Here is a 144179-nt window from a genome sequence, read left to right as displayed (position 1 = left end):
CTAATATCCTTGATTATAGTGATGATGATGCAAGTTTCTTTTCAAAAGGCTTAACCTCCATGTTTCACATCTTGCTTATTTCTACTTCAAAAGAATATGAGGCATAATGTGATAATACATCCTAGTGAGTCACCTAGGCAACTCCATAATGACATCCTAGGGAATATTGGACACATGTTGTTTCTCATCTTCTCTTATGAAGCATCCTATAAAAATAAGGAAAATGCATTACTGTGTGGTATTCTTTGTCTTCATCCATGTGTATTTTACAATATTAAAATGGTTCTAGAAATTTAGATACTAAAAATATGTTTACTTGGTTGTATGTTACATACTCAAGTACAATAAAATAATTTTACTGCATTTTCCAAATAGAGTGGAGAGAAGAATCATTATAATTGCTGCTTCAATTTTGATTTTTTAAAAAATGAATAATTATAATCATTTAGTAATGGCCACTAACACTTATGAGGTATTTACATTTATAAGATGCTTTCATATCTATTTCCTCATTAATACCTCTTAACAAGATAATAATTATTGCCATTTATATAGGAAGAAACTCAAATATGTTGTGACAAAACTGGAAGTGCAAACTGGAAAATGTTCACAGGTCTTATGATTCCAGTGCTCAAGTGCATATCATTATTCCCTTTGGGCTTCAAAGGAAGAGCTTTCATTGAAAGCTAAATTTAAAATCAGGAAAAATAAAGTATTTCTATGGGTTTAAGCTACTTAGATAATTTTTAAAGTTTATTTATTTAAGCAATCTCTATGCTTAACATTGGGTTTGAACTCATGATCTTGATGTCAAAAGTCACATGCTTTACCAACTGAGCCAGTCAGGCACTGCAAGGTCCTCAGATACCCTAACTCCTTTCTACCTTTTTTTGTGAGAAATGCCATTACACTCTGGCATGGTATTTAATGTCATAAGCTCTAGAGCAGAATACCTAGGTTTGAAGACTTATTAGCTATCAGATGCCAGGAAAGTTACTTAACTTCTCTGTGCCTCAAATTCCTAATCTATTAAATTTGTGTAATGATATACCTAATATATAGTTAAATTTCAAAATGTTATTATTACTTTCTCAAAGATGACTACCCCTTAATTTATTATCTATATACTATGTGTTGTGCTTAGCACATTATCTTTGTGTCTCATTTGATTTTCCAAGTATTCAATCTTTCAAGACAAATACAGTAATTCTCATTTTACAAACAAAGATACTGAAGTTGAGGGTACATCGTTAGCAAGCAAGGTTTCACCACTAGGTATTCTGCCTAGATTCATCTAACCTCAATCCTGTTATTTCTCTCTCTACTGCATCTTTGAAAAAAAATGAGCTGAATTTCCTGTGGGCCTTAGTTTGGTAAAATCTTAGAGATAGTGTGTATAATGTTCTCAGAGGACAGAGAACTCAGATCAGAGGAATCAGAGCACCTTTGTGCTTGGCCAATGCAAAGACTGAATCAGGACTGCATGTGCTCCCTAAGTATTCCCAGGAGGAAAGCTGCTGTTCATCTCAGGTTCTCTAATCATTTTATGGAACTCCAATAAGCCACTGCTTTGGACAGTGATTCTTAGTCTAACTAAAAGGAAGACAAATTTATGCCAACAGGAGAATCAAGAGCTTAAGCTCTCCTTCCCACCACCACCTTCATCGAGCATATATAATTCTAGGAAATCCAATAGATTCAAAAGAATAATATACATAAACAAATTTAGGTATCTTTTCTTTTGTATTATTAAACCAAAGAAAAGATACCTAAATTTATTTATGTATATATAACTTGACTTGTGAAAGGTTGTGGAATGGATAAGAGAAATGTAACCTAAAGAACTGTAGAAATAAGAATAAAAGTTGTACAGGGGCCCTGGATGGCCCAGTCAATTGAGTGTCTGACTCTTGATTTTGACTCAGGTCATGATCCCAGGGTTGTGGGATCGACCCCCCCTTTCAGGCTCCATGCTGAACATGAAGCCTGCTTAAGACTCTCTCTCTCTCTGTGTAAAATAAAAACAATAATTTTAAAAAAGAGTAAAAGTTGTTCAGGGTATGAGAACAGATTTGTAGTAACAGGATATCTCTCAAGTGGGACCTTGGCTTAGGAGGTAGGGGGATTGGTTTAGGGATTAAGATTAGAGTTGTTATAAATATTGGTGTGTAAATGCAAATGTTTGGGGCACTTGGGTGGCTCAGTTGGTTAAGCCTCCAACTCTTGGTTTTGGCTCAGGTCATGATCTCACTGTTTGTAAGTTCAAGTCCCACGTCAGGGTCTGCACTGAGAGCACAGAGACTGCTTAGGATTCTCTCTGTCTCTCTGTCCCTCCCCCTCTCCCTCTCCCTTCCTCTCTCATTTTGAAAATAAATAAACTTAAAAAATACATTTAAAAAATAAAAAAATAAATGCAAATGTGCAAGGTAGGTCCCTTTTCTTCTTTTAACCAAACCTTTAAATCCAACCTTGTCAAATAATTCATTTCACAAAAAACTCAATTTCTACCTTAATTGAATCTCCCAAGGTGGTATAAGTCCAAGAAATGTCCAGTGTTTGCAAGGAAGAAGAAGGACCTCTAGCCTCTAGCCTGTTATGGCCATCGTGGACATTCTCACTGTCAAAGCCCACAGTATCTAAAAGGCCAGAAAGTCTTTGCTCAGTACTATTTGTTTGAAACAGGAATTGTTGCCAAGGCCAATTTTTGCCAGGGCTGAGAATGGTAAAATACATAGTCCAGCATCCTTAGGTACATTGTATGGCCATCCCCTTACACCTTTTGCCTACTCAAGTGATAGGACATCCATGCTTGCTCTCCTCCAAGCCTTACCTATTTTCCAATTTGTTTTATAGTCTTAAAGTTACTTTTCTTATCCATTATAATTACTCCTGTTGTCTTCAAAGTTACTCCCTTCTTCTCAAAGGCAATAATTACAACTTCAATAAACTCAAAGAAATTTGCAACACAAAGAATATTTAACAGCAAAATGTTCACTATCTAATTTTAACTGAAAACTACGGTATAAAAACTATGTCAGATGAAAAACTTTCATTTAGAATTTGTGTACAGATTAATATATAGGAAATTAAAAAAAACTAGAAAAATACATGAAAAGCAGACTAGGAAAACATATTAGAATGCCAGCAGTAGGGGTGCCTGGGTGGCTTAGTTGGTTAAGTGTCTGATTTTTTTAAATTTTTTTTTAATGTTTATTTATTTTTGAGACAGAGAGAGACAGAGAATGAATGGGGGAGGGGCAGAGAGAGAGGGAGACACAGAATCCGAAGCAGGCTCCAGGCTCTGAGCCATCAGCCCAGAGCCCAACGCGGGGCCCAAACTCATGGACCGTGAGATCGTGACCTGAGCTGAAGTCGGACGCTTAACAGACTGAACCACCTAGGCGCCCCAAGTATCTGACTCTTGATTGAAGCTCAGGTCATGACGTCATGGTTTGTGGATTCAAGTTCCATGTTGGGCTCCATGCTGATGGCACAGAGCCTGCTTGGAATCATCTCACCTCTCTCCCTATTTGTGCATGCATTTTCTCTCTCTCTTTCTCTCTCTCTCAAAATAAATAAATAAACTTTTAAAAATGTTAACAGTAGTTATTTTATCTTTATACAGATTATTTTCAACATTTTCTAGAGTGTTATTGTGGGTACAGTCACAGAGAAAGCTAGAAGGCACACCAGGAACGCAGAAGAAAGCATGTAACTGTACTTGAGGAAGTTATGGAATTTTTCAGGAAATTTTATTTGAACTAAAATTGCAAAATAAGCAGCCTCAGAATCCAAGGTTCATGATGTCAAGAGGCCAACTAGTTTTTAAGGTGAACACTCAACTGGTATTCCTTCATTTTCTCAGAGACTGTCACAGATTTGGTTCTCTGCATAGCAAACATCAAAATGAAATTACACATACAAGTGATTCATCAGGGGAAATAGAAAAGGAATAAGTAGCAGGGATAGTGAAGAAACCTTTCAGATACCTATGAAACAAAATAGTGAAGAAGGGAGGATTGGGTAGAAGGAGCCTCAGATAAAGTGCTGCTCTGAGGTCTTGAGAGCCCAAGCAAAGATTGCCCATCAGAGAAGTCCTACATCAGGCATAAATGGTTTAATTTTGGATTCTTCACTATTCTCAATCATTGTCTGGGAGAATCCCTGGGGAGCATGTGACTCAATTTTAACACTGCAGAAGATCCAAAAGTATGGCAGATGGAAAGTGCCATCTAACAACTGTCCTTGCTGTAAGCTCTCCTGGAGATTTTAGATGATCTTCACTAGATTTTACAGTCCACCCCTTACACTTCAAATCCACACCCATACACATGTTCAGGAGTTCCTTCTCACCTGCAGGGAAACTGAAAAGAAGTTAGTAAGATGAGATACAGCACCAATTTGTTACATTTGGTCTTAGGGCCACACAGATATTCATCTTCCCCCTCGTCCAGTATTCATCCTAAATTCTTTTTGATGTCAACTACCACCTCTGTAGGTTTTCAGAATTTAACCTGTTATATAATCCAAACCATGCCATTATTTTTGAGTGGTCTGATCCCTTGGTAATAATACACTTCTTTTTTTAAAATTTTTTAAGTTTATTTATTCTTGAGAGATAGGGAGAGACAGAACATGAACAGGGGAGGGACAGAGAGAGAGGAGACACAGAATCCCAAGCAGGCTCCAGACTCTGAGCTGTCAGCACAGAGTCTGACGCAGGGCTCAAACTCATGAACCACGAGGTCATGACCTGAGCCGAAGCTGGACACTCAACCGACTGAGCCACCCAGGTGCCCCAGTAATAATACACTTCTTAGGCAGGCGTTGCTGTATGTATTACAATTACATTTGGTGTGGGAATTACATTGACTTAAGTAGTTAAAGTTGGTGTGGAAGAACCAAGACATGTGCAACTGGATCATCTGGACCCCACTTGCGTTACCCCCGTCACCATTATGTATAAATAACCCTATCTTTTCATGTTGATCTAAGGCAATTACTTCTACCAAAATAGTGATTCTTCTTCTCATCTGGTAATCCCCTATACACAAGAAAACTGAAGTGCAGTCATAGTTTGTACTTTAGGGGAATCCTTATTGTGTTCCCTGACAGGAGTGTGTGCCCTTCCCAGATCAGAATGTCTAATATGCATAGCCTAGAATTGTCAGGACAGGAAACACAAAGTCCCCCTGTGGACCACCATGAAATGGAAATACCATTTCATTTTATTCTTATGAAGGACCAATTCCAGTCCTTCTTATGAATTAATTTCGGCAAAACTCTGCCTAATATCAGTTCTGGACACATGGTCACATGATACTATATTAAGGCCAAACGTAGCCCCTAGGAGAACTGAATAAACATGTGATTGTTTCTGTCCTAAGTCTAATTTCTGAGGGTGGAAGCCCTCAGATGTCCCTATAGTGCATTTCAGTGGTCCCAGATTTTCTCAACAAGAGCCCTGATATTAGTTTAACTTATTTTTCTGGGCTGAGCATTTAAAATTCTCTAGAGATCTGCAATTGTATTAAGGTTTGAGCTTGCTCCTCAGCTGTGCTCACATTTCCATTGCATGAACTAAAGGCCAAGAAGCCTGACAGCTCCCTTAGTTTTAAAACGGCTCTCATTTTTTCATTGTCCCTCTGCCAAGCGTCAGTACAACTTATGGATAACTAGCCAACTGTCCTGTCATTCTAGACATTGTTCTGGCCATACTTTTAAAATGCCTGAATCATTTCACATCAATCACATCCCCATCCATTAGGACTTTTTACCAGATCAGCACTGGTGTAAGTTTCAGCCATTGGCCTACTACGTTTTCTACTTTGTGTCAGGGGTTGTCCATGCCTCACATTCTACATGGGATGGAGTCCCCGTTGTCAGTGGAACAGTGACTAAGCCAATCCTCAAGCTCCATCTTATAATCTGCTTTGTTGGGACATTGCTGATATCCTTGATACATTTCTCCAGGAAGATGTCAAGGTGGAATTAGGCATGTTAGAGATTTATTGGGAGAAGATTTCTGTGAAAAAATAAAGGGGACAGGTAGAAGGAGAAGGAGTATGCAGTGAAAAATAATGATGGACTCATCCAGGAGCAGATACTATAAGGACCCTTGCCCTGATTGTGGAGGAAGTTCTTCCACTAAACCTTAATTCTGCTTCCTGGGGAGAACTCCCTCACCCATTTATTTCCATGAACATTGGTTTGATTTGAAGGGATAGTTTTCTTTATTACCTCCCATGTCACATGTGAAATTACTACTAGGTACTATGCATTCTCTGAGGGATATTCATTTTTGGTTCTAGTTTAGAAATCCAAAGTTTATGACTTGATCAGTCTCAAACTTTTTCAGAGTAGGTTCATGGTTTCTTTGGCAATATAATTTGCTCAAAAATTTAGTAATCTCCAGAAATATTTTTTCTGCCAAATCTATGTACCAACAACTCCACCCATAAGTTTATTTCTAGACATGACACATAAGCTGACATTGTTTTCTTGCTCTTTTGTTCCTATGCTTCTCTTTTACCTTAATTGGTCTCCACTATACCCATCTGAATACAGGCTTGAGTGAGACGTCCATATCTCAATCTGTTCTTTGCAGCAGGACTAGGTCCTTTGTTTGATCAAGAAGCCTTAATGGAAAGTCTTTATGGGAAACATTTGAGCAATGGAAATCTTTTCTTATGTTATTTCCAAACCTGAAAGGTCACAACTTTCTGTAATCTCTGTCTTTATTTTAATCTATGCTAGCAAACCTGTCAGTTATTGAGCAAGTTCATTTTTTTCTTCTTCTTGCTATACCTTGCTAAAAGCACCAGGGAGCAGCCAACACAAGAACTTTTGACTTTTGCTAAATAATTCCCTTAAAGCTTTAGGCCTAGTACATCCAGCCCTGCAATTTATCACAGGCAAATGACTTACCAAATGTTTTATCACAACACGGAAAGACTAAGTTTCAAGCTTAACTGCTAAAGCCACAGAATTTAGGTTTCTTTTATGAGCAGAATCTGACTCCAAGGTACAAATTTAGATAATTGTAAGGATGGTCTAAACTGTTAATAACAAAAGGATCAGAAGTGGCTTAAGAACTATGGAAGTTTATACCTTTCTCATAACACATTCTAGGGATTTTTAGGCAGATTGGCAATTGATAGTAGCTTTATCATCTTCAATATGTGACTTCCAGGGTAGCTCTGATGATCACCATTTCAAATCTAAAGAGCATGGAGGCACACATATAGAAGTCTAAGAGAGACATGCATTACTTCTGCTCACATAAATTTGGGGGGAATTCTGTCACATAAGGTAATTCTAAGGGGCTTAAGGAATGCATTGCTGCAGTCATAGCCTAGATACAATTCTACTGAAGCTATAAAAGAAATTAAGAATGTTTACTAAATAACAGCTTAATCTAATTTTTGTTATGTGTGTCAGGTATTTCAAATTGTTTTTTTCCTCAAAAACACATACAGAATAGGACTCCTTACCCCTCAAACCAGCTCTTTGTCCTGTATTTTCTACATCTCTTAATGGCATTACCATTCTTCTAGTTATCCCTTCTCAATATATTATAGTAATGGTTGGCCCTTTACTCTCTCTTGTTATCCATAACAAACTGACTGCCAAGAAATTTTTCTTTTTCCCTTGGATTTTGCCCTCCATGTCTGTCTCCTTATTTCTGTTTCCACACCACCAGTTTGGGTCAGTCTTCATTACTAGTCACCTCAATTATTGTTATTACTTCCTGAGTTTTCCAGACATCTTCAATGTTTTTCAATTTTCCATAATATAATGAATTAATACTTCCAAAGCATATCTGTGAACTATCACTTTTATGTTCAATGGCTTCTCAGAACGTATACAAAATTAAATTCAAATTAGCCTGCTATCAATCTGAGTACTCTTGTCTTCCATGCCTTTGACTTTTACACTAAATTTTACAAAAATAATTGGCTGAAAATTCCCAAATACATCCTGTGTTTTCTCATTTCCAAGCTTTTGTTAATCCTATTCTGTGCTTTGAAATTCACCTTCACCCTATTTTTAGGAATAGTTTAGGATTAGAAATAACTCTGGCCACCAGATTTTTAATCTCAGCTCCACTAGTAACTCATTAACCTTGGCAAGTCATTTAAAATCTCAGAGCCTTTGTTTCATTGTTTCTAAGACAAGGATTAAAACAGGAATAAATTCAATAACTTCAATAAAGTGCTTATGTGCTTACGTTTAATTAAAGTCAATTTGCTTTCTCCTTTTTTTATATTGAAATTTTGCCTACTTCAGGTATTAGTTCCTCCATTAAGCTTATTGTATTAATTACAGTATCACTAGCTTTATCACAGATACATTCCTAAACAGCAATGTGTTCATGTGATTGGACTTACCGTCTCATACTTCTGATATTTCCAAAAGATAAGCATGTTCTGGGTAGCCCACTGCTCCAAAGTAAATATGAGACCTTGGAGTAGATCTCAGTACAATCTATTGGTTAAAACCAAGACTATGGTCTAGCCAGGCCCTAGTCAACTTATAAATGTACATGTGAGAATAAATATTTGTTGTTTTAGGCCACTGAGTTTGGAGTGGTTTCTTTTGAAGTATTACTATAACAAAATTGATAGAAACATGTTGTAATACTAAATATAGAACACTCAACAGGCACCCAATAAACTGCAAAAATTTTATTTAAGTAAATCTTAAGTCTAATCAAAATACCAATAATTGTGTCCCCCTAAAGACTTTCTATCTTTTCTAATTTTTCTAAATGAGAAGATTGTATTCACAGAAAATTTTTTTCAGAAAGCACTCAGATTTTTTTTTTCACATCAGAAACTAGTGACTTGAAAAACAGCACCTCAATGCAGCTGTTCATATCATAAGTCAGTCATCTTGAAGATGACAATAACAATAACCAATGTATGACATTGCAGTGAACTAGCAGTATGTACTATACTTCTCCTTTAAGGTGACTCATGTTGAATAAAATACTTCACTTCTTTTTTTTAACTCTGTTAGATATTTTATTTTCTGTAATTACTTCTAAAATTAGTTGACCTGTATCTAACTCCATTTATTTATTTGTTTGTTTATTTTTTAAATGGCGAGTACTGCCTTTTACTTTATTTACTTATTTATTTTTTTATTATAGGATTTTATTGTCAAATTAGTTTCCATACAACACCAGTGCAAATCCCAAAAGATGCCCTCTTCAATGCCCATCACCTATCCTCCCCTCCCTCCCACCCCCCATCAACCCTCAGTTTGTTCTCAGTTTTTAAAAGTCTCTTATACTTTGGCTCTCTCTCCCACTCTAACCTCTTTTTTTTTTCCTTCCCCTCCCCCTTGGGTTTCTGATAAGTTTCTCAGGATCCACAAAAGAGTGAAAATATATGGTATCTGTCTTTCTCTGTATGGCTTATTTCACTTAGCATAACTCTCCAGTTCCATCCACATTGCTACAAAGGGCCATATTTCATTCCTTCTCATTGCCACGTATTACTCCATTGTGTATATAAACCACAATTTCTTTATCCATTCATCAGTTGATGGACATTTAGACTTTTTACACAATTTGGCTATTGTTGAGAGTGCTGCTATAAACATTGGGGTACAAGGGCCCCATGCATCAGCACTCCTGTATCCCTTGGGTAAGTTCCTACCAGTGCTACTACTTGATCATAGGGTAGGTCTATTTTTAATTTTTTGAGGAACCTCCACACTGTTTTCCAGAGTGGCTGCACCAGTTTGCATTCCCACCAACAGTGCAAGAGGGTTCCCATTTCTCCACATCCTCTCCAGCATCTATAGTCTCCTGATTTGTTCATTTTGGCCACTCTGACTGGCGTGAGGTGATATCTGAGTGTGGTTTTGATTTGTATTTCCCTGATGAGGAGTGATGTTGAGCACCTTTTCATGAGTCTGTTGGCCATCTGGATGTCTTCTTTAGAGAAGTGTCTATTCATGTTTTCTGCCCATTCTTCACTGGATTATTTGTTTTTTGGGTTTGGAGTTTGGTGAGTTCTTTATAGATTTTGGATACTAGCCCTTTGTCTGGGGATATGTCATTTGCAAATATCTTTTCCCATTCCGTTGGTTGCCTTTTAGTTTTGTGGATTGTTTCCTTTGCTGTGCAGAAGATTTTATCTTCATGAGGTCCCAATAGTTCATTTTTGCTTTTAATTCCCTTGCCTTTGGGGATGTGTCAAGTAAGAAATTTCTACAGCTGAGGCCAGAGAGGTCTTTTCCTGCTTTCTCCTCTAGGGTTTTGTTGGTTTCCTGTCTCACATTCAGGTCCTTTATCCATTTTGAGTTTATTTTTGTGAATGGTATGAGAAAGTGGTCTAGTTTCATTCTTCTGCATGTTGCTGTCCAGTTCTCCCAGCACCATTTGTTAAAGAGACTGTCTTTTTTTCCATTGGATGTTCTTTCCTGGTTTGTCAAAGATTAGTTGGCCATACTTTTGTGGGTCTAGTTCTGGGGTTTCAATGCTATTCCATTGGTCTATGTCTCTGTTTTTGTGCCAATACCATGCTGTCTTGATGATTACAGCTTTGTAGTAGAGGCTAAAGTTTGGGATTGTGATGCCTCCCGCTTTGGTCTTCTTCTTCAAAATTACTTTGGCTATTTGGGGTCTTCTGTGGTTCCATACAAATTTTAGGATTGCTTGTTCTAGCTTCGAGAAGAATGCTGGTGCAATTTTGATTGGGATTGCATTGAATGTGTACATAGCTTTGGGTAGTATTGACATTCTAACAATATTTATTCTTCCAACCCATGAGCACAGAATGTTTTTCCATTTCTTCATATCTTCTTCAATTTCCTTCATAAGCTTTCTATAGTTTTCAGCATACAGATCTTTTACATCTGTGGGTAGGTTTATTCCTAGGTATTTTATGCTTCTTGGTGCAATTGTGAATGGGATCAGTTTCTTTATTTGTCTTTCTGTTGCTTCATTATTAGTGTATAAGAATGCAACTGATTTCTGTACATTAATTTTGTATCCTGCAACTTTGCTGAATTCATATAACAGTTCTAGCAGACTTTTGGTGGAGTCTATCAGATTTTCCATGTATAATATCATGTCATCTACAAAAAGTGAAAGCTTGACTTCATCTTTGCCAATTTTGATGCCTTTGATTTCCTTTTGTTGTCTGATTGCTGATGCTAGCACTTCCAACACTATGTTAAACAACAGCGGTGAGAGTGGACATCCATGTCGTGTTCCTGATCTCAGGGGGTAAGCTCTCAGTTTTTCCCCATGGAGGGTGATATTAGCTGTGGGCTTTTCATAAATGGCTTTTATGATGTTGAAGTATGTTCCTTCGATCCCGACTCTCTTGAGGGTTTTTATTAAGAAAGGATGCTGAATTTTGTTAAATGCTTTTTCTGCATAGATTGACAGGATCATATGATTCTTATATTTTCTTTTATTAAAGTGATGTATCACATTGATTGATTTGCAAATGTTGAACCAGCCCTGCATCCCAGGAATGAATCCCACTTGATCATGGTGAATAATTCTTTTTATATGCTGTTGAATTCGATTTGCTAGTATCTTATTGAGAATTTTTGCATCCATATTCATCAGGGATATTGGCCTGTAGCTCTCTTTTTTTACTGGATCTCTGTTTGGTTTAGGAATCAAAGTAATACTGGCTTCATAGAATGAGTCTGGAAGTTTTCCTTCCCTTTCTATTTTTTGGAATAGCTTGAGATGGAGAGGTATTTTTTTCTGCTTTAAATGTCTGGTAGAATTCCCCTGGGAAGCTATCTGGTCCTGGACTCTTATTTGTTGGGAGATTTTTGATAACCGATTCAATTTCTTTGCTGGTTATGGGTCTGTTCAAGCTTTCTATTTCCTCCTGATTGAGTTTTGGAAGCGTGTGGGTGTTTAGGAATTTGTTCATTTCTTCCAGGTTGACCAGTTGGTTGGCATATATTTTTTCATAGTATTCCCTGATAATTGCTTGTATCTCTGAGGGATTGGTTGTAATAATTCCATTTTCATTCATGATTTTATCTATTTGGGTCATCTCCCTTTTCTTTTTGAGAGGCCTGGCTAGAAGTTTATGAATTATGTTTACTCTTCCAAAACACCAACTCTTGGTTTCATTTATCTGCTCTAGAGTTTTTTTAGATTCTATATTTTTTTTTATGATCTGATCTTTATTATTTCTCTTCCTCTGCTGGGTTTAGGGTGTTTTTGCTGTTCTGTTTCTATTTCCTTTAGGTGTGCTGTTAGATTTTGTATTTGGGATTTTTCTTGTTTCTTGAGATAGGCCTAGATTGCAATATATTTTCCTCTCAGGACTGCCTTTGATGCATCCCAACACGTTTGGATTGTTGTATTTTCATTTTCATTTGTTTCCATATATTTTTAAATTTCTTCTCTAATTGCCTGATTGACCCACTCATTCTTTAGTAGGGTGTTCTTTAACCTCCATGCTTTTGGAGGTTTCCAGGCTTTTTCCTGTGGTTGATTTCAAGCTTCATAGCATTGTGGTCTGAAAGTATGCATGGTATGATCGCAATTCTTGTATATTTATGAAGGGCTGTTTTGTGACCCAGTATGTGATCTATCTTGGAGAATGTTCCATGTGCACTCGAGAAGAAAGTATATTCTGTTGCTTTGGGATGCAGAGTTCTAAATATATCTGTCAAGTCCAGCTGATCCAATGTATCATTCAGGGCCCTTGTTTCTTTATTGACCAAGTGTCTAGATGATCTATCCATTGCTGTGAGTGGGGTGTTAAAGTCCCCTGCATTTACCACATTCTTATCAATAATATTGCTTATGTTTGTGAGTAGTTGTTTTATATATTTGGGCACACCCATATTCGGCGCATAGACATTTATAATTGTTAGCTCTTCCTGATGGATAGACCCTGTAATGATTATATAATGCCCTTCTTCATCTCTTGTTACAGCCTTTAATTTAAAGTCTAGTTTGCCTGATATAAGTATGGCTACTCCAGCTTTCTTTTGACTTCCAGTGGCATGATAAATAGTTCTCCATCCCCTCACTCTCTATCTGAAGGTGTCCTCAGGTCTAAAATGAGTCTCTTGTAGACAGAAAATAGATGGGTCTTGTTTTTTTATCCATTCTGATACCCTATGTCTTTTGGTTGGTGCATTTAGTCCATTTATGTTCAGTGTTATTATAGAAAGATATTGGTTTAGAGTCATTGTGATGTCTGTAGGTTTCATGCTTGTAGCGATGTCTCTGGTCCTTTTTCTCACAGGATCCCCCTTAGGATCTCTTGTAGGGCTGGTTTAGTGGTGACGAAGTCCTTCAGTTTTTGTTTGTTTGGGAAGACCTCTATCTCTCCTTCTATTCTAAATGACAGATTTGCTGGATAAAGCATTCTCAGCTGCATATTTTTTCTGTTCATCACATTGAAGATTTCCTGCCATTCCTTTCTGGCCTGCCAAGTTTCAGTAGAGAGATCGGTCACGAGTCTTATATGTCTCCTTGTATATGTTAGAGCACGTTTATCCCTAGCTGCTCTCAGAATTTTCTCTTTATCCTTGTATTTTGCCAGTTTCACTATGATATGTCGTGCAGAAGATTGATTCAAGTTACATCTGAAGGGAGTTCTTTGTGCCTCTTGGATTTTGATGCTTTTGTCCTTCCCGAGATCAGGGAAGTTCTCAACTATTATTTCTTCAAGTACACCTTCAGCACCTTTCCCTCTCTCTTCATCCTCTGGAATACCAATTATGTGTAGATTATTTCTCTTTAGTGTATCACTAAATTCTCTAATTTTCCCCTCATACTCCTGGACTTTTTTATCTCTCTTTTTCTCAGCTTCTTCTTTTTCCATAACTTTATCTTCTAGTTCACCTATTCTCTCCTCTGCTTCTTCAATCTGTGCTGTGGTCGTATTCAATTTATTTTGCAGCTCATTAATAACATTTTTTAGCTCCTCCTGGCTGTTCCTTAGTCCCTTGATCTCTGTAGCAATAGATTCTATGCTGTCCTTTATACTGTTTTCAAGCCCAGTGATTAATTTTATGACTATTATTCTAAATTCACTTTCTGTTATATTGTTTAAATCGTTTTTGATCAGTTTGTCAGCTGTCGTTATTTCCTGGAGTTTTTTTTGAGGGAAATTCTTCCGTTTCTTCGTTTTGGATAGTCCCTGGAGTGGTGCGGGACTGCGGAGCACTTCCCCTGTGCTGTCTTGAATAACTTGTGTTGGTGGGCAGTGGTGGCCCACTACTGGGGCCACAGTCAGACTGGTGTGTGCCTTCTCTTCCCCTCTCCTAGGGGTGGGATTCACTGTGGGGTGGCGTGGCCCACCTGGGCTACTTGCAGATTGCCAGGCTTCTGGTGCTGGGATCTGGCATATTATCTGGGGTGGATCCGCAAGGTGTACGGGGTGGGAGGGGCAGTCTCAGCTCACTTACCCTTGGGTGAACTGCTTCGGGAGGGGCCCTGCAGCACCAGGAGGGAGTCAGGCCCGCCAGAGGGATGGATCTGCAGAAGCACAACGTTGGGTGTTTGTGCGATGCAAGTCAGTTCCCTGGCAGGAACTGGTTCCCTTTGGGATTTTGGCTGGGTGATGAGTGAGGGAGATGGCGCTGGTGAGTGCCTTTGTTCCCCGCCAAGCTGCACTCTGTAGTCTGGGCTCAACAACTCTCCCTCCCGTTGTCCTGCAGCCCTATCGCTCTCCGAGCAGAGCTGTTAACTTATAACCTTCCAGGTGTTAAGTCCCGCTTGCTGTCAGAACACACTCTGTCCGGCCCCTCTGCTTTTACAAGCCAGACTCGAGGGCTTTGCTTTGCTGGCGGGCTGCCCTTCCCCCCCTGCTCCCTCCCTCAGTTCGTGTAGCGTGCACTGCCTCTCCGCCCTTCCTACCCTCTAGTCCACAGAGAGTAGTAGCAACATTCTTCCCTCAGGAACAGGCATGTTCCCCCTTTTTCTGTTGTTAGGAGATCTAGGGCTCATCGGTTTTGTAGAGTGACCTGTGCTAGGGAGTTGATCTGCCTTTGTAAGACAGATAGGGAGGTTGCTGAGGCTTCTATTGCGATTTGGAACCTGTCTGACAGGTCCCTGGAGGAGGTAATGGAGTGTGCAAGGGAGCCGGTCCCAACCCCAGTGGCCAATAGGGACGTGACTAGGGATAGTCTGACCATTAGTGGGAGGAAAACAGCTCGTTTTTGGAGACAGAATTCGAGGAGTTGATGGAGTTCTTCCTGTCCGTGTAGGGTGAGTTGGGGGATAATGGTGACTGGGAGACAGAAAGAAAAGCATTTTTGGGCATTTGTTTATAAGCTGTGCCATTACACCAATAAAATCCCCCTGGGTGAGGGTCGTGGCTAGGCATAGGCAGGGGGGAGGGGCAAGTTGGGGAGGCATGAGAGGAGTAGCATATTGGGTGAGACATGTTGCTTTGAGGGGTCTCAGTGAGGATGGGAATCTGTAGGGAGATTTGACTTCTGAGGTGGTTGATGGAGTTAGTGGTGTTGGGAAAGGGGGTGGGTAAGGGGACAGCTATTACTGGATCCGGCTGAAGGGATGCACAAAGAAAGCAGTGTGACAGGTTGGTTAAGCCTGAGTGGTTAAGCAGGATCGCTCCTTGTCTGATTAATGTAAGCCATGAGAAGGGATGTTGTGCAGGTGGTGTCTGTAGTTGTGTGTTGAGTTGGTCTTCTTGGTCCGTCATTACTTGGGTAAGATCTTTAAGGTTGGAGAGGGAAGGAGACATAGAGGGCTCATTGGTTCGAAAGATGGTTAAAGAGGAGATGGGGTTAGAGAAATGGCCGTTCTGATACAGTTTGCCCTTTATTCCGGTTTGCCAGCGGGTATCCCATGGATCAGGGACAGTAAGGGTAAAGTTGCCATTTTTTAAGCAGAAGTGGCCCGTCCTTGGTCCTGTGAAGCAGTATAGCTTGAGCCAGTGTATGTTACAGTAGTGATAGGGACACCCTCCATATTGGTTGGGGGAGGTTTGGGAGCATATTTTGTCAGTTTGGTCATATAAAAAGCAGACGGCAGGAGTAATCCACATAGAGGCTTGGAGGGTGTTGAAAGAGGGGAACTTAAAGGTGACTTGATTTTGGCACCCAACAATGGGGCAAAGGGTAGAGGATATGATAGAGGTGTGTCCATTAAAAGTTTCAGATAGGTAAAAAACCCACCTATAGGAGGGTTGTGAGGGCATAAGTGGGATGATGTTAACAAGGAGTAACAAGGGAAGTATCATCATGATATATAAGTATGGTTAGTAAAAAGGTAAAGAAGGAGATTTCGATGGGGGAGAAATCGGAGAGAGTTCCCTGAAGCCAACAGTCAGAGACCCAGAAGAGAAATAAGGGGAGGGTAATGGGGTCGGATGAGTGGGAGAGTTGTAGCTCATGTAATATTGTGAATGTGAAGGTGGAAAACCGAGGGGAAGGATCCGTCATGAAGGGGCCTGTAGGGTTAGTTTGAGGGTGAGGGGACTGTTGGTTGGGAGGTCCATGACTCTTCTGGTATAGGGGGTAAAGAGGGGGGCCGTTTGAGGTCGGAGGTGTGAACCCACAGGGTGTGGCCCAATAATTTAGTAGCCATGGCAGTTGTGAGTATGACTGTGTAGGGCCCCTCCCACCGGGGGCAAGGGTTGGTTTTTGTCTTACTTGAAGGAGCACTGAGTCTCCTGGGTTTACAGATAGTGAGGGAGAGGAGAGATCAATGGGAGCTGGTAGAGTGAGGTCAGCGTACTGTCGAATCAGGTGTCAGAGCAGGCTGAGGTAAGGGAGTTAGGCAGCCAAAGGAGGAGGATCTTTTGGTAGGGGTTGGGGTAACAGGAAGGGTCGCCCATATAGGAGTTCAAATTGGCTGAGGCCTGTGGGTCCTCGGGGAGCGGCTCAGAGTCAGGTGAGTGCTATAGGTAGCAGTTGAAGCCAAGAAAGCTGAGTCTCTATGGAGAGTTTAGTGAGATGGTCTTTTATGAGACCATTCGCCCTTTCATCCTTACCCAAGGACTGGGGGTGGTATGGTATGTGGAGTTTCCAAGTAATACCCAAAGCTTTGGAGACTTGTTGGGTGACTGCTGAGATGAAAGCAGGCCCGTTGTCAGACTGTATCCTTGGTAGACCAAAGCGGGGAATGGTGTCCTTGAGTAAGATCTCAGCCACTATGGAGGCCCCTTCAGATGAGGTGGGGAAGACTTCTATCCACCCTGTAAAGGTGTCAATTATAGTAAGGAGATACCATAATTTTTTGTGTTTTGGCATGTGAGTGAAATCTACTTGCCAGTCTTCGCCTGGGAGATGGCCCCGCATCTGATGAGTGGGGCCTGGGCGCCTCATTCTCCCTTGGGAACTGACTGCGGTGCATGTAGTGCATTGTTGGTGTGTTTTGGTGATCAGTTGTCATAGGTGGGGGTGGTATATAATGGGCTCAAGGAAGCAGAAGGTGGCCTCCGGCCCAATGTGTAGGGTTTTGTGGATTTTTGTTAGTAGGGAAAGGACTAGGCTATTTGGGAGGGCCAGTCGGGGGCCCAGCATGATCCAGCCTTTTTTGGTGCGGGCATCGGGATGGGCCATGTATTGTTTTTGTTCATCTGGGGTATAATCGGGAGTTGTATCTTCGGTGAGGATGCCCATAGGAACTGTGTCGAGAGAGAGAGCTGTTTGTCTAGCAGTGTTGTCAGCCTTGTGATTTCCTATAGCTATCTCTGTGGTTAGGGGTTGATGGCCCTTGCAGTGGACTATGGCCACTTCCTGTGGGAGTTTGAGGGCCTCAAAGAGTTTCACTATGAGTGGGCCCGTTGATGATGGGGGTACCCTTAGTTGTGAGGAATCCTCTTTCTTCCCATAAGTGGGAGTGTGTATGTGCAATAAGGAAAGCTATTTTGAGTCTGTGTATATTGTGACCGTTTTGTTTCTGGACAATTGGAGAGCCCTAATGGGGGCTGTGAGTTCAGCTTTCTGGGATGTGGTTCCTATGGGTAGTGTCTGGGTCTCTAGAGTTTGGTTTAATGTAACTACAGCGTACGCTGCTCGTGGGTGGCTCTTGCAGTCAACTAGTGAGCTGCCGTCTACAAATAGAGTGAGATCAGGGGAAGTGAGGGGAAGGTCCTTTAAGTTAGATGGAGGTTTGGAGAGAATATAAGTTCAGTGCAGGAGTGGAAGGGTGGCTGTGAAGTGTCTTTGGGATTGATTTGTGGAAGTAGCATGGCAGGATTGAGTCTGGGGGAGAGTTGGAGAGATATTTCAGGATTTTCAATAAAGAGCAGATGGAACAATTGTATGCGTGATGGGGAGAGGTGTGCCAGGGCCTTTTGTGTAAGGAGATCAGATAGACGGTGCGATGAAAGTACTGTTAGGGGGCAGGATAGGGTGAGTTTGAGTGCGTCTTTGGTTAGAGTGGCTGCTGCTGCAAGTGCTCTGAGGCAGGGTTGCCACCCCCTGATTGTAGGGTCCAGTTGTTTAGAAAGGTAGGCGACAGCTTGTAACTTAGGGCCACACGGTTGGGTTAGGAGCCCTGTTGCAATTCCAGCCCTCTCATCTGTGTATAAGAGGAAAGGCTTTGAAACATTAAAGGAGGGAAAGGACCAGTTGAGTGACTAGAGATGTGACCAGCTGTTGGAAGACCCTTGTGACCAATCCCGGGCTGGAGAGTGGGCCTTGGGGGGTTTCTTTGGCTGCTTTGTATAGGGGAGCTACGTGTGTAGCAAAGTTAGGGATCCAGTGTCAGAAGAAGCCTACTAGACCCAGGAAGGAGAGGATTTCATCTGCATTGGTAGGTGGGGACAGGGTCTGGAGGGCTTGGAGGCGATCTTGGGTTAGGGCCTTGGTAGTAGGTGTGAGTGAGACTCCCAGGAATGTGACTGCATTAGTACAGATTTGGGCTTTGTGTGGGGAGACTAGATACCCCAGGTTAGCCAGGAAATTTAGGATTTGGACTTTATCTTGTTTGGTGTGGTCGAAAAAGGTTCTACATAATAGAAGGTCATCTACGTACTGTAGTAGAGTACAGTGACTGGAGAGTGGGGCTTTAAGGCGAACCCTGGCCAAGGCCTGCCCAAAGAGATGGGGACTATCACGAAATCCTTGGGGAAGTACCGTCCATGTGAGTTGGCAGGCCAGAGAAGTGACTGGATCTTGCCATGTGAAGGCTAAGAGGAATTGGGACTCAGGATGTAAGGGAATGGTGAAAAAGGCATCTTTGAGATCAAGCACTGTAAAATGGGTGGTGGATGGGGGGATTTGGGAGAGGAGGGTATATGGGTTGGGCACTACTGGATGGATGGGAATTACAGCTTCATTGATTATTCGGAGGTCTTGAACTAGTCTATATGAGCCATTTGGCTTTTTTACAGGCAAGATTGGGGTGTTGCAGGGGGAATGACATGGGATTAGGAGGCCTTCCTTGAGTAGGCGATCAATGATGGGCTTCAGGCCTAGTCGGTGGGTGTGGGAGATTGAGTATTGGGGTCTGGACAGGAATTGTGATGGATTTTTGAGTCTAATGAGGACAGGTTGGTGATGGGTGGCGATTGTTGGGGTGGATGTATCCCATACAATTGGGTCTATTGGGAGGTCTGGGTGTGGGCTAAGGCTGTGGTCTGTGTTTTCCATGATAACAGCCACTAGGAGATGAGTGGGGGAGGGAGAGGAGGAAATAGCTGGTAAATGTATACAGGCTCCTAATTTACTGAGGATGTCTTGACCCAATAGGGGGACAGGGCAGGAGGGGATGACTAGGAAGGAGTGGGAGAAGTGGAGGCCATCCAGGCAGCAAGTGAGTACCGGTGTGCATGGGGGAATGGAGGGGGCGCCATTTATGCCCCTGACCGAAATGGAGGATGGCGTGGTGGGGCCGGAATAGCTCGGCAGGACGGAATAGGTAGCCCCCGTGTCCAACAGAAAGGAGATGGACTTATCCGTTACCTGGAGTTTTACCCTGGGCTCAGGGTGGGTCACCAGTGTTACTGAGTCTGGGCCTCATCAGTTGTCATCTTCCATCTCCAGCAGTTGGAAGGCAGAGTCCAATCTGGGTGAAGCCTCACCACATGGAGGCATTGCGAGTCTATCGTCCCTTGGGTTAGGACAATCGGATTTCCAGTGGCCCATTTGCTGGCACAATGGGCATGGACTGGTAGGCTTTTTGGGATGGGGACACTGATGAGACCAATGGTCTTCTTGGCCACGTTTAAAACAAGGCCCCGAAGGGGAACGTGGTCCAGAGGGCTTTACTGTGGCTGGACTCAGGGCAGCTACCAAGGCTTGGGTTTGTAATTGTACCTTTTGTTGGAGACGGGCCTGTCGCTGTTGTTCTTGAGCTTCCTCTCGGCCATTAAAAACTGTAAAAGCCGTCTTTACCAGGTTGGCCATAGGGGTTTGAGGGCTGTCTTCGGCCCTTTTTAGTTTTTTTTCGAATATCAAGGGCTGATTGGGAAATAAAATAGGTGGCCAATACCGTGGCCCTGGTGGGGGTGGTAGGGTCTAGTCTGGTATATTGGGTGTCTCTGTAAGCCGGCTAAGGAAGACTGTGGGGTTTTCATGGGGGCCTTGTATTACTTCTTGAAGTTTGTTAAAATTTACTGATTTGTTTGAGGTTGCCCTCATGCCTGCTAGTAGGCATTGGATCATCCGGTCCCAGCACCGGTGACCATTGCCTGCATGTTTGTAGTTCCAATTAGGATCGGCCTCCGGGACAGCATTGGCTCCTATGGGCATAGTGGGGTCGGTCATGTGGGTTTGGTCTGCATGTTCCCTGGCTGCAGCCTGGATGCGCTCCCTCTCCTCGGGGGTGAGGGTAGAGGTGAGGATCACATGGATGTCATGCCATGTGAAACTGTAGGCTTGGGCGAGGTATTGGAATTCCTTAATGTACTGGGTGGGGTCTGCCAAGAATGACCCTAGTCACTTTTCCATGGCGGATAAGTCTTGGAAGGAGAAGGGGAAGTGAACGCGAACCAGGCCTTCAGGTCCTGCCACCTCACAGAGGGGTAAGATGGCTGCTGGGGTCTGTTCGCTGGGAGGGGCCTGAGCACGAGTTCCGGATGTTATGGGAAGTGAGGGCGGGACGGCTGGAAGTTTGGGGTATGGAGGGGGGCGAGGGCCGGTGGGTGGCATGGCTAGATCCTCTAACGGGTAGGAGATCGGGGAAGTTGGTGAGGTGGGGTCGTCAGGGGGTTGTGGGCAGGCAAGGAGCACACAGGCAGAGGGGCAGGAGGAACATAGGTGGGGGCAAGACCTGAGGTTGCAAAAGGCCATAACGTAGCGTATTTCTCCCCATTTTCCCAGCCGATGGCAGACATTGTCGCGATCGGTTAAGATTTGGTATTGTAAAGACCCCTCAGGTGGCCATTGAGAATCATTAATTTGTACTGAGGCCAGACTACAGTGCAAAGGTGGATGAGTTGGTTACGATGAAGTTCGCCTTGTAAGTCTAGAAGCCAGAAGTTTCTTAACAGACATTGGAGGGGGGTAAGAGATCGAGGGGGTTTAGACTCGTTACTCCCCACTGGCGTGGCAAGGCGAGGTGTCCCTCACGTTGTGATAAGGGGCCTTTTGGCGTCAGGCCTTGTGGCCTGCGGGCCTTGCGGCGTGTTGGCCTTACGGCGTGCGGAGGAGAGGAGACTGACTTGCGAGACATCTCTCATGGGTGTCAGCCATAGTTGGAAGGGGGGAAGGAGGGGTCTGTCCTACTTACCGGCTCCTGTAGGCTCCTGAGAGTAGGGTGGTTGGCATCTGGCTTGGTGAGGAGGAGGGAGTTCAGCCGAGGGAGGCGAGCTACCACCTCCTCCCGGGTTTCAGCACCAAATGTTAGTGTCAGGCGTTGTGTGGGGTAAAGATAGGAGTTAGAGTCAAAAAGAATTTTTGCAGTTTAAGGCATTATTGGGAACTAAGGTTCCAGGCGAGGTTCTGTGACTCAAGGAGGGAGTCAGGGAAGTCGCGCCCGGGTATGGTGGAGTAGGGTTTTTAAGCTGTAGCAGTTCCGGGTTTAGACTCGGGTGGGTCTTTCTCTAGTGCCATGTTGTGCTGTTGCTCGGTAATTGGTTGACCTTCAGTTCCTTCTGGAGAGCCGTTCAGGGCTTTCCGTTGGATTGTGCTGGCGCTTGGTGATTGGTTGCCCTTCGGTTTCTTCCGGAGCGCTGGCGAGAGGGCTGTCCTCTTCCAGGGACATCCTAACAATATATATATATGGCACATCTGTTTAGCTAGAGGTCACTTTTTCAGCAATCTCTGGGACTCTTGTGAATTCATTCATCTATTTATTTATTGGCCAAGGTCATTAACCTTGAGCATGTTCTGTACACTTTTCTAGAGACTTGGGAGATAAAAATAAGAACCCATTGTCCCTACCAGCAGGGAATTTACAGTCTAATTAGGAGATTGACACGCAAATAAATGAAAAGTCAATAATTAGAAAAATACTAGTTAAATAAGATTTATGACCATCATATTGGCAAAATTAAAATTCTGTATAATGTTAAGTATTGGCAGGGATACAGGAAACCTCAGTTATGGGGATCATGATACTGTAGTACTCATCTTTGTCTAATAATAAATTTTGTTTTAAATATGTTAAATTTGAAATGTCTGTGTAAAACTCAACTGGAGACATTCAGTAGGAAATTGGATATAACAAGTTTAGGACTAAAAGAGTGTCTTCCAATGGAAGTATAGCTCTAGGAGTTTTCCATGGTGTTAAGCCAAAACAAAAACAAATGAAACTAAACTTAAAAGTTCTCTGAGTAGAGAAGTTTCAAAGACTGGGCCTAAAATTTCATGCCTGCAGTGAAGAATCGGTGAAATAACTTTATCATGAGGTTTTACTATGCCAACCTAAAAAAGGAAATGTGTTGAATGGGAATTGGCTCATGAGAGATAAAGCTTTGTGTTGGCTGACCTAGCTTCTCAGGCAGTCCTTGGACTGTGCAGCTTTTCCTTTCTTTGGATTATGAACTTCTCAGAGAATTTCATGAAAGCTATAAATCCTTCCCCAGAGAAAAGCAGAAACACACTTCAGAGTGTCATTTCAGAGTTTATATATCCTCTAATGGTCCCCAGTTTATTTTTTTAATTTTTTTAACGTTTATTTATTTTTGAGACAGGGAGAGAGAGAGCATGAACAGGGGAGGGGCAGAGAGAGAGGGAGACACAGAATCTGAAACGGGCTCCAGGCTCTGAGCTGTCAGCACAGAGCCCGATGCAGGGCTCAAACTCATGCACCGTGAGATCATGACCTGAGCCGAAGTCGGATGCTTAACTGACTGAGCCACCCAGGCACCCCGATGGTCCCAGTTTAAAAATAATTTGGAAAGATTAATTATAATTATGACTCTTTTTCATTTTCTTTCCTTTTCATCTAATCAGGTTTTTCATAATCTATCAACTAGTGACAATGGAGTTCATTGAAGACTGTAGGAAAGATTATCTTGGCATTAAGGTTGATTCCACTGTAGCATACACTCATGGTTATCCTAGACTGTCTCATTAGGTTTAGAGTAAAAAGGAAAAACTTGATTCTGTTCCTATTCCTGGGCCTAAATATTAAAAAGGCCTAAATTCCCTCTTTTTCATTTTCTTGTCTTGGCGTTTATATGATGTGTTAGACTACTATTTATAAAGCTAAGATGTCTTCCAGACTCCACTTCAGAGGCCAAGTGGCTTATTAATAGTGACAAAGAAACTGAATTTGTGTCTCTTGGATAAGGGAATTAAATGCCTATCGAGAAAAATTACCTGCTAGATTTAATCCCATGGACTGGATGACTTCCATTTCAAGTAATGAAACAATTAAAAAAAATACTAAAACCTTGGAATGGTGAAAAGTCTCTAGATAAAAAGTACATTCCTCCTCCATAGAATTATTAAATATGATAGGAAATCATGCTTAATCCAATGCATTTGTTCACTGTTAGTATGTTACTATTATTTAAACTATATTATTTTTTGTTTTTGGTCTAAAATAATGGCTTTTTCATTTTCCCCCCATGGAGTGGGTAGGGGGTGGGGGGCTACTCCAGATAACAGCTATGTATCTTTGAACAAATCCTTATACTTTTCTGATTTTCTGATCTGTAAACTGAGGACAATAATTTTCCTGCCTATCTGCTAAGGTTGTTTCAGGGATCAATGAGGTAAGGTACATACAAAACATTTTTGTTGAGTTTAAGGCTCAATTTTTAAACAAAGAAACTGACGGTTAGTTAAGTTGTCTTAAGGAACAGTTTTTTTACAGGGTTGGCCCAAGACTTTGACTCAAATTTACTGTGGTGGAATATTGGAGCTTCTTTGTTTTATTAAATGAGTACATGGATAAACTGATTAAAGGGTGTGTGTGCAAGGATGGAGTGTGAAATGCTGCCTGTGTCCTCAAGGGACCACATGGATTAAGATTAGATGGTTGTTCTTACATGGTTGAGTAATATTCCATTGTGTGTGTGTGTGTGTGTGTGTGTGTATTTACACCACTTCTGCTTTATCCATTCATTGATCAATGGACACATGGGTTGTTTCTATAATTGGGCTATAATAATGCTGCAATACACATAGGGGTGTAGATATGTTTTCCAATTAGTGTTTTCATATTCTTTGGATAAATAGAGTAGTGGAATTACTGGATCATATGGTAATTCTATTTTTAACTTTTTAAGGAATCTCCATATTGTTTTCCACAGTGACTGTACCAGTTTGCATTCCCACCAAACAGTGCAAGAGGGTTCCTTTTTCTCTACATCCAGTTACTGTTTCTTGTGTTTTTTATTTTAGCCATTCTGAAAGACTTGGGGAGATATCTCATTGTAGTTTTGATTACATTTTCCTGATGAGTAGTGATGTTGAGCATCTTTTCATGTGTCTGTTATCTAACTGTATGTCTTCTTTGGAAAAATGTCTGTTCATGTCTTCTGTCCATTTGTAATTGGATTATTTGATTTTTTGGTGTTGACTTGTATAAGTTCTTTGGCATTTGAAAAAAACATGGATGAATGCTAGAGGGTAAAATTCTAAGTGAAATAAGTCAGTTAGAGAAAGGTAAATACCATATTATTTCACACATATGTGGAATTTAAGAAATAAAAAAATGAAAAAGAAAAAGGAGACATACAAATGAAAGCAGACTCTTAAATGTAGAGAACAAACTTGTGGTTACTAGAGGAGAGGTGGGTGTGGGGATGGGTGAAATAGGTGAAGAGGACTAAGTACACTTATCATCATGAGTGCTGAGTATTGCATAAAAATGTTGAATCACTATATTGTACCTGAAACTAATACAACATTGTACATTAATTAGATTGGCATTGACAAAAAAAAAAGGTTAGATGGTTGTTGAACCACTGTATAAAAGTAGAGGACCCTAATCCTAACAAATACAGGGATTTTGCTTTGTTTGTTTCATTTGTTTGTTTTTGCAAAGCATTGTTTACAAATTTGAAGACAGAGCTGGGTTGCTTGACACAATGGCAGAGATATGAAAGGCATGGAGAAGGAGAGAAACCCTAATGTTTGGTCGTTAAATAAGTGCCTTTGGATGAAAACAAAAAATCAAGTGGGAAATTGTAATAAATTGTGCTGTTCTGTGGTGTGAGATATAAACTTTTCTTCTCAGTCCCACGTGAAATCTTTATTACAATCTCTCTTGCTCAGTGTTTCGTGGAGGTTTGCTTTAGGGGGCAATGCTACAAAGCCCTGCATTCTACATCAGGGCAGAGGCAGAACTAAACCAGAAGCTGTCCCTTGGAGGGCAGCCAGATAAGAAAGAGCTACATGAGCACTAACAGAAATAAAAAGTTAAACACAGAGGTCCATAAGTATTAGCAATTATTTTATTATTGTAACGAGCTAGTTCCCAAGTCTAACAGAGAAAAAGTAACAAATTAGCTTTTCAGAGAAGAGAGGAGTGTCTGTTATAATATATTGTCTTTCAACTCCTCACCATGGTTACAATGACTATTTGGCTCTTTAAACCTACATGGGAAAAAAGGGGACACATTCATTCAATGTGTTCTGTTTCCATCATTAAACTTTGTTTTTCCTCTATATCCTTTCTCAGCCAAAATATATATCAGCCACCTCAGAATTAACTTTATAGAAACCATTCCTTCTCCTTGTTATGATCAGTTATTCATTCTAACATACCATAGCAGTAAATATCTTTCTTTGATCAGAAAATCAAAATGAGTCTATGAAGTCAGTTTAAGATAAACAACAACATAAGCATGTGAAAGATTCATCTATCAAAGCCCTTGAAAGTTTTTGTGAATTTTATTTAAAAATAAATATGAATTTAGTTTTGATTATCCTTAGGATATCCAACTTTATCCACCATTCAACCAGAGTTGATGTTTGCTTTTACTTCCGTATTCCTGATAAAAATCTTAAACTAGATGTGTCAATTGGTTCATGAGGCATCCTACACATATCTTTGAGAGAACAATTATTGACATAACACAACACTTCCTTTTTGTTATGTCTCTAACACAGATATGAAAGTTGTTGAACTTTTGGATTTTTTACAGAGACTGAGGAATACTAGGTTTAGAGGATAAGAGCTGGGAGAGACTTATGGTGATATGAGTAACAGTATTGTACAAAAAGGAATTGTCATCTCCAAATGCCAGCATGCCCTCATTGAGAGACACTCCTCTATTCTACTGAATAGATACATGGGAAGAGAATTTGAACATATTAGTTTTTGACTCAGCTATGTGAAGGGCTGCAAAGATTAAACTACTATGGTCATTATGCAACCCTACTTCACTTCATAGGTGATTAGTAGGGAGTCAAATAAGATATTACCTAATCTATTGCAACCAATCATACGTCATAGGCTTATGATGCTGGTTCATTTATCAGGGCAACTAAATATGCCAAGACCCACATCCAACTTTATTACCAAATGAGGTAGAAACTGAGGGTCATTAACTACTTATCTTTAAAAATTTGATTGAGTTTTACTTTGAAATATTAAACCATTAAAATAACAGAAAAAGAAGAAAATTATTTTATATTGAAAGATTAAAAACAGTTAAAGCCAGTATTTTAGATTTCCTAATTACTGAAGAAAGAATACTAAAGAAAATATTTTTACAAAAATTGTTTGGTGATATCCAGGGTCAGCAAGAAAGAAGTCATTTGATCAATTGTCAATGACCACTATGGATGTAGAAGGGGCACTCAGGCCTCATATTTACTATTTGATGTATTTTAAAGGTTATTAAATTTCTTACAGTATGTGTTATAATCTTAATTATAGTGAATCAATAAATATATCTATAATACTATCAGATATTGCATATTATGTTTATAAAAAGTGATGAATCCATTATTAAGGTAATTTTAACAGTTAATTTAAATATATGATGGTAAAAATAAAACTATAAAGGATTAATTGGGATCCAAAGAGAGAGAGAGGGAGGGAGAGAGAGAGAGAGAGAGAGAGAGAGAGAGAGATTGATATTTTTTGGTTGATTTAATTATTTTGGAGTAGGGAGCACAATGCCCTGGAAACAAAGAGTATTATTCTTAACCTCTGATCCATGACTTACGACTTCAGGGGAAAAAATTCTTTGCTTACAACATATATTTTCATTGATTCTTATCTTCCCAGTATTGTAGATGAAGCTTTAAAAGTAGTCACTTTTATGTTTTCAAAACCTGATTTAAAAATCCAGGATGAGTTGAAGACTTTTGGCTTAGTGAATTATATCTGGATTTCCAGGGATCTGGAAATCTGATATTTCTGAATTTACCAGAAATACTTCTTTAAAGCCTGAAATTACACTAACTTTTCTTACAGTTTAAGTAAATGCCTAATTAGACACAGTATCTTGATATTAAATACCATAAAGTTTCTCACTGGACCTCTCTGATATCCAGTAAGTTTATTAGTTCTACTGATGCTGAATAGATAGTGAAGGAATACCCCAAAATATAATAAACAGTGAATAAGGGCAATTATACTATGAAAATATGGAATTGGTTGGCATTCCTACATTGAGATCTAGAAGCAGATTAGTTGGAATTAAAAAAAAAAGACAATTCAATTTGATTCTAAAATTAAACTAAATATATTGGCCATTACAAAACTTAGCATTGTGATTAGGCTTACTATCTCTTACTTAGGAGTAGTTAGTATTCATTGTAAGAATGGTGAACCAAGAACATCAATTACCCAGTTAGTGAGATAAAAATGTCATTACTCTTATTTATTATCACTTGAGTGTTGACCACATACTTACCATACCTCTGAACCACTTCTAATTTATTCCCTTTCCTTTACAATTTATAATCTTTTTTAGCCAACCCGATTCTTTTTGTCTAAGATGAGAACATTGGATCTTCAAGAGACCAAAAAAGATCTTATTAAGTGATCATCATAGGACAAATAATAAATCAGAGTCATACTAAAATCAACTATCTAAGAATGAGAAAATATGATTTTTTTTGGGAAAAAAATGTAATATATCTTGGAAGTTATCTTAGAGTATAAGAAAAAAATTATTAAGGTTTCCAGAGACTCTCTAATTTTAAAAATTATAAAAATTATAAAAATTTGGGGGTAGATTTTTAACTGAAAGAATGTACAAAATGAAATTTGAAAAATTCTAAACCTGAACCAAAATACAGAATATGCTGTACTATAAATCTCATGGAGGCATTGCTTGTTATAAAATATTTTAGACATAAAGTATAAAAATAAAGTAACATACTTCTATATATTTATATTAAATAACAAAATATTATATATACAGAATACACTACATTAATTTTCCAAATCTCAAGTTCAATGTTGTTATTATTGCTCTATAAAATTAATCAGAGAGTTTAAGGGAAAAGAAAAAATATATGAATTAAAATATTAATAAGATGAATCAAATCTAAATTCTGGGTGTTTATCAGAATATTCTTCCAATCAAATGGTGATTACTTTTAATTCCAGCCCCTACATGGTACTTTTAGAATGTAGTTGGTCACAACACAACTAGACTGGTCACAATATAGATTTTCCAGCATTTAATCACATGCCTTTGCTAAGTAGTATAAACAAAATACTATTGCTAAGATGCATTTTTATGTCTCTCAATTTATAGACTACTTCCTCTTATCTCCCTTACTTTTTCCTAAAAATATCCCTATGACATTGCACTTGGAAAGTGAGAATCCAAGCTGTTAAGTGACTTGCCCAAGAATACAAAGTACTGTTAGGCAATAGATGAAGATCAAATAGATAATCTGCCTCTGGTTCTCATACACTCTCCACCTTATCACTCTCATCTTTGATACCTCTCATTAGCTGAGGATGCCCTGATAAGAATATTGCAATTTTTAGCGTAATGAAACAAAGCAATAAATGGAAGGTATTCTAATTCTCAGGATTCCTGTATATATTGTGGGGGTATTCATTCATTCAGTGCCTACCTGATGGTGCCTACTATTTGTCTGGTACTGTTCTTGATATTGAGGGTATACAGTATCAGCAATGAACAAAACAGACACACATTTCAGTCTTCATTTTAGTGTGAAGAGATAGATATACAATAAAAATAATAGTATAATATGTAATAAGTTAAAAAGTAGTAAGTTCTCTGACGGAAAAAAAATTTAAAAAGTAAAGAAGGAAATGGAAAATGTCAGGAAGGTGGGAGGTTGAAAGGTGTGAACAAAGAAGGTAAGAACCTTGAGGATATCTTGGGAATGGAATTCAAAGTAAAGCAAACAGGAAATGCAAAGACACTGAGACAAGAATATACATGGAGAGGTTAAGGAATGGCCAAAAAAAACCCTATCATAATAACAAATAAAAGTTATGGTAACAGTGGGGTACTAGATAGAATGAAGCATTGTAGATTATTTTAAGAACTTTGGCATTTCAGGGCATCTTGGTGGATCAATTGGTTAAGCGTCCAACTCAATTTCAGCTTAGGTCATGATCTCACTGTCATGGGATTGAGTCCCATGTCAGGTTCTGCACTGAGTGTGAAACCAGCTTAATATTTTCTTTCTCCCTCTCCCTCTGCCCCTCTCCCACTCATGCACTTTTTTTCTCTCTCTCTCTCTCAATCTCTCTCTCCCCCCTTCCCCTCCAAAAGAAAGAGTACTTACATTTAAATGGAGTAACCTCAGAGAGAAAGGGAAACCCTCTTGCACTGTTGGTGGGAATACAAACTGGTGCAGACACTCTGAAAAACAGTATAGAGGTTCCTCCAAAAACTAAAAACTACCCTACAATCCAGTAACTTCACTATTAGGTATTAACCCAAAGTATACAAAAATACAGATTTGAAGGGGTACATGCACCCCAATGTTTATAGCAGGATTATCAACAATAGCCAAACAGGAGAGAGCCCAAATGTCCATTGACTGATGAATGGATAAACAATATGTGGCTGGTGCACACACACACACACACACACACACACACTGGAATATTACTCAGCCATCGAGAAGAATGAAATCTTGGCATTTGCAACAACATGGATGGAGCTAGAAGGTATTATGCTAAGTGAAACAAGTCAATTAGAGAAAGACAAATGCCTTATAAAGTCACTCATATATAGAATTTAAGAGACAAAACATATTAACATAAGGGAAGGTGGGGAAGAGGAGAGAGGGAAACAAACCACAAAAGACTCTTTACAATAGAGAACAAACTGAGAGTTGACGGAGGGAGGTGGGTGGAAGATTGGCTAAATGGGTGATAGGTATTAAGGAGGGCACTTGTTATGAAGAGCACTGAGTGTGGTATGTAAGTGATGAATCACCGAATTCTCCTGAAACTAACTGAAATTGACTAACTAAAATTTAAACAAAAAATTAAAATAAATGGAGTAAACTTAGAAGGAAAAAAAATTATTGTCAATTAGTTATAGATATAGATATAGATATAGATATAGATATAGATATAGATAGATATATAGATCTATATCAGTTTGGTTAAAAATTCTAAGAAATGTTATGCTCCTATTCTACATTCCTAAACTTTAAAAAGGAAGGATGCACAAGACATTATAAACATAACTCCATTAAATGCTGAATTATAATTTAGTAGTGGTTCTAAATATGGTAATTTAGTAATTTTGAATTGTAAAACAAATAATTCTTAGTTCTAAGAATTTAGTTTAGTTAACTAAAATTTAGTTCAGCTAAGTTTATATCTCTTGAAAATGATTGATCCTCAGTAGTCAAGATGAATTACACACTAGAGGAAGCAATAAATAGAATGGATTCACTGAAATATAGAATTTATATAAGTTCATATGTGATGAAAGAGAAATCAAAAGATATGGTTCAAGTCCAAGTTTAGACATATGTGTGATTCAAATCACAAAACTGAATCTAAATTCCTTCTGTTTTGTCTCACTCCAAAGAATGTCATGAAGATTAAATGAGACTCTGTGTATATGATTGTTTATGTGTGTGTAAGCACTACAAACCACTGTAGATATAAATTATTGTAAATATAGTAGTAATAATACAATTTTAAAATAAATGACAAGAAATTGGACTTATATGAATAAAGTAATTGGGATTGTTTACTCTGGAGGACTTCTCTTCCTTCTTCTTAATAGAGGATGTTGCCCAGAATCCTATCTAGAATTCCACCCAATCTTGCTCTCTTCTTCTCTTGTTCAGCTTACATGTTTCCCCTGAGCTCAAGACCCATACTTCCAGGAGCTTATTGAATATATCCATAAGTATATAATCAAACTAATTTCATTATCTTTCTCCCAGGCTACCTCTCCCCATGTAGTCTTACTCTTAATGAATAGAATTGTCATCTACTCAATTTCTCAAGTTCCAAATCTTGTACTTTTCCCAATCACTCAAATCCTCCATCAATTTGAAAGTACTTACTGTACACTTAGTGCTTAATGGTATGATATAGTCTTGGCTCTGCCATTTACTAGCAGTGAGACATCAGCAAAAATCATTTAACCTCTCTGTACCCCAATTTCTTCCCTATAAATGGTTATTAAATTTGCTACTCCACAGGGAGCTTTTGAGAATTAAATACACCCATGTGTGTGCACATGCATACAAACACCCCCCAAAAAGCTTAGAACAGTGCTATAAATCTGTTCTCTATTATGGGTATTATTATTAAATCTTATAGGTTCTACTTCAGGATGATCTACTAGGTCTAACTTTACTCTCTTCACCCATTGTCATAACTTTACTGCAGGCTTTCATCATCATCTATTTGAATGACACTTGGCCTATTTTTTTCATAAGTTTTGCCACTCAATAGTGGTGGATTAATTTATTTACCTCCCTTTCTGGACAATAGGCTCACTGAGTACAGAAGCTATATTTTACTCATTTTTGTAACCTCAAAGCCTAGTACTGGGTCTAGCACAAGGTGGCTACTCAATGGATATTTCCTAGAAGGAAGAAAGAAAACAAGAAAGAAGGGAGGGGAGGAGAAAATAAAAGAGAAAAGAAGGAAGGAATAAATCAGGGAATAAATCTTTTCTCCAAAGAAAAGTAGATAGAAAGAAAAGAAAGGAAAAGAAAAGAGTGAGAGAAGAAGAAACATGAGCTGGCTTTCTTTTCAACAGTGTTTCACTCCTGAGTCCCTCTTCCATAGTGCTATGAGAGTACCACCTTAAAAGCAGAATTATCATGTTAAAACATACATTAAGAAACTCAATTGACTCCCCATCAAAATAAACAACCAATTTATAGCATGAAGCTTCTGTTTATTAATTATCTTTTCAAACTCAACTTCTGCTACCTCTCCCTACCCATTCATTCCATACTCTAGCCACCCTAAATATCCTGCCATTCCCTAGACCCATCAGAAACTTCCACCACTCAATGCTATTGGCAAATTTTTATTCATTATCTGCTAAATCCCAGCTCAAATATTTTCTCTGTTTTAAAGCTAGAGTTCCTTAAACCTAAGGTTTTCACCGAATTTTGTCCATCCCTCTACTTTACAGTTATCCAGATTGAGTAATTTTTAATATATTAACATATATAGTCTAGTGCTTCTTGAGATCAGGAATTGTGCCTTGTTCATTTCCCCATCTTCTGACACAAAAGGAGAGCTATGTGGCTGACTTCTTGAATGGATGGATGGATGGATGGGTGTGCTTTGGAAACTGGTCTGGATTCCCCAGGGGAAGAACCAAGCAGAACTTGGAGATCTTGGAAGAGAGAGGGTCAGGTCTCAGAGGAGATCACTCTGCAGAGGTCTGGGTCCTGAGCACAAGCATGGGGGACAATTTATATTCTGTTATTTCTGAATTCCTCATTAGTAGTAATTTGGTGCCCATGGCAAGTGAGGCAGGAAGAAGAATCCGGGGGTCTTTGGGCGGGGACTGAATTTCCCTATCAATCCTGTCTGCCATCGTATAACAGATTTTTCCTATCAGATGGATGGATGGATGAACAAACAAATGATGAAGGCACTGATTTTTCCACTTTATTTCTATAAAGAAAAGTGACTCCCAAATCTCATTCTCTGGACAATGCAATGCTGATTCCAGATTTAATACACTTTATTATAGGTTCTAACCGTCAGAGATTCTAAATCACTAGGTCTCACATGCAGCCCAATAATCTGTCTTTTAACAAGTCTTTCGTGTAAGACCAAATGTACACATTTTTCCCTGCAGAGATGTCAAGCTACAGAGATGGGAACTGAAATTTACCTCAGGCTCCATTCTGTAAGCCAATTTTGTGTTACCTGGGAGAAAAGCGCATAGCTTTCACTATGTATGCAATACAGTACTGTGGACACTAGTATGGCCCTTCTCAGAGGATACTGAATTTCTACAGAGAAGAATCTATCAATTATATAAGTGATTAACCTATAACAGTATAAAAGGCAAGTTTTGGAGTTTTTTTTAAGACAGCATTTGAGGATATTTTAAAACAGCTGCTTAAAGACAAGGTTTAAAAAAGATGTTTTTAACACATCCTGACTTCTAATATACAACTAAGAATTAATTCCACGAAATAATTATAATCTTTTTTATGTTTATGTATTTTATGTTGAGAGACAGAGAGAGAGATAGAGAGAGAGGGAATCCCAAGCAGACTCCATGCTGTCAGCACAGAGCCTGATGGGGGCTCTCAATCTCACAAATTGTGAAATCATGATCTGAGCTGAAATCAAGAGTCTGACACTTAACCAACTGAGCCCCCCAGGCACTCCATGTAATCTTTTTTCCTAAGAAAAAAAAATTTTATTTCACATTCACTTATTTCTCTTTTTTATTACTTATTTTTTATTTTCATTCCAGTATAGTTAACATAAAGTGTTATATTAGCTTGAGATGTACAATATGGTGATTCAATCATTCTATACATCCCCCAGGGCCCATCGTGACAAGTGCACTCCTTAAACCCATCATTTCTATCACCCATTCCCCCACCCACCTCCCCTCTGATAACCATAAGTTTGTTCTCTATATTTAAGAGTCTCTTCATTGGTTTGTCTTTTTTTCTGTCCTTATTTTTTCTTTTCTTATTTGTTTTGCATCTTAAATTCCACATAGGAGTGAAATCATATAGTATTTGTCTTTCTTTGACTGATTTATTTCACTTAGCATTATAGTATCTAGCTCCATCTATGTCATTGTAAATGGCAAGATTTCATTCTTTTTATGGTTGAATAATATTCCATTGTGTGTGTGTGTGTGTGTGTGTGTGTGTGTGTGTGTGTGTGTGTATACCACTTCTGCTTTATCCACTCATCTACCAATGTATATTTGGACTTCTTCCATAATTTGGCTATTGTAAATAATGCTTCTATAAACATAGGGGTGCATATATTCCTTTGACTTAGACTTTTTGTACTTTTTTGGGTTAATATCTAGTAGTGTGATTACTGGATCTTAAGATGATTCTACTTTTAAATTGTGGAGGAACCTCTATAGTGGTTTCTAAAGTGGCTGCACCAGTTTGCATTCCCACCAACAGTGCAAGAGAGATCTTTTTCTCCACATCCTCAACAACACTTGTGATTCTTGTATTTTTTATCCTAGCCATTCTCACAGGTGTTGAGGTGATATATTGTTGTTTTGATTTGTATTTTCCTAATGATGAGTGATGTTGAACATCTTTCCATGTGTCTGTTGGTCATCTGGATGTCTTCTTTGGAGCTGTCTCTTGCTGTTTGTTGCCCATTTTTAATTGGATTATTTGGATTTGGGGTGTTGAGTTTTATAAATTCTTTGTATATTTTTGATACCATCCCTTTATCAGATATGTTATTTGCAAGTGTCTTCTCCCATTCAGTAGGATGCCCTTACGTTTTGTTGATTGTTTCCTTCACTGTGCAGAAGCTTTTATTTGGATGTAGTGTCAATAGTTTATTTTTGATTTTATTTCCCTTGCTTCAGATGACAGATCTAGAAAAATATTTCTATGGCCAACGCCAGAAAGAAAAACTACTACCTGTATTCTCTTCTAAGATTTTGATAGTTTTAGGTCTCACATTCAGGTCTTTAATGCATTTTTTTTTAATTTATTTTTGGGACAGAGAGAGAGCATGAACGGGGGAGGGGCAGAGAGAGAGGGAGACACAGAATCGGAAACAGGCTCCAGGCTCCGAGCCATCAGCCCAGAGCCTGACGCGGGGCTCGAACTCACGGACCGCGAGATTGTGACCTGGCTGAAGTCGGACGCTCAACCGACTGCGCCACCCAGGCGCCCCTTTAATGCATTTTGAATCTATTTTTGTGTATGGTGTAAGGAAGTGGTCTACTTTCATTCTTTTGCATGTTGTTTTCCAGTTTTCCCAGAACCATTTATTGAAGAAACTACTTATTGATGTACTTAGATTCCTTTCTCTTTACTTTTTGCATATCTATTACTGGTTTTTGATTTGTGGTTATCATGGGGTTTGTATATAATAAATTCTGCATATAGCAGTCTATATTAAGTTGATGATCACTTATGTTTGAACTCATTCTTAATTCATTCCCCTACTTCTCCATGTTTTAGATACATCCTTTTATTTTGTGAATCCCTTGACTTGTTTTTACAGATATTTTTCATACTGTTATTTATATTTCCTTTCGCTCAAATCAAAGAGTCCCCTTTAATATTTCTTGTAGAGCAGGTTTAGTGGCCATGAACTCCTTTAGTGTTTCTTTGTCTGAGAAACTCTTTATCACTCCTTCTATGCTGAATGATAGCCTTGCTGGATACAGTATTCTTGGCTCAAGATTTTTCCAATTCAGCACCCAATGGCTTGTATCATGCTATTCCCTTGTGACCTGAAAAGTAAGTGTCTGCTGGAAACTCTGCTCATAGCCTTATGGGGTTTCCCTTGTATATAACTTTTCTTTCCTCTTCCTGTTTCTAATTTTTTTTATCACATTTTTTGCCATTTTCATTACTATGTGTCTTGGGTGGACCTTCTTGGGTTGAATTTGTTGCGAAATCTCTGTGCTTCCTGGATCTGGATATTTGTTTCCTTCTTCATATTAGGGAAGGTTTTTTGCTATTATTTCTTCAATAAATTTTCTGTCCCTCTTCCTCTCTCTTCTCCCAGAATCCCTATAGCATAACATGTATGTTATTATGCTTGATGGAATCACGGATTTCCCTAACTATATTCTTGTTTTATATAATTATTTTTTCCTTCATTTGCTCAGCTTGATTAATTTCCATTACTCTGTCTTCAAGGTCATTAATTCATTCCTCTGCTTCCTCTAAGTTGCTGTTTATTCCATCAAGTGTATTTTTTATTTCATTTATTATGTTCTTCATCTCTGATTAGTTGTTCTTTGTTTTCCACCACTTCGTTAAGGGTCTCACTGATGTTTCCCACTCTTTTCTCAAGTCCTGTGAGTATCTTTATAATCATCACTTTAAATTATCTATCAGGCACATTACTTATATCTGTTTCATTTAGGTCTCTTGATGTGGTTTGTCCTACTCTTTCATTTGGGATATGTTCTTCTGTCTCTTCATTTTGTCTAACTCTGTATTTGTTTCTCTGTGTTAGGGAAGACAGCTACATCTTCTGCACTGGAAAGGAGAGGCCTTATGAAGAAAAGTTCCTGAAGTCTCCTTCCATGTAGTCACCCCTATTCACAAGAACTGAAGCTTCAAAGGTGTCTCCTATGTGTGATTCATGTGCCTTGCTTTTGTAAATGACCTGTTTTTTTCTTCATTCCAGTCACAATGGCTCTCTCTGCTTATTGTTGGCAGCATTTGGTCCCTGTGGTGTTAGTGGACCAGTCTGGGAATGCTATGGGCTTGAGTTGAGTCAGATCAGGTATTTGCCAGAGATGCAGTAGCACCAAATTTCAGGGTACTTTCCCTGTAATATCCCTGAAAAGCTTTCATTGGTGGGTGGGGCCTGCAGTCAGATCAGTTCTCTGCCTCTAGCCCATTACTGGGGCCTCTGTCTGAGTTTTGTGTTTGGTTATATTTCCCTCCTCCAGGGCAGGAGTCACTTTTCAGGGTCTATTTGCACACTTCCAGGCTTATGACACCACACTTTATGGGCTCTGGCTAAGAGTGTACTGGAGAAGGTAGAACTCTCAAAGCACAGTCTGGTGGCTGTGTGATGGGGCAGGAGTGCTAGCAAGCTTTGAGTGCCAAGGGATAGGCCTTGCACCAATGGAACTGAAGCGGCCCATCTGGTTCTGTGACAGGGCAGTAGTATTAGCAAGCTTAGTGCACCCCTAGTCCTCTGAGGGAGGGACATGCAGCACTGGATTGAGGCTTCCCACTGAAAGGGTGGATTGGTTGAAGCACAGAGTGTGTGGGTAGGGTGGCAGTGCTAGCAACTTAGGTAGCCAATCCTCAGATGCCCATGTATTTACACTGGGGGGTGGGGTAGGGAAATGGTGCCTTCCAGTTCCTTTGTTCCTGGAGGAGTTCCTTAGCAATATCTGTTCTTCTAGGACAGGCTCGGAGAAGAATAAATAACTCTCCCTTCTGTATCCCCCAGGCACCTTTCAAATGGCTACTTATATACTGTATCTCCAGGGGCTGTTTGTTGTTGTGTCTTTTAAGGGCAGGGACTCAGTTTCCTCTCATCCTTATGACTCCTATAGCCACACCTAGTGATTTTTTTTTAATTTCTGCTTTTAAATCCCATCGGTTGTAAGAACTCATGAAATTTGGCCCCTCTGATTTTTAAAGCCAAATGTTATGAGAATTCATCTCCCCCTTGTGGGTGCCCTGTGTAAGGGTCTATTTCTCTTCCATCTCTGGGTGCATGGCATCCTGAGGGCCCATGAGACATCTTGCCCCACAGAAAGTCTTGTGAGTCCATTTATTTCCCAATCACGTCTTTGCCCTTCCTACATTTTTTTATGTGGCCTCTTCTCTACATTTAGTTGTGGAGTTTAATCTGCCAGTCTTTGGGTCATTTTCTGAGTTATTTGCATCACTGTGAGTGCTCTCTAGTTGTATCTGTGGGATGTGGAGACCTTAGCGTCCTCCTGCTCTGCCATCTTCCCCCTCTCCCTTATATGTAATCTTCTGCTTAACACAACTCAGTTAAAATTCAGTTGTATCAGAACACCAGAACTTGAATTATAATGATTTTGAGTTTCAAAATGAAGGTAGTATGAGAATCTTTTTAAACATTAACTGAGATCAATTAATCTTCTAGGCTTCAAGTCAATTTCTCAAAATGAGACTTTCCTTTTTACTTATCTTAAGTGATTCATCAAAGTATTACTCAATTTATAACATAAAAGCCAAGAAATGTTTTTAGAAGCTTCACATATTTAGACATATCTGAACCTATCTATCTATCATCTATCTAATCTATATTTTTGTATATCTGAACACATCAGGTGTTTCCATATGTCAATGCCTTCATAACACATTATTTACTTTGCCTAGTCAGTTCATTCTTTCCCTCTTCACCTGACAACATTTTAGTCATCCTTCAAATCCAGTTCAAATATGCAGTTAACTTTTAAAATACATGTGGCAGTAGCTTATTGATATTATTTAACAAAGTAAAAATAAATCTCTGAGAGTAGGGAGAAAGAGAAAGACAGAAGGACAAAGAAGGAGGAAGTAGAGGAGAATGGGAAAGAGAGAAAGAAAGCAATTTTCTTTAAAGTTTAAGAGCTTAAACACCTAGATCAATGAATTTTACCATGCTAAACTGTATTTTGTTAAAAAGAAAATACAGTATTATGGAGATGACTACATAGGAGCTGGACTGGATGTATAAGTTTAATATGCTATGATTGGAAGCTGGACTTTGGAGCTCAATGATCTGCAGGAGAAGAATCTAGGGCCTGACATTTATGAATTGTGGAAGCTCAAGCAACTCACATCATATCTCTCCATTTTAGTTTCCTTAAACTTAAAATAGCATTCATATGGACCTCATTTTACATGATTGAAGGTTAAATTAGACAATAAATGTGAAAGGGTAGTCTATGTAATATTGGATGCAAAATGGTTAAGAAATAGTCAGTGGGATGGGGCGCCTGGGTGGCACAGTCAGTTAAGCGTCCGACTTCAGCCAGGTCACGATCTCACGGTCCGGGAGTTCGAGCCCCACGTCAGGCTCTGGGCTGATGGCTCAGAGCCTGGAGCTTGTTTCCGATTCTGTGTGTGTCTCTCTCTCTGCCCCTCCCCCATTCATGCTCTGTCTCTCTCTGTCCCAAAAATAAATAAATGTTCAAAAAAAAGAAAATTAAAAAAAATAATAAAAAAAAAGAAATAGTGGGAGATATTTAATAATGTTAACCAGGAAGTGCCATGACATTCAGACTTTTCTCGAATTAGGAGCAATCTATTTTCAATTTTGACTTCAATAATTAAGTTACTTTTCCCACAAAAAAATATCCCAGGCAGAGCGCAGAATACAGAATGCTGATCAATTGGAATGCACAGAGCACTCATGTCAGACAGTATAATGTGGAACAAGCATAAAAAGGCCATTTCTGAGTAATTAATGCCAGATATGCAGAGTGGAATGAAGAAAGCAAATTTTTCCTGTTGATAAAATGAATAAGGTTTTTAAAATGAAATTGGAAAATATGCAAAAGCTCAGAATGAGTTCTTTGGAAAACAAAATCTATAACAAAACATAACTATCCTAGCACAAGTACTAAATATTCAACCTGCATTTACTGAACTCCAATTGGTACAAGACTTTGCTATACTAATGGGAAAGACCCAAGACACTTGTGGCCAAGGCAAGCCTGGAATATACAAAGAAGAAATGACAGAATCTGAATAACCAGAAAAAAAAAGATTGGATCCATACATCTTCTAATATGTTAGATACAACCACTTCAGTTAGACATAGCTTGTCTCATGGAGATAGAAGGAAACTTGAAATTAATACCAACATAGTTTGTTATATATAATTTACTTTTTAATTGTCTGGTAATAGTCTGACTAGTGTTGAAACAGTTCTTCTTGATCCTTTTTCACCTTTTCCACAAAGTTCAAAGTGCAAAAATCTCCTCAAGTATTGTTATGTATTGCTCTCTGAACTAAATATTCACTATATATCTATTACAGTAACATTTTTGGTATCCAGAATAGACCTACAAGCTAAGAAATGTACAGTTAAAGAATATGGTCTGGGAAAGAAATTCTCATAACAGCATATGTGTGAAGGTCCTTCATGCAATTTGGGGAAACATATAAATTATCAAGGAATATTAATTAGCTTCATTCATTCACATCTCTTCTATTACTATAGATCATATATTTTGCCCCAATTCCCAAGTTCCTTAGAGTGAGATAAATAATGGCTTAATACAAAGTTTCTAACATAGGCTGTATATAATTGACTAAAGATTGAAAAATATTTCTACCAGAATCTGGGCCCAAAAAATGTGGTTAAGAAAACAATTTGGAAGTTTCTTTGTAGCATGGCTGAAATCACTCATAGAACACCATGACCCAGGGCATTGAAAGACAGAAATACTTTAGGCAATTCCTGTTTTAAAAATATCACCAGTCTGTTTGGTTTGAAGAAGTTGCTGTTCTAACCCTTCTTCATACATATAAATAGCACAGAAAAATAAAAGATTGCAAAGTAAATTAGAAGAAGGCCCAAATGACCTTTAATATAATATTATGTGCCCAAACCACAAGGTGTTTAAATTAGTAGCTTAAAATGTTCATTTGACACATATCATGGGAAGTAAAATCTTTTTTTTTTTTACTTGCTTCAGCTACATTCCTCCAAATTCTTGACCAGCTGAACTGTTTGTTCCAGGTCATCAAATCCCTTAATAATTTAAATTCCCAAATCAGACTTACAAAGGATATGGCTAGGTACATACTGCTGTCAGTTCACTTAGCAGGAAAAGAATGCTACACATATATACTTGTATGTACACAATTTCCTTCAGAAGCATGCAGTAAGTTAATATTTCCACAAAGTTAAGTATAAATAGGAATTTTACTATGTAAACCAACATATGACACCTATGTCAAAGCCTGGTTTACTTTTCAAAGTCTAAGTTCTTTACAGTCTTTTCCAGGTGAGGCCAAGCTGTATCATCTCCCCTCAGTTCTCTGGAAGGCACATGGCTTTGCACCTCCACAAGCCTTAGATAAAATTACATAAGCCAGGCTTTCTCAAAATGAAATAAAAATAATCAGTTCTATAAGATGTGAGCTGTTGTCACTCATCAGGGAAAAGAGCTCATGTTCAAACTGGGCAATACTTAGCTCAATAAAGCTAAATAGGTTTTCATTTCTTGTTTGCTGAGTGGTAGGTTTTCTCACAAATGTTAATGCTCGTTTTTCATAATGCTATTACACCGTAAAAGGAAATAGGTGAAGAATCAATGTTAAATGTGGTGTAGCCTTTCCCAAAGTTATTTGAACATCCCATGGGAGTGGTGTTATGAAGCAAACCTGGTTGGAAAATACTTCCTCTTTGCAGGAAGCACCTCTCAGTCTTTCCCTTTGGAATCCTTTAACCTAACCCCACTTCCCCAAATATCATTCCTCCCACAACTCCAACAGGTTCTCTATGCCCTCATGCTGTTCTGGACATTCCTATTAGGAAAAGCTAATTCTCTTCCAAATGTAGGCAATTATTAAACTTAACTCTCTGAAGATAGAGCCTGCTGGCTTTGGCCCTGAGCTCAGTGCAATTTTTATTAATGCTGTATGCCCTGCCCAGCTACTGACTCTGTGTACCATGCCCCTGGCTGCCACCATGCTTGGGGGTGATCACCTACAATTAGCGATTTTTAGTACAAATTTTGCTAACACCATGTGTGTGGGCTGCCACACACATACACCAAAAGCCCCTGGCCACCACTACCACCCCAGTGTGCTATGGCCCTAACAGTCACCTGGCTGTGGGAGACCTGGCCTAGGCTTAATGCAAATTTATCTAACACCACAGACCTGCCCGGAGCCCTTCTGCTGCCATGTCTCCCTCCCCCAGCAGGCCTGCCTGGATCTCACTAATATTACAGAGATCAAGCACAGCACACAACAGGCAAACTCAGTGCAGATGTCTGGACAGAAATGAAAAGTGACTCAGACATGGTAGCAGGATGCAAGCAATGTACACAGGAGACTCCTCTGAAGTATCAGGTTCTGGTGAACAAGGGATACTGCATTACAGGAACTACAGGATCTCCTTTTCATAAAGCAACTGCTTTCAAGAGCAGAAGACATAGCTAACTTCTCAACACACAAAAACAGACACAGAGAAGTAGACAAACTAAGGATACAGAGATATATATCCCAAATGTAAAAACAAGAAAAAATCACAGCAAGAAATCTAAGTGAAAGAGAAATAATTAATATGTCTGATATATAATTTAAAGTAGTTATCATCAAGATACTCACTGTACTTCAGACAAGAGTAGAGGACATCAGTGAGACCCTGTACAAAGAGATAAAAAACAACATGTCAGAGACGAATAACCCAATAAATGAAATTAAAGATGCGATAGAATAAACATTAGTCTACAGGAAGCAGAGGAATGTGTCAGTGACTTGGAGGATAGAGTAATGGAAGCAAATAAAGTTGAAAAGGTGAGAAACTAATACTGTATAATGATAATAGACTTAGAGAACTCAGTGACTCCATTAAGTATGTAAACATACCCATTATAGGGATCCCAGAAGGAGAAGTGAGAGAAAAGGGACAGAAAATATATTTAAATAAATAATAGCTGAAAATTTCCAAAATCTGGGGAGAGAAACAGAGATCCAGATGCAGGAGGCACAAAGATCCCCCAACAAATTCAATACAAGAAGGTCCACACCAAGACACATAGTAATTAAAATGGCAAAAAGTAGAGATAAAGAAATAATTTTAAAGATTGTAAGAGAAGACACTTACATACAAAGGAAATTCCCTAAGGCTGTGAGCTGATTTTTCAGCAGAAACTATGCAGTCCACAAGGGAGTGGCATGATGTATTCAAAATGTTGAAAGGGAAAAATCTGCAGCCAAGAATACTTTACACAGCAAGTCTATCATTCATAATAGAAGAAAAGATAAAATTTCCCAGAAAAACAAAAGCTAAAAGAATTCAGGAACACTAAACTCTTCAAGAAATGTTAAGGGAAACTCTGTGAATGGAAAATAAAGACCATAAGTAAAGTAAGAAAAATAGAAAGCACAAATTAAAAGGTTGTAAAAGATGATGCCAAATATCTTATATGTGGAGGGAAGTGGAGTAAAGAATGAATTCAAACTTAAGCCACCATCAGCTTAATATAGAGTGCTCTATGCAGATGTTATATATAAACTGGTAAATACAAATCAAAAACTATAACAGATATGCAAAAATTGAAGAGTAAGAAACCCAACTTTGGTAAGATAACTTACCAAGGAAAACCAGTAAACAGCAAAAGATAAGAAAAGATCAGAGAAAAACTATAGGAATAACCATAAAAATATGACAATATGTCAATAAATACATATCTATCAATAATTATTTTGATGGGCACCTGGGTGCTTAGTTGGTTGAACATCAGACTCTTGATTTTGGCTCAAGTCATGATCCCTGGATCATAGGATTGAACACTGGGCTCTATGCTAAACATGGAGCCTGCTTTTGATTCTCTCTCTCTTTCTTTCTCCCTCTGCCCTACCCCCTGTTCACACTCTTTCTAATAATAATAATAATAATAATAATATCTTTAATGTAAATGGAGTAAATGCTCCAATAAAAAGACATGGGGTGACAGAATAGATTAAAAAAAAAAAGAGCTATCTATATGCTGCCTACAAGAGACTCATTTCAGACCCAAAGACACATGCAGATTGAATGTGAGGGGATGGAGAAATATTTATTATGCAAATGGATGCCCAAAGAGCCAGAGTAGTAATTCTAACTTCAAACTAAAGGGACTTTTAAACAAAGTCTGTAAAAAGAGACAAAGAAGGACACCATATAATAATAAAGGGGACAACTACATTGTTGTTGGGAATGCAAACTGGCACAGCCACTCTGGAAAACAGTATGGAATTTCCTCAAAAATTTAAAAATAGAACTACTCTGTGATCAGCAATTGCACTACTAGGTATTTACCCAAAGGATATAAAAACAATAATTCAAAGGGATGCATGCACTCTGATGTTTATGGCAGCATTATCAATAATACCCAAATTATGGAAAGAGTCAAATGTCCATTAACTGATGAATGGATAAAGAAGATGTAGTATAAATATACAATACAATATTACTCAACCATAAAAAATAATGGACTCTTGACATTTGCAAGGACATAGATGGAACTAGAGAGTATTATGCTATGTGAAATAAGTCAGAGAAAGGCAAATACTATATGATTTCACTCTTATGTGGAATTTAAGAAATAAAACAAATGAACATGGGTGGGAGGGAAATGAAGCAAACCAGGAAACAGCCTCTTAACTATAGAGAACAAACTGATGGTTACTGAAGGGGAGGTGCGCAGATGTTGGGTGAAACAGGTGATGGGTATAAGGTAGTAAGGAAGGCACTCATGATGAGCATCAAGTGTTTCGTGTAAGTGATGAATCACTAAATCTATATCTGAAACTAATATTGCACTGTATGTAAACTAGCTGGAATTTAAATTAAAACTTGAAAGGAAAAAAAAAGGGTACAATCAAACAAGAAGATGTAACAATTGGAAAATTTATGCACCCAACATAGAATTACCTAAATACAGAAAACAGTTAATAACAAGCATAAAAGAAATAATTGATAGTAATATAATAATAATAGGGGATTTTAAACCACACTTACATTGATGATCATTCAAACAGATCATTCAAACAAATTCAACAAAGAAGCAGTGACTTTGAATGAAACACTAGACCAGATGATTTCACAGATATATTCAGAACATTCCATCCTAAAACAGAAGAATATACATTCTTTTCAAGTGCACGTAGAACATTCTCCATGATAGATCCCATGTTAGGCCACAGAACAATCCTCAACAGATTCAAATTGATATAAGTCATACCATGCATCTTTTCCGACCACAACACTATGAAATGAGAAATCAACCACAAGAAAAAATCAGGAAAGAGCACAAATACACGGAGGTTAAATAACATGCTACTAAACAATTAATGGGTCAACAAAGAAATTAAAGAAGAAATCAAAAAGTACATGGAAACAAATAAAAATGAAAATGCAATGGTACAAAATCTTTGGGATGCAGCAAAAGCGGTTCTAAATAGTAATACAGGCCTAACCCAGAAAGCAAAAAATTTTCAAATAAACAACGTGACTTTACACATAAAGGGGATAGGAAAAGAACAACAAACAAAACAAACCCCAAACCAGTAGAAGGAAGGAAATAAAAAGATTAGAGCAGAAACAAATGATATAGAAAATAAAAACACAATAGAAAAGATCCGTGAAACCAGGTCTTTAAAACCTGAACAGAATTAGTAAATCTTTAGCCAGTCTCATAAAAAAAGAGGATTCAAAAAAATGAAATCACAAATGAGAGAGAAGTAACAAATAACACCACAGAACTACAAAGAATTGTAAAAGAATATTATGAAAAACTGTATGTCAAAAAAAAGTAGATGATCTAGGATAAATGGATAAATTCCTAGATATATCATGTACCAAAACTAAAGCAGAAAGAAATAAAAATTCAAACAGACCATTTACCAGCAAGGAGATTAAATTTATCAAAACACTCTCAACAAACAAAAGTCCAGGAGCAGATGGCTTCACAAACAAATTCTACCAAATATTTAAAGAGTTAATACCTATTCTACTCAAACTATTCCAAAAAGTGCAAGAAGAAAAATTTCCGAATTCATTCTGTGAGACAAGTATCAGATTACCAGATTCTGTGAGGCAAGTACCAAAACCAGATTAAGACACTACAAAAGAGAGAGAGAGAGAGAGAGAGAGAGAGAGAGAGAACCATAGGCCAAATTCTCTGATGAACATATAAAAATTCCTCAAAAAATACTGGTAAGCAGAATCCAGCAATATAGTAAAAAAATCATTCACCACAACCAAGTGGAATTTATTCCCAGGATGCAGGGGTGGTTCAATATTGACAAATCAATCAACATGATACATCACATCAATAAGAGAAAGGATAAAAACCAAATTATCATCCCAAAGATGCAGAAAAAGTATTTGACAAAGTACTACATCCTTTAAATAAAAACCTCAGTATAATAGGTTTAGAGGAGACATACCTCAACATAATAAAGGCCATATATGAAAAACCCAAAATGAACATCATACTAAATGGGTAAAAACTGAGAGCTTTATCCCTAAGTTCAGGAACAAGACAAGGATGTCCACTCTCAACATTTCTATTCAAAATAGTACTGGAAGCCCTGGCAACAGCAATCAGACAACAAAAAGAATTAAAAGGCATCCAAATTGGCAAGGAGGAAGTAAAAGTTTCACTACTTGCAGATGTCATGATACTGTATACAGAAAACCCTAAAGGCTCCATGAAAAAACTACTAGAATTCATAAATGAATTCAGAAAAGTTGCAGGATACAAAATCAATGTCCAGAAATCTACTGCATTTTTATACACTAATAATGAAGCAGCAGAAAGATAAATCAATAATCCCATTTAAAATTGATCCAAAAATATGGGAATGCAATTTGGGGCAGCCACTCTGCAAAACAGTATGGAGGTTCCTCAAAAAACTAAAAATAGAACTACCCTATGACCCAGCAATTTCACTACTTGGCATTTACCCATGGGATACTTGTGTGCTGTTTCAAAGGGACACATGCACCCCCATGTTTATAGCAGCACCATCAACAATAGCCAAAGTATGGAAAGAGCCCAAATTTCCATCAGTGGATGAGTGGATAAAGAAATGGTATATATATACAATGGAGTATTACTCAGGAATCAGAAAGAATGAAATCTTGCCATTTGCAACTACGTGGATGGAACTGGAGGGTATTATGCTAAGTGAAATTAGTCAGTCAGAGAAAGACAAAAATCATATGACTTCACTCATATGAGGACTTTAAGAGACAAAACAGATGAACATAAGGGAAGGGAAACAAAAATAATATAAAACCAGGGAGGGAGACAAAACAGAAGAGACTCATAAATATGGAGAACAAACTGAGGGTTACTGAAGGGAGTATGGGAGTATGCATAGCCAAGGGCTAATTCAACCATATGCCATGAGAGATGTCCCTAACACTGATGGCATAAGAATATATGAGCAAAATAGAAGCGACAGAGCTGAGGGCGGAGGTGCTTGTGCATGCAGCTGCCTGGGACTCAGAGTCGGCTGTCTCCCTTTTACAGCCGCCTTTTACAGTGTTGTGGTTTTTAAAGTGGTTTCTCTTGGGCTGGGCTCTTTGGCGTGCCTCTCCGCTTGGCCCGTGTTAGCGGATGGGACTCTAACTCTCCTCAGCCCGCAACCCAGGCCGTGAGCCCAGAATGGCAGACGTCTGCAATCAACGTTGGGTGTGGGGTTCGTGTCTGAACTGCGCTAGTCCTGGCCTTTCCAGCTCCTCGACCTGCTTGTGGAAGTGAACGAAGACGCCTTGAAAGGGGCTAGCCCCGCTAAAGCGAGGGAGTCTGCCACCATCCTGTGCCTTTGGTGGAGACGTGAACGCAGGCAGGGAAAGCTTTTTAGCCACGAGCAGGAGAGGCCTCGGATGAGCCTTGGATGCACCTTGGCGAGTGTGGATGTTGGGGACGGGCTAACTAAGCGGGTCATCCTGTCTGGGATGGCTTAGGGAGTATTTTGGCTTTCTCCGGTTGGCCCTAAGTGGGCCAGGGACAAAAATATACGTAGGCCGGCAGTTAGTGACCAAGTCTTGAATGTGGGGGCCTGTAGCTGGAGAGGTTGTGGGTCTGCTCTATTACATAAGGTGGGTCTGCCGGTTGTTGTGTATGCAGTCTCACTGCGTGGTAGGGCTCAGAGTCTGAGATACTCCACCTGCTGACCTACCACAGGAACCTTCCCAGGCCGGCCTGCTGGCGAGAGCCACTCTGGCCCTGCTCGAGTGTCAAAAGCTCCTGAATTGTTCCCTCATGTCTGAATTGTTCCCTCGTGTCTGGGGGTACTCCTGTGACCAGCTGTCCTTGCTTGGACTCTTCTAGGGCTAACCTCATTGGTTGCTTTACCCAACAGCCATCATCTTCTTACTTGTGTATTTCATACTTGTTAACATGACCCTGCAATTTGTAGATTCTTCCAGGAAGTTTGGAATCTGACTTCCAAAAGGAGAGTCTTGATGGAATGGGCTCGTGCCTCTTGCTGTGTTACTGAATTAGACAAAAGCCTTCTGGCCAAGGAGAAATGACAGGTCTGCAGGGCGCTTCTGGGGAAGTTTCCCTCTCAGTAATTGACATAGACCCTAGTGTGTCTCCTTTTATTGTCTCTGAACAGTGTTGTCTGCACATAATGTGTAGAACAGTACTGCCATGCCAGCACCTTGAAGAGACCAGCCCAAGGGGCAGAGTCAACATGCTGAGAATGGCAGAGCAGAAAGATCTAAAGAACCAGAGTTACCGAATCAACTAATATTGCCTGTGCCCATCTTGGGACTTTTCCTTATAAACGACCTTGTTTGTTTTTATTATGGAAAACTTCAAACATATAAGAGTAAGGTGAATAGTGTGATGAAAACCCATTCTTCCCTCCATGCATTTACTCAACTTCATTTACCCACCTCATTCTGTTTTTTTAAATTCATCCCCACTTACTTCCAGCCTCCACTGGATTGTTTCGAAGCAAATTCCATATCATTTCACTCATAAATACCTAAGATTATCTGTAAAAGATAATGATTTTTGGCAGAATAGGAAAATCCATACAGAAAGTAAATTAGTGGTTGCCTAGGACTGGGGAAGTCTGAGGGGAAATGAGTGACTGCTAAATGGATATCGGTTTCTTTTGGGGGTGATGAAAATGTTCTAAAGTTGATTGTAGTGATAATTGTAAAACAGTAAAATAAAACCATTGAATTGTAAAAAAAAAAAAAGACAAAGACTATATGAGCAAAATAAAGAGAACCCCTGACCCCCAAACTAAGCCATTAGCCAAAGAAAAGAAAAAAGAAAAGAAGAAAGCAAGCGAGGGAAGGAAGGGAGGGGAGTTGAGAGGAAGAAAGAAAAAGAAAAATAAGTAAAGAAACCTGTATACTGGGGGAGGAGGTGAACAACAACAGCAACAAAAAACTGAAACAGATACACAATTTGACACAATTAGATACCAAATATTTACTATAAGAATATATATATAAAATAAGAAGATAATAGAGCACTGATAGGTTTCTGCACTTTGATAACCTGGGTTCTAAATTAATTTTAATATCTGCTGACATGCACAATTAGCAAACATTTATGGCCTTAATACTGTGGCCCAAATTACACTTATATCGGGGTTCCACTAGATTTAAACAAGGTATCCCCTGTAATCTTAGGAGAATAAAATAGAGAACAAAGAAATATGCCTATTTTAATCATTAAAACTATTGCCTTGTCTAAATTTCCCATGGACATAAGCACCCATTGCCTTAAAATATCCTATAGTAGGCATGAATGCTCAATGAGTAATAAATTAAATAATTAATAACGAATAATAAATTAAAATTAAGTTAAATCTTTCACCGTTACAAATGAGGTTGACAAAATGGGACCCCAGGGACAATCCTTCCCTAGTTAAAATAATTAATAGTGCCTAATAATTTAAAACAGAACCTTCAAGGCACTCCTGGGTGGCTCAGTCAGTTGAACCTCCGACTTTGGCTCAGGTCATGATCTCACAGTTCGTGAATTCAAGCCCCACATCGGGCTCTACACTGACAGTGTGGAGCCTGCTTTGGATTCTCTCTCTCTCCTCTCTGCCCTTCCTTCACTCATGCTTTCTCTCTCTCTCTCTCAAAATAAATAAATAAATTTTTTAAAAACACAGAGCCTTCAAGAATTAAAACCCATTATATAAGACTTATTTGGAGAAGAAGTAATTATCTCCACTGCTTCTCCTTTTAACAGCTACATTTGGGCTTTCTAAAACTTGGAAAAAAATGAATGGTGTGTCACAATGTTTTAGCACAAATTTAATGCTGTAGTCCCATGCATTAACGCCCTCATAACAAATATAACTGAAGTTACTGATTCCATCTCATCAGCCATTGGCATATATTTTGCTACTATAGATTTGGCTTGTATGTTCTATTCAGTGACTATTTCAACAGCCTCTCACTACAGTTTGTCTTTACCTTCAAAGTCTCTTATGGTCTAAACTGTGTCCCTCTAAAATTCATATATTGAAGTCTTATACCCCTTAGTACTTAGCATTTGACTATATTTGGAGATAAGACCTTTAAAGACGTAATTAAAGGGTTGCCTGGGTGGCTCAGTCAGTTGAGCATCCAACTCTTGGTTTTGGCTCAGGTCAAGGTCTCATGGTTCATGGGATTGAGCAGCACGTGGGGGCTCTGTGCTGGCAGCATTGAGCCTTCTTGGGATTCTCTCTCTCTCTGCCCTTACCCTGCTCATGCTTACTCTCTCTAAATAAATAAATAGGTAATTAAGGTTTAAAAAAGGCCATGTGGATGGGTCCTAATCCAATATGACCAGTGTCCTTACAAGAAGAGGTTAGGACATGGACAATACACAAAGGGGTGACAACATGAGGACACAGCAAAGAGGCAGCCATCTACAAGGCAAGGAGAAAGCCCTCAGAAGAATCCAAACCTGAGGCACCTGGGTGGCTCAGTTGGTTGAACATCTGACTCTTGATCTAGGTTCAGGTCATGATTTTGCAGTTTGTGAGTTCAAGCCCCATATTGGGCTCTGTGCTGACAGCTTGGAGCCTACTTGGAATTCTCTCTCTCTTTCTCTCTCTGCCCCTCCCCTCATCGCATGCAGGTGCATGTTTTCTGCCTCTCCCTCTCTGTCTCAAAAATAAATAAACTTAAAAATAAAGAAGAAACCAAACATATTGACAACTTGACCTTGGAATTCTAGCCTTCAGAACTGTGAGAAAGTACATTTCTGTTGTTTAAGCCAATCAGTCTTTTGTTATGGTAGTGCTAGCAGACTAATGCAACACTTTTACTGAATTTTTCAATAACCTTTCCTTGTACACAGTCTTTGCAGGTAAGATCTTACTGGCATGTAACTTTCTCCTGGAACACAGACATGAAATGAAATTGATGCCATCCTCCTCTAAGAGATTTATTTGACACATTCATTAAAGACACAAATGCATACAAAGTAGCTACAAAAAGGTGAAGAACCATTGTCCCACCACTTCACTTAAATTCCGGAAAATTATTTGGTAATCTGTGAGAAGCTCCATCCCCAGCACTGTCAAGAAACAGCTATTTACTTTCTTAGCAACCATGATAGTAAACAAACCAACATGTTTGAGGTCTTTTGGGGTTTTGAAGGCAACACATTCTTTATATGCCAGTATTTATTTAAGTTGCAAATTGACCTACCTATAATGAGACCCCTCCAACAAAAGGCTCCATAATTTGTTCAAATTGCAATATAACAGGCATTCCCAATAGTGCTTTCCAGAGACTCCCTCATTGTAAAGGCTTTAGAAACTTCTATTCATGCCTCCTAGAGACTCTGGCCACCCATAATGACCTTAAGTTTCCCATGTACTTCTGATGCAAGAAACTGCCCTCTCCAGCTCCCTTCTATATCATTAGAGTGGCAACTGCTGGCTACATTCTGGGCTTTCCTGAAAATACAGACTTTCACAGGCCCTGGGTCCATGACCCCCATGACCTATAGGTAGTTTCCTGGGTTACAAAAGCAGCACCCTATAAACTTAACAAGGGCACTGAAGCTGCCTTGCTAGAGTATGGAGTCAAACTTAGGTCTCCTGGCATATCCCACTTGTGAGGTGACCTCCCCTATACTCAGTCTCTTGTCATGGTGCTAGAGGAGATGACTTGTCTCACAGATCCCTTGGCTACCTAGGGAGCCCTTTGGTTTTAACTGAGTGAACAGCAAAGGGAGTCCATCTTTATACATAACATATTTAGAGTTCAATGGAGAGTTACTGCTTTTCATATATCAGCTGGGATGTCAGCACGATTGGTCAAACTTCAGGCAGTTATCTTGGCACCAAATGACCTGAACAACAATTAGCTCCAGTTGCACATTTTTACAGATTCTGCCATTGTCAATGGTTTGGCTGTCTGGGCCAAGAAATTGAAGAATCAACAATTCCTTATACAAGGTTTTACCCTTTTAGGTAAAGAATCCTGGGAATCTCTTGCCTTAGATATCTAAAATATAAATTAACATTACATATGTCTCTGCACATACTAGAAACACAATACAAGGCATCAACAAGACACTCCTTATTCTGTTCAGAGTTCCAGAGTTCACTGACAGTGACCAATACACTCATTTTACACAAAACAGACAATGCTACTCTCTTGAATAAGGCTTTCAATGGAAACTCCTTTACCAGGCACACATAGCATTATAATGGCTCACTTCAGTTAAAAATCAATTAAATGAAACAGGGAACATTTCAGTCATTAGTCATACAATGACTGGGGTGAATTGTAATAAAGATTCTGACTCTATTTTTTTTTTACATTTTGCTGCCGATAGCTTTTAAGCCTCGCTCCACTCTTTTCCCCTTCTGCCATACATCTGAACAACAGAATAAGAAAGCCCAGGTACTTCTTCCTGTGCCGCCTGCAAGAAGTTCAAAATCATGCATAAGAAACCTCATCTATGCTACCCATAACCGACCTAAAATCTCTAAGCTAGTTTCCTTTTCTGGCTCTCTGAAGTCATTTTTGGAATGCTTGGCAGCTGTCCTGCTCTTTCCAAAAAGCCTCATTATATAAATAATAGGCCTTCCCATACCCTCTTGGTGGTGTGTGGCATCATGATCTCAATGTCTCCACCAAATTTTTGGTGAAAGTATAATCTACTTCAGAGTGACTACAACCTCCACTAAATGAGAATATACTTATTTTTAACTATCCTCAGATAAATAAAGCTTGAAGCACAGCTCTAGAACACTTTAATAACACTCTTCCCAACTATTCTTTTGTTCTGTTCCTTTTTTAACCTATGAATAAAACAGTACTATTTTTTATTATTTCATACAGGCAATGTTTATCTACATGTCTACAACTTAAGTGCCATTTCTTTTTCAATTTCCTACCTTCTGTCTAGGGTCATTTCTTTCCTTCTTCCCTTTAGCATTATCTTTATGGCTTTATCTTTCCTTTATCTTATGGCTTCCTTTGTTGTCCTTTCTTTGTAGATGATGCACCTTGTTTTTGTGGATGCTTTGAAGAACTTCTCTTCAGTTTTATGCTGTTTCATCACACTCAAAATGTGCAGATGTAGATTTTTTTCTCATTTATCTTGTTTGGTATTTACTTTGTTCCTCTTAAGTGTGGATGCCCATATTTAATGAAATTATTTTCAGCCATTGTCTCTGCATATACAGTGACCACTTAGACAACATGAGTTTGAGCTGCACAGGTCCACTTATATTTGGATTTTTTTTTTCAACGTTTATTTATTTTTGGGACAGAGAGAGACAGAGCATGAACGGGGGAGGGGCAGAGAGAGAGGGAGACACAGAATCGGAAACAGGCTCCAGGCTCTGAGCCATCATCCCAGAGCCTGACCGGGGCTCGAACTCACGGACCGCGAGATCGTGACCTGGCTGAAGTCGGACGCTTAACCGACTGCGCCACCCAGGCGCCCCTATTTGGATTTTTTAAATAAATACAGTGCTGTAAATGTATTTTTCTCTTATAAGTTTAATAATGTTTTTATTTTCTCTAGCTTACTTTATTGTAAGAATACAGTATGTGATACATATAAAAAATATGTGTTAACTGACTATGTTATCAGTAAGGCTTCTGTCACCACTAGGCTATATAGTAGATAAGTTTTTGGGGAAATCAAAAGTTACACGCATAGGGGTTGTAACTCTTAACACCTATGTTGTTCAAGAGTCAGCTGTATTGCCTCTTTCCATTTTATCTCTTCTCATTTTTTGGCAGTTCCTTTAACTTCTATTACACCTTATTCTGTCCTCCATATTTCTAAAACTTTCTTTTATGTATCCATCTTTTTGTCTTTCTCTGTACTACATTCTGAATAATTTATTTCAGTTCACTAATTATTTCTTCAATGGTGTCTGACATGCTGTTTAAACTACACACTGATTTAAAAAAATTAACAATTATATTCCTTTCTCTGTTTTGTTCTATTTTTTAAAAGCTTTCATTTAAACTCATTAGTTAACATACAGTGTAATATTAGTTTCAGGTGTATGATATACCTACAATTATATTTGATTTCTTATCAAATATTGCTGGTAATTTTTGAAATTTCTCTGTGCTTTTGTGTTTTTTACTCTTTTAAAAATATATTTAAATATTTCGTTTATAGTTATATTGACAATTTCAATATCTGACATCCTTGGGGAAATCTCTCTGTGGTTTTGCTAAATTTCGGTCATGAAGGCTTGAGTGTAATCTAAAAAAATACTGCAGTCTTAACAGAATTTGCTATATTTCAGAGAGGATTTACATCAGTTTCTAACAAAAGCCAAGGTTTGATGTCAACCTGGAATCAATAGAGTTAATGATAAAGATTCTAATGAGTGAATATAAGATTTTCCATCTTGCAATGGACAGATAATTTAACTCCTTATTGCTTCACTAATATAAGCATTTTCTTTCAAACCAACCTCCTTTTCCAATTTGTTCTCCAGTTACTGCTCACTGCGCTACTTCAGCGTAAACTCAAAAATTTATTAAAATATTTGTCTGTCTAGGGAAAGTGCTCTGCAGTTCCATGCCACCCCAAAGACAACCCAAAATGATAAAATGGAAGAACTCTCCTCAAAATAAACTCCAGGAAGTAGCAACAGCTAACGAATTGATCAAAAATGATTTAAGCAATATAATCGAACAAGAATTTAGAATAATAGTCATAAAATTAATTTCTGGGCTTGAAAAAGGTATAGAGGACAGCAGAGAATGTATTGCCACAGAGATCAACAGACTAGGAAATAGTCATGAGGAGCTAAAAAATGCTATAAATGAGATGCAAAATAAAATTGAGGCGACCACAGCTTGGATTAAAGAGGCAGAGGAGAGAATAGGTGCATTAGAATATAAAATTATGGAAAAAGAGGAAGCTGAGAAAAAGAGGCATAAAAAAATCCAGGAGTATGAGGGGAGAATTAGAGAATTAAGTGATGCAATCAAATGGAACATTATCCGTATCATAGGAATTACAGAAGAGGAAGAGAGAGAGAGAAAGGGGCTGAAAGTGTACTTGAACAAATCATAGCTGAGAACTTCCCTGATCTGGGGAAGGAAAAGGCATTGAAATCCAAGAGGCACAGAGAACTCCCTTCAGATGTAACTTAAATTGATCTTCTGCATGACATATCATAGTGAAACTGGAAAAATACAATAGTAAAGAGAAAAATCTGAAAGCAGCTAAGGATAAACGGGCTCTAACTTATAAAGGGAGACACATAAGACTAGTGGCAGATCTATCTACTGAAACGTGGCAGGCCAGAAAGGAATGGCAGGAAATCTTTGATGTGATGAACAGAAAAAAAGTGCAGCTGAGAATCCTTTATCCAGCAAGTCTGTCATTCAGAATAGAAGGAGAGATAAAGGACTTCCCAAACAAACAAAAACTGAAGGAATTCATCACCACTAAACCAGCCCTACAAGAGCTCCTAAGGGAAATTCTGTGACTGAAATGTTTCAAGGACCACAAAGTACCAGAGACATCATTACAAGCATGAAACCTACAGACATCACAATGACTCTAAACCGATATCTTTCTATAATAACACTGAAGGTAAATGCACTAAATGCTCCAACCAAAAGACATAGGGTATCAGAATGGATAAAAAAACAAGACCCACCTATTTGCTGTCTCTTATAAGAGACTCATTTTAGACCTGAGGACACCTTCAGATTGAAAGTGAGGGGATGAAGAACTATCTATCGTGCTTCTGGAACTCAAAAGAAGCTGGAGTAGCCATACTTATATCACACAAACTAGACGTTAAATTAAAGGCTGCAACAGAGATGAAGAAGGGCATTATATAATCATTACAGGGTCTATCCATCAGGAAGAGGTAACAATTATAAATGTCTATGCACCGAATATGGAAGGCCCCAAATATATAAAACAATTAATCACAAACATAAGCAACCTTATTGATAAGAATGGGATAATTGCAGGGGACTTTAATACTCCACTTACAACATTGGATAGATCATCTAGACACAGGATCAATAAAGAAACAAGTGCCCTGAATGATACATTGGATCAGATGGACTTGACAGGTATATTTAGAACTCTGCATTCCAAAGCAACACAATATACTTTCTTCTTGAGTGCACATGGAACATTCTCCAAGATAGATCACTTACTGAGTCACAAAACAGCCCTTCATAAGTATACAAGAATTGAAATCATACCATGCACACTTTCAGACCATAATGCTATGAAACTTGAAATCAACCACAGAAAAAGGCTGGAAAACCTCCAAAAGCATGGAGGTTAAAGAACACCCTACTAGGGACGCCTGAGTGGCACAGTCGGTTGGGCGTCTGACTTTGGCTCATGTAGTGATCTCACAGCTCGTGGGTTAGATCCCCTCATCGGGCTCTGTGCTGACAGCTTGGAACCTGGAGCCCGCTTTGGATTTTGTGTCTCCCTCTCTCTCTGCCCCTCCCCCACTCACACTCGGTCTCTCTCTCCTTCAAAAATAAATAAACATTAAAAAAAAAAACAAAAGAACACCCTACTAGAGAATGAATGGGTCAACCAGGCAATTAGAGAAGAAATTTAAAAATATATGGAAACAAATGAAGATGAAAATACACCAATCCAAATGCTTTGGGATGCAACAAAGGCAGTCCTGAGAGGAAAATACATTGCAATCCAGGCCTATCTCCAGAAACAAGAAAAATCCCAAATACAAAATCTAACAGCACACCTAAAGGAAATAGAAGCAGAAAAGCACAGACACCCCAAACCCAGCAGAAGAAGAGAAATAATAAAGACCAGAGCAGAAGTAAACAATATACAATCTAAAAAAACTGTAGAGCAGATCAATGAAACCAAGAGTTGGTTTTTTGAAAAAATAAACAAAATTGATAAACCTCTAGCCAGGCTTCTCAAAAAGAAAAGGGAGATGACTCAAATACATAAAATCATGAGTGAAAATGGAATTCTTACAACCAATCCCTCAGAAATATAAGCAATTATCAGGGAACACTATGAAAGATTATATGCCAGCAAACTGGACTACCTGGAAGAAATGGAAAAATTCCTAAGCACCCACACAGTTCCAAAACTCAAACAGGAAGAAATAGAAAACTTGAACAGACCCATAACCAGCAAAGAAATGAAATCAGTTATCAAAAATCTCCCAACAAATAAGAGACCAGGACCACATAGCTTCCCTGGGGAATTCTACCAGATATTTAAAGCAGAGATAATACCTATCCTTCTCAAGCTATTCCAAAAAATAGAAAGGGAAGGAAAACTTCCAGACTCATTCTATGAAGCCAGCATTACTTTGATTCCCAAACCAGACAGAGACCCAGTAATAAAAGAGAACTACAGGCCAATATCCCTGATGAATATGGATGCAAAAATTCTCAATAAGATACTAGCAAATCGAATTCAACAGCATATAAAAAGAATTATTCATCATCATCAAGTGAGATTCATTCCTGGGCTGCAGGCTGGTTCAATATTCACAAATCAATCAGTGTGATACATCAAATTAATCGAAGACAAGAAAAGAATCATAAGATCCTGTCAATCTATGCAGAAAAAGCATATGACAAAATTCAGCATTCTTTCTTAATAAAAACCCTCGAGAAAGTTGGGATCGAAGGAACATACTTAAACATCATAAAAGCCATTTATGAAAAGCACACAGCTAATATCATCCTCAATGGGGAAAAACTGAGCATTTTCTCCCTGAGATCAGAAACATGACATGGATGTCCACTCTCACCGCTGTTGTTTAACATAGTGTTGGAAGTGCTAGCATCAGCAATCAGACAACAAAAGGAAATCAAAGGCATCAAAATTGGCAAAGATGAAGTCAAGCTTTCACTTTTTGTAGATGACATGATATTATACATGGAAAACCCTATAGACTCCACCAAAAGTATGCTAGAACTGATACATGAATTCAGCAAAGTTTCAGGATACAAAATCAACGTACAGAAATCAGTTGCATTCTTATACACTAACAATGAAGCAACAGAAAGACAAATAAAGAAACTGATTCCATTCACAATTGCACCAAAAAGCATAAAATACCTAGGAACAAACCTAACCAATGTTGTAAAAGATCTGTATGCTGAAAACGATAGAAAGCTTTGAAGGAAATTGAAGAAGATATGAAGAAATGGAAAAACATCCCGTGCTCATGGATTGGAAGAATAAATATCGTCAAAATGTCAATACTACCCAAAGCTATCTACATAATCAATGCAATCCCAATCAAAATTGCACCAGCATTCTTCTTGAAGCTAGAACAAGCAATCCTAAAATTTGTATGGAACCGCAAAAGGCCCCGAATAGCCAAAGTAATTTTGAAGAAGAAGACCAAAGCTGGAGGCATCACAATCCCAGGTCTTAGCCTCTACTACAAAACTGTAATCATGAAGACAGCATGGTATTGGCACAAAAACAGACACATAGACCAATGCAATAGGATAGAAACCCCAAAACCAGACCCAAAAAAGTACGGCCGACTAGTCTTTGACAAAGCAGGAAAGAATATCCAATGGAAAAAAGACAGTCTTTAACAATTGTGCTGGAAGAGCTGGACAGCAACATGCACAAGAATGAAACTAGACCACTTTGTTACACCATTCACAAAAATAAACTCAAAATGGATGAAGGACCTGAATGTGAGACAGGAAACCATCAAAACCCTAGAGGAGAAAGCAGGAAAAGACCTCTCTGACCTCAGCTGTAGCAATCTCTTACTCGACACATCTCCAAAGGCAAGGGCATTAAAAGCAAAAATGAATTACTGGGACCTTATGAAGATAAAAAGCTTCTGCACTGCCAAGGAAACAATCAACAAAACTAAAAGGCAACCGACAGAATGGGAAAAGATATTTGCCCATGACATATCAGACAAAGAGCTAGTATCCAAAATCTATAAGAACTCACCAAATTCCACAACTGAAAAATAAATAATCCAGCGAAGAAATGGGCAGAAAACATGAATAGACACTTCTTTAAAGAAGACATCCAGATGGCCAACTGGTACATGAAAAGACACTCAACGTCGCTCCTCATCAGGGAAATACAAATCCAAAGCACAGTGAGTTACCACCTCACGCCAGTCAGAGTGACTAAAATGAACAAATCAGGAGATTACAGATGCTGGTGAGGATATGCAGAAATGGCAACCCTCTTGCACTGTTGGTGGGAATGCAAACTGCTGCAGCCACTCTGGAAAACAGTGTGGAGGTTTCTCAAAAAATTAAAAATAGATCTACCCTATGTCCAAGCAGTAGCACTGCTAGGAATTTACCCAAGGGATACAGGAGTGCTGATGCATAGGGGCCCTTGTACCCCAATGTTTATAGCAGCACTCTCAACAATAGCTAAATTATGGAAAGAGCCTAAATGTCCATCCACTGGTGAATGGATAAAGAAATTGTGGTTTATATACACAATGGAATAATATGTGGCAATGAGAAAGGATGAAATATGACCTTTTGTAGCAACATGGATGGAGCTGGAGAGTGTTATGCTAAGTGAAATAAGTCATACAGAGAGAGACAGATACCATATGTTTTCACTTGTATGTGGATTCTGAAAAACTTAACAGAAGACCATGGGGGAGGGGAAGGGAAAAAAAAGGTTAGAGAAGGAGGGAGCCAAAACATAAGAAACTCAAAAACTGAGAACAGACTGAAGGTTGATGGGGGGTGGTAGGGAGGGGAAGGTGGGTGAGGGGTATTGAGGAGGGCACCTGTTGGGATGAGCACAGGGTGCTGTATGGAAACCAATTTGACAATAAGTTTCATATAAAAAATAAGTAAGTAAATAAATAAATAAATATTTGTCTATTTAGAAAATGATTCTTGGAGATTTTCCTTAACTCCTTTAAGTCAAGCAATTCATTAGAAAAGTATTTTTTATTTAAGATATAGTTGGTTTGTAGTAGATGGGCCTTCAGAATTTACCTTACTCCTAGAAGCAGGTGTTTAATGATTAGAAATCCAGCCCCATTCACTGGAGAGGTTTTCAGGCACATAGGCCAGATGTGTCTCATAACTAGCACCCCAGAAGCAATTGCCTCATCCACGTATACATCATAGAAGTAGTCCTCTAACATTTAAGCAGAAATAGGAGATTCATTATGTAGGTCTTCTGGACTCCATTCTTTGCATTTTCTATTATATTTCTTTTAAAAAGTATTATTTTTAGTTTTATGTGACTGGTTATCTCTTGACTCTTTTATTTGCTTTTTCTTTCATTTTTAGGGCATTTAGTACTATTTTTTAAAATGCATCAGTATGCTAGTAATAATTACTAAAGAGATACTTTATTCAAGTTGTATGTCATGATGATAAACTAAAAACATTTTACACTCTTTGCCTGGTTTTCTCAATCTGAAAATTTCATGGACACATTGAATAAAATAGTTACTTTTGACTCAGATTTTAATTATAACTAAATTTTTATTTAATGGCTCATCTTTCTGAGCTACAATTTCCAACTAGCAAAATTGTACAGAATTTAGAGTGGCTGTGTGCCACCTTGGTTGTTTAGGATATAACTAGGTTACAATTATGACAGCAAACCAGTTCCAAAAAGCAAAATTAGTTTAGTAGCAATTAAATTCAGAGAGCCATTCCAAAGAAAGCTAAGCAATAACTTTAATTGAGTTGTATATAAAATGAAAAGGGTTCCAAGCAAATGTTTCTAAATATTTTGTAGAAAAGTGACATTTATCTATAATTTTTTCATCCTTCTTTCGCCACAGAGATAAAAAACTATATATTGAAATTTTACATGAAAAGATCATAAATTGTTAAGTAGCTCACAAAAATGTCAAGGTGAACTTCATTTGTTAGTAAACTCTCAAAATACAGTTTTTCACATCTCTTAAAGGGGAAAAATTAATTTCCACATTCTATATATTGCAACTTTTCAAGAGTGAAGCAAGATGAAAAAAAATTTTTATGTGATTAAAATTACCAACAACTATTTCTTACAGTCTCCTGTAATAATTAAAAAGACTCCATGGAATAACTATTTTTCTCCCAGAAGGTGTTTTCTGTCTTTGAATTTTATCTTCATTAAAGTAAATGAATGCTTTATGAATGTTTTCATAAAAGCCCCACTTCCTGTCATAGTGGAATAACAAATAGTGAACTCATATTCCTGCTGTACACAACTCTAAAAAACGCAGGGTTTTGATTTGTGAGAAAAAAAAGAGGCACATGGCAGCACCGTATTTGCCCACACATTCTCTATGAAGCTATATTCACAATATGGCATTTGGAGGTTAAGCCAAACAGACCAGTATGATCTCTGAGCTGAGACGTAGAGACTGAAGTTCAGAGTAATTAAGCAGTTGGAATTAACAGGGTATATTACTTTGCTCACAAATCTGCAATGTGGGCAGAACTCAGTGTAGATATCTAATTTCCACTCCACTCAGTCATTTGGGGGAGGTCAAAAGCTACTGGTTGGAATCACCTGAAGATTTTGTTCACTTACATGCCTGGTGGTTGACACTGGAAAGATTCAAACTATTGGAGGCTGGAACAGCTGGAGCTTCTTGGGCATCTCCATCTCTGTGACTGCTATATATATTCTCTCTATCCAGAAACTTCATGTAGTCAGGCTTCTCATATGTCAATTCAGAGCTTCCAAGACCTGTGTCTCAAGAAAGGGAAATAGGCAGAAGCTGAATTGCCTTTTCTAACCTAGCTTTAGAAGTTATTCTGCTTCTCACCTAACATATTAGAAGTGAATCACAAAGAGTGCCCAAATTCAAGGAGAGGGGAATCTTTGTAGGAGGAATATCAAAACATTTGCAGACATGTTTTAAAACTACTTCAAGATCCAGAATCACATGAGATTAGTCTTAGATGGAGACAGAAATGACATTTCATGCAGAAGAAATAAATTGATAGATTGAGGTAGGGAGAGGAAGCAGTAAGAGATGGTGGTTGTCAGAAATAGGTAATTGCTGGAATATAAAATTACACTGAATGCAAAATGCAGACCAAATTTCATACTGTCAGAGTTGAAGAAGCCAAAATTTCTTGAAGAGCAGGGCCTTTGGGCTATGCCTTAAGAAGGAATGATGCACAACATCTTAAGGAGAAATTAGAAAGATGAGTAAGAATATAAAATTGGGCCTTAGTGTAGCTGGAATGGTTAAGGGAGAGGGTGCAGGTAGCCACAGTGTAGTGAGAAATTAAAGCTCAGAGGCTAACTATAAAAACAGAGTACAGACAAATTTTGAAAATGGAAACATCTGGTTTTGGGTGATTTCAGTCTAGAAGGACAGTTTGAATAATGACAATACATTTGTGTAACTTTTTTTAATTTTAAGGAAATTTTTAAGGAAAATAATGCAATGCTAAAGGGCAAAAGTAGATAAATTGATTTAAAAAGTCCTATAAAATGTCTGTTTTGGTATAGAAACAAAAGAAAACAGTATAGAAAACTAAGCAAGAAAGGACACAAGGAAGTGATAGAATAGGGGACAGTGACAAAGCAAAGAAAAAGAGTAGAAGTGAAGTATGATTCTCATAACCAATAAAAATAGTGAATCCTTGGGGGAAAGGAAGGAGAAATTTTATCATCAAAATATTCCACCTAAAGAGGTGTAAGAGGAAATATAAAAGGAAAAAAGTTAGACAAAGTGCTCTGTTTTAATAAGCAAGGTTTTAAGGTCATCAAACTTAAATTCATAATAAATATAAAACTACAGATTCTATCAGAAATTAGTTGTTACTTGTGGGAAATACAAGGCCTTTTTCTAGTATGCAATAACAATATTCCAATACATGATAATATGCTAGGATTTCAGCATAGCTATTGGTTAATAAGATTTGCTATATATTTTTACAAATTATACTATATTTGTAAGCTAAATGCAAGAGACCGTAAACCAACATATAAGAGATTATGGGTTGAATAGATTTCTGAAAGCATATTTTGAAGTAAGCTTTAACATTTTTTTACTATATCAGGGAGCCTGGGTGGCTCAGTCCGTTGAACGTTTGACTTTGGCTCAGGTTATGATCTCACAGTTTGTGGGTTTGAGCCCCACGTCGGGCTCTGCGCTGACAGCTCAGAACCTGGAGCCTGTTTCACATTCTGTGTTTCCCTCTCTCTCTGCCCCTCCCCTGTTCACGCTTTATCTCTGTCTCAAAAAAAAAAAATTTACTCATGTTTATCATACTCTCAAATAGAATTGATTAATGAATTTTGTGGATAGATCTGTTTCTTGTTTTATGTAGAAAATAAGAGTTTCTTTTTCAGTTACTTGTTCTGGCTTGATAATGAATTTACAAAAACATGTAGGCACTGTGTAAAACAATTTACATGTATTATTTCTAGCCCAAACAATAATCATTCAAGTAAGTGTTAATTTTATCCCTGTTTTAAATCCCTATTTTGTTGAATTTTGTGGAGATTGACTACCAAAACTGCATAGTTTTTAAGTGTCAGGACAAAACCTTGAACACAGCTCTGGATACTAATGATGCACTTCATCACATTAAGGATCTAAGCAAAATATGAAGTTAAGGATAAATTTAAAACCATATCTAATTAGAGACTTCTGGGAAGATGGCAGGGTAGGAGGATCCTGGGCTCACTTTATCCCACAGATATACTGAGATAACAGCCACATCAGTGCAACTATCTCTAAAAACAACCCAAAGACTGGCAGAGCAGGCATTCCACAGTTAATAGTAAAAATGAAGCCGCATTGAAAAGGATAGGAATGGCAGAGACATAGTTGGGAACCAATGAGGTTAACCACAAACAGGAGAAATACCAAATCATGGAGAAGGGAAAAGTCTACCAGTCATGCCAGGCACAAGGAACTGTACTGGGAAGATGAGTCCCCATAACATCTGACTTTAAAAAGTGGTTGGGCTTGGGACATAAGGCTAGGTACTTTAGAAATTAGCAGGCTTAGCTCTGGGAGAAGCAGAGGACAACAGGTAACTGATTCCCTTCCCTTATAGAGCCAGCATAATAAATAACCTCACCACATAAGCATAGCAGCAACAGTTTGAAAAGTGCCGGGGTATACATGAAGATTTATTTACTAATCTCAGAATGTGTGCTGGAGGGGGAGAGATCTTTAGGAGACTTCTGTAAGAAAAATAGAGTTGGCAGGTATCTTTCTCCTCTCAACCTTCCAGCCTAGGTAGTCAAACACTTGAAGGAACCACTGTGAACACTTCTGTTCTAACCTGCTAACACAGCCTGCTCCACCCACACATTCTCCTGTGGATCCATTCCATCCACCCCTGTCACTTAGCAGGTATTCCCCCAAAGCAGGTCCTAGCCTGACACATCCTGAAAGCATCCTGGGCAAGGACATACACCATTCAAAAGTGAACCCTGCCCTGGGAATAACGGGAGATAACCACATGCACCTGTGTGTCCACAATCCTAGCAAGTGACCCTTATAGCAAGCACTGCCCATTAGTACATCTGCAGCCCAGCAGGCATCTGGTCAGAATTCTGATTGTGCCAACAAACAAAATTCTCTCATGGGACAAGGTAAGGAGAGCACCCTACATTTTGGAGCAACTGCAGCCCTGGAAAAAGAGCTGAGGGCAGGCATCTGGTCTGCTTGCTGACAGTGCCCAACTATAAGCCTGAGGCAACCCAAGACTGACCTCTTAACAGCACAGGAATCCAACCCTGTCTGGGCTAAAATGGGCCACTGCAGCTGACTGGACTTAAGGCAAACACAGCTCAGCCACAACAGTACGACACAAACAACCCACATGGGAGACACCCCTGAAGCACCTGGTTCTGGTGAACAGGGGGCATTGTGCTACAGGGCACCATAGTATCTCTTCTTCATAAGGCCACTACTTTCAAGATCAGGAGATATAACTGATTTCCCAGTACATAGAGACAAACACCGAGTGAGACAAAATAAAAATACAGAAATATGTCTCAAATGAAAAACCAAGGAAAAAACAAAGACTAAATTAAATGGAGATAAGCAATATGCCTCATAAAAAAATAAAGCAATGGCCATAAAGATGATCACTGGACTTATGAAAAGAGTGGATGATCTCAGTGAGATCATCAACATAGAGATTAAAAATATAAAAAGGAACCAGTCAGAGATAAAGATCAACAACTGAAATAAAAAATACACTATAAAAAATCAACAGGAAATTAGAGAAGGCAGAAAATGATTCAGCAACCTGGAAGACAGGGTAATGGAAAGCAACCAAATGGAACAGGAAAAAGAAAAAAAAAGAATAATAAAAATATGAGAATAGGTTAAGGGAATTCAACAACATCATCAACCTAAATAACATTTGCATTATAGGGATCCTAGAAGGAGAACAATGAGATAAGAGGAAATAAAAATTAAAGAAATGATAGCAAAAAACTGCCCTAACTGGGGGTAGGAAACAGATGTCTAGATTCAGGAAGCACATGGAGCCTCCAACAAAATCAACCCAAGGAGGTCCACACCAAGAAACATAATAATAAAAGTGGCAAAAAGTAGTGATAAAGAGAGAATTTTAAAAGCAGCAAGATACAGGGTGCCTGGGTGGCTCAGTTGGTTAAGCATCTGACTTCGGCTGAGATCAAGAACTCACTGTGGGCTCGAACCCCGTGTCGGGCTCTGTGCTTACAGTTCAGGGCCTGGAGCCTGCTTTGGACTCTGCGTCTCACTCTCTCTCTCTGTTCCTCCCCTTCTCTCACTCTCTCTGCCTGTCTCTGTTCTCTCATGTGCTCTTTCAAAAATAAATAAATATTTTTAAAAAAATTTTAAATAAACAAAAGCAGCAAGAAAAAACAAAACATTCACTTACAAAAGTAACCACATTAGGGTATCAGCAGAATTTTTTCAGCAGAAACACTACAGACCAGAAGGGAATGACATGATATACTCAAAGAATTCAAAGGAAAAATCCTGCAACCAAGAATACTCTACCTGGAACAATTACCATTCAGTATACAGGAAGAGATAGAGTTAACCAGAAAAACAAAAGTTGAAGAGTTCATCACCACCAAGCCAGTCTTATAAGAACCATTAAAGGGAATTCTTTGAGCAGAGAGAAAAGGCCATGAAGAGGAATAAGAAAATTATAAAAGAAAAAAATTTGACAAGTAAATACAAACATATACTAAGTAGTAGATAAATCACTTATAAAGCTAGTATGGAGGAAAAGCACAAAGGCAGTAAAATCAATTATATCTATAAAAATTGGTCAAAGGTTTACAAAATAAAAGCATGTAAAGTATGACATCAAAACATAATATGTAGGGGGTATAATAGCTAATTTAGTGCTTTAGAATGGGTCCAAACTTAGGTGACCTTCAATTTATGTAGACTGCTATATTCATAGGATGTAATTTGAACCTAATGATAACCACAAATCAAAACAGATACACAAAAAAATAAAGAGAAAGGAATCCAGCATAACACTAAAGAAAACCATCAAACCACAAAGGAAGGAGGCAAGAGAAGAAAGGAATAAAGAACTACAAACACAACCAGAAAATAACTCACAAATGACAATAACTACATACATCTCAATAATTACTTTAAATGTGAATGTGCTAAATAATCAAAAGACATAGGGAGACTGAATGGATAAAAAAGTAAGACCCACTTGCATGCTACCTACAACAAACTCACTCCATACCTAAAAAGACATGCAGATTAAAAAAGAAGGGACAAAAAATCACTTACCATGCAAATGTCAAAAGAAAGCTGGGTACCAACAACTTATGTCAGACAAAATAGACTTTAAAACAAAGACTTTAACAAGTGACACTGAAGGACACTATGTAATCATAAAGGAACAATCCAACAGGAAGATGTAACAATTGCAAATATTTACACACCCAATATGGTGGCATCTAAATACATAAAGTTACTATTAACAGTCCTAAAGAAAAAAACTGACAGTAACATAACAGTGATAGGGACCTTAACACCACATTTACATCAATGGACAGATAATTCAGACAGAAAATCAAGAAACAGTGGCTTTGAGTGACACATTGGACGACAGACCTGACAGATATATACAGAAAATTTCACCCAAAAATAGATGGGAAAGTTAAAATAGTGGAGTACAAGTAGGACCCTATGCTTGCCTCATGCCTTGAACACAGCTATATAAATATCAAATCATTCTGAACACCCAACAAATAGATCTCAAGACTGAGAAAACAAACAGAACAACTAGAGGGAGAGGAGAAGCCATATCATGAAAGGTAGGAGGAGTAGAGATGTGATTTGGAGAAGGAAAGGATCATGGGTGCTATGGAGGGCAGGGAGCCCTGATCACAGAAAGTGGAGAGAGAGACACACACACAGAGACAGAGAAACCCACAGGCGATCACAGAAGTGAAAGATTTCACCAAAAATATTGACTGGGAAAATAAGAGAGTCTCATTATTTTATTTTATTATTTTAATTTATATCCAAGTTAGCATATAGTGAAACAATGATTTCAGGAGTATATTCCTTAATGCCCCTTACCCATTTAGCCAATTCCCCTCCCACAACCCCTCCAGTAACCCTCTGTTTGCTCTCTGTATTTAAGAGTCTCTAATGTTTTGTCCCCCTTCCTGTTTTTATGTTATTTTTGCTTCCCTTCTTTTATGTTCATCTGTTTTGTGTCTTAAATTCCTCACATTAGTGAAGCCTTATGATATTTGTCTTTCTCTGACTGACTAATTTCACTTAGCATAATAACATAACACTCTAGTTCCATCCATGTAGTTGTAAATGGCAAGATTTCATTCTTTTTGATCGCTGAGTAATGCTCCACTGTACATGTACCACATCTTCTTTATCCATCCACCCATCAATGGACATTTGGGTTCTTTCCATACTTTGGCTATTGTCAACAGTACTGCTATAAACATTGGGGTACATGTGCCCCTTCAAAACAGCACACCTGAATCCCTTGGATAGATACCTAGTAGTGCAATTGTTGGGTCGTAGGGTAGTTCTATTTTTAATTTTTTGAGGAACCTCCATACTGTTTTACAGAGTGGCTGCAACAGCTTGCATTCGTACCAGCAGTGCAAAAGAGATCCTCTTTCTCTGCATTCTTGCCAACATCTGTTGTTTCCTGGGCTGTTAATGTTAGCCATTCTGACAGGTGTAAGGTGGCATCTCATTGTGGTTTTGATTTGTATTTCCCTGATGATGAGTGATGTTGAGCATTTTTTCATGTGTCAGTTGGCCATCTGTATGTCTTCTTTGGAGAAGTGTCTATTCATGTCTTTTGCCCATTTCATCACTGGATTATTTGTTTTTTGGGTGTTGATTTTGATAAGTTATCTATAGATTTTGGATACTAACCCTTCATCTGATACGTCATTTGCAAATATCTTCTTCAATTCCATTGGTTGCCTTTAGGTTTGCTGATTGTTTCCTTCACTGTGCAGAAACTTTTTATTTTGATGAGATCCCAGTAGTTCATGCTGGCTTTTGTTCCCTTGCCTCCAGAAATATGTTGAGAAAGAAGTTGCTGTGGCTGAGGTCAAAGAGGTTTTTACCTGCTTTCTCCTCTAGGATTTTGATGGCTTACTGTCTTACATTTAGATCTTTCATCCATTTTGAATTTATTTTTGCGTATGGTGTAATAAAGTAGTCCAGGTTTGTAGGCACATGGATGGCTCAGTCGGTTGAGCATCTGATTTCGGCTCAGGTCATAATCTCACTTCTTGAATTGAGCCCCAGGTCAGGTTCTGTGCTGACAGCTTGGAGCCTACTTCAGACTCTGTCTTCCTCGTTTTTTGCCCCTCCCCCACTCACACTCTATCTGTCTCTCAAAAATGAATAAACCTTAAAATAAAGTGGTCCAGGTTCATTTTTTTTGCATGTTGCTGTCCAGCACCATTGGCTGAAGAGACTATCTTTATTCCATTGGGTAGTCTTTCCTGCTTTGTCAAAGACTAGTTGGCCATATGTTTGTGTGTCCATTTCTGGGTTCTCTATTCTGTTCTGTTGATCTGAGTGTTTGTTCTTGTGACAGTACCATACTGTCTTGATGATTACAGTTTTGTAAAACAGCTTGAAGTGCGGGATTGTGATGCCTCCAGCTTTGGTTTTCTTTCTCAAGATTGCTTTGGCTATTCGGGGTCTTTTCTGGTTCCATACAGATTTTAGGATTATTTGTTCTAGCTCCGTGAAGAATGCTGGTGTTATTTTGATAGGGATTTCATCAAATATGTAGATTGCTTTGGGTAGTATTGCCATTTTAACAATATTTGTTCTTCCTATCAAGGAACATGGAATATTTTCCCCTTTTTTGTGTATTTTTCAATTTCTTTCACAAGGTTTCTATAGTTTTCAGTGTATAGATTTTTCACTTCTTTGGTTAGATTTATTCCTAGGTATTTTATGGTTTTTGGTGCAATTGAAAATGGGATCTATTCTTGATTTCTCTTTCTGTTGCTGCACTGTTGGTGTATAGGAATGCAACCGATTTCTGTGCATTGACTTTATATCCTGCAACTTTCCTGAATTCATGAATCAGTTCTAGCAGTTTTTTGGTGGAATCTTCTGGGTTTTCCATATAAAGTATCATGTCATCTGTGAAGAGTGGAATTTTGACCTCCTCCTGATTTGGATGTCTTTTATTCCTTTGTGTTGTCTCACTGCTGAGGCTAAGACTTCCAATACTATGTTGGATAACAGTGGTGAAAGTGGACATCCCTGTCTCGTTCCTGACCTTAGGGGGAAAGTGCTCAGTTTTTCCCCATTGAGGATGATATTATTGGTGGGTCTTACATTTATGGCCTTTATGATCTTGAGGTATGATCTTTCTATCCCTACTTTCTTGAGGGTTTTTATCAAGAAAGAATGCTGTGTTTTGTCAAATGCTTTCTCTGCATCTATTCAGAAGATCATGTGGTTCTTGTCCTTTTTTTACTGATGTAACATATCACACTGATTGTTTTATGAATATTGAACCAGCCCTGCATCCCAGGTATAAGTCCCACTTGGTCGTGGTGAATAATTTTTTTAATGTATTGTTGGATCCAGTTGGCTAATAACTTGTTGAGGATTTTTGCATCCATGTTCATCAGGGAAATTGGTCTATAGTTCTCCTTTTTAGTGGGGTCTTTGTCTGGTTTTGGAATCAAGGTAATGCTGGGTTCCTAGAAAGACTTTGGAAGTTTTCTTTCCATTTCTATTTTTTGGAGCAACTTCAAGAGAATAGGTGTTACCTCTTTAAATGTTTTGTAGGATTCCCCTTGAAAGCCATCTGGCCCTGGACTCTTGTTTTTTGGGAGTTTTTAAATTACTAATTTGATTTCTTTATTGATTATGGGTTTGTTCAAATTTCCCATTTTCCCTTTTCAGTTGTGGTAGTGTATATGTTTCTAAGAACTTGTCCATTTCTTCCAGATTTCCCATTTTATTGGCGTATAATTTCTTATAATACTCTCTTATTATTGTTTGTATTTCTGCTGTGTTGGTTGTGGCCTCTCATGTTTCATTCTTGATTTCATTAACTTGGGTCCTTTCCTTTTTTTTTGATCAATCTGGCTGGGCTTATCAATTTTGTTAATTCTTTTAAAGAAACAGTTTATGGCTTCATTGATTTGTTCTACTGGTTTTTTTTTTGTTTTGTTTTGATATCATTAATTTCTGCTCTAATCTTTATTATTTCCTGTCTTCTACTGGTTTTGGGTTTTATTTGCTGTTCTTTTTCAGCTATTTAAGTTACGAAGTTAGTTTGAGTATCTGAGACCTTTCTTCCGTCTTTAGGAAGGCCTGTATTGCTATATATTTCCCTCTTATGACCGCCTTTGCTGAATTACAGATATTTGGAGCTGTGGTGTTATCATTTTCATTGGTTTCCATATACCTCTTAATTGCCTCTTTAACTTCTTGGTTAACCCCTTCCTTCTTTAGTAGGATGTTCTTTAGTCTCCAGGTATTTTTTTATCTTTCCAAATATTTTCTTGTGGTTGACTTTGAGTTGCATAGCATTGTGGTCTGAAAATATGTAAGGTATGATCTCAATATTTTTGTACTCTTGAGGGCTGATTTATGTCCCAGTATGTGATCTATTCTGGAGACCATTCTATGTCCACTATAGAAGAATGTGTATTCTGCTGCTTTAGGATGAAATGTTCTGAATACATCTATTTTGTTTATCTGTTCCAGTGTGTCACATTGTTTTCTTTTTGATTTTCTGATTAGATGATCTGTCCATTGCTGTAAGTGGGGTGTTGATGTCCTCTACCATTATGGTAGTATTGTCAATGAGTTTCTTTATGTTTGTGATTAATTGATTTATATATTTGTGTACTTCCATATTTGGAGCATAAATGTTCACAATTGTTAGGAGTTCTTGGTGGATAGATCCCTTAATTATGATATAATGCCCTTCTTCACCACTTGTTACAGTCTTTATTTTAAAGTCTAGATTATCTGATATAAGTATGGCTACTACAGCTTTCTTTTGTCAACCATTAACATGATAGATGGTTCTCCATCCTCTTTCCGTCTAAAGGTGTCTTTAGGTCTAAATGGGTCTCTTGTAAACAGCATATAGATGGATCTTGTTTTCTTTTCCATTCTGTTACCCTGTCTTTTGATTGGAGTATTTAATCCATGATGTTTAGAGTGAGTACTGAAAGATATGAATTTATTGCCATTATGTTGCTTGTAAAGTTGGAGTTTCTGGTGGTGTTTTCTGGTCCTTTCTATTTTTTGCTGCTTTTGGTCTTTTTGTTTGTTTTCTTGTTGGTTTGTTTGTTTTCGTCTTTTCCCTCCTCAGAGAGTCCCCCTAAATGTTTCTTCCGGACTGGCTTAGTGGTCATGAACTTCTTTAATTTTTTTTTTTTGTCAGGGAAACTTTTTATCTCCCCTTCTATTTTGAACGACAGGTTTGCTGGATGAAGAAGTCTTGTGTGCATATTTTTCTGATTCAGCACATTGAAAAAATCCTGCCACTCCTTTCTGGCCTGCCAAGTTTCTGTGCATAGGTGTGCTGTGATCCTGATCTGTCTTCCATTGGAGGTCAAGGACTTTTTTTCCCTTGCTGCTTTCATGATTCTTTCCTTACCTGAGTATTTTGTGAATTTGACTCTTATACATCTTGTTCATGGTCGGTTTTTGTTGAATCTAATTGGAGTCCTCTGTGTTTCCTGGATTTTGATGTCTGTGTCTTTGCCCAGATTAGGAAAATTTTCTGGTATGGGTTGCTCACAGTACCCTTCTCCCCCTTTTTCTCTCTCTTCCTCTTCTGGGACCCTTATGATTCTGATGTTGTTCCTTTTTAATGAGTCACTAATTTCTCTAGTTCTTAAATCATGCTGTTTTGCCTTATGTCCCTTTTATTTCTGCTTCACTGTTCTCCATAAGTTTGTCCTCTATCTCAATGATTCGCTGCTCTGCTTCATCCATCCTTGCCGCCGTGGCATCCATTTGAGATTGCAGCTCAGTTATAGCATTTTTTATTTCATCCTTACTAGCTTTTACTTCTTTTGTCTCCACAGAAAGGGATTGTAACCTATTTCAACCCCAGCTAGTATTTTTATTACCATGATTCTAAATTCTGGTTCAGGCATCATCTTGTATCTGTGTTGATTAAATCCTGGCTATCATTTCTTCCTGTTCTTTCTTTTGGGGTGAATTCCTTTGTTTCATCATTTTGAGGGAAGAAAAGAAGCTAATAAGGTACAAAAAATTAAAAACAACACAACAAAATCAAATAAAGGATGCTAATTCCTAGGTGTGTTTTATTCTGGTTGCTGAAAGGAACTTGATAGATTATAGAAAAAAGGGAAAGATAAGAAAAGGAAAAAAAGAAAAAAGAAGGAAAACGTTTGAAAATTTGAAAAAAATAAATACACTAAAATAAAATAAAATGAAATGGCAGAAGTAAAATAGAATTATGATTATTTACAAAAAAGTAAAAATATAGTGGAAACAAAATTAAAGAAAACTTTTTTACCAAAAATAGAAAATAAAAATACACATTTTATCTTTCTGCATTTAAGAGTAAGAAAATAAAAGAAAAAAGTGAGTATATGGACCTGCGAACAGAATGAAATATGATGAAATTACATCCATTTCCCGCTAGAAGTCAAACTACGAAGCACTTTATAGTCCACAAACTAAGCAGGCAGAGAGACTTGTGTTCCTGAAGAATGAGGTTGGCCCAGTTGGGTGGAGTTTAGTGTAATGGCTCTGTTATTCACTAGATGGCCCTGCTTAGTTTACTGGGGTGGATTTTGTGGCGTATGTAGCTGTGTATGAGCATGTGCAGAAAGGGTGAAAATAGCATCACCCAGCTATGCAGTCTCTAGTATCAGAACTCTGTGCTCTCCCACCAGCAATTGGTCACCCTTTTTTGTTTGTGGCTTCCATCCACTCCCCACTTTTACACTGTCTGTGACCAGGCCATCAGGCTGCTAGGTGGCACCTCTCTCCTGAGTTCATCCCAGATGTGGCTGTGTTCCCAAACCCTCACTTCTGAGGGATTGTGGCTTTGACTCATTCTGTCCCTCTGAGGGAAGGTCTCACAGAGCAATGGCTGAGTGCCTGCCTGCCCCCAGAACATTTGTGAGCCCACACTGCTTGCAATGTCCAGAGACTGCAGCTAGGTGCCAGCCTGCTCCAGAAAAATTCATGGAATCATGTAGCAGCAGTGTTTCAGGGATTAAGGTAAATCACAACACACATCTGGCACCAGGCTTCCCCCTTAATGTCCTTGTTACAGCACCAGTGAATGTGGTTGTTCTCCAGGCTCTGCTGGGACTTTGCCTGTGGGGTGGCCACACAGCCTCTACCAAATGTCCTCCCAGCAGGGGAACTGTCTTCCCTGTGTGGCCCAAGGACCCTTCAGACCTTGCTCTCTGCTCTTGGTGATTTGCCCTTCCCACCAGAGTACTGCCAGGTATTGAGCTCAGAGTTTCAGACTCTGTGCTTCCACTGTTTATAGAATCTTAATGGAATTTAAACCCTCTCTTTTCTCCTTTCTTACTTTTTTGTTCAGTCCCTTGTGAACTCTTTCTTTTCTCTCCTGCCACTTTTGGGGGGGGAGGTTTTCCCACCCTCTCTCCCTGTAGCCATCCTCTCTCCACAAGCAAAAACAGCTCCCTACCCATCGTGGCTTCTCTCTCCCCCAGTTCACCTCTCTGAACAATGTACCTGTCGAGTTCTGTGATTCACGTTGTGTAGATTGTTGTGTTAATCCTCAAATCAGTTTTCTAGCTGTGCAAGATGGTTTAGTGTTGATCTAGCTGAATTTCAGGGATGAGAGATGCAAAAAACAAAACAAAACAAAACAAAAAAACACTTCCATGTTGTTCCACCCTCTTGGTTCCTCCAAAAGAGGGGCTCATTATTATGAGTTTCTACAACTAGCAGAGCTCAGAGACTGGAGATTTAGGAATCCAGTCTGTGGCCAGTGTAGAGCCTGGCATGTGTGGTGCTGTTCCTGTGGAGAAGGAGGGCAGTGGCCTGGGAGAAGATGGTGTGATCTGAGGATCCCCTGGGACACACTGAGAGAGGTGTTTCCTCCGTGTTGGAGTGCATCAGAGAGGGGGGATCATTGCTTCTCAGAGGACAAAATACCCGGTGGGTACCATTGCACTCCCTCACTCATTAAGCACAGGTATAGAGATACCTGCTTGTTGCTGTGCCTTACTCTAAAATCCAAGATCCTATGCATTGGTGTGACTGCCCTTCTTGGACAAACCAGCCATAGTGCAGTGAGACCCTACCCTAGAGGACCAGCACAGTCCATGCCATGCTGGTTATCTAAAGTTCAGAGTTTTGAAACTCAGTTGGTGTGACTGAGTTAAAAGACAGGTACACTGAATGGCCAGGTAGGCAGACAGCCCCCACACAGACAAGGTGAAGGCAGGGATCAGAGGGATACTGGAGACACACGTGGAGATATTGTTTGCTCTTCTGTGAGGGTTTCTTAGACACTGGCAGGTGTGAACTCTCATCTCTGGGGGTGACAGAGAGAGCTGATGCCTCACTCAGTACGGACTGAGTTCAGTGAGTAGAACATCAACAACAGTGGAGCCACGTACAACAAGCCCCACCCTTCTGCACTTTTCAGGTGCTTTTTAACTAGAACAAATATGCCTGAGTACCAGACCATCAAGGCCATTCCACAGAAGACCAACACAAACCTCCCTGCACATACCAAGTTTACTAACCATAGAGTGCTGAAAAGCTTCAGCTCTAATGGAAATAATATCAGACCTCTTTTAGTAAGAAGACCAGATAACACCTAGTTAAAACTTGCCACACTATGGACAAGGTTCAAACACTTTCCACTTCAGCCAAGGAGAAACTCTGAAGAGGACTGATGTGAAGGAAAGAGCAGCCAAAACACAGTAGCAGAGTGCACACAGCATACAAAAGAGACACTCCTGAAGTGCAGGCCCTGGACAGTATATGACCTCTTCTCCATAAAACCATTACTCTCAGTAGCAGGAAACATAATACGCTTTCATAACACAGAGAAGAAGACAGAGACGTAAACAAAAGGCTAAGATGAAAGAGAGAACAAGAGAGAGAGAGAGAACAAGAAAAGGTCATGGCCAGGGATCTAATGTAAACATACAAGCAATATGCCTAATCCAGAATTTAAAACAGTCAGAAGGATACTTGCTGGACTTAAGAAAACCATAAAAGACACCAAGGAGTCCCTTAATGCAGAGATAAAAGACCTAAAATCTAGTCAGACCTAAATAAAAAATGCTATAACCAAGATGCAAAAGCCACTTGCTGTAATGACCACAAGGATGGAAGAAACAAAGGAGTGAATAAGTGATATAGAAGATAAAATTATGGAAAATAGGAAAAATTGAATAGAGAGAGGGAAAGAAAAAATCATGGATCATGAACGTAGACTCAGAGGATTCAGCAACTCCATAAACCATAATAACATTCATATCATAGGAGTCCCAGAAGAAAAACAAAGGGAAAGGGGGCAGAAGGTTTATATGAACAAAGTATAGCTGAAAATATTCCTAATCAAGGGGAAGAAGCCGACATTCAAATCTCAGAGGCAGAGAGAACTCCTATCAAAATTAACCAGAACAGACCAACACCAAGACATATCACAGTAAAATTTGAAAAAATACAGAGATAAGGAAAAAAATCCTAAAAATAACAAGGGAAAGGAATTCCCTAACCTACAAGGGAAGACAAATAAAGTTAGAAGTAGACCTCTATCAGAAATTTGGCAGGCCTAAAGGGAGTGACATGATATATTCAACATGCTGAATGGGAAAACATGTTGCCAAGAATACATTAACTAGCAAGGCTGTCACTCAGAATAGAAGGATAGATAAAGAGTTTCTCAGACAAACAAATACGAAAGGAGTTCATGGCCACTAATACAGCCCTACGGGAAATATTAAAGAGGACTATTTGAGTGGGAAAGAAAGACCAAAAATGACAAAGACTAGAAAGGAACAGAGAAAATTTCGAGAAACTACAACTTAAAGGTAATACAAAGGCACCAAGATCATAGCTATCTATGATCACTCTGAATGTAAATGGACTAAATGCTCCATCAAAATACATAGGATATCAGAATGGATTCAAAAAAATCAAGACTAATCTATATGCACCTACAAGAGACTCATCTTAGACGTAAAGACACCTACAGATTGAAAGTGAGGGGATGGAGAAGCAATTATCACACTAATGGACATCAAAGAAAGCCGGAGTAGCCATACTTATCAAACAAACAAACTTATCAAACAAACTAGACTTTAAAACAAAGACTGTAACAAAAGATGAATAAGGACACTATATCATAATATATCATAATAAAGGCATCTATCCAACAAGATCTCACATTTGTAAACATTTATGCCCCCAAATGGAAAACACCCAAATATATAAAACAATTAATAAAAACCATAAAGGAACTCATTGATAATAACACAATAATAGCAGGGGATTTAACACCACACTTACAACAATGGACAGATCATCTAAGAATAAAATCAAAAAGGAAACAATGGCTTTGAATGACACACTGGACTAGATGGACTTAAAAGCTATATTTAGAACATTTCATCCTAAATTAACAGAATACACATTCTTTTGAAGTACACATGGGACATTCTCCAGAATAGATCACATATCACAATATTTGACAATAAGTCATAAATCAAGCCTCAACAAGTACAAAAAGATTAAGATCATATCATGCATATTTGATGACCACAATGCTGTGAAACTTGAAGTCAACCAGAAGAAAAAATTTGGAAATACCACAAATACATGGAGGTTAAAAACCATCCTACAACAGAATGGGTGGGTTAACCAGGAAATTAAAGAATAAATTAAAAAATACATAGAAACATATGAAATATTTAAAAATACACAGAAAGAAAGAGGGGCACCTGGGTGGCTCAGTCAGTTAAGTGTCCAACTTTGGCTCAGGTCATGAATTTGAAAACTGTGGGTTCAGGCCCCACGTCGGGCTCTGTGCTGACATCTCAGAGCCTGATCCTGCTTCAGATTCTCTGTCCCTCTTTCTCTCTGCCTCTTACACCCTCTGTCTTCCTCTCTCAAAAATAAATAAATATTTTAAAAAAATGTTTATGACATAGAAACATATGAAACAGTATGGTCCAAAACCTTTGGGGTACAGCAAAAGCAGTCATAAGAGGGAAGTATATAGAATATAGGTCTACCTCAAAAAGGTAGAAAAATCTCAAAACTCTCAAACACAATGTAACCTTAAACTTAAAGGAGCAAGAAAAAGAATAGTAAATGAAACCTAAAGCCAGAAGAAGGAAAATAATAAAGATTAGAGCAGAAACAAATGATAGAGAAACAAACAAACAAAAACAGTAGAACAGACCAATGAAACTAGGAGCTGGTTTATTGAAAGAATTAAAAACTTTATAAACCCCTAGCTGGACTTATCAAAAATAAAAGAGAAAGAATCCAAATAAATAAAATAAAAAATGAAAGGGGAGATATCACAATCTACATCACAGGAAAAAATTATAAGAGAATATTATGAAAAATTATATGCCAACAAATTGGGCAATCTGGAAGAAACGGATAAATTCCTAGGAACATATAAGCTCCCAAAACTAAAACAGGAAGAAATATAAAATTTGAACAGACTGATAAACAGAAAAGAAGTTGAATCAATAATCAAAAATCTCCCCAAAAACAAAAGTCCAACGCCAGATGACTTCCCAGGGGAATTCTACTAAACATTTAGAGAAAATTTAATACCTATTCTTCTCAAACTTTTCCAAAAAATATAAATGGAAGGAAAACTTCCAAACACATTTGACAAGGCCAAAATTATCTTGATTCCAACACCAAAAAAAAAAGACCCCCCGCTAAAAGGGAAAAATTACACGCCAATATCCCAAATGAACATGGATGAAAAATTTCTCAGCAAAATACTAGCAAATTGAATCCAACAATACATTAAAAGAATCATTCACCACAGTCTAGTGGGATTTATTCCTGGGCTGCAGGAGTGGTTCAATATTTTCAAATCAGTCAATGTGATACACCACATTAATAAAACGATGATCTGTCAATAGATGTAGAAAAAGTGACAAAGTACTGCATCAATTCTGAATAAAAACCCTCAACAAAGTAGGGATAGAAGGAACATACCTCAAAATCATAAAGGACATATGAAAAACCCATAGCTACTTTCATCCTCAGTGGGGAGAAACTGAAATCTTTTTCTCTACAGTCAGAAACACGACAGGGATATCCACTCTCACCATTGTCATTCAATATAGTACTTGAAGTCCTAACCTCAGCAATCAGAAAACAAAAAGAAATAAAAGTCATCCAAATTAGCAAGAAGTCAAACTTTCACTCTTCATAGATGATGTGATATCCTACACACACACATACACACACACACACACACACACAACACAAAATCTCTAGAACTGATACAGAAATTCAGTCAAGTAACAGGATACAAAATCAACATACAGAAATCTGTCCATTTCGATACAATATTGAAGTGGCAGAAAGAGAAATATAGGAATCACTCCCAGTTACTATTGTACCAAAACCCATAAGATACCTAGGAATAAACCTAACTAAAGAAGTAAAAGATCTGTACTCTGAAAACTATAGAATGCTTATGAGAGAAATTGAAGAAGACACAAAGAAATTTTTTTAAAAAATAATGTTCATGGGTTAGAAGAAAAAACATTGTTAGAATGTCTATACTATCCAAAGCAATCTACACATTCAATGCAATCCCTGCAGAAATACTACAAGTATTTTTAACAGAGCTATACAAACAATCCTAAAATTTACATGGAACCACAAAAGAGTCTGAATAGTGAAAACAATCTTAAAAAAGAAAGGCAAAGCTGGAGGTATCACAATTCTGGATTTTAAGCTATATTACAAAAGCTGTAGTCATCAAGCACAAACACAGACATAGACCAATGGAACAGAATAGAAAACACAGAGGGGTGCCTGGGTGACTGTCAGTTAAGGGATTGATTCTTGATTTCAGCCCAAGTCATTCATGAGATCAAGCCCAGACAGCTCAGAGCCTGCTTGGGATTTTCTCTCTACCTCTCTCTCTGCCCCTTCCCAGTACTCTCTTTCTCTCTTTTCAAAATAAATAAACATTAATGAAAAAACACAAATGGACCTATAAGGCCAACTCTTCTTTGAAAATGCAGGAAAGAATATCCAATGGAAAAAAGACAGTCTCTTCAACAAATAGTGTTTGGAAAACTGGACAACAAAATGCAGAAGAATGAAACCATACAACTTTCTTACACCATACACAAAAATACATTCAGAATGTAGAAGAATGAAACTGGACAACTTTCTTACACCATACACAAAAATATACTCAAAATGAATGAAAGACCTAAATGTGATACAGAGAACCACCAAAATCCTGGAGGAGAAAAAAGGCAGTAAACACTTTGACATTGGCTATAACAACTTCTTGGCAGGCACATCCCCTGAGGAAAGGGAAACAAAAGCAAAAAAAACTTTGAGACTTCATCAAGAGAAAAAGCTTCTGCAATCGTGAAGGGAACAATCAACAAAACTAAAATACAACCTTCAGAAAAGGAGAAGATATTTGCAAATGGCATATCTGATAAGGAGTTAGTATCCAAAATATATAAAGAACTGATGCAACTCAATACCCAAAAACAAATAATCCAGTTAAGAAATGGGCAGAAGACATGATTAGGTGTTTTTCCAAAGAATGCATACAAATTGCTAAGAGACACATGAAAAAATGCTCAACATCAGTCATCTCAGGGAAATATAAATTAAAACTGCGATGAGATACCACCTCACAAATCAGAGGGCTGAAATTAACAACACAAGGAAGAACATATGTTGGAAGGTGCAGAGAAACACACTGTTGGTGGGAATGCAAACTTGTGCCGCCACTGTGGAAAACAGTATGGAGGTTCCTCAAAATGTTAAAAATAGAACTATCCTATGATCTAGCAATTGCATTACTAGGTATTTACCCAAAGAATTAAAAAAAATAGTGATTTGAAGGGATATATGCACCTCTATGTTTATAGCAGCATTATCAACAATATCTAAATTATGGAAAGAGACCAAATGTCCACTGACTAATGACTGTATAAATAAGACTTGGTATATATACACACACAATAGAATATTACCCCGCCATAACAAAAGAATGAAATATTGCCATTTTCAAGAACACGGTTGCAGGTGGAGTGTATTATGCTAAGCAAAATGTCAGTCAGAGAAATATAAACACCATATGATTTCACTTATATGTGGAATTTAAGAGACAAAACCGATAAACATAGGGGAAAGAAAATAAAAGACACAGACAAACCATAAAAGAGACTCTCAACAATAGAGAACAAACTGAGGGTTACTGGAGGGAAGTGGGCAGGGGGATGGCCTAAATGGGTGATGAGTATTTATGAGGGCACATGTGATGAGCACTGGGTGTTGTAGGTAAGTGACGAATCACTAAATTCTGTTATTGAAACTAGTATTATACTGTAAGTTAACTAAATAGAATTTAAATAAAAACTTGAAACAAAATACAAAAATAGTTATTCTTTGGAGTTGTTTTCTGAAGACCCCTGATACAGATATAGCCACATCAATGTGCAAATTTTGTTTGTTGATGAGTTAGTTTATATCTAAAGCTGAGTGGGGAGAACTTTTTGGTTTCTTGTTTTCACATTAGCTTTATAGTGATTTCAATAAAAATATCTTCAGGCCCTTGAACCTTTTTTTTTTTTTTAATTTTTTTTCAACGTTTATTGATTTTTGGGACAGAGAGAGACAGAGCATGAACGGGGGAGGGGCAGAGAGAGAGGGAGACATAGAATCGGAAACAGGCTCCAGGCTCTGAGCCATCAGCCCAGAGCCCGACGCGGGGCTCGAACTCACGGACCGCGAGATCCTGACCTGGCTGAAGTCGGACGCTTAACCGACTGCGCCACCCAGGCGCCCCTTGGCCCTTGAACCTTTAAAAAATTGTGAAAATGCTCATAATTAACTGTATGAAAAACACTCCTAAGATCATGTTAAAAGTCAGCATCTTAATAATTTAAAATAAATATAAAGAGAAAAGGGAAAAAAAAACAACACAGAAAAATACACATTCTTTTCATGTGGACATGGAACATTTTCCAGAATAGATCACACATTACTCCACAAAATAAGCCTCAACAGATTAAAAAATATCAAAGTCAACCAAGAAATCAAATAGGAAATAAAAAAATACATGAGACAAATGAAAATGAAAACACAACTGCCTGAAATCTTTGGGATGCAAAAAAGACAGTTCAAAGAGGGAAGTTTATAGCAATACACGCTTACCTCAATAAACAAACACAAATTTCAAATAAACAACCTAATCTTACACCTAAAGGAGCTAGAAAAAGAACAAAGCCCAAATCTAGTAGAAGGAAGGAAATAATAAAGATTAGAGCAGAACTAAATGAAATAGAGACTTAAAAAGCCCCTATACAACAGATCAATGTAGCCAGGAGCTTGTTCTTTGACAATATCAATAAAATGAATAAACCTTTAGCCAAACTCATAAAGAAAAATAGAGACAAAAGTCAAATAAATTAAATCAGAACTGAAAGAAGAGAAATAACAACCAACACCACAGTAATACAAAGAATTACAGGAGAATATTATGAAAAACTATATGCCCACAAAACGATCAACCTAAATGAAATGAATAAATTCTTAGAAACACATAACCTTCCAAAGTGAACCAGGAAGAAATAGAAAGTTTGAACAATTACTAGCAATGAAATTAAATCAGTCATAAAAAAAAAAAAAAAAAAACAACAAACAAACAAAAAAAACTACCCATGCCCCCCAAAAAGGTCCAGGACAAGATGGCTTCAAGGCAAATTCTAGTAAACATTTAAAAAAGAGTTAATACAGGGGCACCTGGGTGGCTCATTCGGTTGAGTGTCTGACTCAGCTCAGATCACGATCCCAGGGTTGTGGGATTGATTAAGCCCTGCTTAAGATTCTCTCTCTCTCTCCCTTTGCCCTGCTCCCATTCTCTGTCTCTGTCTCTCTCTCTCTCTCTCTTTCTCTCTCTCTCTCTCTCAAATAATAAATAGAATAGAATAGAATTAGAATTAATACAGGGAAAAAGAAGGATGGGATGATAGCAGAGGAGGAGGACCCTAGGCTCACCTCATCCCAAGGGTACAACTTGATAACACTCACATCAGTATCAGTAACTCAGCAAATGACCCAAAGACTGGCAGAACAAACTCCACAACTAAATATATAGAAGTCACATCAAAGAAGGTAGGGAGTGTAAGGAAGCAGTGGAAAGGTAAATAGATCACAGGGCTCTCTGATGGAGGAAGGGACTGGCAGGCACAGAGAATGGAGAAAACCAGACTATCACACCAAGGAGCTTGCATTGGGAAGACAAATTCCCATAACAATTGGCTTTGAAAACTAGAGGAGCTGAGTTTCAAGTTTCCTGAGTTCTTACAACCAGCAGGACTTAAATCAGTGGGCTCAGTTTGGGGAGAGTCTGGAGGACAATAGGAAACTGAGTCCTTCCTTCTTTAAAGAGCTGACACAGCAAACAGCCTATGAGCAAACAGCTTAGAAGTAGCAGTATGAAAAATGTCTCGGGCATGCAGAAGAGTTATTTACCAATTTCAGAATGTGTCCAGGATAGACCGAGATCTGGGAGACTCCTCCAGAAACAAAAGAGCTGGTAGGTGCCATTTCTCTACCCCACGCTTCAGCTTAAACACAGGACCATCTACGGGAACCAGCGTGGTGCTGACATTAATTATCTAACTTGCTTGTACCAAGCCCAGTCTCTCCCCCCAAGACTTTGGTGGATTTTCCCTTTCCAGTCACACTTACCTCAGTCCCAGTGCTGTTGGGTCCCTCTCCTGGAAGACAGGGCATACCTTGCCAACACCACATCTCCTGACCCACCTGCTTTGTGGGACCTTGGTCCCAGTGGTGGTGATGGTGGAACCCCTCTAAGGAAGAACCAGCATATACCTTGTTCAAACTGTGTGCCCTACCCACACATGTTTTGCAGATCCTAAGTTCACCCTTCCCACATTTACAACTATGTATCACTCATATCTGAGTAAAAAAAAAAATAAATAAATAAAACAGAGAGTAATCCAAATACTGGCAGAGGAAACTCCACTAATAAATGTAGAGAAGAAGTCACATCAAAGATATTAGAAAGGTCAGAAATAGGTGGTCTGGCGTTGCACACAGGAAGGAAGAATCTCCAGTTGAAGAGAGGGGAAAGCCCCAAATGGAACAGGAAAAAGAAAAAAATTATAAAAATTGAGAAGAAGTTAAGGGAACTGATCAACATCATCAAATAATAATTGCATTATAGGGATACTAGAAGAACAAAGAGAAAAAAGGGAAGAAAATGTTTTTAAAGAAATAATAGCTGAAAACTGCCTTAATTGGAAGTAGGAAACAGACATCTACATCCAGGAAGCACAGACACCTTCCATTAAAATCAACCCAAGGGGGTCCACACCAGGAATCCCCATAATTTCTGTCTTTGAAAACCATCGGGCCTGAATTCTATGAGTTTGTATATCAGCAGAACTTGGAGCCTGGAGCTTTAAGTCAGCTGAGTCAGCTAACTTAGCCCTGGGCAAGCTGGGAGCACAGGAGGACCACTGATAGCCAGATCCCCACCCTTAAAGAGACAACAGCATGAAAAGATGCAATATAAAAGTGACAGCTTACACAACAGAAGGGTAATCCATTTATACTTATTTTTTGGGTGGACTTTTCTGAGAACAAAAGAGCTGGCAGGTGCCATTTTCCTCCCCTGACCCCCAGCATAAACACGGAGCTTTGTGGTACTGAGGAGGCAGCACTGTACAGACACATGATACCTAATCTGCTAGCAGTGTGTCCTGTACACAAGTTCTCCTGAAGATTCACCTACTCCAAGCCTGCTGGCCTTGACCCTGGGCTAAGCACAAATTTTGTTAACTCTATGCATGTCCTGCCCAGCTGCTGTCTCTGTGCACCTTTCCACAGTATATGCCTCATTTCAAGGGATCTGGCTTGGGACTAGTGACTCAGCACAAATTTCCCTAACACCACATATGCCCAGACCAGCTGCTGCATGCACAGACATCTCACACTCCAGCCACAATGTTCCACACAGAGCTGTTGAATACACAGACACCCTGCCCTATGCACAGACACTGAACATGCCTAGCTACTGCCACTGCTATGTGCCACACTTCTGGCTGTTGCTGCACTTCCAGGGATCAGCCTAGGACTAGCTGCTCAGTGCAAATTTTGCTAACTCTGATCCCACACCCACAATTACTCCCATTACTCTGAATGGATCTCACCCATTCGGAACCACCCTGTCTGGTTTCACTAACATCACAGAAAGCAAGGAGAGCCCACAATAGGCAAAGAGTCAATCTAGACATCTGGACTAAAAGGAAAGGCAACTCAGGTATAATAGCAGGAGTTAAGCAACACAAATAGGAGATTTCCCTGAAATGCCAGGTTCTGGTGAATAGGGGACACTGCTCTGTGGGTGCTAAAGGACCTTGTCTGCATAAAACCACTACTTTCAAGAGCAGAAAACATAGCTGACTTTCCTAACATACAGAAACAGACACAGAGAGGTAAACAAACAAACAAAAAAGAGACAGAGAATTATGTCCCAAATGAAAAAATAAGACAAAATCACAACAAGAGATCTAAGTGGAAGAGAAATAAATAATATGCCTGGCAGAGAATTTAAAGGAATGAATATAAAGATACTCACTGGACTTCAGAAAAGTGTAGAGGACATCAGTTAGACTCTGAAAAAAGAGATAAAAAATTATATCAGAGATGAAGCACTCAACAAATGAAATTAAAAATACAATAGACAAAATAAACAGGCTACAGGAAACAGAGGAATATATCAGTGACCTGGAAGACAGTAATGGAAATGAATCAAGCTGAACAAATGAGAGATAAATAAATACTGCGTAATGAGAATAGACTTAGAGAACTCAGTGACTCCATCAAACATAAGGACAATTGCATTATAGGGAGTTCAGAAGGAGAAGAGAGAGAGGGGGGAGCAGAAAATGTACTTGAAGAAATAATAGCTGAAAACTTCCTGAACGTGTGGAGGAAAACAGATCCAGATTCAGGAGGCACAAAGATCTCCCAACAAATTCAACCCAAGGAGTTCCATACCAACACACATAATTAAAATGGCAAAAAGTGGAGATAAGGAAAGAATTTTAAAAATTGCAAGAGGAAAGAAGACACTTACATACAAAGGAAATCCTCTAAGATTATGAGCTTATCTTTCAGCAAAAACTTTCAGGCCACAAGGGAGTGGCTTTATGTATTCAAAGTATTGGAAAGGAAAACTCTGAAGCCAAGAATACTTTACCCAGCAAGGTTATCATTCAGAATAGAAGGAGAGATAAGGAGTTTCCCAGACAAATAAAGTTAAAAGAATACATGACCACTAAACCAACCCTCCAAGAAATGTCAATGGTGACAATGTGAGCAGAAAACAAAATCTATAAGTAAGAGTAGGAAAAATAGCACAAAACCAAAAGAAAGGTATATCTGTAAAATCAGTCAAGAGAAGTACAAAATAAAAGGATGTACAAAATAATACCAATGAATTCAAAATTAAGTGACAATCAGCTTAATACAGAATGCTATATGCAGAAGATGTTATATTTGAACCTAAGGGTAATCACAAATCAAAAACAAATAATAAATATACAAACAATAAAGTAAGGAACCTAAGTATATCACTAAAGAAAACCAGGAAACAATGAAAGAGAGACAGGAAAGAATCAGAGAAAAATTATGAAAACAACCACGAAACAAGTAACAAAATGGCAATAAATACATAACTATCAATAATTACTTTGAATTAAAATGGGCTGAATGCTCCAATAAAAAGATGTAGGGTAACAGAGTGGATGAAAAATCAAGAGCCATCTGTATGCTGCTTACACAAGACTCATTTCAGACCTAAAGACACCTGCAGATGGAAGGTGAGGGGATGGGATATTTATCAGGCAAATGGATGTCAAAAGAAAGCAGTAGAAATACTTACATTAAAAAAAAATAGACTTTAAAACAAGGTTTGTAAAGAGAGACAAAGGATACTACAAAATAATAAATGGGACAACCCAACAAGAAGATATAACAATTGTAAATATATACGCACCCAACAAGCACCTGAATACATAAGACATTTAATAATAAACATATAGTGTTGGAGAAGTGGATAAAGTACGCCAAAGATAGCTGATTGGACTAAAACAAACTCTGGTCTCTAGCTTAGATACCCCTCCTCCGGTTTCTTCTTCCTTTGTTTGCTGTGTGGGTGAAAGCCTCCACAGATATGGAGGCTGTCGGCTATAAATTACCCTCCCCACTTGCATTCCGGGCTCACACCTTTGGAGAAACAGTCTCCTCTGAGTCTGCCAGTGTAAAATAAGTCTCCAGTTCACCAAGATATCCAAGTGCTGCTTGTTTTTTCCACCAGTGTTCCAGCCTGGTTCCGTAACATACTTGGTTTCCTGACCAGGAAACCCAACTGTGCTGGCCCATTGTTGCCACTGGTTTAGGAGAACAGTGAGGCGGTGATGGAATGAAGGATCACAAGGGAGAGTGTGCACCCTGCCTAAATTTTGGCAGTCTCCTTCTCTGTCCCCTTCAGGCCAGCCCAGCTCTGCTGTTCCCGCTGGACTCGAGGAGACTTGGCAGGTGAGGACCTGAACCTGACTTTGGAACCGGTAAGGCTGCAGCCCAATCTAGTCAGGCCCACTCGCAAGAGTGGAGAGGGGACCTGATCACTCCCCAGGACTTCAGACGTCTCACAGGTAGGGATTCTATGGTAAGGAATATAATAACCTCTGGTGTGTATGTGAATGTGAATGTGTGACTCAGTCTAGCTTGCCTGCCGAGTTCGGTTCTGTGGCTCCACAAGCAGGCACCCTTGGGGTCCGCAGGGGTCCACAGAGTCTGAGTGGGCCCATCTGCGATTCCATGATTGATGGCGCTCAGTCTGTGGCAATATCAGAATGTTTCTGATCATGGGTCGCAGGGCTGGTACCTGTGGGGCTGATCCTCACCTGAGTTCCTTCAGGACACTGCCAGGCAGGCATCTGGCTGGTCTCCTCATTGGGAAGGGGTGCCCCTGTCCCTCTGTCTTTGTGACTCCACCTCATGGGAGCATTGTCGGGTCAGAATGGAGCCACGAGAGCCAGGCAAAGGTTTTAGTCACTTCATCCAGAGACTCACGCAGGGAGTCAAAGAAGCCACCCACCGCTCCCCAATGTTCCCCTTTTCATGACTCTTTAGACTCCCTCCCCTCTCCCCTGAGCTTGAAACTCCTCCCCTGGTGGACTCACTGCTGCCACCGCTGATGCTGTCACCAGCCTCGCAGCCAAGATGCTGCTGGGGCAGCCGCCCATTTCTCCTCCCCTTCCAGGCCAGAAAACCCTCCCCCACAAGGCTCCCCAGCCAGATTGCGCCCTCGGCCAGGCACAGGAACTCTACAGATGCCAGTCCACATCTGCTGATTTCAAGAGGCTTTAAGGGGGATCAGAGCAGGGGGCTGAGAAGGCCATAAATATGCCGAGCTGCAAGGGGAAAAGACATTAAAAAGAATAAATGTCCCAACCAGGGAAAGTCCCAGAAACCTAGTGGAAATCAGGAGGAACCTCGAGAAGGGGACCTTATTGGTCTAGCCCAGATAGAACCAGACTAAAAGGGGACACTGACTCTCTCTCCCTGTTCCTCTGCCTAACTGATTCTCTCTCATTTTTCAGGTTAACAGCTATAATTGGAGCCAACTTTGGTTAGTCTACCTCAGGACAGGGAATTTAAGGAATATTCCCAAGAAGTTGCTGCTTCTGCCTTCCCCTCCCCGTCATGTTTCTGCACCAACTTGGGTGTGGTCCTATACCATCCTCAGTGTCTCAGGCACCATTGGTTCCTCCTTCCACCCTCCAAGTCAAGGAGCAAAGTGCACCCTCCTTGGACCACCCATTTCAGATACCTCCACTGGTGCCCCAAATGAAAATTGACACTGGGAAAAAAATTGATTGAGTTTTAGGTGGATGCAGGTGAAACATATTCGAAGTTTAAACTAATTTAAGTTTATTGGAACTGTCTTAAAGTTATCAGCAAAGGTCAAATAAGCTCATGTTATTTCTGTTGCAATTTGTTAATGATAGTTAATTTTGTCTGTCTCAAAGTTTTCATGGGTAATTGTTAAGTTTCAAGGTCCTTGGTAACCTGAAACTTTTCCAATAGGATGGAATGCTAAAGCTTTGAATATTGAACATAGGTTTGTGTTTTTAACTTCTTATTGCTGAGAAATTAAGGCTATTCGGACCTATTGGAAAACATGCTTTGTACTTAATTCGTTCATGAATTTACCATCCAAAAAAATTCTGATGTAAACACCTCTCAATTGGTTACTAAGTTCTCAATTGGAGACTAAGGTTTCCTAAGAGTTAAAATTCTGCTAAATGTACTGAAGACTGATGAAAATAAAGAAAGTAACTCTGTATGTAGGAAAATAGGAGGTATATAAGAAAGATATAAAGAATAGAAATACAGTTTCATTGTAGGTAGAAGAAAGTAATTTTGTCCTAAATGAGACTGGTTATTTGGATAGAAATGGCTTTGGGACAAAATTTAGAAGCAAAAGAAAGTTATAAAAGGTTGAGATGAATGGAATCTTAAAAGCACACTAGTATAAGGTTGAAATCCTGCTTTTCTCTCCGCTCAAATGACAAAGTTTTCTTGAACTGTTGATCTGCTCTTGATAATATAATGCAAACAAAAGTTTACCCTCCAGGAGAATCAAAGTTTTAGGTCTCATCTCTATCAGGTCTTTGATAACTTAGTTAAAACTTCTGAATGTTAAAGGAGCTAGGTTTTGATAACAACTGTATAATGCTATACATTCACCTTTGGGATTTTTTATTGCCACTTTGGTTGAATATATAAAATTGTAAGATTTGTAATGATCTGTAATCCTATTTAGGATGAACTTATGACTTTTGGGGTTTTAACAAACTTCTCAGGATTTAAATGGTAAATGAAGTCTTCTTGACCAATTAGGTCCTTTTATTTGGGATGTTAAGTTATTTGGAAAAGCTCTGTCATACAATGGTAAACCTTAGATTGTATTGCACAGGTGAATGCTGTAACTGCCTGAATATATGCAATTCCTAAAATTTTAATGTTTTGATATAAGGTCATCACTTAATATTCTGATTACTTGAGATGTTATGTGTCACAGAAATAACCAAATTTCTTTGTCAATTGCATCATAATGAACTCTCATCATCTTTAATGATGTCTATTTCTGAGATTTTGTCATTTATGATTGTTCTTATTCTCTCACAAAATGTGTTTCTTCTTCAAGGAGATTTATAAAAAGGACTTTGGGGATGAATACAGGTATTTGACATCTTTAAGATTAATACTAAAATGGGTAAAAATTTCCAGAACTAAAAAGCTGCATTCAAATTGAACAAGAAGTAAGAACATGGGATTAAATGAACTGAGGAAGCTTATAGTTTTGTGATTCTTGTTGAAAATATTGCTGGTTCTCTAATGTTTCATCTTCCAGATTAAGGAAACTTTCTCTTAAGATATCTATAATATACAAAAATGTCATAAAGCATGCATATGTAAACTGAAGCATTTATCTTTTCCCTCTACATAATTCCCCTGAAATTCAAAACTCTCAATGAGTATTCTTTCTTTCATGGCAATTACAATCATTTGCATAAGTTCAATAAGAATCTGTTCATCTTATAACAGGTCACCATTTGGAAATACTGGTTATTTTACCAAGGCTTTGACTGAAATGTCATATTTGAGGATGACATTCATAGACTCAGATATGACCAGACAACTTTAAGGAATTAGGGTTGGCTTTATAAAACATGGAGCCATAAAGCCCCTTGGAAATCCTGCCTGGTGCCTTGCTTACAGAGTTCCCAGCAGCCTCACCAGATAAATAAAGAAGGCCACTTCCTGGCAAGTGCAGGAACCTCAGGATATCTTGGGGACCTCAATGAAGAGGAATTCACCCAATTCTACAGGTGTTGCAGGCTTGTCTGATGGCAAGTATTTGGCTTGGCTTCTGGTCTGGAGAGGCTACTAACAATTCAACCTGGAGATTCCTTATAAAATGTTCCAACAAAGCAAACTTTAAAAGATCCTCATGATCAATCGTTATTCTTGATGAGTTTATGTAAATAATTAGGCCAGATTTGTGAAGACTGGATTTGTTCTACAAATGCATTGGTCTCAATTTGGCTATCTCTGGAAAGGGGAGGGGGGTTAGAGAGAACAACTATGTTTCAACAATGCACCATTATGGATGTTAAATTCTAGTTATGATTGCCTTTAAATGTTTGTTGTTTGCCTAAACTGGACAACTTGAGGTAAACTTCAGAATATCGTCACAGTATTTCATGTATACGCAATCTTCTATGCTTGTTATTCTATGGGGATAATAATAAGACCCATGGACATATGATTATTAAACAACTGAAAAACAGGATGGATCTCTAAATATGCAAACCATATCTTCCGTAAACCTGATCTGACAGTTATCAGAAACCTGCCCCTTTCAAAGACTTGGAGGTGGAGTTTACAGACATACAGCCAAAGAGAGGATTCAGTTTCAGGTATCACCCCATGGGTCCATCACTCCAGAGCTAAGAAGGCCAACTCATAGGAACCCTCAAACTGGTGAAGTGATCCAGACCCAGTCAAACTGCTTAAACTGACCCTCAAAAAGACACTGGCCCCTGAGATCTCCAGCCTTGCTCCAGCCACACCCCGGAAGCTGGCTGGCCTGCACATGGCAGAAGCGCAGAAGCTTGAGGAATCAACACATGGACTGAGCCCAGGAGTTTGGATGCAACTCTGCCAGCCTTTGTCCCTTACTGGTGTCATAGCCCTGATCTTACTTCTTGCTATTGGGCTGATAGAGACTGCACCAACAAGCTGGGCATGGGACAAAAGATGCATGCCAGGTCTCACATACCTCCTCTGGATTGGAGGATTACTAAGTATTGCCTGTATATTATGATAACCTCTCTCACCCTCACAACTGCTGCTTACCCACTTTGTCCCCAGGATTGTTACATGACAATAAGGGGAGGTCAAGGGCATTCAGTGCCTTCACTTCCCTCCACAAAGAGTGCTACAATGGAAAAACACCCACTCTCTGTCAGTCACCTGGTGCCCCAAGGACTAAGTATTGGACTGTAGAGATTACCCCAAATGTTAGGAACCCATGTCACAAAAGGACCTTCAGAGGGCTTGCTACACTTACATTCCTCAATGGGGGATCTCGGGGGATCTTGGATGGGGGAGGGATGCAAGACAGGGCCCTTCAAAAGGTTATAAAGGATACCCAGGGCAGGGTAATATAAGCCATAGAGGTGACCACTCCCCTGGCAGCCTACCAGGGTTTGAACCTTTCAGCTCTAAATCAGATGCTTACCAATTCCCCACTCCAGTGTTGGGCCAACACTACAAGTCCTCCATAAAATAGATAATCACACCTAAACCTGCTGGATGTGCTTGCCCCTCAGCCGGAGGGCTTACTCAGCCGCTCCCCTCCCTTTGACCGGGAACCTCCTGAAAATCTCAAAACCAACACCTCTGTCCTAATTGGACCCCTGGCCACTGGGATCCGTCTCACAAATGCCAGCAATCTAATCTGTACAGGCCCAGAAGGTATAAATGCTACGTCTCTATACAGAAGAAATATAATCTTAAAGAGGAGTACAACCCTATGTTCCACCCCTGGGGTGTCCTATCTATGTTCTAATTTGGCCTACCAATGCTTAGAGGCCAACTGGACTCAGATATGTTATTCCATCTTCCTAACCCAAGAGATATCTGTATACACTGAAGATCAGCTACTAACAACCTTTAGACCCACCTCCTGGGCTAAATGGGCAATCCTGCTACCCATTCTGATAGGAGCATGAATTGCAACAGGAATGGGAACTGGAATAGGAGGCATAGGTTCATCCATAAGACTATACCATAGACTATCTCAAGAGCTAAATGAAGGCATGGAACAGGTGGCAGATTCTCTGATAAATTTACAAAGCCAAATAAACTCTCTGGCAGCAGTGACCCTCCAAAATAGGTGAGCCCTCAACCTCCTCACTTCAGAGAAAGGAGGGACTTGCATCTTTCTGGGGGATGAATGTTGCTATTTCATAAACCAGTCAGGAATAATTACAACTAAGGTTAAGGAACTCAAGGAAACAATTCAACATAGCAGGAAAATATCAATCAATGAAAAGGATGGGATCTCACAGATTGGGCATCCTGCCTTCCTGCCCTGGTGGGGCCCCTCCTCTCCATAATTTTACTTGTATCCATTGGCCCCTGTATACTGAATGCTATGGTATGTTTTATTGAAAACACTGTTCCTTGCCAAACTACTGCACATATCTTAACCTTCTGAGAGTACCAACCTATAAAACTGAAAGATGATGCCTACTAAAAGTTTTTTTTTAAAGGCATCAAAGGGGGGAATGTTGGATAAGTGGATAAAGTATGCCAAAGATGGCTGATTGGACTAAAACAAACTCTGGTCTCTAGCTTAGAGATTCCTCCTCTGGTTTCTTCTTCTTTTGTTTGCTGTGCGCACAAAATCCCCCACAGATATGGAGGCAGTCAGCTATAAATTACCTTCTCCACTTGCATTCCAGGCTCAGACCTTTGGAGAGACAGTCTCCTCTGAACCTGCCAGTGTAAAATAAATCTCCAGTCGACCAAGATCTCTGAGTGCTGCTTGGTTTTTCTGCCAGCGTTCCAGCCTGGTTCCATAACAATAGGAACATATCAATAGTAATACAACATTGTAGGGGATTTAAACACCCCACTTACAGCAATGGACAGATTATCTAAGAAGAAAATAAAAAACAATGACTTTGAATGACACACTGGACCAGATGGATTTAACAGATATATTCAGAACATTCCATCCTAAAACAGCACAATTTACATTATTTTCAAGTTCATATAAAACATTATCCATAATAGATGACATATTAGGCCACAAAACAAACCTCAACAGATTAAAAAAGATAGAAGTTATATCATGCATCTTTTCTGACCACAATGTTGTGAAATTAGAAACCAACCACAAGAAAAAATGTAAAAAGACCACAAATGCATGGATGTTAAATAACATGCTACTAAAGAACAAATGGATCAACCAAGGACTCAAAGAAGAAATATAAAAAGTACACAGTATGGAGAGGGCCAACATGGAAGAGAAGTAGGGGGATCCATATGTCCTGCATCTCTCAAACAAAGAAATGTAGAAGCCAAAGGACTTTGAACACAAGAGCCTTGGAGGAAAAGAGACTGAATCTACTAGGAAGAAAATGGGAAAGCTGGAAAAAAGATAGGTGGGTAACTGTGAACTGGGGGAGATAAAAAAAAAGTCCACGTGGGCATGGAGGGGAGGGACCCCCTTTTGTGGAGAGACAAAAGGAATAGAAAGAGTGGCTAGGGAAGTGCAGGACTGTAGCTGGACAGGAGAAAGATCTCAGACTGAGACTGAGAGAGATCCGATGTCTAACTGTGGGGCTTTCTTTGGACTGGGGCCAGCTCCCTGTTCGAGCACCTAGGGAGGAGGGGAGCCAGCCCTGGGTGCGGTGGTAGGTCAGATGTTCAGTCCACAGCTGGAGAAAGTGGTTCCCTCCCTGGAGGGCTGCATGATAGCACAGAATCTGCCTGCATCCACCACTCCTGGGCACAGTGGCTAGGCTGAGAGTTCAGTATGCAGGAGGATAAGGCAGCCATTTCCCTGGAGTGCTGTGGGAAAAGACAAAGCTTGCCTGCATCTGCCACCCCAGGGGCTCCTGGCAAGGGCAGCGGCTCTCAGTCCGCAATAGGAGAAGTCAGTCCTCCCTAAAGTGCTGCAGCACAGACAAAGCCTGACAAGACCACATATCACCACACTGAGAGGCGCTTCCTCAGTGCCAGAGTGCACGGAGCTGGGATTTGAATCCTAGCCCAGCACAGGATCAGGGGAGTAGGTGGAGCAAGAACTGCCCTGTCTGCACCCACGGCACAGGGAGGATGACTCAAATGGAGTCCACTGGGTCTGGCTCCATGGAGAAGAGACTGGGAGATCACCATCCACCCCTCCCCCTCTCACCAAGGCTGGTCCTCATGGATCACTCCCAGGCCAATAGTGAAGGCGGGTTCAGAATATGCCAAACCACGCCCCCTTGCACTGGGTAAATGCGTATCCAACTGAGCGCCACAGACCCTGTGGACAGCTCCTCCTAACAAGCGATGCATCATTGCTTGGATTAACTATAGGTCAATTATGGATATATAGATATATTCCCCACCCCATTTCTCCTCCTTATCTCTTCCCACCCCTAGGCTGGCTACTCTGGTTATTGTCTGTCTAAACAGGCATATTTAATCCATTGTCTTGATACATGTTCTACACCTCCGTCTTTACACTCCTTTCTCTCTCTCTGGAATAATCACCATATAGTTTCTCTGTCTGGGTAATTTTATCTTTGTTTCATTTTCCCCGCCTCCTTTATTTTCCTTTCTCTTTCTCTGGACTAAGCCTTTTAGTCACTCTGCCTAATCAATGTTCATTCCCACCCCCCACCTACCCCCCACTCCTGTCAGTTCTCTCCTTGTATATGCTCTTCCATCAGCACCACATACATCCTCTTCTTTACTTGTAGTCGGTGTTTTTGGGTTTTTTGCTTTTAGTCTTCAGGTTTTTGTTTTTGTTTATTTGTTTGTTTGTGTTATTTGTTTGTGTGTTTGCATGTTTTTGTCTCCTGTTTGTCTGTTTTCCTTTACAGGGCTACTCCAAGGAACAAATCAAAGCACACCTGGTAGAGGGTACAAACTATTACTACAAGTAGGGTAATAAAATAACCAAAGCCACAACAGAGAGTAAGTAACAATACCTGAAAAAAACACCTCCTGAAGGGCTAGGCCCTGGACAGTGTATGACTTTCATTTAATATAGCAGTGCTTGCAGGTGCAGAGCACACAAGCTTTTAAAACACATTAGGGACAGAAAACTAGCCAAAATGACTGAACGGAAGAATTCTCCTCAAAAGAAACTCCAGGAAGTAGCGACAGCTAACGAATTGATCAAAACCAATTTAAGCAATATAATGAAACAAGAATTTAGAATAACAGTCATAAAATTAATTGCTGGGCTTAAGGAAAGCATAGAGGACAGCAGAGAATCTATTGCTACAGAGATCAAGGGACTAAAAAACAGTCATGATGAATTAAAAAATGCTATAAATGAGGTGCAAAATAAAATTAAGGCAGCCATAGCATGGATTGAAGAGGCAGAGGAAAGAATAGGTGAATTAGAAGATAAAATTATGGAAAAAGAAGAAGCTGAGAAAAAGAGAGATAAAAAAAATCCAGGAGTAAGAGGGGAGTTTTAGAGAACTAAATGATGCAACCAAATGGAATAATATCCATATCATAGGATTTCCAGAAGAAGAGAGAGAAAAAGGGGCTAAAGGTGTACTTGAACAAATCATAACTGAGAAATTCCCTGAAATGCGGAAGGAAACAAGCGTTTAAATCCAAGAGCCACAGAGAACTCCCTTTAGACGTAACTTGAATCAATCTTCTGCACGACATATCAGAGTGGAACTGGCAAAATACTGGCAAAAGGATAAAGAGAAAATTCTGAAAGCAACTAGGGATAAACAGGCCCTAACATACAAAGTAGACACATAAAGGTAGTAGCAGATCTATCTACTGAAACTTGGCGAGCCAGAAAAAATGGCAAGAAATCTTCAATGTGAGGAATAGAAAAAATATGCAGCCAAGAATCCTTTATCCAGCAAGCCTGTCATTCAGAATAGAAGGAGAGATATAGGTTGTCCCAAAGAAACAAACAAACAAACAAAAAACTGAAGGAATTCATCACCATTAAACCAGCCCTACAAGAGATCCTAACGGGGCTCTGTGAGTGAAATGTTGCAAGGACCACAAAGTACCAGAGACACAACTAGAAGCATGAAACCTACAGATAACACAATGACTCTAAACCCAAATGTTTCTATAATAACACTGAATGTAAATGGGCTAAATGCTCCAACCAAAAGACATAGGGTATCAGAATGGATAAAAAAACAAGACCCATCTATTTGCTGTCTACAAAAGACTCATTTTAGCCCTGAGGACACCTTCAGACTGAAAGTGAGGGGACGGAGAATTATCATGTTACTGGAAATCAAAAAAAAAAGCTGCAGTAGCCATACTTATATCAGACAAACTGGACTTTAAATTAAAGGCTGTAACAAGAGATGAAGAAGGGAATTACATAATAATTACAGTGTTTATCCATCAAGAAGACCTAACAATTATAAATGTCTATGCACCAAAAATGGGAGCCCCTGAATATATAAAATAATCACAAACATAAGCAACCTTATGGATAAGAATGTGGTAATTGCAGGGGACTTTAATACTCCACTAACAGAAATGTATTGAATCTCTAGACAGAGAATACATAAAGAAACAAGGGCCCTGAATGATATATTGGATCAGATGGACTTGACAGATATATTTAGAACTCTGCATCAACGGAACAGAATATACTTTCTTCTCTGGTGCACATAAAACATTCTCCAAGATAGATCACATACTGTGTCATAAAACAGCCCTTAATAAGTATAAAAGAATTGATATCATACCATGCACACTTTCAGACCATAATGCTATGAAACTTGAAATCAACCACAGGAAAAAGGCTGGAAAACCTCCAAAAGCATGGAGGTTAAAAAACACCCTACTAAAGAATGAATGGGTCAACCAGGCAATAAGAGAATAAATTTAAAAATATATGGAAAAAAATGAAGATGAAAATACAACAATTCAAACACTTTGGGATACAGCAAAGGCAGGCCTGAGAGAAAAATACATTGCAATCCAGGCCTATCTCAAGGAACAAGAAAAACCCCAGATACAAAATCTAACAGCACACCTAAAGGATCTAGAAATGGAACAGTAAAGACACTCCAAACCTAGCAGAAGAAAAGAAATGATAAAGATCAGAACAGAAATAAACATTATAGAATCTTAAAAAACCGTAGAGCAGAACAATGAAACCAAGAGTTGGTTTTTTGAAAAAATAAACAAAATTGATAAACCTCTAGCCAGACTTCTCAAAAAGAAAAGCGAGATGACCCAAATACATTAAATCATGAATGAAAATGGAATTATTACAACCAATCCCTCAGAAATACAATTATTAGGAAATACTATGAAAAATTATATGCCAACAAACTGGACAACCTGGCAGAAATGTACAAATTCCTAAGCACCCACAAACTTCCAAAACTCAAACAGGAAGAAATAGAAAACTTGAACAGACCCATAACCAGCAAAGAAATGGAATCAGTTATAAAAATCTCCCAACAAATAAGAGTCCAGGACCAGATGGCTTCCCTGGGGAATTCTACCAGATATTTAAAGCAGAGATAATACCTATCCTTCTCAAGCTGTTCCAAAAAATAGGAAGGGAAGGAAAACTTCCAGGCTCATTCTATGAAGCCAGCATTACTTTGATTCCCAAACCAGAGACCCAGAAAAAAAAAAAAAAAAGAGAGAACTACAGGCCAATACCTCTGATGAATATGGAGGTAAAAATTCTCAACAAGATACTAGCAAATCGAATTCAGCAGCATATAAAAAGAATTATTCACCATGATCAAGTGGGATTCATTCCTGGGCTGCAGGGCTGGTTCAATATTCACACATCAATCAGTGTGATACATCACATTAATAAAAGAAAAGAAAAGAACCATATGATCCTGTCAAGCGATGCAGAAAAAGAATTTGACAAAATTCAGCATCCTTCCTTAAAAAAAAAACCCCTCAAGAGGGTCGGGATAGAAGAAACACACTTAAACATCTTAAAAGCCATATGAAAAGCCCACAGATAACATTATCCTCAATGGGGAAAAACTGAGAACTTTCCCCCTGAGATCAGGAGCATGACAGGGATGTCCACTCTCAACGCTGTTGTTTAACATAGTGTTGGAAGTGTTAGCGTCTGTAATCAGACAACAAAAGGAAATCAAAGGCATCAAAATTGGCAAAGATGAAGGCAAGCTTTTACTTGCCTTTTGTCACCTTTTGCAGGTGACATGACACTATATGTGGAAAACCCGATAGACTCCACCAAAAGTCTGCTAAAACTGATACATGAATTCAGCAAAGTCGCAGGATACAAAATTAATGTACAGAAATCAGTTGCATTCTCATACACTAATAATGAAGCAACAGAAAAACAAATAAAGAAACTTCCCATTCACAATTGCACCAAGAATTATAAAATACCTAGGAATAAACCTAACCAAAGATGTAAATGATCTGTATGCCAAAAACTATAGAGAGCTTATGAAGGAAATTGAAGACGATATAAAGAAATGGAAAGACATCCCGTGCTCATGGATTGGAAGAATAAATACTGTTAAAATGTCAATACCACCCAAAACTATCCACACATTCAATGTAATCCCAATCAAAATTGCACCAGCATTCTTCTTGAAGCTAGAACAAGCAATCCTAAAATTTGTATGGAACCACAAGAGACCCTGAATAGCCAAAGTAATATTGAAGAAGAAGACCAAAGCATGAAGCCTCATAATCCCAGACTTTAGCCTCTACTACAAAGCTCTAATCATCAAGACACCATATTATTGGCACAAAACAGACACATAGATCATGGAATAGAATAGAGCCTCCAGAATTGGACCCACAAAAGTATGGCCAACTAATCTTTGACAAAGCAGGAAAGAATATCCAATGGAAAAAAGACAGTCTCTTTAACAAATGGTCCTGGGGGAACTAGACAGCAACATGCAGAAGAATGAAACTAGACCACTTTCTTACACCATTCACAAAAACAAACTCAAAATGGATAAAGAACCTGAATGTGAGACAGGAAACCATCAAAACCCTAGAGGAGAAAGCAGGAAAAAACCTCTCTGACCTCAGCCGCAGCAATTTCTTACTTGATACATGCCCAAAGGCAAGGGGATTGAAAGCAAAAATGAACTACGGGACCTAATGAAGATAAAAAGCTTCTGCACTGCAAAGGAAACAATCAACAAAACTAAAAGGTAACCAACAGAATGGGAAAAGATATTTGCACATGACATATTGGACAAAGGTCTCGTATCCAAAATCTATAAAGAACTCACCAAACTCCACAACTGAAAAACAAATAATCCAGTGAAGAAATGGGCAGAAGATACGAATAGACACTTCTCTAAAGAAGACATCCAGATGGCCAACAGGCACTTGAAAAGATGCTCAACATTGGTCCTCCTCAGGGAAATACAAATCCAAACTACACTGATATACCACCTCACGCCAGTTACAGTGGCTAAAATGAACAAATCAGGAGATTATAGATGCTGGCAAGGATGTGGACAAATGGGAACCCTCTTGCACCATTGGTGGGAATGCAAACTGGTGCAGCCACTCTGGAAAACAGTGTGGATTTTCCTCAAAAAATTAAAAATAGATCTTCCCTATGACCCAGGAATAGCACTGCTAGGAATTTACCCAAGGGATACAGGAATGCTGATGCATAGGGGCCCTTGTACCTCAATGTTTATAGCAGCACTTTCAACAATAGCCAAATTATGGAAGGAGCCTAAGTGTCCATCAAGTGATGAATGGATAAAGAAGTTATGGTTTATGTATACAATAGACTACTACTTGGCAATGAGAAAGAATAAAATATAACTTTTTGTAGCAACATGTATGTAACTGGAGAGTGTTATGCTAAGTGAAATAAGTCATACAGAGAACGATAGATACCATATGTTTTCACTCTAATGTGGATCTTGAAAAACTTAACAGAAGACCATGGGGAGGGGAAGGGGGAAAAAAAGTTACACGGAGGGAAGGAGGCAAACCATAAGAGACTCTTAAATACTGAGAATAAACTAGGGGTTGAAGGCAGGTTTGGGGGGGAAGTGGGTGATGGGCACTGAGGAGGGCACCTGTTGGGATGAGAACTGGGTGTTGTACAGAAATCAATATGCCAATAAATTTCATATTTTAAAAAAAGTACATGGAAACAAATGAAAATTAAAACATAACAGTTCAAATACTTTGGGTTCAGGAAAACCTCTTCCAAGAGGGACATTTATAGCATTACAGGCCTACCTCAAGAAGCAAGAAAAATCTCAAGTAAACAACCTAATCTTACATCTAACAGGGTTAGAAAAAGAACAACAAAGTAAACCAAAAACTAGCAGAAGGAATGAAATAATAAAGATTAGAGCAGAAATAAATGATATAGAAATTAAAAACACAGTAGAACAAATCAATGAAACCAGGAGCTGGTTCTTTGAAAAGATCAACTAAATTGATAAACTCTAGGCAAACTCATCCAAAAAAAGTAGAGAAAGAACTCAAATAAATGAAATCACAAGTGAAAGAAGGTAAATAACAACCGACACCACAGAAATACAAACAATATAAGAAAATATTATGTAAAATTTCAACAAATAGACAACCTAAAAGAAAGTGGGTAAATTGCTAGAAACATATAATCTACCAAAACTGAATGAGGAAGAATTAGAAAACCTGAACAGACAAATTATCAGCAGAGATAATTTATAAACTCCCGAGAAACAAAAGTCCAGGACCAGTTGGTTTCACAGGTGAATTCTACCAGGCATTTAAAAAAGAGTTAATACCTATTCCATTCAAACTACTCTAAAAAATAGCATAAGAAGGAAAACTTCCAAGTTCATTCTATGAGGTATCACCGTGATACCAAAATCAGATAAAGACACCACAAAAAAAGAGAATTACAGGCCCATATTTCTGATGAATATAGATGCATAAATACTAAAAAAAAGAACAAAAAAAACCACTAGCAAACAGAATCCAACAATACATTAAAAAAATCTTTCAGCATAATAAAGTGAGATTTATTCACTGAATTTAAGGGTGGTTCAATATCACAAATCAATCAACATGATATATCACATAAATAAGAGAAAGGCTAAAAAACCACATGATCATCCCAATAGATGCAGAACAAACATTTGACGAAGTACAACCATCCATTCATGACAAAAGTCCATAACAAAGTTTTAGAGGAAACATATCTCAACATAATAAAGGCCATATATGAAAAACCCACAATAAACATCATACTCAGTGGGTAAAACTGAGAACTTTCCCCCTAAGGTCAGGAATGAAATAAGGACGTCTGCTCTCAAAACTTTTATTCAATATAATACTGGCCATAACAATTAGATAACAAAAAGAAATAAAAGGCATCCAAATTGGTAAGGAGAAGAAAAATGCTCACTATTTACAGATGACATGATATTCTATATAGAAAACCCTAAAGACCATCAAAAAACTACTAGAACTGATAAATTCAGTAAAGTCACAGGAAACAAAACCAATGTACATAAATCTGTTGTATTTTGATACACTAATAATGAAGCAGCAGAAAGAGAAACCAAGAAAACAATCCCCTTTAAAATTGCACCAAAAATAATAAGATACCTAGGACTGAATCTAACCAAAGAAGCCAAAGACCTGTACTTTGAAAACTATAAAATATTCAAGAAAAAATTGAAGAGGCCACAAACAAATGGAAAGATGCTCCATGTTTATGGAATGGAAGAATAGATAGCATTAAAATGTCCATACTACCCAAAGCAATCTACACATTTAATGCAATCCCTATCAAAATATCAATAGCATTTCTCATAGAATTAGAAGACAAAATCCTAAAATATGTATATATACAGAACCACAGAAGACCCTGAATGGCAAAGCATTTGTGAAAAAGAAAAGAAAAGCTGGAATTATCCCAATTGCAGACTTCAGTTATATTATAAATCTGTAATCATGAAAACATCATGGTACTGGCACAAAAATAGACACATAGATCTGTAGAACAGAATAGAAAACTCAAAAATAAACCCACAATTAACAATTAATCTTCAACAAAGAAGGAATGAATATACAGTGGGAAAAAGCTATTTTCTTCAACAGATGGCATTGGGAAAACTGGACAACATGCAAAAGAATAAAATTAGACCACTTTCTTTCACTATATGCAAAATAAAGTCAAAATGAATTAAAGACCTAAATGTGAAACCTGAAACCATAAAAATCCTTGAAGAAAGCACAGGCAGTAATCTCTCTGACATTGGCCATAGCAACATTTTCTAGATATGTCTCCTAAGACAAGAGAACCAAAATCAAAAATACACTATTAAAATAAAAATATTTGTACAGTGAAGGAAACAATCAACAAAACTAAAAAGCAATAAATACAATATATATCAATATTACTATAAAAGAGTGAGGTTGTAAGAAGAAGCATCAGAAACTAATAGTCCCAAAATAGGCAACCTATGGAATGGGAGAAGATATTTTGCAACCTGTTGAATAGGAGAAGATATTTTACAAATGACATATCCAAAAAAGGGTTAGTATCTCAAGCATATAGATAACTCATAAAACACCAAAAAAATAATAATCCAAATAAAAAATTTGCAGAAGACATGAATAGATATTTTTCCAAAGAAGACATACAGATGACCAACAAATACATGAAAAGGTATTCAACATCACAAATCATCAGGAAAATCATCACCTCATACCTGCCAGAATGGCTAAAATCAAAAACACAAGAAATGAGTGTTGGTAAGGATGTGGAGGAAAAGGAATCCTTGTGCACTGTTGGTGGGAATGCAAACTCTTGCAGCCACTGTGGAAAACAGTGTGGAGGTTTCTCAAAAAGTTAAAAATAGAACTATCCTGGGGCACCTGGGTGGCTCAGTAGATTAAACATCTGACTCTTCATTTTGGTTCAGGTCATGATCTCATGATTTATGGCTTGTGAGATTGAGCCCCACTTCTGGCTCTATGCTGACAGCATGGGATTCTCTCTCTCTCTCTCTCTCTCTCTCTCTCTCTCTCCCTCTCCTACTCTCTCTCTGCTCCTCCCACATTTGTGTCCCCCCCCCCCAAAATAAATGAATAAGCTTTAAAAAAAAGAACTATCCTGTGATCCAGTAATCTTACTATGGGGTATGTACTGTAAAAATACAAAAACACTAATTCAAAGGGAAGCATGCATTCTTATGTTTATAGTAGCATTATTTACAATAGTCAAAATATGGAAGCAGCCCAAGTGTCCACTGATAAATGAATTGATAAAGAAGTGATCTATCTAGATATTTATGTATGTATATTTATATGTATATCTAGAGATAGAGATAGAGATAGATATCTAGATATCTAGATATCTAGATAGAGATAGATATAGATATATATGTATGTATATACATATGTATATACATATATATGTATGTACATATATAGATATATATGTATATATAATGGAATATTTTAACCAGAAAAAAAGAATGAAATCTTGCCATTTGCAATAACGTGGATGAAGCTAGAGAGTATAATGCAAAGCAAAATAAGTCAGTCAGAGAAAGAAAAATACCATATGTTTTCACTTATATGTGGAATTTAAGAAGCAAAACAATAATGATAAAAAGAGACAAACAAAAAACCCATAACCTTAAATACAGAGAACAAACTGGTGTTTACCAGAGGGAGGGTTGGTTATGGGATGGATGAAATAGAAAGGGGTTTAAGAGTACACTTATTTTGATGAGTGCTGAGTAATACATAGAATTGTTAGACCATAATATTGCATACCTGAAACTAATACAACACTATGTTAGTTATACTTTAATAAAAAAGACAAAAAATAGAATTAGATAGTGGTGATGGTTACATAAGTGTAAATATGCAAAAAATCACTTAATTCGACACTTTCAATGAGTGAATTTTATACTATGTGAATTATATCTCAATAAAGCTCTTTAAAAAAACATACCTAATAATGGCTCTAATCTCTCTCTTTTGTTTCACACAGGAACACACACAAAAGCGTACTAGCAATCCAGGAGGATCAATGTTTGATAATTAGGTCAGAAAGACCCAATTAGGAGAATGTCATTTTTTTTTATGAATACAGGTGAGCTGATTTTTTAATTTGCTTGTATTTACTGTTATTCATTCTCGAAAATTCTTCCAATAGCTAATATTGACTAATATAAAGCATACACTTATAATCTAGACTGTTTCCATATATCCACGTTTCTCTCTCAGAACATTGTATATATGTATATATGTGTATCTATCAGTACATCTCTACTTGTAACTATCCAGTTATAGATTATCTATTTATCTCTACATATAGATAGATATACACTCATTCAGAAATAGGTATCATTGTGAGAAAATATTCAGCAGTCTCATATTACTTTGAGAGTCATCTTTCAAGAAATATTTGTTTGTTCCATAATAGCCATCTATTATTTGAAAATTCTTATTCTGATTAAAGGTAATTGGTATGATATTTATATCTGTAAAAGAGTGTATGTCTTAGGTTTACATTAAAGTAAATTCTTAGAATCAATTTAATTTTCCACTTTGCAATACACTTTCAAAATAGGCTAATAAATATGCAATTATTATCTGAGTTCATAGTAAGGAACAACTATGGCATACAATTTTTATATGTCACACACTAAGAAAGGGCTTCTAAGTGTCCCAAGAGCACATGTAGTCCAGGAAACCATAAGATGTTATTGGTTGCAAATATGAATTCTGAGTAAGTTCATGACTAGGGAAAAATGGGACCCTATTTTAAGACTAACACTTTCAAATGCTTCTTTTTACAACCCCTGCCATCATGATATAGCGGCAGAGAAAAGTAAAGCAATATTTTCTCATTTTACTTCTATTCTTTCAAAAGGATAGAGTAGGGGAAAATTGTAAGGTGATTTCTCACACTGAGTGAGAGCTAGCACTGCTCACTGAATATACCTTAAAGTAATTAAGTTGGTGATGTTTTCTGAAAATAAAATCCTATTTTTCTTAAGCTGACAATGGAGGCAAGAAAGCTGTTTTGAAGCTTCACAGATTCTTGCTCACTAGACATACATATTCCCCATAATTATGAAACCAAATTCACAATGCTTCCCTCTGGCACAACAGTAGAGCATGGAAATCAGTATGAAATTTGGCATCTGATCAAAAAAATTGTCATTGAAAGTGGAAGAATCATTTTGATATGGTCATAAGTAGTGCTGCTAAATCACAGCCAAAGCTCCTCAACTCAGGAAATTTTTTTGAATCCTCATTCAATGCATATGACAGTGTTAGGTGGATCTATAGGTTACAATTGCATGTCATATAAAAACCCTGAAGTTCTTTGAGTTTGTAATTGTTAATTCTATGTACCATAAAATTAGGTATGTTGTACTTAAGCAGGAAATAACTCTCTAATGCCAAAAAAAATTTAAAGGAAAATATATTAAACTATTTTATTACTCTAATATATACACTGTGAGGGAAACAAAAGAGGTGGAAAGGAAACAGTCTTTCTGGTGAAACTGATGGACTTTATCATGTCCCACGTTTGTTATATAATAGCTATGAGACCTTGGTTAGTATCTGTGAGGCTCTCATATGTAAAATGGAATAATTCATATTTTATAAGACTATTGGGAGGATCATAATGACTCAGGCCAAATTCCTAAGATATAATGGGTGTACTAGAAAAGTGCAGCTATTAAATTAGATGAAATAGGGCTTATAGTTGATTTTACATTTTAAAACAGAACTTAAGGGATGCCTGCCTGGCTCAGTCCATAGAGCTGTGTTACCCTTGATCTCAGGGTTGTAAGTTCAAGGCCCATGTTGGCATGGAGCCTGCTTTTTAAAAAAACAAAAAACAGAATTTAATATATACATGGTCATTGTGTGTGTGTGTGTGTGTGTGTGTGTATAATTTCCAAATAATTATGGAAACCTTGGATTACATGTGATTTATATGTCATAAAGCTGAATTCTCTGCTTAATGCAAAATCTGATATACAACTTTCTTGAAATGAATTCATTCAGCTTCGCTTAAAGATTTTCGGTTGCTGACTTCCAAAAGGCTGCCTTTGTTTTCAAGGCAGGGATAACATTGAATTAAACATAGCTGCTTCCTGGTAGCTTTTCTATTGGTTCCAACACTTTTCTCCTTCCTTAGCTGCTACTTGAGGTCATTTTTTGATGCATTGCTTTCCTATTTGCCTTCCAATAGAAATATTCAAGCTCATCAGTCCTGCTCTGAACCTAGCTCTGAGGACTAAATGCAATATAGATGTGGGTTGGGTCACATCACAGTTCAAGACAATTGTTAGTTAACTCTCTTTTTTTAAACATATTCTTTGTTAAAAAAAATGTTTTTTGTGTAACTGAAGGGACATTAACAATTCGAGGAACTCCTTCTTATTGTTGGTTCGTGTTAAATTCCATTAACTGTATTTCTTAGTTCTTAATAGATTCTTTACTTGATTCTCTGATCATTGCTAGGTGGCAGAGAATAGAGTCATGACAGTCACTTGAGATTCCTCAAGCTCATAGTGCTTGGTATTCCTGATGCAACTCCTTCCTCCTTGAAAACAAAACTATAAAACTCTCCAGGCACAATTTGTAACAGAATGTAGTTAAATCTGCACCATAAATGTACTCTATGTCAGTGTAATTTACTCACATCACCTCTATGTAATTCAATCTTAAAGTCACTAAAATCTCAAAGATGATTCAAATGCTGGTTTGAGGAATAATTCATTACTCATTTGTGTTTTTAAAGATGTAGATGGTTATGTTATCTCCAAATGAAATTAACACATTCAATAAGCAATACAATATTAAATATCAAAGGTTTTGCCATTATGGCAAGGTCAAATGTGGTATTTTCTACTCTATTGATTCACATTTATGACCCAAATGAGGTTACTGCTTATGCACAAATGAGATTACTTTAATGCACAATTAAATCAAGGTTAGACAGAAAGGCTTCTCTGGTACAAGACAGAGCACCAAGAAATTATATAGTACTCTTGAAATTTGGATTAGGATCACTCTTAATAATACATTATCTGTTTTTCTTAAATATTAACAGACTAAAATCTTATCCCTACTATTGAGTCTAATTTCTAAACTATACATATTGATAATGTGATAATTTTAAGTTACACTTAACTGTAGCTATGTAGCGATTCACTTTTTAGAATGGACAAATGCTCTTTTGTACATTTAATTGAGATATGTAAAAAAATGAGCCTTATCAGAAAACTTCCTAATTTTTCTCTTAAAAGGCAAAATTCTGTTTAAAAATATGCTTACATTGGGGCGCCTGGGTGGCTCAGTCGGTTAAGCGTCCAACTTCAGCTCAGGTCATGATCTCACACTCTGTGAGTTCGAGCCCCGCGTCGGGCTCTGTGCTGACAGCTCAGAGCCTGGAGCCTGCTTCAGAATCTGTGTCTCCCCCTTCTCTCTGCCCCTCCCCTGTTCATGCTCTGTCTCTCTCTGTCTCAAAAATAAATAAAAACGTTAAAAAAATAAAAAAAATAAAAATATGCTTACATTAAAGTGCTCATATCCTAAATTAGTTAAATATGATAAATAATATCACTAAAATGTGCTTTAAAGGATAAACTATTTATACAGTAATAGATTTCAATAGATTTATATTTTTGAAAAAATAGGTATCTTACTATTTAAGTTATAATGAAATACAAACAAATATATCAAACAGTAATTTGTAAATTGTGTCATAGTGAATCAAGGATGTTTTTGTTATCTGACACTTATGTGTACATTAAAAAATAATTTTGCATATTGTTTTCCCATTATTTTGAAGCATACCTACAAAAATTACACAACTGGATTTGATGTTTAATGAATAATAGTAGTTGATCTTCCTGAATCTATATTTTGTGTTATAGTGAGATAAGTATATTGGAGTGAGCTAATCTAATTGCACTCATAGTGACCTCATTTGTAAAAAAAAAAAAAAAAAGCAGCCACAGAATCATATGACACACACTGAACAATTTCATTATTGTTTCCAAATCCTGGGTTTTCTGGACAGATATGTGTCATTAGAATGGCTATGATGCATGGTGTATGCAACTGCTTATCTTAGTGTCAGCTTTCAAATGAAAAACTATTATACAAATTCCACCATTATCAGTATGACTCAGTGTAAAAATTCAAACACCTGGGAAATTTTTGCTACAGATTTGGAAATGGTAAGGAACATTTCCTTCAAGATATGCTGTCTTTTAATTCTCTCTAATCTTAGAAAATTTGCGATTTCTGTATAATGATTCTCCAATCTACATGGCCACCATTAATCTCCTCCTTAAGCTCAAGGTCTGTTGCTTGGATATTGCCACTCTGTTCATTGCCAAACCAAATTCTGTTTATTAGAAACACTAATACTTCTATGCAAAGCTATCTTCCCTCATTCCCCCCCACCTTTTCTTTCTTTCTTTCTTTTTTTTTTTTTACATAGACACCATTTTTCCAATCCTCCAGGTTCAAAAGTAATCATTACTTTCCTGTATTTTCTAAAATCCACTTTGTCCACAAGTGTAGTCAAAGCTTCCTCTCCAATATACAACTTGTTCTCCTTTTTCATTGCCATTTCCCTATACAATACTTTCATTAATTTACGTGCAGACATTAAGTTCCATGAGAAAAATCCAAACCTTAATTTTAAAACTTAGATCCTAATCCTGTCCAAGTTCCCAATCACAGCCTAAAAATCTTAACCTTCAAACTCAGGTACATGATGAATAATCCTTCAAAATTGTAATTAGCTCAAATAAAAGGATATTCTGAAAATAGTCAAACAAATACATGCAAATTAATTTATTTTTTCAAAGACAGTATTAGTTTGTCTTCCTAATGTGTTGTGTTAAATGTCAAACAGGGCAAAATTTGGGGAGGAATGAATAATATGGAAGTTAGATAACAGGATACATGCATTTTTAATTCTTTCTGGAAGAAGATACAGCAAAAATGAAAGAAGGGAGAAAGGAAATTAGGGATAACTAACTTTGTGAAGTTTTTATATACACTATTTATAGTATTATATAGGTGTGATATATAATATATGCAATATAGAGTATTGCAATAGCCTTATAAATCACCTTTCTACCTGTTTGCACTTCCTTCTACAATTTGTCTTGATAAATCTTCCAAAACAATGCACTGCACACATTATTCTCATGCTCAGCGTCCTTCATTGGTTCCTCATTGCCTGAAATGAAAATCTTCCTGCAAATAAAATACACAAACCTGGGTTTGGAACTTTTAAGGCTGTAATAGATCTACCCTTAATCCATCTTCCTTTTTAAATTGGTCCTAAACTGAATTAATCTTTTGGCTGCACTAACTCTTCTTTCCATAACCATAGCCAGAATCACAAGGCTTAATACTTCTGTGTTATTTGCTCCTCCATAATCCATGATTATCCAATAGTAATCATGTCACTTGAATCTATTTCTTTGCTTGTATTTCCATTGGAATAGCATGCGTTATTTCCTGTGTTAAGTAGCCTCTCCCTGACTCCTGTCTCTTAACTTTCATTTTCCTATACTCAGTTTTAAGATTCATTTTCTACTCTTGGCTAGACCTTCACCTGGGCCTGTAAGAATCTCTATTTCTTCCAGTTATCTACCTTAGACTCTTGTGGTAGCTCAACCTTGGCAGAACTAGGAGTCTCTTATCTGTGTATATTCATCCTCATTGCCTTGGTGGTTCTTCTTAGATGTAATCTTTTGCTTTTCTAAGTCTATGTCACTGGCTTGCTTCCCTTCACCTAAAAAAACCTTACTGGATAGCACATTTGACCCACTTAACCCAGTACATACAGATTCTCTCCAGAACCATTCTTCTGGCTCTTTCTTCTAGTTTTCCTCACATTATTTCTTTAGCATGAATATATGAAGCTGATCAACACTCTACAAGGTTCAAATCATCTATAAATACAATAGCTCTTTGATATCAATGACAGATTTATAATAGACAAGATGTGATCATTACTAAATTTCTTTGGAAAATCAGCTAAACCCAATTACAAATATCATGTGCTTTACCAACAAACTAAGTTTTAAAATCTCTCTCAAACTCATCCATTCTTCCTTCTATATCAATCTAAGTATGTTGAAACCTTTCTGGATCAAGTAGATTTTACTTAATCCTAACTATAAAAAAACAAACAAACAAATAAACAAAGCAAAACAAACAAAGAAAAAACAAGAAAGGGGGCCTAGGTGGCTCAGTCAATTGAGTGTCCCACTTCGGCTCAGGTCATGATCTCACAGTTCGTGAGTTCAAGTCCCGCATTGGGCTCTGTGCTGACAGATCAGAGCCTGGAGCCTGCTTCAGATTCTGTGTATCCCTCTTTCTCTGCTCCTCCCCTGCTTGCACTCTGTTTCTCTCTCAAAAATAAATAAACATTAAAAAACTGAAAATAAAAACAAGAAAAATAGCACTTTAAAGGATTCTGAGTTCAAAGAAAATATTGAGACAGCTTTATTACAGAGGTAGGTACCTAGGCCTGATGAGTGCTTCTGACATGTAAAGTAAGTTAATTGAATACCTACATTAAAATCTAGGCATTTCAATGTGTTTATTTCCAAAAAAGGGTTGAAGTGGTGGTTATGGTAGTAGTAGTGGTGTTAATGATAGAATATTGACTTTCCTATAATTTTAATTATCTCTCATTATCTAAGCCATCATTCTATTACTTTCTAACCAGGTTCAATATATAAATATAAATATAAATATAAAACACATATGAATATGAATATGAATATGAATACACATACTATTTTTAAAATAACATATAAGTCCTAGTTGTGACTAGATTCCTGGTGCCTTCCTTTTTCTTGGTTAAAGTAACATTTAGTGACCTTAGTAACCATGGTTACATACCTGGCTCTGGATTTGATTCTCCAGTTTCTGAAATTCTTTTCTTTCCTGATATTCAGTAAACAATCTGTCACTTTTTATATGCCTGATACCTATCTGAGAACATGTATATGTTCTATTTCACCTTTCTCCTCTCATGTTTACATCCCCCTCTTACTGCTAGTTTTACCCTAACAAAATATTGTTTTACCCTAACAAAATATCACCCATACTTTTTATTTGTTGTTATATAGTGATGTTTCTATATAAACTTAATTTCCCCATGCATAAAATGGACAAAAAGTGTTAAAGACTTCATGTATTTTCCAGATGAATAAATTAAAAGCATAAAAATATTTCACTAAAATTGCAATGCAGCAAGCATTGCACAGGAACTGAAATACTGAAAGAGATTAGTAAGTATTTTGGGAAATTGCACTTAGGAATTGAAACAATATGGGATATTAATAATATCAAATCTTAGACAAAATACTTCTGGAAGAACAGCAAATACATTGTTTGCATATGTTCTTGGTCAATCAGATAGTAAATTTAAAAACCATATGGAATGACTTTATCTGCATAGAAGAGCTTTCTCTGTTTTGCTTACATGGGTGACATCTAAAGTTATCCAAAATTTCCTTGATAAATCAAAACAAGGAATTTTCAGGGCTGGTTTTTGGTTCTCAATCTACCTTAAAGAAACTTTTAGCATTGAACAATATCATTTTGAACACACGTATCCAACAGAGCTCATTAGATGGTAAGAGAGGTTGTTAAGGATGTGTTAAGGCTCTTAACAGTGCTGTATTATTGTTGTAAGGGCATAGTAAATTTCAATCCCATCTAAAGAATTCCTGTGATGATATTGACATAAATTTTAAAGGCTTTTTCTTAGATTGACTCCAAGCCATTATTATTATTATTATTATTACTACTACTAAATAAACCGATCACTTACAATTTATTCATATGATGATATCATTGGCAAAGAGTTAAAAGTATCAGTTATTCTTACCACATCTAGCAAGGAGGTGAATTGGTATCCATTCATTATTTAAGTAGCACAACATTCATGTAGATAAGAGGCTAAAGATACATCTTTCGAATTTTTGGTTTTATCTTTTGGGGTCTATTAGATCTTAGACTTTGAGGGGTAACTGAGTTATAACTCTGTCTCTATACCATGAGATCAGGGTGGATGACTCATTTGCTTACTTCTATATCTGTAGTTTGTAACACAATGCTTGGTGCGTAAAAGGAACTTAATGAATAATTGTTGGAGGAGTACAGAGGAGTCCATGAATGAAGGTTCATGTAGCTAGCCACAATGACCTAATTAAAAAGAGACTTCATGAAGCATCTGGCTTAAACTTCGGGCAATAAAGTTTGCTAGATTTAAAAAATTATAACTAACAAAAAGAGACACTTTACCTCTAAGGCTTTGTTTCCTCTCTCACTAACCTTTACTTATTTTTGAAGACCTCTCCAATGTGTCTTCCTCTCCAGAAATTTTTCTCTGATTCCTTCTCCAGTCTAAGCTAAGAGTTTGTCTGCTGTAAAAATATAAATCATGGTGTATATGAGGAATTAAAATCAGTTTGGTATTATTTGAAAATAAGAGAGAGTGGCATGAATTGAAGTTAGAGAGTTAGAAGGAGGCCTGGCCACAGAGGTCCTTGTCCTAATGCTAACAGGCTTAAAGATCATCCTGTGGGTGATGTAAAGTCATTGATGGGATTTACCAAGTAGAGGCATTGACATATTTTAATTCAAGATTTGGGGAAATGGTAAAAGTGGGAGAGGAAGGCGGAGACAAGATGGGCTGCTGAGATTATTTTAAGAGTCTAGATAAGCTGATAAGGGCCTGAGTAGAACAAGAGTAATAAGAGAGAACAGATTCAGTATCTATCTAGAGGGTAAAATGAAAAGGACTTGATAATGGTTTAGATTTAGGGAAAAGAGAAGGGTCATTCTAATTCATTAATTCAAGTATTTATTGACTATCTCCTATATTTTAAGTACAGTACTAGGTAGAAGAAATAGATGGTAAACAAGCACTATCCCTACTTTCAAGAAGCTTATAGTCTAGTGGGAGAGATACTAGTATTAGGTTGAGCAAGAGGATAGATAATGATGACTTTTAAGTTTCTGGCTTAGACCACTGAATGGATGATAGTGCTATCAAATGTGAAAGAAAATATAGGAGAAGCAAGTAGGGAAACAGATATCAAATATTAAGAAATCAACTTCAAGGCAATGCATAAGTATATAATGTAAACTATAATCATAGAATCTCATTTATTTAAAATTAGTATTTAAAACTAAATTATCTCCTAAAACTAACTTTCTATCATTCCATACTCTTTATTTATAGGAAAATTCAAATCCAAAGCTTCAAATTAACAGAAAAATTTTTTTTCATCTTTAATGGGCCCCTTTAATATCAAGTGATATAATTTCTAGGAAATTTTTTAATTAATTTTTTATTTTTTTGTTCTCCAGTTAGTTAACATACATTATAGTCTTGGCTTCAGGAGTAGAAACCAGTAATTCATCTCTTACGTATGACACCCAGTGCTCAACCTGAAAAATGCCCTCCTCAATGTCCATATCCCATTTAACCCACTCCCATAAACCCTCAGTTTGTTCTCTGTATTTGAGTCTCTTATGGTTAGCCTCCTTCTCTGCTTTTATCTTATTTTTCCTTCTCTTCCCCTATGTTAACCTGTTAAGTTTCTCAAATTCCACATATGAGTGAAATCATATGATATCTACCTAGGAAAATTATTTTAAACTTTGAGCTCCCTCTAGTGAATTAAAAATGTGATTTGCCTTGCGAATTTTAGAACCCCAAAAATATTTTCAGAAATTCAACTCTCCCTTAGCTACTGCTAAATACCGAGAGAGCACAGAACAAGGAGATGATTAAAATGGAATGCATTAAACATGACTGAGACTATTGAAAGTGGAAACAAGTTCAGAAATTTAAAGAAAAATGATTGGCTAGGAACCAAGAGCTCATGAGCAACGATAAACAATGAAGTAGAATGGTCTTGAGGTGACCTCTTGATAGAGGGCTCAGAAGTGCAGACTGAGAAACTCAGATTTGATTTAATATGAAAGAAGACATTTCTATAATAATCAAGAAGATGACCTAAGCATAATGTTGGAAAAAAAATTATCATGGCAGCTATACAGAAGATAGAGTAGAACTCAGAAGAATGGAAGCAGGGACACCAATGTTGTGATATAGGCAATTAGTTGACAGGATCGTGAAGTGAATAGCCAGTGCAGCAGAGGCAGTTTCAGTGACTCATTCCATGCAGGAAATGTCATCTAGAAAAAATGGGTAAGAAGGGAGTAATTTGTTGCAGAAATGTGCTTACATTTTATAGAGCTCTTGTAAGGTTATTTGGAAAATGTCACACTTGAGAGATGCTCTTCCACAAGGAAGGCATAGCAAAATCTTGGTATGTAGAATTAACATGAACAGCTTCACTGATCTCAGCCCTAGAAAACAACATATTTGTAGAAGGAAGAACAAGTGAAAAATCTTATATCTGAAAGTACTGTGAGAGTATAAAGGACTTAGTAAGATCATCTGGAATGATGTCACATTCACTGCAGAAATGTTGAGGAATCAGAAAATGATGATTACATTATTGACATAGTCACTGATTGCATCAAGAAATGCCAGGTTTTCCAGATTACTAATGGCGGAAGTAGGAACAAAAGCACAAAACATACCCTATAAATGACAACATACTTCAATGGCAAAATGTCAAGACACTAAAGTTTATGAGGTTAAGCCAAGTTTCCCAATTAATTCAACTATGCTTGATGAAGAAAAAATGGTCGTCTGGCAAATAGAATTTTAGAAAAATATATAATGTCGACTTAAATAGGGCCTGGGCACTCAATGTTAGACTGATTGTAGTCTGAAAAACTCCTTTTCCAAAAGTTTTATCTTTTTCAATGGTGCAGAAGAAAGTGTAGATGACTTATAAGGTATCTATATGAATTCTGGTCAACTTTTTTAGAACAAGAGTAAATAAAGCCATATTGATATTAGCTATGCTGTTAATACAAGCAACGCTGAAGTGAAACAGCTCTATTGGCCTCAGGACAGATGGGTTCTGTGTTGGACAGATTTATACAGTGCATAACATATGGCAAGATAAGGATGCTTTTAATATTTTTAGAGTAGAAATATGATCATATAAAAATATTTATTGTATCAACAAGTAGAAAAATACCCACTTCACATGTATGCTTATATAGATTTAATTTAATATTCAAAGTGTAGCATGTAGTTTATTTACAATTAAAGAACTCCAGGTAAATTAATAAACTCAAGAGGTCAGATAGAAAAATACTATCCAGTGACTATGGAGAAACATGTAATAAGCACCCTGCTGAGTATCTGGAATTATATCAAAAAGTTTAGATATGGATAATTATCTTAAAATTGTAACAAATGTCGCAGCTGGACTGACTGTATGGTCATTTGGGAACATTTTAAAAAGCCAGACAACTTGGTCCTAAGATTCAGTAGGTCTGGAGTAGGGCATAGCAATCTGTATTTTTTTTAATCCCCAGTTTATTTTTATGTTCAGCCATGTCTGGCAGTCACAGGACTAGAGACCTGACTGAATAAACCAATTAAAGCTCATTAGAAGAGGTGGGCCTTGACTAGCAATTCACTCCCACAATAGTCTACCAAGTATTATTCACTTAATAGTAGTTATTTGCCAGGTGCTGGAATATAAAAATAAAAGGACAGTTGCAATAATTTAGTATTATAGCAATTGTAATGATTTATATAAAAGAGGTATACACCAGATGCCAGGGAACTCATGAGAGAAACATTCATATCAAGCAGGATATTCAGAATCATTTCCTGGAGGAAGTGAAGCTGCAGTTGAAGCTTGAAAGACAGAGAAAAGAAAAGGGTTTAGAGAAGAGAAAGGAAATTAATGGAACAGCAAGTATGAAGAGAGCAACACTAAAAAGAAAGCTTAGAGGCAGATGTTTATTAAAATTAATAGTTTCATAATTATTAAAAATTTTAAATATATAAATCATTTCATAATTATTCAGGTACATTTTTCAAATGAAATCACATCTATTTTCATAATAGAATAGTCCCCAGAATATGTTAATGTTATTTTTGTCTTTCCTATTTTTTGGAAAATTTGGGGAAATGAAAAAAATATAGTATAAAGATCTGAATCCCAACTTCACCATTTACTAACTATATATCTTCAGGGAAAACATTTACCCTCAGACTCAATTTCTGCTTTTACAAAATGAGCTTATTATTACTTCTTAACGTTTTTAAAATATGGATTTTTGCATTCACTATTTCCTCTGCACTGCCATCTCTGTTCCCAGTATCAGCAAATGGTGCCACACATAATCTAATTATCCAAACCGGAAACTGTGACATTATGGTTGATTATTACTCAGGGCAACTGATAGTCCATATGGCACCCTGTGTGATTTAGGAAAGCTCCTCCTTCCTCCTGGCAGACGCAGGCCATGTCAAGCACATAATCAGGTGAGCTGGGCTCATATTAGTCTTCAACATCCACTCATCTCCTAGGCTGTCACTCTTGTGCAAGGACTCTTGTGCAAGGACCTGCAGAACTGAGTACAGCATTCATATCCCTCTTTTGCCTCAATGTCACATCCTACCATTCCCCCTAGTACTATCTTTATTGCTTTCCCAAGTTGTACACTTCTTGCTATGCCCCCAAAGCTCCCCTGCTCCAAAATACAAACCACTAATACACGGATAATTTTCACAGCCTCCTCAATACCTTTCCTCTTGCTTCTTCTGTAACCTACAATGCAGCCAGAATAATTTTTTTCAAAATCAAATACAATCAATCATCAATCTCTCTAATAAAAATATGGCAATGATTTCCCATTGCCCTAGGAAACAGTAGAAGGCCATTTCCTGGGCATTTCAAGAGTATACAAATCCTTCATTTCTGGCTGGTTCTCTGCTTACTTCTCTGGACACCTTTACTGCCACTCCCCCTTAACTACAATTTTTGCCAGCTTCATGGAAATTGTTCTGGTTTTTCTGCTTCTTTGTTCATGCTGTTCCTTCTCTGAAGCCTTCTATCTCTTAACTTAGCCAACCTCTTCTCTTTTTCTTTTCTTTTCTTTTTTTAAAATTTACATTCAAGTTAGCATATACTGCAACAATGATTTCAGGAGTAGATTCCTTAATGCCCCTTACCCATTTAGCCCATACGCTCTCTCACAACCCCTCCAGTAACCCTCTGTTTGTTCTCCATATTTAGGAGTCTCTTGTTTTGTCCCCCTTCCTGTTTTTATATTATTTTTTTTCTTCCCTTCCCTTGTGTTCATCTGTTTTGTGTCTTAAAGTTCTCAGATGAGTGAAGTCATATGATATGTGTCTTTTTTTGACTGCCTAATTTTGCTTAGCCTAATACCCTCTAGTTCCATCTATGTAATTGCAAATGGCAAGATTTAATTCTTTCTGATTGCTAAGTAATACTCCATTGTGTGTGTGTGTGTGTGTGTGTGTGTGTATATATATATATATATATATATATAAAATACTACATCTTCTTTACCCATTCATCTGTAGATGGACATTTGGGCTCTTTCCATACTTTGGCTATTGTCGATAACGGTGCTATAAACACTGGGGTGCCTGTGTCCCTTCGAAACAGCATACCTGTAACCCTTGGATAAATACCTAATAGTGCAATTGCTGGGTTGTAGGGTAGTTCTATTTTTAGTTTTTTGAGGAACTTCCGTATTGTTTTCCAGAGTGGCTGCACCAGTTTGCATTCCCACAAGCAGTGCAAAAGAGGTCCTCTTTCTCTGCATCCTTGCCAACATCTGTTGCCTGAGTTGTTAATGTTAGCCATTCTAACAGGTGTAAGGTGGTATCTCATTGTGGTTTTGATTTGTATTTCCCTGATGATGAGTGATGTTGAGCATTTTTTCATGTGTCAGTTGGCCATCTGGATGTCTTCTTTGGAGAAGCATCTATTCATGTGTTTTGCCCATTTCTTCAGTGGATTATTTGTTTTTTGGGTGTTAGTTTGATAAGCTGTCTATAGATTTGGGATACTAACCCTTTAACTGATATGTCGTTTGCAAATATCTTCCCCCATTCCATCAGTTGCCTTTTAGTTTTGCTGATTGTCTCCTTCGCTGTGCAGAAGATTTTTATTTTGATGAGGTCACAATAGTTCATTTTTGCTTTTGTTTCCCTTGTCTCTGGAGACATGTTGAGTAACAAGTTGCTGCAGACAAGATCAAAGAGGTTTTTTCCTGCTTTCTCCTCGAGGATTTTGATGGCTTCCTGTCTTACCTTTAGGTCTTTCATCCATTTTGAGTTTATTTTTGTGTATAGTATAAGAAAGTGGTCCAGGTTCATTCTTCTGTATGTAGCTATCCAGTTTTCCCAGCACCACTTGCTGAAAAGACTGTATTCCATTGGATATTCTTTCCTGCTTTGTCAAAGATTAGTTAGCCATATGTTTGTGGGTCCATTTCTGGGTTCTCTATTCTATTCCATTGATCTGAGTGTCTGTTCTTGTGCCAGTACCATACTGTCTTGATGATTACAGCTTTGTAAGACAGCTTGAAGTCCGGGATTGTGATGCCTCCAGCTTTGGTTTTCTTTTTTCAAGATTGCTTTGGCTATCTGGGGTCTTTTCTGGTTCCATACAAATTTTCGGATTATTTGTTCTAGCTCCGTGAAGAATGCTGGTGTTATTTTGATAGGGATTACATTGAATATGTAGATTGCATTGGGTAGTATCGCCATTTTAACAATATTTGTTCTTCCTATCCAGGAACATGGAATATTTTCCCCTTTTTTTGTGTGTATTTTTAAATTTATTTCATAAGCTTTCTATAGTTTTAATTGTATAGATTTTTCACCTCTTTGGTTACATTTATTCCTAGGTATGTCATGGTTTTTGGTGCAATGGTACATGGAATTGATTTCCTTATTTGTCTTTCTGTTGCTTCACTGTTGGTGTATAGGAATGCAACCGATTTCTGTGCATTGATTTTATATCCTGAAACTTTGCTGAATTCATGATTCAATTCTAGCAGTTTTTTGTGGAATCTTTTGGGTTTTCCATATGAGTATCATGTCATCTGCAAAGAGTGAAAGTTTGACCTCCTGGCCGATTTAGATGCCTTTTATTTCTTTGTGTCGTCTGATTGAAAAGGCTAAGACTTCCAATACTATGTTGAATAACAGTGGTGAGAGTGGACATCCCTGTCTTGTTCCTGATCTTAGGGAGAAAGCTCTCAGTTTTACCTTATTGAGGAAGATATTAGTGTTGGGTCATTCATATATGGCTTTTATGATCTTGAGGTATGATCCTCTACCCCTACTTTCTTGAGGGTTTTTGTCAAAAAAGGATACTGTGTTTTGTCAAATGCTTTCTCTGCATCTATTGAGAGGACCATATGGTTCTTGTCCTTTCTTTTATTGATGTGATGAATCACGTTGTTTTGTGGATATTGAACAAGCCCTGCATCCCAGGTATAAAGCCCACTTGGTCGTGGTGAATATTTTTTTTTTATGTATTGTTGGATCTGGTTGGCTAATCTCTTGTTGAGGATTTTTGCATCCATGTTCATCAGGGAAATTTGTCTATAGTTCTCCTTTTTAGTGGGGTCTCTGTCTGGTTTTGGAATCAAGGAAATGCTGGCTTCCCAGAAAGACATTGGAAGTTTTCCTTCCATTTCTATTTTGCTTTAACAGCTTTCTATTTTGCTTTAACTAGGTGTTAACTCGTCCTTAAATGTTTTGTAGAATTCCCCTGAAAAGCCATCTGGCCTGGACTCTTCTTTCTGGAGAGATTTTTGATTACTAATTTGATTTCCTTACTGGTTATGGGTCTGTTCTAATTATCTGTTTTTTCTTATTTCAGTTTTGGTAGTGTACATGTTTCTAGGAATTTGTCCATTTCTTCCAGATTGCCCATTTCATTGGCATATAATTGCTCATAATATTCTCTTATTTTTGTTTTTATTTCTACTGTGTTGGTTGTGATCTCTCTTTAATTCTTGATTTCATTTATTTGGGTCCTTTCCTTTTTCTTCTTGATCAAACTGGCTAGTGGTTTATCAGTTTTGTTAATATTTTCAAAGAACCAGCTTCTGGTTTCATTGATCTGTTCTGTTTTTTTTGGGGGGGGTTTCAATAGCATTAATTTCTGCTCTAATCTTTATTATTTCCTGCCTTCTGCTGTTTTGGGGTTTTATTTGCTGTCCTTTTGCAGCTCTTTAAGGCATAAGGTTAGGTTGTGCATTTGAGATCTTTCTTCATTCTTTAGGAAGACCTGGATTGCTATATACTTTCCTCTTATGACCGCCTTTGCTGTGTCCCAGAGGTTTTGGGTTGTGGTATTATCATTTTCATTGACTCCTTTCTGGCCTGCCAAGTTTCTGTGGATAGGTTTGCTGGAAACCTGATCTGTCTTCCCTTGTAGGTAAAGGACTTTTTTCCCCTTGCTGCTTTCATGATTCTCTGCTTGCCTGAGTATTTTGTGAATTTGATTATGATATGCCTTGTTGATGGCCGGTTTTTGTTGACTCTGAAGGGAGTCCTCTGCACTTCCTGGATTTTGATGTCTGTGTCTTTCCCCAGGTGAGGAAAGTTTTCTGCTATGATTTGCTCACATAACTCTTCTACCCCTTTTCTCTCTCTCCATCTTCTGGAACCCCTATCATTCTGTTGTTGTTCCTTTTTATTGAGACACTGATTTCTCTAATTCTTAAATCGTGCTCTTTTGCCTTAATCTTCCTCTTCTTTTCTGCTTCATTATTCTCCATAAGTGTGTCCTCTATATCACTGATTCTCTGCTCTGCCTCATCCATCTTTCCTGCCATGGCATCCATCCGTGATTGCAGCTCAGTTATAGCATTTTTTATTTCATCCTGACTAGTTTTTACCTCTTTTATCTCTGCAGAAATGGATTTTAATCTATTTTGGACTCCAGCTAGTATTCTTATCGTTATTCTAAATTCTGGTTCAGACATCTTGCTTTTATCTGTGTTGGTTAAATCTCTGGCTGTCGTTTCTTCCTGCTCTTTCTTTTGGGGTGAATTCCTTCGTTTCTTCATTTTGAAGGGAGAAAAGGATTTAATGAGGTAGAAAAAAATTAAGATTAAAGAATATTAAAATTAAAAAAAATTAAAAACATACACACACACAAAATAGAATAAATTGATGCTAGATCCTAGGTGTGTTTTGGTCTGGGTGTTGAAAGTGGCTTGAATACGGTGAAGCAGACTAAAATGAAATGTTAGAAGTAAAATAGAATTTGAGAAAATTACACAAAAGTAAAGAATATAGTAGAAAAAATTTAAAGAAAAAAGTTTTAGTAAAAATTAAAAATAAAACTGATTTTTTTCTCTTTCTGTATTCAAGAAAAAGAAAAGAAATGAAAAAGAGGAAAATTTTAAAAAGGAAACCGTTTGAAAATTTGATAAAGTGAATACACTGTAGTAGACTAAAATAAAATGGTGGAAGTAAAATACAATTTTAAAAATTTACATAGAGTAAATAATACAGTAAAAATTTTTAAAGAAAAACATCTTTAATAAAAATTGAAAATAAAATGAATTTTTCTCCTTCTGTATTCAAGAAAAAGAAAAGAAACAAAAAAGAGAAATAAGAAAAAGAAAAAAACCTAAATCATTTGAAAATTTGAAAAAGTGAATACACTGAAGTATAATAAAATCAAATGATGGAAGTAAAATAGAATTTGAACAAATTTACACAAAAGTAAACAATATAGAAAAAATATAATGAAAATTTTTTTAATAAAAATTGAAAATAAAAATGAACTTTTTCTCTTTCTGTATTCAAGAAAAAGTAAAGAAATAAAAAAGAGATAAAATGAAAAAAGAAAAAGAAAGAAAGACAATTCAATAGATGGACCTGCTTACAGACTGAAACATCACTGAAATTACTTCGTTTTCCCCTAGAAGTGCGACTATGAAGTGCTTTATTGTCCATTAGCTAAGCAGGAGGTGAGACTTCAGTTCTTGAAGAGCAAGGCTGGCCTAGTTGTGTGGGGATAGTGTAACGGCTCTGTTCTCTACTAGATGGTGCTACTAGACTACTGGGGTGGATTGTTGTGGCTCTTGTGGGTGTGTATGTGCATGCACGGGAGTGGTGAAAATGAGATCACCCAGCTACCCAGTCTCTAGTATCAGAACTCTGTTCTCCCCAATCAGCAATCGCGCATCTGTCCTCTGTCTTCAGCTTTCCTCCATTCCCCTCTTTTACACTGTCCGTGACCAAGCTCCAGGTAGTACCTCTCTTCCTAGTTTTGTCTCAGATGTGGCTGTTTTCCCTGGCCCCTTACTTCTGAGGGACTGCTGCTTTGACTATTCTGCCCCTCTGTGGAGGGTCTCACCGAGCAATAGCCGAGTGCCACCTGCACCCAGGAATGTTTGTGGGATTGTGCTGCTGCCAAAACCTGATATTGTGGCCAGGTGCCAGCCTGCCCCAGAAAAAGTTCATGAGACAGTGTAGCAGCAGTGTTTCAGGAATTATGAAAAATCACAATACACATCTGGCACCAGGCTTCATCCTAGTAACCTTGTTCCAGGACCAGTGAATGCCCCAGATTGCCTCACAGCCTCTACCAAATGTGCTTCCAGCAGTGGAACCATTTCTCCCTGTGTGGCCCAAGAACCTCCCAGACCCCACTGTGCTCCTGGGGATTCACCCTTCCCACCAGAGCACCACCAGATATCGAGCTGCAGAGTTGCAGACTCTGTGCTCCCCCTGTTTACAGTCTTAATGGAATTTAAACCCTCTCCTTTCTCCATTCTCCCTTTTTTAGTTCAGTTCCTACACCTGTTTCCAATTTTCCACTTTCCCTCAGCTGCTTTTGGTGAGGTCTGCTTTTCCTGTATTCTCCCCACTGTCTCTGTTCTCTCTTCACACCTCCCTGCCCTCTGCACCTTCTCTTTCCCCAAGTTCACCTCTGGGTGCCACGTACCTGCTGAATTCTGTGGTTCAGATTGTGTAGATTGTTGTGTTAATCCTCAGATCAGTTTTCTAGGTGTGCAGGATGGTTTAGTGTTGGTCTGGCTGTATTTCATGGATGTGAGACACACAAAAAACTTGTATGCTGTTCCACCATCTTGGCTCCCTCCCTTTGTTACAGCCTTTAATTTAAAGTCTAGTTTGTCTGATATAAGTATGGCTACTCCAGCTTTCTTTTGACTTCCAGTAGCATATTTCTCCATCCTCTCACTTTCATTCTGAAGATGTCCTCAAGTCTAAAATGGGTTTCTTTTAGACAGCAAATAGATGGATCTTATTTTTTTTATCCATTCTGATACCCTATGTCTTTTGATTGGAGCATTTAGTCCATTTTCATTCGGTGTTATTATTGAAAAATATGGGTTTACAGTCACTGTGTTATCTGTAGGTTTCATAGGTTTAGTCATGTCTCTGGTACTGTGTGGTTCTTGCCACATTTCTCACACAGAGTCCCCCTTAGGATCTCCTGTAGGGCTGGTTTAGTGGTGATGAATTCCTCCAGTTTTTGTTTATTTGGTAAAAATTTTATCACTCCTATTCTGAAAGACAGGCTTGCTGGATAAAAGATGTGTCATGTCATCAATTTAAGTTATGTCTGAAGGGAGTTCTCTGTGCCTCTTGGATATCAATGTCTGTTTCCTTCCCCAGATTGGGGAACTTCTCAGCTACAATTTGTTCAAGTACACCTTTAGCCCCTTTCTCTCTCTTCTTCTCGAATTCCTATGATACAGATATTGTTCTGTTTGATTGCATCACTTAGTTCTCTAATTCTCCCCTGGTGATCCTGGATTTTTTTTGTCTATTTCTCAGCTTCCTCTTTTTCCATCATTTTTTTCTAATTCACCTATTCTCCCTTCTGCCTCTTCAATCTGTGCTATGGCTGCCTCCATTTTATTGTGCACCTCACTTATAGCATTTTTTAATTCATCATGACTATTTTTTAGTTCCTTGATCTCTACAGCAATAGATTCTCTGCTGTCTTCTATGCTTTTTTTCAAGCATAGCGATTAACCTTATGACTATTATTCTACATTCTTGCTCAGCTATATTGCTAATATCTGTTTTGATCAATTCTTTAACTGTCACTTCTTCCTGGAATTTCCTTTGAGGAGAACTCTTCCATTTCATCATTTTGTCTAGTTTTCTGTCCTTGATGAGTTTTAAAAGCTTGTTAGTGCTCTGCACATGTTAGCACTGCTATATTAAATGGGGGTCATACAGTCTCCAGGGCCTGGCCCTTCAGGAGGTGTTTTTTGGAGAGTGTTACTTGCTCTCTGTTGTTGTGACTTCAGTTATTTTATTTCCCTACTCGTAGTGATGTTTTGTACCCTCCACCAGGTGTGATTTGATTTGTTCCTTGAAATAGCCCTGGAAAAGAAACCAAACAGAAAAACAAACAGAAAACAAAAACACACAAACACACAACCAACCAACCAAACAAACAAAAATCCAAAAGCAAAAAACCAGAAACACCAGCTACAAGTGAAGATCAGGGTGGAGGCGGTGCTGATGGAAGAGCACATACAAAGAGAAAAATGACAGGGGCGGGGAAAAAGAAAAAATAAACATTGACCAGGCAGAGAGACTAAAGGGTTTAATCCAAAGAGAGAGAAAGGAAAATAAAGAAGGAGGTGGGGAAAAAGCAAGGAAGATAAAGTTACCCAGACAGAGAAACTATATGGCTTGGTTATTCCAGAGAGAGAGAAAGGAAAGTAAAGAAGGGTGCAGAACATGTATCAAGAGAATGGATTAAATATGTCTGCTTAAACAAATCAACAACCAGAGTAACCAGCCTAGAGGAGAGAAGAGATAAAAAGGGAGAATATATGTAAATAACAAGAGATGTCCTGGAATTTACACAGTGGAATCTATTCAGCCATTAAAAAGAATGAAATCTTGCCATTTGCAACAACATGGATAGAGCTGGAAAGTATAATTCTAAGCAAAATAAGTCAGTCAGAGAAAGACGAATACCATATGATTTCACTCATATGTAGAATTTAAGAAACAAAACAAATGAGAAAAGAGAGAGAGAGAGAGAGAGAGAGAAACCAAGAAACAAACTGTTAACTAAAGATAACAAACTGATGGTTACCAGAGGGGAGGTGAGTAGGGGGTTGGGTGAAATAGGTGATAGGAATTAAAGAGTACACACACATAAATAAGGATAGTCCCTTTTGTGACCACAGTAAAGTTACTAACTTCAATAAGTTTAAAATATATTTAGCACTTTTAGCTAATATATCATACATAGTCAATTTTGCAAGTTGACCCAAAATGTCCTTTAGAGCATCTCTCTCTCCTTCAGTACCCTATACAGTCCACTATCAGGTATTGTGTTTATTTGTCATGTTTCTCTAGATTTATTTAAATGTACACACACACACACACACACACACACACACACACACACATATATATATATATCTTCTTTATCCATTCATTCCATTCATCTATCGATGGACACTTGGGATCCTTCCATAGTTTGGCTACTATAAATAATGCTGCAGTTTGATGGAGGGTGAGTGGGAAGGGAAGTGGGTGATGGGCGTTGGGGAGGGCATCTGTTGGGATGAGCCCTGGGTGTTGCATGGAAACCAATTTGACAATAAATTTCATTAAAAAAGAAAAAAATAATAATGCTGGAGTAAACATAGGGGTGCATATATCTCTTCAAGTTAGTGTTTCTGCATTCTTTGGATAAATATCCAGTGGTGTGATAGCTGGATTGTAAGGTAGTTAGTTATACTTTTAAGTTTTTGAGGAACTTCCATACTGTTTTCCACAGTTGCTACACCAGTTTGTATTCCCAGCAACAGCTCATGAGAGTTCTTTTTTCTCCACATCCATGACAATACTTATTGCTTCTTGTGTTTTTTATTTTAGCTATTCTGGTAGGTATGAGGTGATATTTAATTGTAGTTTGACTTGCATTTCCTTGATTGTCAGTGATATTGAATATTTCTTCATGTGTCTATTGGCCATCTGGATGTCTTCTTTGGAGAAATGTCTATTTATGTCTTCTGTCCATTTTTTAATTGGGTTATTTTTTGGTGTTGAGTTGTTATCAGTTCTTTAAGTATTTTGGATACTAACCCTTTAATGTATGTCATTTGCAAATATATTCTCCCATTCAGTAAGTTGTCTTTTAGTTGTTTTGAACGTTTCCTTCACTGTGTAGAAAATTTCTATTTTGATGTAGTCCCAAGAGTTTATTTTTGTATTTGTTTCCTTTGTCTCAAGAGATAAATCTGGAAAGAAGTTGCTATGGCCAGTGTCACAGAAATTACTGCCTGTGCTCTCTTATAGGCTTTTTATGATTTCAGGTCTCACATTTAGGTCCTTAATCTATTTTGTTTGTTTTTGTGTATGGTGTAAGAAAGTGGTCCAGTTTCATTCTTTAGCATGTCCAGTTTTCTCAACAGAAGAGAGACTGCCTTTTCCCCTTGGATATTATTTCTGCTTTGTCAAAAATTGCTTGACCATATACTTGTGGATTTATTTCTGGGTCATCTGTTCAATTGACCTATGTGCTTGTTTTTGTGCCACTATGATACTGTTTTGATAACTATAGTTTTGTAGTATAATATCAAGTCTAGAATTGTGATACCTCCAGTTTTTTTCTTTTACAAGATTGCTTTGGCTATTTGGATTTTTTCCTTTTGTGGTTCCATACAAATTTTAGGATTGTTTGTTCTACTACTGTGAAAAATGTTAGTATTTTGATAGGGACTGCATTAAGGAATATCTTTATTCTTAAGAAACCCTCATTAAAATATTTCAGAATAAAGATACATAATGCATGTAATTTATTCTCAAATGGTTGAGAAAAAGAAACCTAGAGTGCAAATGATAAAGCAAGTGGGGGTAATCATACAACATTCTCTATTAGTTTCAGACACAATTTCTAGTACTCATAGTTGAAACCATCTAACAAGTTTCCTAATAACAAATATTATCACCAGAGAAGCTGGCTGAGAGTCATAATATACAAAGTTTAAAAAGATAATATAGATTCTCTATTCCATTTGTTTAATGACTTGAAAGGCCAAGGAGAAAACAAAAATGACTGGAATGGAGTGTGTACACAGAAAAAAGTGATCAAAGACATCTGTCCACCTATGATTTCAATTCTATCTTCTTCCTGTATTCTCCAGGAATACTCCCTCTTCTCCCTATATTTTCAATCTCTCCAATTTCAATGGCTCCTTCCCCTCATCCTATACACATTTAAAGTTTCTCTAGTCTTACAAGAAAAGTAAAATGAAATCTTTCTTTTATCTTGTGTTTTTAACTGCTTTCTTCCCTTTGCAATCAAAATTCTTGAGTGATCTGCTTATCCTTCCTTTCTTTCTTCCAGAGTAGATGTTAAATGCCTACAATGTGTTTGGCTGTGATAAGATAAATGATAGAACCATAGATGATAGATATATAGATAGGTTATATAGATAGGTCATATTTGTATACATATATGTGTAGATATATGTGTGTATATAATTAGATAAATATATAAAACATGTTATCTATATCTTTATAAATTTATATCTATGTATATCTCTCAAAGAAAGTCTTCAAACACAATGTTGTGTTAGTTTCTAAATTTATGTAATTGATATAAATCAACTTTTATAGGTGCTCACAAGTTAATATCATCAGAGAAATGTTCTAAGTGTTGAAAATTCTTCACTGAACTTATTATTTAGAAGAAATTATGTGACTTTGCTGATTTCATAAAATTAAAGGGACAAGGTCCTAATAATAGTGATTTGATGAATCAATGGTAGGTGAGGAAATGTTTTCCCATAGTTCTTTGTTTTTCCCTTGTCATGCACTTAATTTTTATTTCTTATTTAATTGTTCTCATCTTCCCTGCTAGAAGAAAAGCTTCATGAGAGAAGTTACTGTGCTCTTAGCACATGGCCAAACACAGCATAAGCACTTAACATCTACATTGGGAGAAATAAAGGACAATAAACAGGCCACCCAAGAGATTCAATAGGTGAAAAGATGGGCTTTGGTCAAAAGAGATATATATTGCTAAGGTTAAATAAAGCAGACAATGAAATCATCACTCAAAGCTCAATTAATGCATTTACTGAACTTAATGTGTGTTCAGGACTTTGTTAAATGCTGGGGCAAGTGGAAATGGGGATAGAGACTAAAATATGTACCAAACACAGTTCTCAATAATGATGCATTAGGTTATAAAGTATGATTGGATTTTAATTACTTATTGTCTCAGAAGAGAAAAGAAAAACCTTGAAGGTATGAAAGGCTAACATATATAAGCATAATAATTCTGTTTCATATATATAAAGAATAATGAAATTAATAATAATAAATTTATTATTTATTATATTGTATATTACAAATATAATATAATATATTATTATAATATAATATAATAATTAATTAATTAAATTTAAATATTTAAATTAAATAAATTAAATATTAAAAAATTTAAATATATTTAAAATATACTTTTAAAATTCAAGTAGTGATTCAAATCAGTGTATCCAAGTATTTTTTGCTCATATAAAAATGTTATTATTTTAATAACTTTTGAAGTAAAATTGACACAAAATATCCCATTTGTTTCAAGTATACATCATAGTGATTTGATACTTTTATATATTATGAAATTATCACCATAATAATTCTAGTTGCTATCTGTCCTCATACAAAGTAATTATGATATTATTGATTACATTCCTTATGCTGTACATTATGTCCCTATGATTTATTTATAACCGGAAGATTGTACCTTTTTTAAAAAATGTTTATTTATTTTGAGAGTAAAGGGAGAGTGGAAGAGGAGCAGAGAGAGGGAGAGAGAGAAGGCTCCATGCTGTCAGTGCAGAGCCTGATGCAGGGCTCTATCTCACAAGCTGTGAAATCATGACCTGAGCCAAAATCCAGAGTCAGACACTTAACCAACAGAGCCACACAGGCACCTAAGAAGTTTATACCTCTTACTCCCCTTCACCTATTTTACCTGTCTCCTCAACCTCTCCCCTCTCTAATAACCAACAGTTTGTTTCCTATATCTATACCCTCGCTTATATTTTGTTTTGTTTTAGATTTCACATATAACCAAAATCATATGGCATTTGTTTTTTTGTCTTATTTCACTTAACATAATACCCTCTAGTTCCATTCATGTTGTCACAAATGGCAAGATTCCATTCTTTTTATGGTTGAGTAATATTCCATTGTATACATATACCACATCTTTATATATTTGTCTATTGATGGACACTTAGCTTGCTCCTGTATCTTGGCTATTGTAAACAATGTTGCTATGAACATAGGGGTTCATATATCATTTTGAATTGATATTTTCATTTTCTTCAGATAAATATCTAGAAGTGGGATTGCTAGATCATGCAGTGGTTCTATTTTTATTTTTAAGGGAACACCACACTCTTTTCATAATGGGTGCATCAGTTTACATTCCCACAAACAGTGTACAAAGGTTTCCTTTTTTCCTACATCCTATAAATTGTTATTATCTTTGTGATAATAACCAATCTGACAGGTGTGAGTTGATATTTCATTGTGGTTTTGATTTGCCTTTCCCTGATGATTAGTGATGTTGAGCATATTTTCATGTACCTGCTGGCCGTCCATCTTTGGAAAAAATGTCTATTCAAATCCTCTGCTGTGGGGAATAAGTTTAGGAATTCCTGAGTTTGCACCAATGAGTTAACAAGGTTTAGGATGAAAGCATCCAAGATTAGGTAAACAGGGCGAAAATGCCTCTAGCATAATACAAAAGCATAGGAATGGGAAGCCAGGGGATGAAAGCATCCAAGATTAAGTAAACAGGGAGGAAGCACCCCCAGCATAGTACAAAAGCAGAAAGCTGCTTTCACAGGACAGAAGGTCCAGAATAGGTAAACAGGTAAACTGGGCTATAGACCTCTACAGCAGGGTGAAATTGCCTGGAGTGGAGCTAATTAGCAAAAGAAAGGTGCCTTGTTGACCCTGGGGTAGACTGCTCTATCTGTCTTATCCCCTAGGTAAGTTAAGGTAAACAGACTTGGGCGCCTGGTGCCTATAGTAAACAACCATCTGCTCAGCACTGAGATTTTGTTTTGTATTGACCAAAACCCCTTACACTGCATATCTTTGAAACCCCCTTTCTCTCATACACATGAGTTAAAGGCCACTGTTTCATTGTCTCTTTCTGCACATCCATCACGTTTGTAAGACTTCTGATTGTAATAAAAATGGAGCAAGAACCCTTACTCAGGTCTCTTGCCTCCTCCCAAACATCAGCCTCTCTCACATTTAATTGTGTGTCCACTCTCTTGCTGGACAAGAGAGAACTTCAAACTCAAGGTCTGAGACACTCTGCCCATTAATTTTTTTTTTATATTTCTTTTAAAGTATTTTCTTTTAGAACATTTAAAAAATGCTTCATTTGTTTTTTGAGAGAGAGACAGAGTATGAACTGGGGAGGGGCAGAGAGAGAGAGGGAGACACAGAATATGAAGCAGGCTCCAGGCTCTGAGCTGTCATCACAGAGCCCAAGGCAAGGCTTGAACTCACAAACCATGAGTTCATTACCTGAGCTAAAGTCAGACGTTTGACTGACTAAGCCACTCAGGTGCTCCTGCGTATTTTTTAATTAGGTTGTTTCGTTTTCTGATATTAAGTTCTGTAAGTTCTTTATATGTTTTGGATATTAAACTCTTATCAGATACATCATTTGCAAATATCTTCTCCCATTCAGTAATTTGCCATTTTGTTTTGTTGATGGTTTTCTTTACTGTGCAAAAGCTTTTTAAAAGTTTAATGTAATTCCATTTGTTTATTTTTGTCTGTGTTGCTCTTGCCTGAGAAAGTTCTGAAAAATATTGCTAAAACCAATGTCCAAGAGCTTACTATCTATATTTTCTTTTAGTTTTATGGTTTAATGTCTTACATCCAAGTCTTTAATCCATTTTGAGCTTATTTTTTAATTAACTGATTAATTAATTATCTTTTTAATTTACATCCAAGTTAGTTAGCATATAGTGCAAAAATGATTTCAGAAGTAGAATCCAGTGATTCATCCTCTATGTATAACACTGAGTGTGCATCCCAACAAGTGTCTTCCTTAATGCCCCTTGCTCATTTAGCCCATCCCTCCACACACAACCCCTCCAGCAACCTTCAATTTGTTCTCTATATTTAAGAGTCTCTTATGTTTTGTCCCCTCCCTGTTTTTTTTAATCATTTTTGCTTCCCTTCTCTTATGTTCATCTGTTTTGTATCTTAAATCCTACATATGAGTGAAGTCATATGATATTTGTCTTTCTCTGATTCATTTTGCCTAGCATAATATACTCTAGTTTCATCCACATTGTTGCAAATGGCAAGATTTCATTCTTTTTGATTGCTGAGCAATAATCCATTGTATATATATGCCACATATCCTTTATCCATTGATCTGTTGAAGGACATTTGGGCTATTTCCAAACTTTGGCTATTGTCAATAGTGCTGCTATAAACATTGGGTGCATGTGTCCTTGAGTTTGTTTTGTATATGGTGTAAGTTAGTAATCCAGTTTCATTCTTTTGTATTAATTGACTATATAGGAATGGTTTATTTATGTACTCTATATTCTATTTCATTGATCTGTGTGTCTGTTTTCATGCCAGTACCATACTGTTTTGATTACTACAGCTTTATAGTATAGTTTGAAATCTGAGATCATGATACCTCAACACCTTAGTTCTTTCTTCTCAGGACTGCTTTGGTTATTTATGGTCTTTTGTAGTTCCATACATATTTCAGGATTCTTTGTTCCAGTTCTATGAAAAATGCCGTTGGTATTTTGATGGAGATTGCATTAAAACTGTAGATTAATTTGGATTGTATAGACATTTTAACAATTTAAATTCATCCAGTCCATAAACACAGTATATCTTTGCTTTGTTTTCTAATGTCTTCAATTTCTTTCATCAATGGCTTATAGTTTTCAGAGTACAGATCTAACAGTTAAAATTATTTCTAGGTATTTTTATGCAATTGTTAATGGCATTGTTTTCTTAATTTCTCTGATAGCTCATCGAGTGTACAGAAATGCAACAGATTTCTGTATGTTAATTTTTAATCCTGCCACTTTAATGAATTCATTTTTTACTTCTAATAGTTTTTGGTAGAATCTTTAGTGTTTTCTATATATAGTACAATGTCATCTGCAAATAGTGACAGTTTTATTTCTTCCTTTCCAATTTGGATGCCTCTTATTTATCTTTTTAAGTTTATTTATTTTGAGACAGAGAGACAGACAGACAGACAGAGAGATTGGGAATCCCAAGCAGTCTCCATGCTGTCAGTGCAGAGCCCAATTCAGGGATCAATCCCACCACTGTGAGATCATGACATGAGCCGAAATCAAGAGTTGGATGCTCATTGACTGACCCACTCAGGTACCCCTGATGGCTTTTGTTTCTTTTCTTTGTCTGATTGCTGTGGCTAGGACTTCCAGTCCTAACTTGAACGAAAGGGGTGAGAGCGGGCATCCTTGCCTTGTTCCTAACCTTAGACAAAAGGTTTTCAGCTTCTCACAATTAAGTATATACCCACCAAAACCGCTTTTTAAAATACATACACTCCTATACCCCCTTGTTGAGAGTTTTTATTATAAATGGCTGTTGAATTTTGTCAAATACCTTTTGTTTATCTATTGAGATGATCATATGATTTTTATCCTTTGTTTTTTGTTAATGTGGTTTATCACATTGATTGATTAGCAAGTGTTGAACCATCCTTGCCTCCCTGAGATAAATCTCGTTTGATCACGGTGTATGATCCTTTTAATGTAGTGTTAAATTTAGTCTCCTAATATTTTGTTGAGTATTTCAGCAATTATATTCATCAGGGATATTGGCCTTTAATTTTTGTTTATTTATTTTTTTGGTGGTGTTTGCCTGGTTTTGGTATCAAGGTTATGTTGGCTTCCTAAAATGAGTCTGGAAGTGTTTCTTCCTCTTTGTGTTTTTTGTTTTTGTTTTTGTTTTGGGGTGGGGGGATAATTTGAAAACAATAGTTACTGACTCTGCTTTAAGTCTTTGGTAGAATTCACTTGTGAAGCTATGTGGTCCTAGACTTTTTCTGGGGCGGGGGGAGGGAGTTTTTAAATTACTGATTCAATTACATTATTTGCTATAAGTCTATTTAGATTTTCTACTTCTTCATCATTCAGTCTTGAAAGGTTGTGTGTTTCTAGGTATTTATCCATTTCTTCTAGGTTTTCCAGTTTGTTCATAGTAGTCTCTAATGAGCCTTTGTATTTCTGTGGTGTTAGTTGTAACTCCTTTTTCATTTTGGATTTTATTTATTCAGGGCCTCCCTCTTTTTTTCATGATGTGTATGACTAGAGGTTTATCAATTTTATGTTTCCAAAAAACTGGCTCAGTCTCAGTAATCTTTTCTATTGTTTTTAGTCTGTATGTCATTTATTTCCACTTTGATCTTTATTATTTCCTTCCTTCTACTAACTTTGGGCTTTGTTCTTTTTCTAGCTTCTTTAGAAAGTTACATTGTTTATTTGGAATTTTTCTTATTTCTTGAGTTAGGTCTGTATCACTATGAATTTACCTCTTAGAACTACTTATGCTATGTCCCATAGATTTTGGAAAGTTGTGTTTCCATCTTTATTTGTTCCAAGGTATTTTTTATTTCTTTTTAAATTTCCTCATTGACCCATCAGTGGTTTAGTAACATGTTGTTCAGTCTCTGAAGATGGTGTAGGCATGGACAGAAGTCCTGAGTCTCACTGCACCAGGGCCACCTTGGTGGGTGGACAGGAGCTGGTGTTGGCATGGTCTGAAAGGTTCCAAGGCACAGTGCTCCAGGGTCACTCTGGGACAGTTGGAGCTGGAGTTGATGCAGTCCAGAGAACCCTGAAATGCTGTACATGGGGGGATGCTTTGGCAGGATGGCTGGAGTTAAAGTGGGCATAGGCTATGGGTTCCCAGGGTTCACCAAGCCAGGTTTGCCTTGGCAAGAGGGCCGGAGTGGGTATGAGTCAGAGGTGTCCTAGAGTATACTCCACCAGGACCATTTTGGGGGTTGGTTGGAACTGGCACAGGGGTCTGAAGTGTACAGGGCAGCCCTAGTAGGCATTGCTCCCATCCATACTATCAAGGTGGAATGGAAACATAAAAAAATAGCACTTACCAGTGCCAACCACAGAGAGTGTTCCAGTAATCTCCCATCCATTTAGTGGATGCCCCAGGGTTAATGTTTATTCCCTTCACTTATAGTCTAGTACTTTAAATGGCTTTTTTTTCTGGACCCCACGATAGGCAAAGTCTGCATGTTATAGTTAGTTGTAGTGTCAGGGGTGGGGTTCATTACTATGTCTCTGTCTCTCCTACTCTTCTCTACTGATTCTTCTGTCATTTATTGCAGAGAAGCTGTTTAATCAGCCCTATGTTTAATCTATGTAGGTATAGATTCAATGTTTCCTGGGAGGAGGTGAGTTCAAGGTCTTCTTACCCAACTCTTTTAGATCACCTCCCTCTTAACAAGTTTTTTTTTTACCTCTACAGTATATTGTATCAGATTTTTTTGAAAGTCACAAAAGTAATGCATGTTCCTGAAAATAATACAAAAAAATCAGATTTGTATGAAGAAAAATTTATAATCCTTTCCACCACCATGCCACTCTGACCCCTTAAGTAACCTAACCTAACATCATTATCATAACCTAAATTAACATCATTCCATCATTCTGTGTTCATTTAACATATAACATGTTTGTAGAAGCACTTTCAACAATAGCCAAATTATGGAAAGAGCCTAAATGTCCATCAACTGATGAATGGATAAAGAAATTGTGGTTTATATACACAATGGAATACTACATGGCAATGAGAAAGAATGAAATATGGCCCTTTGTAGCAACGTGGATGGAACTGGAGAGTGTTATGCTAAGTGAAATAAGTCATACAGAGAAAGACAGACACCATATGTTTTCACTCTTATGTGGATCCTGAGAAACTTAACAGAAGACCATAGGGGAGGGGAAGGGAAAAACCAAAAAGGTTAGAGAGGGAGGGAGCCAAAGCATAAGAGACTCTTAAAAATTGAGAACAAACTGAGGGTTGATGGGGGGTGGGTGATGGGTATTGAGGAGGGCACCTTTTGGGATGAGCACTGGGTGTTGTATGGAAACCAATTTGACAGTAAATTTCATATGTAAAAAAAAACATAACATATATATGTATATATGGTTATTTTCAATTTTTATGAAAGTAGGATCAATATGAACATTATATTAGAATTTGATTTTAAATAAATAGTATAACGTGAACATTTAGAAAGTATTTACCTGAAAAAATATAAATATATTTTCCAACATTTCATGATAATATTTACAGATAAACCCCAAATTGAAAGACTTATACAGTAAAGATCCATATATTTACTGCCTAGGTTCAAGTACTAAAATTTTACTATATTTTCTTGATCAAATACTATCCACCTACCAATTCTTTATCCATCTCTGAAACATCTCATTTTTTGATACATTTCAAAGTAAATGACAGACATCAATATACTTTCCCCTAAGTTTTTCCACATGTATATCATTAATTAGAGTTCAGTATTTGAATACAATTCTTATTTTTTGTTCTAAGCTTATATACAAGAACTGCACAAAGTACCAATTTTGACTCCCCCCCCCCCCAGATTAGTTTTGCCTGTTATAGACTTTTATATAAATGGAATCATACTACATGTATTCTTATGTATAGGACTTCTTTTATGCAAAATATTTTAGATAGTCAATCATGCTGTTATATAAATTAGTAATTTCTTACTAACTAATATTGTATCAAGTTAAACTTCAGTTTTTCATCAGACAACAGGCTGTGTTGAGCTTTTGGCTAGAATAAATAGGCTCTTGTGAACACAATTTCCAAAAACATCATTTAATGATTCTTTTTCATTTATTTATTTAAATTCAAGTTAGTTAACATACAATGTAGTATTGGCTTTAGGACTAGAACCCAGTGATTCATCACTTACATATAATAACCAATGCTCTTTCAAACAAGTGTCCTCTTTAATGTCTATAACCCATTTAATCCATCCTCCCACCCACCTCCCCTCCAGCAACACACAGGTTATTCTCTGTATTTAAGGGTCTCTTATGATTTGCCTCCCTCTCTGTTTTATCTTGTTTCCTTCCCTTCCCCTATGTTCATCTGTTTTGTTCCTTAAATTCCACATATGGATGAAAACATATGATATCTATCTTTCTATGACTGACTCATTTTGCTTAGCATAACACACTCTAGTTCCATCTATATTGTTGTAGATGGCAAGATTTCATTCTTTTTGATCACCAGGTAATATTCTATTGTATATATTTACCACATCTTCTTTATCCATTCATCAGTTGATAGACATTTGGGCTCCTTCCATAATTTGGCTATTGTTGATAGTGCTGCTCTAAACTTTGGGATACATGTGCCCCTTTGAATCAGCATTTTTGTATCCTTTGGATAATACCTAGTAGTGCAATTTCTGGGTTGTAGGATAGGTCTATTTTTAACTTTTTGAGGAACTTCCATACTGTTTTCCAGAGTGGCTGCACTAGGTTGCATTCCCAAGAGTGCAAAATTGTTTGCCTTTCTCTACATCCTCGCCAACATCTGTTGTTGCCTGAGTTGTTAATTTTAGCCATTCTGACAAGTGTGAGGTGGTTATCTCATTGTGATTTTGATTTGTATTTCCCTGCTGATAAGTGATATTGAGTATCTTTGCAGGTGTCTGCTAGCCATCTGGATGTATTCTTTGGAAAAATGTCTATTCATGTCTTCTGACCATTTCTTCACTGGATAATTTATTTTTTGGGTGTTGAGCTTGGTAAGTTCTTTGTAGATTTTGGATACCAACCCTTTATCCAATATGTCTTTTATGAATATTTTCTCCCATTCCATTGTTGCCTTTTTTTTAATTTTTTTTCCCCTTCACTGCCTAGAAGCTTTTATCTTGATGAGGTCCCAATAGTTCATTTTTGTTTTTATTTCCCTTTCCTCCAGACACATGTCTAGTAACAAGCTGGTGCAGCCAAGGTCAAAGAGGTTGTTCCTGTTTTCTCCTCTAGGATTTTAATGGCTTCCTGTTTCATATTTAGATGTTTTATCTATTTTGAATTTATTTTTGTGTATGGTGTAAGAAAGTGGTCCATTTTCATTCTTCTGCATGCTGCTATCCAGTTCTGCCAGCGCCATTTGCTGAGGAGACTGTCTTTTTTCCATTGGATACTCTTTCCTGCTTTGTCAGATTAGACGGCCATACATTTGTGGGTCCATTTCTGGGTTCTCTATTCTTTTCCATTGATCTATGTGTCTGTTTTGTGCCAGTACTATTCTGTATTAAGGATTATAGCTTTGTAATACAACTTGAAGTCCAGAATCGTGATGCCTCCAGCTTTTCTTTTCTTTTTCAACATTACTTTGACTATTTGTGGGCTTTAAGATTGTTTGCTCTAGCTCTGTGAATAATGCTGGTATTATTTTGATAGGGATTGCATTGAATGTGTAGATTATTTGGGTAGTATAGACACATGAAAAGATGCTCAACATCACTCATCATATACATATCAAAGCCACAATGAGATACATACCTGTCAGAATGGCTAAAATTAACAACACAAGAAACAACAGGTGTTGGTGAGGATGCAAAGAGGGGAAACCTCTTGCACTATTGGTGGGAATGTAAACTAGTGCAGCCACTTTGCAGAAAAGTATGGAAGTTCCTCAAAAAACTAAAAATACAACTACCAAATGATCCAGCAATTGCACTTAGGTATTTACTCAAAGCATACAAAAATATAGATTTGAAGAGGTACACGCACCCCAATGTTTATAGCAGCATTATCAACAATAGCCAAACTATGGAAAAAGCCCAAAATTCCCATTGACTGATGAATGGATAAAGAAGATGTGGTGTGTGTGCATGTGTGTGTAATGGAATACCACTCATCCATCAAAAATAATGAAATCTTGCCTTTTGCAACTATGTGGATGGAGCTACAATGTATTAACTAACTGAAATAAGTCAGAGAAAGACAAATATATGATTTCACTCATATGTGGAATTTAAGAAACAAAAGAGATGAGCATATGGAAAGGAGGGGAAAAGAGAAGAGATGGAAACAAACCACTAGAGACTCTTAATGATAGAGAACAGACTGAGGGTTGATGGAGGTAAGTGGGTAGGAAATGGGCTAGATAAGTGATGGATATTAAGAAGGCACTTATTGTAATGAGCACTGGGTGTTGTATGTAAGTGATGCATCACTGAATTCTACTTCTGAAACCAATATTGCACTATATATTAACTAACTAAATATAAATTAAAATAAATAAATATCTCTGCTTTAAAAAAAGAATGAAAATAAGCTGGGGACTTTGAAGTTTTGGTAAATGTTTTGGTGGAAGAGATTAGCAGTCATCTTAGTAGGAAAGAAAGCAATTTTCTTTGTTCAGGTATCCAAATCATTATGAACCAGAGATTAAAAAAAAAGTTGTAATAAAGGTAGCCACAGAAATCTCATTGTTTTCGCACTTAATTATAAAAAGGCAAATATCAGGGCTCCTGAGTGGCTCAGTCAGTTAAGCACCCAACTCTTGGTTTGGGCTCACGTCACAATCTCACAGTTCATGAGTTCTAACCCTGCACTGGGTTCCATGTTGACAGTGTGGAGTCTGCTTGGGATTCTATCTCTGCCCCTCCCCCATGCATGCTCGCTTTCTCTCTGTCTCTCAAAATAAATAAAAATTTAAAAAAATTTTTTAAAAAGGCAAATATAATTGGAGTTGAGCCAAATGAGGGGACATAAACAGGTCAAGTTTAGAACTATAATCAAGTATATAATGAAATTAAGAACAGTTAACTAATAATATACTTATCTGTTATATTTCTTCATGCTAATTAGCCACAAATATTAAATAGTTATATGTGTGATGATTTATAGCATTAATTTTATCCAATCAAACCAAGTATTTCTAGATCTATTTAATGAAAGGAAATAGCAGAGCAGAAAGTTCATAATGTTTCTAAAATCTCCATATTAATTCAAACCAGGCCTTCCATTCCTCTATCAGTATCTACAGACTTGTACTTCCAGGATCATCATCACCACCATCATCATCACTTACAATCTTATAAGCATTTACCACATACCATATTTTATACCAACTTTAGTATCTCAATGTATTCCTACATGAATCTTACTAGGTATTATCTAATCCACTTTGAAGATGAGACAACTGTGCAAAGAATTTATTTTTATTTTTATTTTTTGTTTATTTATTAATGAGAGACAGAGAGAGACAAAGCATGAGCATGGGAGGGACAGAGAGAGGAGGAGACACAGAATCCGAAGCAGGCTCCAGGCTTTGAGCTGTCAGCACAGAGCCAGACGCGGGGCTCTAACCCACAAACCGTGAGATCATGACCTGAGCCAAAGTCGGATGGTCAACCGACTGAGCCACCCAGGCGCCCCAGGTGCAAAGAATTTAAATAACTGGCAAGGAGTCATATGACAAGTAAAATGGAAAAATATAAAATAGTTTGCAACTTCCAGCAAAACTTTGTTGGCAGCTTACTTACAAATCATTCCACTTCTCCAGCAGTCATAAGGAAATAAGGACACTAAGAAAAAAGCAAATTCCATTTTCAACAAAAGTAGAAGACAGAAGAAACACCTCCAAATTAAATTTGCATATAAATGCTGCCCAACACAGAACTGGTAGCAGAACCTTGCAGAAAACTGTGATGGGAGGGCAAATGGGGCACCTGGGTAGCTCAGCCAGTTAAGCGTCTAACTTTGGCTGAGGTCATGATCTCATGGTTCATGAGTTCAAGCACTGTGTCAGTCTCTGTGCTGACAGGAAAGAGCCTGGAACCTGCTTGGATTCTGTGTCTCCCTCTCTCTCTGCCCATCCCTCGCTCACACTATGTCTCTCTCTCTCTCTCTCTCTCTCTCTCTCTCTCAAAAGTAAATAAACATAAAAAAAAGAAAACTGTGATGGGGTATGATAAAAGTCAAATGGAAAAAGTAGGGAGAGCAGTGAGAAAATAAACTAGCAGATCTCAAAAGACATCAACATATAAACTCTGAAGAGGGACCCACTCTGAGTGGAAACTGCTATAAGAATGGTTGAGGAGCATGGGAAGAGGGAGAAAGGGAGAGGATTCAGCAGTTACCCAGTGAAAGATCAGAAAATCATTAAAAAAATCTTCTGAATTTAAGGGAGTCCCTGAAGAGACAAGTGCTGTCCTTTGGTGGCAAGGGCAGAGTAGAAAGAACCTATAGAAGTTTAGCTATAGCAATAGGAATATCCCTGATCCAGGTCAGGTTCAAAAGGTAGAGGGCATCTGATGGTTTCAGAGAGCTCCAAGGCTATAACAGAGGTGGCAGCCTTTGAGTTGTAAAAGTGCCAGATTACCCTAGTCTTTCTCCTTCCCAACATGAGCTTCTCAAAAATAGCTGGCTGATAAAAATAAAACTTAAGTATGAGAAACAGATACAGTATCCACACAACACCATGTTTTTAAAATGGAAAAGAGTAACAAAACATTCCAGAAAAAAAATGAACAGAACATATTATACTTCCCTGATGATAACTAATGTTGAGCATCTTTTCATGTGTCTGTTGGCCATCTGGATGTCTTCTTTGGAGAATGTCTTTTCATGTGTTCTTCCCATTTTTAAATAGCATTAGCTGGGTTTTGGGTGTTGAGTTGTGTAAGTTCTTTATATATTTTGGGTTTTAACACTTCAGCAGGTATGTCATTTGCAAATATCTTATCCCATTCTGAAGGTTGCTTTTTAGTTTTGCTCAATGTTTCCTCTGCTGTGCAGAAGCTTTTTATTTTTATGTAGTCCCAATAGTTTTTGTTTTTTGTTTCCCTTGTCTCAGGAGATATATCTAGAGAAAAGTTGGTGTGGCTAATGTCAAAGAAGTTCCTGCCTGTGTTCTCTTCTAGGATTTTTATGGTTTGAGTTTTCACAAATGTCTTTAATCCATTTTGAATTTATTTTTGTGTATACGAAAGTGGTCCAGTTTTCCCAACACCATTTGTTGAGGAGACATTCTTTACCCATTGGATATTTTTTCCTGCTTTGTCAAAAATTAGTTGACCATAAGGGGTGGGTTTATTTCTGAGTTTTTTATTCTGTTCTATTGATCTATGTATCTATTTTTGTGTCAATACCATATTGTTTTGATTCCTATAGTTGTCCAATATAAGGTGAGGTCCAGAATTGTGATGCCTCCAGCTTTGCTCTTCTTTTATTTTTTTCGATATATGAAATTTATTGTCAAATTGGTTTCCATACAACACCCAGTGCTCATCCCAAAAGGTGCCCTCCTCAATACCCATCAGCCACCCTTCCCACCCTCCCACCCCCCATCAACCCTCAGTTTGTTCTCAGTTTTTAAGAGCCTCTTATGCTTTGGCTCTCTCCCACTCTAACCTCTTTTTTTTTCCTGCCCCTCCCCCATGGGTTTCTGTTAAGTTTCTCAGGGTCCACATAGGAGTGAAAACATATGGTATCTGTCTCTCTCTATATGGCTGGTTTCACCTAGCATCACACTCTCCAGTTCCATCCACGTTGCTACAAAGGGCCATATTTCATTCTTTCTCATTGCCACATAGTACTCCATTGTGTATATAAACCACAATTTCTTTATCCATTCATCAGTTGATGGACATTTAGGCTCTTTCCATAATTTGGCTATTGTTGAGAGTGCTGCTATAAACATTGGGGTACAAGTGCCCCTATGCATCAGCACTCCTGTATCCCTTGGGTAAATTCCTAGCAGTGCTATTGCTGGGTCATAGGGTAGGTCTATTTTTAATTTTCTGAGGAACATCTACACTGTTTTCCAGAGTGGCTGCACCCATTTGCATTCCCACCAACACTGCAAGAGGGTGCCCATTTCTCCACATCCTCTCCAGCATCTATAGTCTCCTGATTTGTTCATTTTGGCCACTCTGACTGGAGTGAGGTGATATCTGAGTGTGGTTTTGATTTGTATTTCCCTGATAAGGAGCAACGTTGAGCATCTTTTCATGTGCCTGTTGGCCATCTGGATGTCTTCTTTAGAGAAGTGTCTATTCATGTTTTCTGCCCATTTCTTCACTGGGTTACTTATTTTTCGGGTGTGGAGTTTGGTGAGCTCTTTATAGATTTTGGATACTAGCTCTTTGTCCGATATGTCATTTGCAAATATCTTTTCCCATTCCGTTGGTTGCCTTTTAGTTTTGTTGGTTGTTTCCTTTGCTGTGAAGAAGCTTTTTATCTTCATAAGGTCCCAGTAATTCACTTTTGCTTTTAATTCTCTTGCCTTTGGGGATGTGTCGAGTAAGAAATTGCTACGGCTGAGGTCAGAGAGGTCTTTTCCTGCTTTCTCCTCTAGGGTTTTGATGGTTTCCTGTCTCACATTCAGGCCCTTTATCCATTTTGAGTTTACTTTTGTGAATGGTGTGAGAAAGTGGTCTAGTTTCAACCTTCTGCATGTTGCTGTCCAGTTCTCTCAGCACCATTTGTTAAAGAGACTGTCTTTTTCCCATTAGATGTTCTTTCCTGCTTTGTCAAAGATGAGTTGGCCATACGTTTGTGGGTCTAGTTCTGGGGTTTCTATTCTATTCCATTGGTCTATGTGTCTGTTTTTGTGCCCATACAACGCTGTCTTGATGATTACAGCTTTGTAGTATAGGCTAAAGTCTGGGATTGTGATGCCTCTTGCTTTGGACTTCTTCTTCAAAATTACTTCGGCTATTCGGGGTCTTCTGTGGTTCCATATGAATTTTAGGATTGTTTGTTCTAGCTTTGAGAAGGATGCTGGTGCAATTTTGATTGGTATTGCACTGAATGTGTAGATAGCTTTGGGTAGTATTGACATTTTGACAATATTTATTTTTCCAATCCATGAGCAGGGAATGTCTTTCCATTTCTTGATATCTTCTTCAATTACCTTCATAGGCTTTCTATAGTTTTCAGCATACAGATCTTGTACATCTTTGGTTAGATTTATTCCTAGGTATTTTATGCTTCTTGGTGCAATTGTG

This window comes from Acinonyx jubatus, chromosome D1, assembly GCF_027475565.1.
Source record: "Acinonyx jubatus isolate Ajub_Pintada_27869175 chromosome D1, VMU_Ajub_asm_v1.0, whole genome shotgun sequence".
Taxonomy (NCBI): Eukaryota; Metazoa; Chordata; class Mammalia; order Carnivora; family Felidae; genus Acinonyx; species Acinonyx jubatus.
The sequence above is the reverse complement of the archived record's forward strand: the minus strand, read 5'-3'. Positions refer to the sequence as shown.